The sequence below is a fragment of the Gopherus flavomarginatus genome, chromosome 22 (assembly GCF_025201925.1).
Source record: "Gopherus flavomarginatus isolate rGopFla2 chromosome 22, rGopFla2.mat.asm, whole genome shotgun sequence".
NCBI classification, from domain to species: domain Eukaryota; kingdom Metazoa; phylum Chordata; order Testudines; family Testudinidae; genus Gopherus; species Gopherus flavomarginatus.
The window spans coordinates 8,888,459-9,032,637 of record NC_066638.1 but is presented as its reverse complement, the minus strand read 5'-3'; the positions used below and the strand labels follow the sequence as shown (position 1 = coordinate 9,032,637).

At 45.9% G+C, this 144,179-nt stretch overlaps 1 protein-coding gene across 1 annotated transcript; it reads left to right on the top strand.

Moving 5' to 3' along the window:
* The first annotated feature begins 22,991 nt into the window (after positions 1 to 22,991).
* On the top strand, positions 22,992 to 140,222 carry RUNX3 (RUNX family transcription factor 3). Its single transcript, XM_050932235.1, has 7 exons — positions 22,992 to 23,100; positions 23,342 to 23,482; positions 77,706 to 77,950; positions 80,414 to 80,570; positions 88,795 to 88,899; positions 117,591 to 117,755; positions 135,967 to 140,222. Exons 2-7 carry the CDS (start codon positions 23,425 to 23,427, stop codon positions 136,485 to 136,487), a joined length of 1,251 nt encoding a protein of 416 aa, XP_050788192.1. The 5' UTR covers positions 22,992 to 23,100; positions 23,342 to 23,424; the 3' UTR covers positions 136,488 to 140,222.
* Positions 140,223 to 144,179: the final 3,957 nt, after the last annotated feature.

Sequence of the window (144,179 nt, the reverse complement as noted above, 5' to 3'; positions counted from 1 at the left end):
TATATGACTGGGAATAGCATCTGCAGGTACATTAGCTAGGATATGACAAGGTTAATCAACCCACATGCTTCAGGACATACAATTATCTATTGCAAGAAGTTTCCTTCCCATAACATAGTACAGAACAACTGAACACAGTGGTCCAGATTCTCATCTCCTTTGCACCAGAGTAAATTAGAAGTAACTTGGTGTTAGTGGACTAGATTCTGAACTCAGCATGTGAGATTTATGCCTTCTTGGCCACAAATGGAGTCAAGATACCAAACTAGACTGGCCCCTAGCCTGGGTGGCATGGTAATCCCTCTGTTCCTAGTAAAACTGGACATGGAAACTGTTCTCAATTTGAGGTAATATGAAAATCTACTTACAGCATTTATTTAATGCTGTGTGGATTTCCTAGACATATAAGAAAAAAAGATCCTGTCTCTTTAAGTAATGGCTGCTCCTTGAAATACATGAGCTGCACATTCCTCCAGGAGACCTATGCTTATTAAATGTTCCACTGACACTGGTGTAGTTAGAAGGGAATGCGAGGAAAACCAAAGTCACCCTATCTAGATTGAGAGAAAACAAAAAGGGAAAGATTTTTTTTTATAGTAGGCGGTTTAAAAATATATTGAACGACGTTGCCTATAAAATACAAGCACCCGTTTCACAACAGTGCAATCTGGCTTTAAAAATCTCCTTTGTTTGCCTAATGCAAGGTGGGAGGCTCAGCATTGTACAGCAAATGACCAAACCGCTAAGCAGCCTGCAGAGCACATCTAATTCATTTACCAGGAAGTGGATTGTAGGGGCCTTCAGTCTTTAATAAGGCAGCACAGCCCACGGAGAAGTCCCAGCTTCCCCTGTGCTGTCCCACTCTGCTGTAGTCTTAAGGATCTGAAACAAGAGTTTGGAGCAAGGGACTCCTGAGTTCCAACGCTGGCCCTGAAACTGACTCACTCTGTGATGCTGTCTCCTGTGCCTCAGTTTCCCAATCTATACTACAGGGGTTAATAATATTGCTCTCACAAACAGCTAGTAGGTGAATTAATAAATAGATTCATTAATTAGTAGATTGATTAGTGCAGCTGGTTGAAAAATGTCAGTTATTTTTCATGGGGAATTTTATTTAAAATTTTTTTTTTCAGTTTTCAGTACACATTTTTTTTTTTCAAGAAATGAAAAATTTTACTGAAAACTGGAACATTTTACCGCAAAATGGGAGAGATTTTTGTTTAAAAAAAATCCAAACAAAACAAAACAAAAACCCAGAAAATTTCAGCCAAAATGAAACATTTCCATTTTGGTAAAAAAAAAAAAAAAAGCTATTTTTCATTGAAAAAAATGTTTTGATGGAACATTTTCAACCTGTTCTATTAGTCAGTAATATTTGTAAAGCAGCTTGATGGTAAAAAGTTCTATAAATATCAGGTAATAACCTTAATTTTGAATGTAAATCCTGACTGGGAGGGGCATATCCAGTGATGTTTTGAAACCTATAGAATTAATTATATTGACAGATTATATATATATTATAACTACAAAGGGAGTTCCACAAAACATTTTTCCTTTGTATTTAATGTAAGTATACCAACATGTATTTCCTATGGAATAGAAGCTTGTGAGGTGCTTCTTTGAAATCTGCCGTGCTTCTAAGAAAGCCAAGGAAATTAAAATAGCAACAGGAGGAGAAAAGGTGCATTGGCCAGGAACTCATATTTTGCTAGAGCCAAATGGGTTTAATTCAGTTCTCGTTAGACAAACCCATCGTTTAGACTTGAAACTCAGTAAAAGGACTCCTTGCAACCCAAACTCCAGTCTAATCCCTGCCCCAGTCTTGAGCTCTGATCTAGCAAAGCACTTAAGGAGCTGCTTAACTTTAAGCATGTGGAATGAGATTTTCAAAGACCCAAAGGGCAATTTGACAGCTAGTGGAGGTTGGGCACCTCATTAGAGCCCCAAATGTTAAAAAATGATGTGCTGGGTCTCCCCCTCAAAATAATACATCATCATCATAATGTAATCTTTTTACTGGCCGCCTGGTTTTTAAGCTTTTTAGGGTTCATGTTTTCAATCTTTTCTCCTCAACCATGAGGGCCAGACCCTGGGCGTCTCATATAAACACATGACTCCAGGAGCTGTGGCTTTAAGGGAAAAAACCCAACCGTTGCAAACCTCGTGCTAAATTAATGAGAGATGGCAACAAAGAAATCGTCCCCATAAGTGTTTCAGTTGCACTCAATGGGTGTACGAGCATACTTAAAGTTATGCAGGTGCTTAAGTGCTTTGCTGGATCAGGGCCTGAACCCACAAACTAGGCAATCAGATACCACAAGGATGCGTGTGGCATAAATGCTTAGATAGGTATACCTCAAAGGGATTTAGGTGCCTAACTCCCAGTGAAACCGATAGGAGTTAGGTACCTAAATACCCTGGAGAATTTAGGCTTTCCCATTTATCAGTCTCTGGGCTTGATTATTCCCTCACCCAGCAGTAACCCCACTGAAATTAATGGAGATGTGCTAGTAGAAATGGGAAGAGAACCAGGCCCTGTACTTCTGTCCCTTCCATAAAACAGCCTGTACAGGAGTGCTCTGAAAGCCATCAGACGGCCGTCTGCACTTAGAACGGCAGCAGACACTCATGAAAAGCAGCCCCTGAGCTATTTCAGTTGCAGCAAATTCACCCCTTGTGCAGAGGGCTCAGTGCCAGCTCTATGCACCACACTGAGTGATATGCTGGGTCCAATGCACAGGGGTGAATTTCACCAGGTCGAAGGAAGAGAATCTCTGATGTAGTTTATACCAGTGTTAATCAGGAGTAGACCCCATGGGGTTGTGCTGTCGCCCCTACTGCTTTACTCGACACTGACGTAATGTGGCTCAGTGAAACTGGGACGTGGGTGGAGTGTGTGTGTGTGCACGCGCAGGTGTGATTTTTCTTTTTTAATGGTGGAAAAAGTCTCCGAATCCACCTCTGCCCACAGGCTGTGGGGATAATGCTCAGTTTTCTAACCACTTCAAAGGCTCCCTGATAGCAAACGGCAGCCCACATTTGTTCTCACGTATCGCACGCTTCAAAACAAAGAGAAATAAAAGCCAAGCCCTTTTCCAAAACTGAGAAACAAAAAACAAACCAAAACACGTTATAATCCTCTTCCTGCAAACCTGCTAAGGGAACCTCTGATTCAAATGGCCCCACGAGAGGATCCCGTCACTGCGGTGAAGAACTGTGACATAGAAACACTTAAGATTTCCCTTCCCAGAAAAAAAGAAAGGGGGAAAAAATACATCTGCGCTATTTTTTTTTTCAATCAAGAAAATATTCCCCAGGTACCACTAGGGCTCGAGGATTTTAGTACAGTAGCATGTAGAGGATTCAAGGGAGAACTGGTCTCCAGACGCACCAGACTTACCCAAGGTTACTGAGAGGGTCTGTGATAGACCTAGGGACTGAGCCTAGAGTTCCCTCCTCTCTGCTGATCACTTCAGCCCAGATCCTAACAGGTATTTAAGCTCCTAACTTCCACTGAAATCATGGGATCTGGGCCGTCCCCTCTTTCTGCCTCAGTTTCTCTATCGGTAAAGTAAGGGATAATGATATGAATGCTGCTTTGTAAGGTCTGTTGAGATCTAGGGATAAAAAGCACGATAGAAGAGGTAACGATTATTAAATATCATCGAAGAGCATATTAAAGCCAGCACAGCTGCTACAGTAAACCTGATCCCCTTCTTTAGGGGATGCAGCTGGGACAAACCACGCGGTGACTTGGCATCTTACAGTGGTACATTTGCATCCCAGGTTTTAAAAGGCAAAAGAGACAGCTGCTTTATTCCTGAAGCCGAGCAAGACTCTAGCTACCTCTTGTCTTCCGCACGCTAGGTCAGCTGTCCAACTCAGACCTATTGATTTCATTTTTTGATAAACACATCTGCTTACCAAAAAGATGATGCTGTTGGATCAATAAAGCGGTGCCCTTTTCACCAGCCTTTACAGATTTACACGATACAAATCCCAAACGGAGCCACTTTACTGTTGGCCAAAGTGTCTGGATCTATATGAAACCCAAGATCTTTTGAACTTACATGTTTTAAGATGTCTGATGTCCTACTTACAACAGAGGCTGAAGTGTAGGGGAGATTCTGTACCAACATGGCTTGCCTCTGCTTTTTGGAATATGTTTTGTGGGCCTGATCTGTAGATCACAGCATCATTGACTTCAGTAGAGCCAAGCTGATTTACACCTGCTAAAGCCCTACATATATTCACACCCCAATTTGCCGCGAATTAAGAACACATTGCAGTTGTCAGCTAAGATAATGATCAAAACTGTTTCTTCTGTTGCAAAAAAATAAGTAAACATGATAGCTGCTGATAGGTGGAGTGACATTACCAAGATAAAAGACTGCCTTTAAAATTCATGATCTGTGTTACTAAAAACTCCTTAGATTAGCAAGAATTTACAAAATCAAATCCACCCTTCACTATTTTTGTCTGATCTTTGTTTAGGGTAACCAGATGTCCCAATTTTATAGGGACAGTCCCGATTTTGGGGTCTTTTTCTTATATAGGCTCCTATTACCCCCCATCCCCGTCCCGATTTTTCACACTTGCTGTCTGGTCACCTTATCTTTGTTTAGCTTTTACACTTCAGTTCAAACCGGGCTTCTGTTTTTGGTTAGTTTCACTTCTGAGGTCTCATGGGCTATTCTAATTATCTTTATTATTCGTATTACAGCCACACCCAGTGACCCTGAGGATGTGGCAGTTCCATTAGAATGAGGGCTGCACAGACAGAATAAAAACAGGCCTGGATATGTAGCAGGTGTAAATCAGTGTAGCTACATTGACTTCAATGGCTATACTAATTTCAATGGATTGTTCCAGTCTGCACCAGCTGAGGATCTGTGTGTGAGCTGTGCATGGACCGCGTCCCATTGACTTTAATGGGGAATCTGTCCTGCATGGAGCACATTGCAGGATCGAGGCCTTAGTTTAATACAAGGCAGAGCATGCTGTCAGGGTGCGACTGGGGCGTTGTTGGGGCTTTCAGCATAGCACAAACATATTCAAATTCGTAACCCTTTTGGATGGGCATTTCATCTTCAAAAGTGAAAATAAAACGTTTTGTAAAACAGTTTGATTATTTGACAAAAATACATGTTGGGGCTTATTTAAACTAGCTGTCAGCATCCCATTCATTAAGAATACCTCATCATCCGTGTGAGCACCTCAAAGAGCCCACACGACCGAATTAAGTCGCACAAGCCCCACTTGGGAGATGAGTATTGTTGCCCCTTTTTTATTGGCTGGGAAACTGAGGCACGGGGCGGAGAGGTGAATTGCTTGAGAACGCAGAGTGAAGTAGTGACAGGGCTGCGAATAGAACTCTGTCATCAGAAAAGAGCTCTAGGCTCATGCTCACAAGACGTCTCTCGGGCCTTTGGTAAAATCAAAAATGAGGCACCATGTTCCGCCAACAGAAAAAGAAACAAATATAAAGAATTTCACCTTCTCCACTACAGGATGCTGATAATGTGCAATTTCTCTCAATGCTTATTTCCTCCCTTCTTATCGCCACGATCTCAAGCTGTGTCAATGCACTCCCCAGTCGGATTTCTCACCTACAGTCAGACTTTTGGTCATGATTGCATCTCTTTGATGGTCTCCCCAGTGTGTGCGCTCTTTGGCTGTGTTTCCCCATCATCAAAGGCACTTATCAAACGACCGGCTCGACATACCTGGTGCTCTGAGGGCTGACAAGTCAGACACATGCATCTGCCTTCCAGTCCTGACCAAGTGTTCTGCCTTCGTCCAGAGCCACTGACACACAGCCTTCAACTCCTCCTGCCAGGATCCCAAACCAAACCAGGAAACATCATCCCCTACCAGCCTCGCTGCAGAACAAGGGTTCAGCTCACCTACACGCACTGGCAGAGTTGTTGCATTTCAATTAACTATTATCAATTTTAACATTTCGATACAACAGATGTAACCGAAGAGAGACAGGACAAGACAGCCAAGCCATGCAGCATCGAAAAAATCAGGCCCACTGCCTAGTAGGTAAATACTGAATGGGTGGCGAAAATTACGGACATATAAAGTATTATTTGGTTCATTATTCCAGACAATGCCTTTAGATCAGCGTATATTTACTAGGCATTTTACATAGATTAACCCTATTTACATGTTTACATAGACTAACCCTAACTCTCCCTGCTCCAAATCACTTATGTTCTAAGGCCCTGACCCTGAAAATTCATTGTGTATGTGTTGGCAACTGCACAGTGGGCTGTAGGCTTGGGATCTAAGGCAGTCAGTACACTCGGCAATGGTTCAGGCAAGGGAGGGGGTGGGGATTATTGCTCTGAGGGGAGGATGGTGATGGTTAGGAGGCTGCTCAAGGAAGAGACAGGATGGACTGGAACCAGCAGCGTGTCCCCAGCATAGAGGGCAGAGTAGGTGAAGGGGGGTGGGGAAGGCTGGGAGGGGCAAATGAACTAGGGAGGGGTCTGATTCAGTGCTGGCTCAGAGCGGTGAGCGGCACTTGTTGATTCTACCGTACCTGACTTTTCTTAGCGGCTGTAGTCACCCGTTGGCAATCACAGCACCCCATGGGGCTAGCGGGAGCTTTCCATGACCAATCCCAAGCTGTTTCCTGAAGACCCCGGGTGAGGCAGGAGAGGGAGGAGGCTGCTCCCACCACAAGACTCCTAATGAAGGCAGAGCATGTTAACTGAGGGGTTAGCAGCCAAGTGTCCCGGGACCAGCAACTGGGCACTCACTCCCTGCCGCCCCCTATCCCACAATTCATTACCAGACTGAGTGCACCGAGGCAATGGACCAGAGGGCTGGAGAGGGGTGAGATCACTGCCAAACTTCTGGAGGAAGGGCAGAGAACTGAAGCCAAACAAGTGTGTTGGTTTTGAATGAACCCCGAAAAGCCACATAAACCAGGCAGGTACCTTGCACTGGGCCTAGTGGATGGGGCGGTGCACTGGGGCTCTGGAAACCTGGGTTTTGTACTGGACCTGCTTTCCGGGTCCCTGGGCACTTCTGGGTTCCCTCCTTGGCCTGTGGGATAGGGCCTTCTCTACACACCAAAATTGCCTGGCTAACACTCTAAGGATAGTTAACGGGCACCAATCTCCTCCTCCCCAGTTTGGGTACAGTTATATTGTTCCATGTGCTTAGACTGGAAGAGCTATTCCAACACTGGATGGGAAATAAGCCACACCAGTATAAGGCACCTATATAATTATGTCCACACTAGGGGATGTACTGGTCTAACTTACCCCTAACTGACATAGTACAAAAACTGTGTTTAGACCCGTCCTGAGGGTTTATCCTGGGGCAAGCACAATAGGGCTCCAGTCTCAGCCGGGGCCTCTAATACAAACAAGAAAAAGTGTGGGAAAGATACAGGCTTCCTTTAAATTAGGCTTCTTTGACTGATTTATAATTTGGTCGCCTCCAAGGGAGATCAGTCAAACGAGAGCACACCAGTAATATTCTGGGTTTTCCTGGCTTGCTTGGAACACTGTCCTTGGATAGCACACTCCCTGAGACCACAGACCAGACACAAAAATCCCTACTGCTTGCCATAAATTATTGTTTGTTTTCGCATCGCTGTTCACAAGGGCTATAGTTAAAATGGATGGGCGATTATTATATATTCCCCTGGTTTTTTTAGGATGGGCAGATTTTTTAAAACTGAAAGTGGAAAGAGAATTTCAGACCCCTCCAGGGATGAGCTGAGGTTTGGGTTATTTTCAGGCTTTCTCTATGGGCCAGATTCACATCGGATTGCTGGGGGCGGGGGGAGTGGAGGGAAGGAGATGTGCATCTCCATTGGAGTCCGCTTCGGATTTGACCCTATCATGTCTTGTCTAGTACTGTGTAGCCAGGCTCCTTGCTGCATAACCTTCCCCCAGTCTTTATCTCCCTTCCTTGGACTCCTCTGACACCACTTGCTTCTCTCTTTATGTCTCTCCCTGTCTACATATTCACTAGGTTCTATTGTTCCCTCTATTATGGGAGTATCCAAACTCCTGCTGGGCAACAGTATCATTCTCCTGCCCAGCCTGGTGCCATCATTCATGCACTGCAGCTTTGCATTTCTTGCTGGCCAATTGCCGCCTTCCTCCTCCCTGAAACCTGCCCCACTCTCATTACCAAAGATCTTCCCACAGTCTCCTGCACCTGAATTACTGCCCTGTGCTGTTTTCTGACCTGTGCTTTGATGCCTTCTTATCTCCTTCTATGCATCTCATAACGTGTCCTTTTCCTTCGTGGTGCTAGATGAATAATACTCTAGTGAATCTGGTCATAGGTCCAAGTTAAGTCTGGATCGGGATCCAAATCTGCCCTTTCTCGGAGCTTGGAGGGACAGTTCTAGCTAATCGTGCTCTCTCTGTGTTTACACCACGCCTATTTCCGTAGCGTCTGAGGGTTTGGGGTGAGTGTGCTGCTTTGAATTCAGCCCTGGGTTAAAGGTGTGTGTAATGTGCTCTGTGGAGCATGTATGGTGACTTCTCAAATGCCAGGTGAAACCGAACTGAGGTCAGGACCAAGAGGGTGCAATGCAGCAAAACTGGACTTCTGCTAATCTAGGTCACTCTGGGGACACTGAGCTCAGTAATGTAGCCCTGGGGAAATTCTCCCTGTCATGGGAAGGAGTCCTGGGTTGCCTTTCTGGTTTTGTACTTCTTTTGGCCTCAGCCGAAATCTGTGTCAGCACCAGCAAAACCTCCCTGTGCTAAGTGAAAATGAAACTCATGTGTCACCCAGTTCAGGATCCTTAGGAGGGTTGATGTTTGCAGACTGAACCATATTTGACCTGTGTTTCAGACAGGAGGAGAAGTCTCTTGCTGAAACATGTCAGGAGTGTGTGAGGGCACAATAGGAAGGTTGGTGCTAGAAGAGGTTGGGGGCAAAGGAGAGAGAGAGATTTGTGCTGATGCAGTGTCTGTGAAAGGCTTTGGGTTAGTTTTGTGGGCAGGGGGGATGGTGAAGGGAGACATGCAAAGGATGATGGGTAAAGGAGCATGGGTAGGCAGGGACTGCCCAGGGCAGGCAGGGCTGCCTGGGGAAAGGATGGAGCTGTCCGCTGAGGAAGATCTCCAGGCTGGTGCTGGGTGGCGCGATGGATCATGGGGCATCAATTCTTGGCAGAGGAGGTCTCTGAAATCTGCCAGAGCCAGATGCACCCAAATAACTAGAGATGGCTCTGAACAGAAACCCAGGTCCCAAGGACAGACACCATCTGTCAAACCCTCAGCTCCAAGACACTCAAATGCGGGAGTTTGAAATCTGGCAGCAGTAGACTCATTGTAACCCTAAACCAAAAGGCAGTGGGTGTAGGACGACCAGACAGCAAGTGTGAAAAATCGGGACGGGGGTGGGGGGTAATAGGAGCCTATATAAGAAAAAGACCCCAAAATTGGGACTGTCCATATAAAATCGGGACGTCTGGTCATCCTAAGTGGGTGTGTGAGCTGCATTGTGGCTCCTGGTTCGCCTGGCCCCTCTCTCAGCTCTACTAGGCTGTCCATGGCTTCGTGTTGCTAGTATCTATAAAACCATACTGCACATGTGCCAGGTGCAGGATCTGAGATAAAACTGACTCATTCAGCGCGACCATGGTTGCACGAGGCAGTGGGCCAAACGTCTCTACTAAAGACTAGACCATGTTCTCAGCTTGATAAGGTGCCATGGAAAGTGGGAGCGCTTTGAAATGGGGAAACTGAGGCTTAGCCATCTTAGCAAAGCACTCTGAGATCTTCAGATGAAGAGGGCTGTATAACGGCAAAGAGGCAATGTAGCAAGTTACAAAACTTAGTTCATTCTCGCAGCACTCCTTTTGAAGGGGACGTATTACCAGTACCCACTTTATAGACTGTGCCAAAGTCACATAACTAGTGCCAAGGTTAGAACCCAGGAGTCCTAGCTCCCACTAGACCTCACCCCCCGCCCTACTACATGGCTCTGACTTAGAGTCTGATTGAAATTAAGGGTTATGGGACAAGGTCAAGAGTTACTGAGCACCATGTGATCTGAGCACGGATCTAGGACCTGAAACTAGCATCTCCCAAGGTGATTCAGCTTCTGAGTTTTAATTCTGGCTCTGACACCAACTCCCTCTGAGGCCTTGGGCAAGTCCCTTCACCTTTCCGTTTCTCAGTTTCACCATCTGTAAAATGGTGGTGATTATACTCACCTGCCACACAGGGCTGTGGGGACTGTGGCAAAGAGCTTTGGAAGTGACAAGTGGTCACTTAAAGTGTGTCTACACTGCGTTAAAAACCCCGAAGCACTGAGTCTCAGTGCCTGGGTCAGCTGACTCGGGCTGTGGGGCTATCAAATTGTAGTGTAGACATTCCTGCTTGGGTTGGAGCCAGGGCTTTGAGCTCCCCACCCCCCGGCCCTTCTTGGAGTTTCAGAAGCTGGGCTCCAGTCCAAGCCCAAATGTCTACATCGCAGTTTTATAGCCCCACAACCTGACCCCTCTGAGCCTGAGTCAGCTGACTCGGGCCAGCTGTGGCCGGGCTGCAGATCTTTTATTGCAGTGTAGACGTACCCCCAGTGTTGAGTACACCTCTACCCCGATCTAACGCTGTCCTTGGGAGCCAAAAAATCTTACTGTGTTATAGGTGAAACCGCGTTATATCAAACTTCCTTTGATCCACCGGCGTGCGCAGTCCCTCCCCACCCCCCGGAGCACTGTTTTACTGCGTTCTATCCGAATTCGTGTTATATCGAGTCATGTTATCTCGACGTAGAGGTGTATTATGCTCCAGAGAGGTAAAATGAAAGGCAATAATCTGCTCTCCAAGGATTTTATCATCATCCCTGTATTGATAAAGCTGCCTATCCATTTTTCAGTCATGCGGTATTTGCCTTTGGCTCTAGTCACTTCAGTGGATAATTCCTTGGAGCCTGGAATTAATTTCAAATTCCCTTGGCTTTAGCTCCCAGGTTGCTTTTGCAGTCACTGGATGGCAGCACAACCAGCCTCTTCAGTTCTCGAGGCACAGTAGTAATCTACTGTGATGCTTCTGGCATGTAGTGGTAGCAAGCATGCAGTGCAGGGCACCCCAGGTCCAAGTGCTCAATTTATTTGAATCAAAGGCAAAATACATGTAATGGGGAAGGTCTTGGGGAGTTGTGTCATTGCATTTTGGTGAATGACAATAGTGTGTGTGTGTGTGTGTGTGTGTGTGTGTGTGTGTGTGTACACAAATGCTACATTAAAATCACATTATTAAGGTTGCAAAGTCAAGCACTCAAAAGTTCAACAATGCCACAGTAATGATGCCTGTGCAACTTTATTCCCTTCCCTTTGTGCACAGTCTTTAATTACATGATAACATACTAGTTCTTCCCCAGGACCCCATGCCTCATTCAGTTCATATAGATATGTGGGTGGGTGGATAGGGAGACACTGTCCTTTACTCGTGGGGATCAGAAATGCTCAGCTGTGTATCAAAGACCCTATACTGTTCATCTCTAGTAGGGGCTGTCCTTTGGAGAGGTTCTAAGTGGCTGTGTTTTTGTTGCAGTACATTGTGGGAAGTTGAGATTATCCATAAAAACCTGCATTTTTTTATTTTAGCAATTTTGCCTCCCTTATTCTAAAACTAATTTATTCCAGAGTTGCCAGTTAACATGAGATTTTTCTTTCTTTCTTTCTAAAAAAAGTTTATTGCTGAGGGTAATGAGATTGTTTTTGCTAGCTGTTTGATACAGCTCCTAGACAGGAAAAGCACAGGCAGTTATTTGCATACTTTATGGTACAGGAATCAGAGAGCTAGACTACTCCATTTACAGAGTTTTTTGACTATATTTTTAGGGACAGGGAACACGTCTCAGTGGTATTTTTATATATGACTTTCCCCTGCCTCTTCATGCCCTGCCATGCCCTGGAGGCGCAGTGAAGCCAATGCTCCTGTGTGTCCTAAGCCAGTGGTACATGTACCCCTGGGAGTATGCAGAGGTCTTTCAGGAGGGGTGCAGCAACTTGTCTAGATAGTTGCTTACTAGTTTTACAACAGGCTACGTAAAAAGCTCTTGCAAAGTCAGTACAAACAAAAATGTCATACAATGACTTGTTCATAATGCTGAATATACTATACACTGAAATGCAAGTACAATATTTATATTCCAATAGATTTATTTTACGATTACATGGTAAAAATAAGAAAGTCAGCAATTTTTCAGTAATCGTGTGCTGTGACACGTTTGGATTTTATATCTGATTTTGTAAGTAAGTAGTTTTTAAGTGAGGTGAAACTTGGGGTGGGCAAGAAAAATCAGACACGTGAAAGGGTACAATAGCTGGGAAAGGTTCAGAGTCACTGGCCTAAGCAACAGTTAAAGCATTGGGTTTAACAGCCTCCTAGTCTCGTTTGTTTCATTTTCTGTAGGTGCACAATTAAAGCCTTGATCCTGCAGGAATCTCCACACGGGTGGATCCTTGTGCCTTATGGAGTGACTGATGTTCCAGCCATTGTACTCCCTGTGTGGAGCTTATTACAGGACGGGGAACTAAACAGGGGACCTTGTTATTGTTATAGGAGTGTCTGGATAGGGCACCACTGTGCTGGCATTGTACAACCACTGTTCAAGACTGTCCCTGCCCTGATGAGCTTACAGTCTAATAGACAAGATGAAAGGGGAAGTGACTTGCCCAGGGTCCTGCAGGTGCTCGGTGGCAGAGCCAGGAACAGAATCCAGGTCTCCTGATTCCTAGGCCACTGCTTTAGCTATTAGGCCACTCTAACCCCAACAAGACCTTGGGACTATTTATAGTAAGTAATATATATAAGTAGAGTAGGACTTACTATATATATAGCAGAGGACTTTTCAGTGCATTCATGGACTGATTTTCAAAGCCAGTGAGCATCTGAACTACCTCTTTGCTTCAGTGGAGTTGGGGACGTCCAGCATATCTGGAAACCAGCCATTAACACCCACTGGGGGAAATGGTGTCTTTTTGAATGAGAATATTTTGGGTCATTGAGGCGTAGAGAGAGAGAGTTTCACTTCGCTGTATGGGATAATTTTCATCCACGCCATATAAGTGATGTAGCCTGGAGGAAACCTGTGTGTGATGCCAAAAAAAAACCCATCGAAAAGTCTTTTTTGTTCTTCCTTTTGAAACCCTGAAATGCTGAAGGAGTTTGTGGTGCCCAAGCCCAGACTGTGGTGCAGCCAGTTAAAAACCATCGGTGACATTTCAATAATGAAAGGCCACTCTGGTGAATTACAACCTTGTGTAATGTTAATTTCATGAGAAAAGAGAAGGGGCATCGAAAGCTGCAACACATGAAACCCGGGGCTCAAATTGTTGTAGATGATAAATAACATGAGTGGGTGACTTTTCCGCCGGCCACGAGAAATTGGTACCATAACACACAGGACATGACTTGGCCAAGTCCCTGGTGCTGCAATGAGATGCATGTAGGTGGACCCTTTCCCCTACACAGAGCCCCATTTAGCTCTTCACTGGTGCAGGGTCTGCCTGAGTGCATCTCATTGCAGGATCAGGGCCCTATACAGGGAGCTGGCCCTGCTCCTGTTGGAGCGAATGGAGGTTTTGCTGTTGTTTTCAGTAGGAACAGGCCTACAGCGTACAACATTAAGTAAAAGGATGTTTACTTCCACTACCGGGAGCAGTTCTATTGCTTCTGGAGCAAACTCAGCTCTTAGATCTGTCTGCCTACCTCCCATGGAGTTGCCTGTGTGGAGGTGAATGCAGAATTTGGTTCTTTCTATTTCCAGTGGAGCCTATAATTCTCCCTGAGCCAAGAAATCCCCAGAACGGAAAGAGCAATTTCATCTTCACTGAATATCCTCCTAACATCTTCGAGCACAGTGCTCATCTTCATATTTTCTCCAACCTCCACATAAATGTCTGTGGGCTGCATTATGATCTGTGGGGGTTAGTTCTGGCTCTGCACCGCCTGCCTTATATGGCTTGGGCTTGTCAGATGGGGAATACATCCTTGGCTTCTTTGTTTAACTCTTTCGGCAGTCGGGGTGCACGGCCATTGTCGTTCTTCAAAATCACGGACAGCCCCTAAAATGACACAGTACCTCGTAAATGTGTCGGGAGACCTGGGCAAAGGGCCGGCACGCCGAGACAGGCATGGCAAACAGATACGGGAGGAATAGTCCAGGAAAGGGAGGGCATCGGGAATTAATAGCAAGAGAAGGAGGTAGGGAGGATTATTTTAAAAGGGAGGGGTGGATTTGAAGGAGGAGAGGCTGCAGGGCTTGGTAAGGAAGAAAGGGAAACTGTCCCGATGTAGTGGGCCACATGAGAGCTAGAAAGGAGCCTCAGGCGGAGAACCCATAGGGAGAGGGGACAGAGGAGGGAAGGAAGGCTGAAAGTGAAACTGATATAGAGGTGTTCTCTCGCCCCAGTTCTTTCAGACGGTCCCTTGCTAACCCTGCCCTCCTTGCAGGCCTATCCTTTTATAGGATTTTTTTCCCATCATGCTTTTCTCAGTCTGGGCCTTTAAATAGGGCAGAGCAAAAACTTGCACAGAACCTGGCTGCTGCTTGCCACATCTTCTCCCTTTCCAGTGGGTGAGCGCTCTCGGTCCCAGTCCTGGCTTCCTTCTCCGGGGGCTGAGGAAATGGCATGGCCTCCTAGGGTGATTCTGGGGAGCCTCCAATGGGATGCTGGGGTGATAGAATTGGATGTGGCAGGAGACGTCATAAGGAGTTTATCAGCAGGAAGAGATAGACAGAGCTCACCCAATAGACCAGCCTGCAGGGTTGTTTTGTGGAGTTTTAGCTTGCAAGGCGAAAGGGGACCCCTGTTTTCAGCTGAGTGCGCACAACACAGGCCACACACCCTGGGCAGAGGCTGACTGGTCATGCACATTGTTGTTACTTGGCCCTGCCCCTCAGCGTGGGAGCAGAGCGTGTGGAGGGCTGATTTGGGGTTGGGGGGGCAGACAAAGACTGAGGGGGAGTCTGAAGGAGGAGGACCAGCGAGCGTGTGGGGATAGGGCACGGGCAGAGTGAGCCTGTCCACTGCTGGTCGCTGGTGATGCGTCATCTGAATTACCCACGTAGGGGAGAAAGTCGCCGGCGCACAGAAGGCCAGCGCCCTCTGCCTGTGCAGTCACCAAGCCAGGACTTGGCCAATGGCTCATTTCCGCTCTCAAATACACCTCGCGGCCTTGTGCTGCTTCCCTCCCTTCAGGGCTGAGGGGGAATTCCTCCATACACCAAAAAGGGAAAACCTGTCTTTTGACTAAACAAATGTCCCCCTTTAATGTATTTGTCCCTTCGTTTTGCCGTGTCTCCATTACAGGCCACATTCCAGTTGTGCACTAAAACAGCCCATAGACCCACCCAAAGCCGCCTCTCCAAAACGGGGGTGAAGGAATTAACACTAACAGCAGATGCCATCGAACCTTGACACAGGTAACCCCCCTCACCCCCTAGTATTGAAAAATAGCCCCACCCTCTCAGGGAGAAGGGCTTCAACAGAGAACAACTCCCGGTGCAAGCTTTCCATGAGGCTTCATGTGATAATTGCAATTTAAAGGGCGTGACAGATGCTTCTCCTGTCTGTTTCCTCAGTGATGATAATAATCTGTTTTGGTAGCACACAGATGCTGCAGCTGAGAAGGCTGGGTGGGTTATGAACACAGAGAGACAGTCCCTGTGCCCAAGGGTGTATAGTCTCAATCAGGAGTGCCCACCCTATGGCCAACAGGCTGTTCACAGCTCACCGGGGCAGCTTGCTTCATCACAATATACTGACGGCCAATTCATTAGCGTATTGTCATCACGTTTACATCATTTTAGCTTCCCCAAGTTGTATAAGTCGACAATATTGTACATAGAAACAACCAAGCTAAATATATACGAAACACACTGAATTTAAAATGTAAATCAGTACAGGTGACTTTAAATCTTATTCAGATATGTAGACTCTTAAGTTTATGTGACCCTCCTGTGTAAGAAGATTGGGCACCAAGGGGGTAAATGGCCTAGATAGACACAAGGTGGTAGGAAAACAGAGGAAGTGACTTGCCTGAGGTCACATGGGACTAGAATGCAGGTCTTGTGATTCTCAAGCCAGTGCCGGCTCGGCTAGCCCATACTAATCGCTCCTGTTGGCGCTCCCAATCTGCTACAAGTCCAGCTGCCACATGCTCACTCTGAACAGCAGTAGTGATGCATTCTGATTCCTCGTGGGTACATTGTTCCCTCCCCATCACCACTGCCTTTGCCTGCTCCACAATATTTGATGCCGCCAGCGTCTTCCCAATCTGCTTTGCCCCTGTCTGCGTTCAGCTGGATGTCTTCAGGGGAGCAGCCTGCCCTAATTGTGATGGGTCCATCGCCAAGTCACAAATGCAGCGTGGTGGTATTAGTAAGCCACGTCCAACTCCCTGAGCTCTTCATTGGCATAAGCCAGGGAATGTATAAAGGGGACAGAGTCCCAGAATGCGGCTCTTTGGTTCCACCCACTCCACTCCCTGCAAAAACGCAGACCCGGAGGAAGGAGTCTCCAGCGCTCTTGTGGATGGAGAGGAGCCAACATGCTGCAGAGCTGGTCCTAACACACAGACACGCCACCGTGCTCTGCTCGCTCTGCCTCCTCGCCACTCATGGAAGCAGAGGGGGAGCCGCGTGGCCTAGTGTTTGCTCATGTTTAGAGTTAGTGGTTTCCTGTGATGCACTGGGTTTGATGGCAGCCTCGTCAAACTGCCTGCATCTGAGCTGCCCTGCAGCAGCCTGTGACTTGACTTGCCTGGTTTTCTGACAGGACGACATTGTTTTGTTTTTCACTTGGCAGAGGAGAATGCATAAAAAGTTGCCTCTTCCAAACAGCCCGCTCCTGAAGGGCAATGCCAGCTCTTTAGAAGGTTGTGCGTAGCCTGTGGGTAACTGCAGACCTCCAAGCAGCTGCGGTGTTCTCTTCAACCCTCCCCTCCCCCCGGGAGGGTGATTTTTTTCATTGTTTGAATGGAGATAGAGCTGGTAAATGCCGCTCAGTGATGCACAAAGTAAAAGCGAGGGCAGAGAACAGGGGCCTTTGCCTCTTTTCCTGCTGCCAGCCATTGATAGGCTTGTGCAATCGGTTTTCCACAGCCGGCTGGTTGTTATTTTTATTTGTATAATCGTAGCACCTGGGAGCCCCAGTCATGGACCCGTTGTGCTAGGGGCTGTACAAATACAGAACGAAAGACTGTCCCAATCCCACAGGCTACCATCTCCAAATGCATTCATTGATTTTGAGGGCAGGGGGGGTCTCAGTTTCTGAGGCTCCAACTTTTGTAACATCAGAAAGGGGCCTGATCTGAAGCCTGCTGGAGAACTTGGAAACATTTGACTTCACCGGGCTTAGGAGCCAAGTCTCGTCAAAGATAGGGAACACCCATGATCCCACCTGAAGTAAGTGGGAACTGCGAGTGCCCAGCATTTCTGAAAATCAACTTCAGTTTGGATCAAATATCCATGGCCTCGGTGACTCCAGCTATTTAAAGGGTTCAACTAAAGCAAAAACAAATGAAGATACCTTCTCATCCAAGACTCCCGGACGTGTTTAAAATCTTAAACTGTGTGTCCACAAATGAAGATATATGTAGCAATCTTCTGAGGAGATCTAGGGGCTGTTTATTTTGCAACAGCATCCAGAGAGCCTAATCAGAAGTGAGACCCCATTGTCTTGTTCACTGAACCAACACCTTTGAGACATGGTCTCTGGCCTGAATAAATGTGCTCATGTAGGTGTGTATAATATTTATATATCTAGATGTATCTCTCTCTGTTGGGTGTCTTGTTTGATCTATCATTATTAGCATGGACATCTATAGCTGTTTTTTTAAAATGCACCCATTCCACCAGACTTTGGGCCCATGTACAAGCCCTTAATGACGACTGAGTCTCAAACCAAAAATCCAAATTAAAAACAAAGGAATAATTTTAGATTCTTTTGTACTTTTTATGAGCTCACCATTTTACCCAGTTTTGGCTCCATTTCACTTCACAGCTCCTAAGTTAACCTCCTCCCGCACCCAACCTTTTGTAAATGGATCTAATACTTTTTGGTGTGCTAAAGTTTGTCAAAAGTTCTTAGAATGCCGGATAGCTGCTTTGTACTTCCACGTGTAAATGGTCATAAATAAATAAAATATATCAACACATACATTACACACTCATAGATGCATATGAATGCACAGAATGAAATGCAATGCCTGAACTAGTTGTTAATTTCCTTGAAACACAGTGTAAGCTTCTGGTACAGTATATAGATAACATATGGAATACCCATCAATTTCTAGACCACATAATAAGCCCTTGCATTTGCCTGCATGAGCAAAATTGGAGTATTTAGATTTAGAGACACACCCATGGAAAAAATGCAGCAATTTAAAGAGGGGGGAATTTTATCATAAAGAAAACAGCTGGGGATAATTTCAGAGATGAGTATAACAAGGAAAGCACCCAGAGGCAGGCGCCTTGGCTACACCGTGCTGGAGCAAAGCATGTGTAAAGCCAACTTACCTGTGCCGGGGAGGATTAACGCACTGCAGAGTAGAGTAAACCCGGGGTAGCAGCTTCTACTCCACCTTGGTTGGTGAGTTAGGGGGTGTGGCCCAGGAAAAGGAGGCATGACCACTTTTCTCTGCACTTTAGTGATCCCCAGCTTTCCTATGACCATAGTGGACATCTGTAGTTGGTGTAAATCAGAACAAGTGTGTCAGGGGTCCAACCTGGCATGCTAGGAAGGCAGCTTAAGTCATCTCTGCTCCTTGTCTCCACTTTCTAAATTGTGCTTCATGGGTGGGGTTTTCCAGAGTGCTCCTTGTTGGCCTAACTCTGCTCTCTTTGAAGTCAATGGTTTTGAAAGTCCCAGTCCTTTTCCTCAATGAAGGATTGGGGCCAAGGAATCAAAAACTAGCATAAAATCTGAATGAGACAATGGCACACGTTCATGCTACATACATTTAGTCTTGCAGGGTCAAACACGAAAAATGTTGCACTGTAGGGAAAATATGTCAATTATCCACCTTTTGCACATGCTTCAATGAGTTCAGTGGGATCAAGGCATGTGTGGAGACAGGAGACAAAATCCCTACTTTATAGAGCGGGGCAAGGTTTGAGGAATCTTCTGTCCCATCCAGTTCACCACAGACCCTGACTTAAGCCCTGTCAAAGGACTCGTGAAAATGGCCAGCGGCCCTGGAGCTTTGCACGCTTATAGTACTGCATGGCCAGCCTGCAACACGTAATGTGGAGAAGTAGGGGAAGTCTGGGGAAAAGGGAGCGGGTTGACATTGTGGTCTGAGAAGATTCAAGGCATATGGAGACAAGGTGACATTGTCCTACTCCACAGGCCCTGTGGGTGATGGCTTGCGTTGAACCTTTTAAAAGCTCATTTGATATTTCCCCTTCCTTTTGTGCTGTAAAATGATCAGCATACCTTCCTCTCCCCCCAACTTTGTGTTGTCACCCTGGAGACAGGGGTTCTTTTAGTTAGTCAGAAACGCATCAGGCACTGGCTGCTGTCAGAAGACAAGATATTGGACTAGATGGACCATTGGTCTGACCCTGTATGGCCACTGTTATGAAGGACAAACAGAGTCCCAGGATTTTGAGCCACAGTAAATAAGGTCAGCTCTTACACATCTCAGTGTTAATATTCTGGGCATCAATCATGTCTAATACTTCCAATTCCCCTGCACTCTTATGTGAAAGCCAAGAGTAGGGCCCACAGGTACGTCCAGCAAAATCTGGCGAACGCGGGATTGTATAAATACTGTTAGATCACACTTGTATGCACTGGAAATACCACAAACCTTGGTATTTTTTGCCTGCAGATTTCATTCAGACTTAATTTACTGCGAGTTTCACTTCCTCAAACATCTTTTTTTGGAAGAAAAATCTCTCCGCGTTTTAGTTAGTCACTTCTCCACCTATAGGGCCCCGATGAAACTATTTCTTAACCTGACATGACAGTGAGTATGTCTCTGCAAAAAACACACAGAGAAAGGATAATATTTGAATGGTGATTATCACTAGGAAGTGAGCCACACATGCCCACCACATAACACTGCAGACGATAGGCATAAGACCAGCCTTGTGTCAACTTGGTTCTCAAAACTAATGATGACTCATAAAAATAAAGGGCCAAATTCTGTTCTCATGTATGGTCCAAACTAAAACCTCTTTAAAACCAACAGCAAGAAACCCACTGACTTCACTGGACCTTGGACCAGACCGCTGGACTGGGATAAATATGCAGGAAATCCATCGGTTTCAACAGAGTTACTGTGAATTTAGTATACCAGTGTCGTGGAGAACAGAATTTGACCCAATGGGATTTTTGCCTGATTAAAGAGAGCAGAGTCTGATGTAAATGGAGTTACTCTGGATTTACACTGGTGCCAGTGAGACCAGAATCTGGTTAACGTTGACTAACTGGCCACTAACATGGAGGGACCTAATAACCTATTAGGAATACCTGAAGGATGTAAATGATAAGAAGAAAGAGGAAATTTGAAGGTTGGTACAAACGGCCTTTGTCTGGGTGTGTACAGGGAGACAGTACTGGTAACCGGTAATAATACAGGGGATTAACTGAGGGCAGAGAAGAGAGCGTGAGAGGGAAATTTAGGTTCAATATCAGGAAAAGTTTTCTGACCCTGAGAACTATTAAAGTGGGATGATCTTCCAAGGGAAGTGAGTAGAACCATAGACATCTAGGGCTGGAAGAGACCTTGAGAGGTCACGTCATACATCCCACCATGCTGAGGCATGGCCAAGTTCACCTAGACCATTCCTGACAGGTGTTTGTCTAACCAGTTCTTGAGGGGAATTCCACACCCCCTGGGGGAAGCCTGTTCCAGAGCTTAACTACCCTCAGAATTAGAAAGCTTTTCCTAATATCTAACTTAAATCTCCCTTGCTGCTGAGTATGCCCAGTACCTCTTGTCCTGCCTTCGCTGGACACTGAGCGCAATCGATCACCGTTTTCTTTGTAACGGCCCTTAACATTGTTATCAGGTCCCCCCGCAGTTCAAGCACTTGAGGTAGTTAAAAATTGTGCTGCTCAAAGGACTGGGAAATGGACAGTAGGCACCAGGCGGACACTGGCAAGGAGGTGAACTAGATGACCTAAGAGGCCGTTCTCATCTCTGATTTCTAGGATTCTCTGGGCGGAATTCCGAAGGGCTGTGTCATTACTTCCATTTGTGGGGGTGTTTGTGTGTTTTTCACCTTTGGCTTGGGCTTGTGTCTTGGGCCAAGTCCTCAATAACTACTCACATGAGTAAATACTACTCACTGTGAGTAAGGGAAAAGGTAAGCCCAAAATGTACAAGGGTAAGTGGAAAATTAGTTATTTGTAAGGTAGTAGCTCCTAAGAGTCCCAGTCAGGAACCAGGCGCCCATTGCACTAGGGGTTATTCAAACACAGAACAAAAAGTCCCTGTCCCAAAGAGCTTGCAATGTAAATCTAAGACAAGAGACACCAGAGAGATACAGACAGACCGACACTGGAACACAGGGAAACAGTGAGACAATATTGGTCAGTGTGACCGGCAGTGGTCTCCGTGCACCAGCTGTCAAGTTTTCTGTAGGCATCAAGGCAAAGGAGAGTTTTAAGGAGGAATTTGAAGGCCTTGCAGATGTTGATGCTACCAGTTCAGAGGGATCTTTAAGTTACGTTTTTACTAATGACCCTGCACCATCTAGTGCCACAGGATTTCATGCAGAACTTCTCTGGGAAATCACTGGGGAAGTTTGCTTAAAATGTGATGGCCCAGCGTACATCGCCCAGGAATGTTTATTTCCTGAACAGGTGAAATTCACCCCTTGGAGAAGACCAATGTAGAGTAGTGTGACCAGATAGGAAGTGTGAAAAATCAGGACGGGGTAGGGGGTAATAGGCGCCTATACAAGAAAAAGCCCCAAATATCGGGACTGTCCCTATAAAATTGGGACGTCTGGTCACCCTAATGTAGAGTCTATGTCCCAGTTAAGCCTTATTTTGAGGGTCATGGGGACAGATTCTCACAGGGATGTAGGCACCTAAAGATGAAGATAAGGTACCTAGTGTGATTTTCAAAAAGCACCTAAGTAGGTTGGGTGCCAAACCTGCTTTGATGCCTAAATACCTTTGAAAATCTGGCCTTTGCACTTACCCACCTGCAGCTATCAAAGCATCGTCGTTAATAATCAGCTGGTGACTATTACTCTTGAAAAACAAGGAGCCAGTCCCTGCAGTTTTACCCAGGCAACATTCACATTGACCCCAATGAATAAGCACTACCCAGCATGAACACGGGCTTCAGACTCAGGAGCCTGCGGGCTTGAGCACCTTCCTTTCCCTGGAATGCCATTCTACACCTTTAAAGAATGATGAATGGCTGCAGTGCCTCCTCTTCAGCTAGCAATGTTTATTCTGCCGCATGTGCTTTGTGTCTTGCTTAATACTAATTCACATAAAATCCGCACGAAGAGCCACCCATCCACACATATGGAAATAGTCTCGACACGCAGTAACAATAATCAGCCAAGAGAGCTGGGAGTTAGAAAGCCATGTACAGCTAAAAATTATGATACAGACAAGTGGTAAATGTGGGAAAAAAGGCAGTTAAAAGGAGAAAACCACTGAATGTAAATGGGTTATTACTTCAATCAACCAATTTGAAATCTGAAGTCTCTCTTCTGTCTCTTTTGGGGCAACAATATAATTAATTAAAAGGAAATGTCTCGATGCTTCTGAGTTTTGCTTCTGTATGTCATTCACCATAGGGTCCAGGAGAGTCAACCAGGCCTCCCATGAACTAATAAATATAAACCATAAAAAAAAAAAGAAGAAGAAGAAGCCACAAAGATATTTCATGCCCCGTTGACATCACGGGTCAGCTGACTCTCCTCTTCCACTCAGCGAATGACTAGCTGGAGTCTTTTCTGTCTCAGAACCGGGGTTGAGTTAACACTCTTTCAGGCCTCATAGGAGACCACAGAACCACAAGCAAACTGCAATCTCCAATTTAGAAGAGTACCTGTACCTCAGCGAGGAGGTTCTCCCCCCCTCTTGGTTGTTAACACCAGCTGTATTTTTGTCTGTCTAGGGTAAGTTCCATTCATTCATTCATTTTGCTCTCCATATCTTACACCGCCCTCTGTCTATCTCTTTGTAAACCCTGTTTTCTTCCCCCCTGTTCGTACTAATGATCCAGTATGCATATGCTTCTGTTGAAAAACTTGTGGCTAAGCATTCCTGTGGCACGGCAAAGCCAGATTCTTGGTTACAAACAGGCACTTAGCTTCCTTGTGGATTTCTCTCTCTCTCTCTCTCTCTTTTGTATTTCAGTTCAAACTTATTTTTTCAAGACTAGCGGGGGGAATATAAACAAACCACAAGGACTGGCCGAAGAATCATTTTGGGCTGGGGTCATGGCTTCCAACAGCATATTTGACTCGTTTGCAACCTATTCGTCAACCTTCCTCCGTGGTGAGTAGAGCCCTTGTTTTCATCTTCTTCAAGGCAGGAAACGTTGTTGTTTGTCACTGAACAGCAGCGTATTTTAATAACTTTGCTGGCACATCTTCAGTTGCATGCTAGCTGCTCACACAGTGGGCTGTCGTGGGATGAGTTTTCTGTTGTGCGTGTGACCCATTCTTAGAGCACTCCATTGCTATGTGAAATGATGAGCTTCTGGATCTTCTCGGCGCTTCTGTCCAGGCCCTACTTTGATGTGCCTTTTCCTTCGTGATGACTTTTTCACACTGTTGTTGACTCACCAGGCTTGGCATAAAATTGGTTGTAGGACCGTGAACATTAACTGAGTGATAATTTGTCGAGGGAGAATTGCTTGGTGCTAGATATATGCTATATTTCTTTCAGTCCTACTCTGCCTGCATAGCCAAAGTAGCTAGTATCCAAGCACTGTGGGGATGGATGCCTTAGAATACGCATAACCAGCAGGTGAAAGGAAAGAACTTAAGTCATCAGGTAAGAGCTGCAAAAGTTAATAGCACTCAACATTTTCCGTTTCTAAGGGGAAAGCTAGCTGTCCAGGGCACAAGAGGGTTTGAGGATAGTTGCTTTAAAGTTAGACTTGAAAGACTTTGCTATAGTGTGTGTGAGCATCTAGTGTTTCACTTTTGAAAGGCACTTCAGAAATGTAATTGCTTTGGACAACGTTTATTCCACCTACTCTTTCTGCTCCAACCCACAGCAAATGCACAAAGATTAGGCTTTATATCTTTCTGTTATCACAGAGGGACCTTACATTTCCAACGTTCAGCATGTGATTAGGAGGTTTAGCTCCATCCTAGAGCATTGCTGAATTGGGTCTTGTTTACAGAGCGCAAACGTCAGATCATTTTCCGCTCTCATTTTCTTCTGTATCAATATAAACTAGGGACCACAACTGGGCTGAAAGCTTTACTAGGCCACACAATGAACCTTTTATTTGTAAATTTCAGCATGAATATCCAAAAGAGTCCGAGTGTGAAAACTGTTGCTTGAATCTGAGTGCCCTTACTTAGTTTTCACTCAGCACTTTTGCTTGCATAAAAACAAAACAAGGTGCCTAAGATCTGACCCAAAGAATTTAAACTAGACTGCATTTATTTTTTGTTGTATGGTGAAGGCACCTTTTTCTGCTGTGTGTCAGTGTGGAGGCAGGCTCCAGCATATCATTCTGTCACTCTGTTACTTGGGAGAATACTGCAAACTGGGACAGTGTCATTTTTTTCAGCCTATTGGTGTAGAGGGACTATCTCGTGCTCTGTGACATATTGCTAAAATCGGGGGTGTTTCTCAGCGTTACCTGCTTTTGTAAATCCAGTAAATTGCACAAAATCAATTTGTGCGATTGCAAGTCCTGCTATCTGGGATGCTGGTTACAGAATACTTAAAAAATGTAACTCATCAGGACATAAAGAATGTGCAGGTGGTCTTCTCACTGACTTACTTTGAACTGGGGAGCTTGGCATGTTCTCAGTTCTAAAACCTGTGAATGAAAACCAGGATGGACCCAATCTTTCATTCCTTGTGCAATCCAAATAATCCCTTATTAATTCCCTGAGTTGAAGATGTCTCCGGAATGCAGGATTAGACCTTAACATTAGAGTACTACAGGTATGCCAGAACACTGTAAATTGTGGGGGTTTGTTGGATTTTTTTGTACTTGTTTTGTAGCTGAATTTCTAAAACAAGATAAGACGTTCAAGCTGATTCCAAAGATAAAAGCATTAAAAAAAAAGAATTCTCAAATAGCAACTTAACACAATATACTGAAACTAAACGGATGAAAGAAAACGGTGTCAAAATCAATCAACTTGATACCCGTCTACTAAAATGATTGGGGATAAATCTTAAGTTGAATGTTAGCTAGAATTAGCAAAATACTACAGAAGTCACTAGACCATATTAGGGTTTTACCAGTGTGAGAGACGAGAATTTGGCGTAGTGTTCAAAAATCCAAAAGGTGACATGATATTACTGTATTTGAATTTTCTTCTGAGCGGAGTGTGTTGGAAAGTGAGAATAATGAGCCAAATTCTATTTTTAGTTACATTGGTGTAAATCCAGAGTAGTTTCCTTGACCTCAGCAGAGTTAATCCAGGATTTACAATGGTCCAAGGTTGGTACTTATCAAAGTACTGGAGTACAGTGTGAATATTCAGCAATAAATATAGTAGATCTTTATATCCTCCGCTGTGAGATGGTGTCATTACGTATCCTTTGTACTCCACAGAGCTAATTAAAGGCAGTCCTATGGCAAGAAAATAAGAGAAGTTTATAAAAAACATTTGCACAGTCCTTTTAATCTGTGCTTTTCCCACCACAAGCCAGATGAAGAAGTGCCGAGGATCGGTCATTAAAAAAAAAAGAGAGAGAGAGACAGAAATATCACATCTTGAATTCAATTTCCATACAAATAGGAACTCATAAAAGTAATACACATTTTTGTTTCAGACATAATTTTATTAAATGGGGGGGGAGAGAAAAACGATTACACTAAAGATGGAGAATAGCCAAATTGGGAAACATTTGTTTACGATTAAGACAAGAAATCCTTGTTCCTTTAAGAGGTTAGATGTGTCCTTTCCAGTGCAATTGGGTGCATAGCTGGATCTGGGTGAATAGTTAAAACATTCACGAATGTTTTATATGAATTTCAAATGGCTTTCTGATTCAACTACATTCATATTGTGATTGATTTTCTGTCCCTGTCCATGCAAATAGCTATTTGTTTGCACAAATATTTAAGGAATGAAACAAACAAACAATTCCAAAAGCTATTCACTCTTCAGACTGGAAATGCTGCCCCCCTTCTCCTTTTCTGCAGTATTTTTCACTTACCCAATCATGAAGGAGAGGCAATGCCATGTGATTTAGGATAACCAATAACAATCCAAGTAACTGGCCGAGGCTGAAATGTAATTGCATAAAGTGAACAATTTTGGATATAAAATCTAATTTAGAAAAATGGGCTGTTTGAGGGGAATTTGAGATCAGAGAAACTTCCTTAGAGGTTTTTAAGGCCCGCCTTGACAAAGCCCTGCCTGGGATGATTTAGTTGGGGATTGGTCCTGCTTTGAGCAGGGGTTGGACTAGATGACCTCCTGAGGTCCCTTCCAACCCTGATATTCTATGATTCTATGACTGACTAACTAACTGTATAGGAGAAACTCTTTTCCTACAAATAATTTGCCCAGCTCTTCACATAAATCCAGAGTGAAATGTAATGAAGGTGCAGAACACTCCTGCAAAGTCGGAGACTGCCTCACTCTTGCTTAGAAAGGAGAAATATGCATATAGGAGAGATACAGCCAAATTTTCATAAGTGTTCTGGTGCCGAGATCCTCAAATGCCCCCTGATTTCAATAGGTGTTAGGCTTTTAAATACCTCTGAGCATCTGAGCTTCAGCTCCCACACAGTCACCAAAATAAGTGGCATGTTGGGTTATCTTGAAAATCTGACCAATACTACACGGCCAAATTCTGCTCCTAAATTTGCTGGTTTAAATTGGGAGTGACCCCATTGACGTCTGGTGCCTAATAGTTCATTCCTGTGTGCCATGAATAATCAAAGCTCCCAATGAAATAAGGGGAGGTGAGGCATATGGGGAAGATTGGATTTCTTTGCCCCCGCAAATACTTTCTGTTCCGTAGGTGTTACATGAACACAGAGTGTTTTCCATGTCTCTCATGAAGAAGAGGAGTTATTAAACTGTGCTGGAGGGAATCTTTCTCCAATCTATGTTACTCATCAAGGCCGTTGACACTGAGGACTGTGGCTGGTTACAAGAAACATCGCCCACTGTAATTTGATCTTGAAACTGCTTTAAGTAAGTCCATTATCCCATTGGCATCTCAGTCCACCTCTATGAGCGTAGCTCATCCAGCCACAAATGTCACATTCATTAATCAATACTTGTGTTATGCTGGCAAAGGCTTGAGAAATGATAACCTGGGCCTAATTTCTTCCCAAGCACCCTCAACTCCACAGGGGCTTCAGTGGAATTAGTGCCCACCAGGCAGTTTAAATATAGACAGCGAAATGGGTCATGAGCCATCGTCCAAAGGGCCAGCAAAACTCCGTTGCTTCACAGAGGTGGGTCTTAAAGGTAGTTGATTTCGCTTTGTCCTTTCACTGGAGGTTCTTGAGTTACTTCATGTACACCAGTGGTTCTCAAACTTTTGTACTAGTGACCCCTTTCACATAGCAAGCCTCTGAGTGCGACCCCCCCCCTTATAAATAAAAAACACTTTTTAATATATTTAACACCATAATAAATGCTGCAGGCAAAGCGGGGTTTGGGATGGAAGCTGACAGCTCGCAACCCCCCATGTAATAACCTCGCGACCCCCTCTGGGGTCCCGACCCCCAGTTTGAGAAGCTCTGACGTACACTAGCTAAGCCTTACAAGACTCATCTGAACAAAGGCTCCTCCTCTTCCGGCCGCTCTTTGGGGGTAGGGACTTTTTGTTCCGTGTTTGTCCAAAACTCTCTCAGTGGGGTCCTGGACTGCGGCTCCTGGGTGCTACAGCAACGCAAAGAACTGTGAACAGCAACACTATCCAATGGTTCAGCACAGGAAGTGCGGGAGAGATCTGATGCAATTTGCAAGGGAATTTAGAGAGATGGAATGAAATTACCAGGGCTGAAATTGGGCCAGGGCAGGGGGTTTAGCACCTGCTGTTTCAAAAAAATACCATGGGATCTTTAAGGGCCACAAAGACACTAGCATACACATCCTCATCCCCAGTGCTTTGATTTGGTGAGGATGGCTTTGCCAGACTCCAACTTTTAACCTGAAAAAGGATAAACTTCCTCCCCTAATTCAAGTATTACCCCTAGCACCCTGCTGGTCAGGCACTGGCTCAGTGAGATTATCTCTTGCTGACCTATGTGGTCTAGTAGCTGGGACTCCTCACAGAGACTTGGGTTGTATTCTTGGCTCTGCCCCATGCTGTGAGGTTGGTCAATTCATCTCCTATGTCTTGCCTGTTTGGTTGTAGGAGGCAGGGACTATCTCTTTCTGTGTGTTTGTACAACACCTAGTGGCTCTGATCGCCACTGGGGTCTCTCAGTATTTCCATTCTACAAATTATTGATGGTAACTGACACCTCATCCTGGAGATGTTGCTTAAACATCTCCCATCAGAGTACTAAATGAGCCTAACTTGTGACACAGGATTTAGGGAAGCTGGCATGACTGCAGCACACACGAAACTGTAGTATACGAGAAGTCCTTATGGATACTTTAAAACGGGTGCTTGAGGCCAGAGTTTGCCTGCGGTTGCTGGTGAGTGCTGACTTCAAGGATGTCAGGAATGTGCTTATTCACTCCGTTTCTTAGCTCGCAAAATTGTCAGTAGCTCTACATACTATTGAACCAATGGCTTCCCGCCATCCTTGGCTTCCAAGCCGCCCAGCTCTGAGCATGGTATCCCTGCAGCGTGCTCTGCTGCAAATCATCTAGGATGATCCTGAGTTCACGAACAGGCTTAGTTTTCAGATCACTGGCGTTTTATATTTTTCCAGTAAACGTCACTTGGCCCCGTAAATCTAGTAATGCAAAGGAGTGGCTGGTCAAACGCTGCCATCTGTACGTTTCCCAGTGAAAAGAAAATTATGATTTTTCTTTCCATCATCTTCCCAGCTGCAACATGCCCCCCCTGTGAGTCTCCTAAATCTCAACAACATATCGTGGCTTACCTTGGGTCCTTTTACACTGCAGGCCCAGTCCTGCTGCTTTTTCCCCAGGAAACTCTCTATGAGTTCAGTTTCAATTGAGGTCTGCCTGTGTGAGGACGGCAGGATTGGTTCCTCTGCTGGGAGTTTAAGGCTGAGTTTTATCTGTGCAACCAAACCTATATAAAATATCAACATTCACTGAGACAACGTGGTCTAGTGGGTAGGGCCTTAGAAGAGTTGAGTCCTACTCCCTGCTCAGCCGTTGATCTTGCATAAGACATTTCTTGGTTCTGCACCTCAGTTTCTCTTCCCACCTGTGTCTATTTAGATCGTCAGATCTTCAGGGCAGGGACATGTCTTACTTTATGTATGTACAGCACCTACCACAATGGGCCCAAGATCTTGGGAGAGGCCTCTAGCTGCTACTGTCATACGAATTAGAGTCATCAGCTGTGCCGTATCACAAAACTGTTAAAAATACAGCAGCCAACAAGAGGGAGACAAGGATCAGGGTGCAATTCTCAAACTTCCTGTTTGACTTGAGCAGGTTCCTTAATAATCTCTCTGGGCTTCACTTCCCCATCTGCAAAATGGGTCTAATACTGACTGAGCTTGTAGGGATGTTCTGATGCTAAACAGATACCTAGGCAGACACAGAACTTAAAACAGAGAAGAAATGCAGGAATACAGGGGACACAATGTGGTATAATACCGGTACAAAGGACTTCCCACTCTGTACGAGTATTGGATCTGCAACAGCGTCCCGTTTAACCATCTCCTGATCAAATCGGAAGGGCCACTCTGATTAACGCCCAAGGCTAGGACTCCCCTTTACAATCAGGCGCCCCCCCCAACCCCGAGGATAACGCATGCCTCCTTTCACCCCGTCTCCATCTCCAGCGATATTTCTCATGCTGCCTTCCTAGTTTATGGGGCTCTGGTTTTCCAGAGACCTACAAGTCCTTTCCACCCTCTACAGTATTATCCATTAAAATGTCCTGTCTAACCTGGGAGAAGTAGAAAATCCTCCGTGAGCCAGTGCTTGCTGCAGAGAGTGATAATCCAAAAACAGACTGCATGCTCTGTGTGATGGGTTGGGTGTACTCCAACCGCCAGGCTTCAGCGGTTAATGTGTGCTCACCCCTGTCATATGATAGAGATCAGAGCCTTCTTAGCAACTGTGTCCCATGTCATGTGACTGGAGCCAGGAAACCAAGATCTCAGTCTTTTACCGGCAATCCCGTGTGTCACACTTTTATTACACACAGATTGGCAGAGAAGGGGCTAATCCTGTCCCTCTGGCTAGAGGAAGACTCAGTGTTGCCTGCCTTGGCTGCAGGATGGCAGGGCTGGGGAACTAATCCCCAGTGCACCATTAAGGGTGCGCTGTGGGAAACTGCAGACTGTTGCAGGCATTAAGGAAGGCTGGCTCCTGGGAAGAAGGATGAAGCTGAGAGAGGAGAACCAGGAGAAAGGGTCTTTGGTTCTTCTTCCTACCTGGAACTTTGAACCATGCTTCAGATCTTCATTTTCCCCTGAGCTGAAACAAACTGGGCCTTTCCCTGCTTCTGTTGCAGACTTGGACTGAGGGAAGCCCTGTGGACTCTGTGTCAGGGAGACTCCTTCCAGTCACGTCTGTTTGACAATAAAACCCACTGCAAAGCGGTCTAAGCTTGCAGGCCCCTCTACCACTCCTACCAACCCATTCACCAGCTGTTAGTGTTGATCACCTAGGGGTTAAAACCCTTTTCTCTGTTGAAAGAAATGGAAAGAACCAAAGCAGAGTGAGCCCCCGGGACAAAGAGGCAACTGACTTCCTCACCAGGCATGTCTTACCAAGGTGTCCCGAGAGTTTCAGGTCTGCTGCTATTCTGAAAGGAGACCACTTGAAAGCCAGTAAATTGGTTCCAGACTCCAGCAATATGCTGGCCCTAACAGTGTATTGAGAAGCTACCCCCCCACACACACCCTCCCCCAGTCAAAAACCTCAGCAATTTAAAGCCCTGGCCCTGAATCTAATAACTCCTTGTTGATTTTATTTCTAAACTGCTCCTAAATTGTCCGAGCTGAAAGACCACCCTATTTGACCAAAGCCACTACCCTGGGCACGGGGGGAGAAGGTGCAGAACTGGAATATTCCTTTTGATCGCTCTGTTCACCACAATCCTGGCTCAGTCTCTTGCATTAGCATGAACACTTCCGCCCTCTCGACACATCTGTAAACAACTAGGGCTCTATGTCAAATGCCTCAGGAGAGAACAAGAGCAACCTCCCTTAACTGCCTTATCCTTATGAAACTCAAAGGTTCTGCCTCAGAGAGGCCACAGAGCAACAGGCACAAAAAAATCACAACCCACCAGAAGGATCTGACAGGAACAGATCAAATGGGCCGCCAGTTTTGATCTGCTTCCAAGCAACTGCTCTCACCGGGGCCAGGAAACATTTGTGATTTTTTTTTGGAGTGAGAGTGGTGCCCAAAAATATCTTGGTTTTGCTGTCTTGATCTGTTTCATCATCGCCCGAGGAAGTCTATGCCCTGCACAAAGCATTCTTGACATTTTCAGGAGCATTTTCTGGGACATCTCTGAGAAAATTGTCTTCCCCATAATGGAGGCTAGAAGACGAGAACGTTCTTGAGCAGCTATCCAATTCAGTGATTCAGACAAAAGAACTGAGTTTGCTGGACCCCCTGAACATCTCGCCACCAGATCTTCCCCACTGATGACTCTGATCAGGAAAAAAAACCTTCCTTAGAGCAAAATCTACTCAACTGTGGAATAGCCTCCCAAAGGAAGTCAGGGAAATCCCATTGTACAATAGGGGACGATGCTGCACTTGCTTGGAAGAAGGACCTATCAGATGACCTGATAGGTCTTTTCTATCTCTAATTTCTGTGGTTTTATTAAAATACAAGGAGACAGGACTACTGAGGCAGCAAAAACAACAAGCCCCCAGGAGCGTAAGTCGGCTGTATTGCTAGCCACCAGAGATGAGTTTGAAATGGAACAATGGGTCTGCAGCTGATGAAACTTTGCAGCAGTTTTAGCTGCAGATCCGGATCTGGATCCACTTTGTAGTACAAGCCTAGCTCTGTAATTACCTAAATTGGAGCATCCAAAGCAAACCCCCTACATTTGGGGTGAATTTCAGATTCAAATCCGGAGCTGATTTCCACACCTCGGGTCTCTCTTGTGTTAGCTATATATTAGCATGGTCGTTCATTCCCTTGCCTTGGGAACGAGTACAACCCAAAGCACCAAATGAGCCATTATTTCTTCGTCTTTTCTCTGCAAGGTCAGAAATGTCACTGAACTTGAAATTACACCAAGGAACAGACCAGAGCAGATTAGTCAGAGGTTTCACAATGACTGTTTTCTAGAGATTGTGGTCTCGGTCATTCAATAAACACTTGTAGGCCAACGTGCCACTTGGTTTGGGTCACATCCTGCTCTCAGTTACATGGGACGTAAATCCAGAGTAACTTTGCTGACTCCAGCAGTGCTACTGTGGATTTCAACTGTGGTAGCGACGAGCAGAATTGAGCCCTTAGTCATCGTGTGCTACTCCGTCCACGCTCTCCTTGGAGACGTCAGAGCGGTATCTGTGTGGGTGGCGCAAAAGGGTAGAATTGTGAAGCCTAGGAAATAAGTGGGAAGGCCACGCACAGGTAGAGAGGACAGCGATGCTTTGTAATGTTCCGGTGGATGGAAATTTTAGCCAGTTCATTTTTGGCGGCAAACCAAAGGCAGAGCCAGGAACCAATAATTCCTATAAAACAGAGGTTTTCAAACTGTGTGTCATGACCCTGTCTTAATGGGGTTGCCAGGGGTGGCGTTAGACTTGCTGGGGGCCTAAGCCGAAGCCCGAGGGTGGTGGGTCTCAGGTTACAGGCCCCCATCTGGGGCTAAAGCCCTTGGGCTTTGGCTTCTTTGCATCACTCCCTCCCCGGCCCAGGGCAGTGGGGCTTGGGCTTTGGCCCTCTGGCCCAGGGTGGGGGGGTTTGGGTGGGCTCAGGCTTTGCCTCCCCCAACTCAGAGTCATGTAGTAATTTTTGTTGTCAGAAGGGGGCCCCAGCGCAGTGACGTTTGAGACCCCCTGCACTGCTATAAAATGAGGAGGAATGTCCAGGGCAGCCATTCAGTATAAAATATCCCATGTCCTCCCTTTGTTTTCTGTCCTTCACTCCTCTTTCCTTCCCTCCCCTTCGTTGCTTTCGGTCACTGGCTCCCCGTCATGCGCTGGAGAGGGTCTCTCCAAGCTGGGGTTCATGTCTGAGGATCTCCCGCAGCTCTCTGTCAGCTCGAAAGCGGGCGTCTCTCCCCAACAGAAGCTGGTCCAGTAAAAGATAGTCCCTTGCCCACATTGTCTCTCGGATAGACACAATGTCGTTCTCTGGGTGCGTCCAGGCAGCGCAGCCTATCACAAGCACCACAGTACCCCTGAAAGGACACTCTGAAAAACACGCCATTGAGGGGCTAGGAAGCAGCAGTCCATACGCCAAACCATGCTCCAGATCCAAACCAGGAAACGATGGCGGGAGATAGCCATCAGAGTTCATTATTGGCCCTAGCATGGGGGATGATGAGCATCCTCAACTCTCTGGGAAGTCCCATAACAACCATGCATTAGTATGGTCATAAGGCCAAGATGGGCCCCCCAATGCTAGTTGATGTCCACGCACCTAGTGACAGATGGTCTCTACAATCTGAGCAAACAAGGCTGATGAAGGAGGTATTGTCAGCCTCATTTTAGAGATGGCAAACTGAGGCTCAGAGAGGGAAAGTATCTTGCCCCCAGATATGGAAGGGGTCTGTGGCAAATGCAAATTTGACTCACACTCCAGTGGCTTACCGAGGCCATTCTTCTTCTCCAGATGGGCCAACAAGTTCCCGTGCTCCCAAGGTCATTGCAGAACCTGTCTCCTTCCCATGCCAGCGCCCTGCCCTATTCCCTAAGCCAGTGGTCCCCAACGTGGTGCTCGCGGGCACCATGGTGCCTGCCAGGGCATTTATGTGCGCCCGCCTAGTGCCCAGCAGGGGAGAGAAGCCGCGGCCCCATGCCTGCCGGGGACAGAGTACTCTGGGGCTGCGGGTGCCAGTGTTCTCTGTCCTTGCGGCTTCTTTTCAGCTTCTCTCTTCTCTCTGGATTCATATATTATGTAATATTAAATATGATGTTTTTTGTATTATTTAATGTACAAATACAAAATAAGCCTTGAAAAATTGTTGGTGCCTGCCACACTCTTCTGAAAACATGAATGTGCCACTGGCCACAAAAAGGTTGGGGACCACTGCCCTAAGCCAAGTCTAGCTGAGTGATTGCTTGCTTTGAACGGAACTCTTTCCGGTTTCATGGGATAGCGCTGTGATAAAATGCCCCACTTGTTTCATTTGTTGTAGGCTGGAGCCAATGTCCACTTCAACACAAGCAGAGGTTTTTGATTTTATAATCTTCCCGTAATTCACCACCTCAGGATTCCTGCTCTACAAACTTTTCCTTTTAATGGATTTCTGTGTTGCTTTTTAACCACGGAAAACTGTAACCCTGACAATATTGCTCTCTCTCTCTCTCCTGCCGCGTTATGTGAAACGCCACATCTCAAAGCGGAGGAAGATGGGAGTGTAGGAATGACTCATCTATAATGCAATGTACGATAGGGGTAGATTCCAGACGAAAATGTCTGTGGTTTCATCAAGACTTTCTGGAGTATTTCTCTGAACTAAAAGAAAGGAGAATATTTTTCCACATTCTAAATAGCACCTGCATGAATCTCCTCACGTGGCCGAGCTAAACTGGTCCCTTTCTCTTCGTGTTTAATTTATGTCATAAAATCCTGGAAAGCATTGTGTATTATTTTACTATAGTCTCTCTCAGAAGTCCCAACTAAGAGCAGAAGGAGACATGCATTCCCGGATCTGAGGCACTTACAAGCGAAGGCCCTGATCCTGAAATCTGATCTCCATGGCCAATATTTATTAGTCTTACAATAGCACCTAGCAGCTGCAGCTGAGATCAGGCTCTCTGGTGCTAGGTGCTGTACAGACCCATAACGAGACAGTCCCTACCCTGAAAAGTTTATAATCTAAATAGACAAGGCAAAGGGAGTGTTATCCCCATTTTACAGCTCCTGAGGCACTGAGAGATTAAGTGATTTGCCCATGGTCACAAAAGAAGTGAGGAACCCTTTAAATGACAGAACCCAAATACGTGTTTTGAGACCATGCTACCAAAGGCTAATTCAGTGGGCCTCATCTTGAAGTCTTTGCTGTTTATTTAACAAAGGGTATGTCTCTACTGCAAACGCTGTATACAGGTAGGCTCGTGAGCTGGCTCGAATCCAGGGAACCATAGCAGTGAAGATGGCATATGGGGTGTAAAAGTTACTGTGTTTCAAGGCAGAGGTGGCTGCAATTCAGTGGTGGGGAAAATGACTCCCGTGTGTAGGTTGTTAAGCTCTTTGGGATGAATGACTCTAAGACCCTGATTCAGCAAAGTACTTCGACAGGTGCTGAATTCTTAGACCATCAGCAGACATATTGAAGTCAGTATGCGGCTGATGGGAATCTAATCACACATCCTGGGGTCACGCCACACACAGGAACTGCCTCAGGCATTTAACAATCTGGGAGGCAGGTCAGAGAGAAGATTGTTGCCTGGAAACTGAGCTAGATTTGGAGAAAGGAGGAGTTAAACTGGGGTGTTCTCTAAGGCGCCATAGAGGTCCCATTCCTACTTCCATTGATGGCAACAGTGGAGGATCAGACCTTAGTGCTAAGGGGTGGGAGGGTCCCAGAGCTTGGGCTGGAAGTCTCCACAGCAATGATACAGTCCTGCAGCCCGAGCCTCATGAGCCCAAACTGGCTGGCACAGGCCAGCTGTGAGTATAGCCACTGGAACTAGGGGGGCTGGAGGGGCTGCCGCACCCCCTGGCTTGAAGTGGTTTCTATTATATCCAGGGTTTACAGTTTGGTTCAATGGCTCTCAGCACTTCCACTATAAAAACTGTTCCAGCCCCCGGCTGCATGTGTCTAATTGAGTTTTCCACTTGTGATTAATGAGAGCAGAGTGGCAGTTTAACCCTTCACCGATTGCCATGCATGCAAAACAGCTACTTGCTGTGAAAGTTTTCATGAAACAAACATTCATCTGACATGAGCAATCCCTTAAATGACAATGCAGCTGCCATTGTTGTGTGCAGTAGCAGTGTTGGTCCCAGGATATTAGAGAGACAAGGTAGGGGAGGGAATATCTTTTACTGGATCGACTTCTGCTGGTGAGAGAGAGGAGCTTTTGAGCTGACACAGAGCTCTTCTTCAGGTCCTGAAGCTCTGTGAGCTCTGTGTTAGCTCAAAAGTTCATCTCTCTCAGCAACAAGTTGGTCCAGTAAAAGATATTAATTACCTCACCCTTAGCTCTATAATGCCATTCCCAAAAAGGCTACTGCTCTTGTAAACCTTGCATGGGCTGGTCACTAATGAGGCAAAGGGCAGAGAAGGAGAGTGGTCATGCAATTGCACGTCTGTGGTTCTTTTCATCTGAGGCTCGAAAAGTGCTCAACAAACACTGGTGTGTCCTCCATTTTACAGATGGTTACACAGAGGCACAGAGTGTTTGAGAGACTGACGTCAGAGGGCAAGTGTGGGCAGGGAATCCTGACATCAAAGCCCAGGAAGATCCACCAGTCATGCAGGGCAAATGGCACATGGAGAACACCACTCTACTGGTGTCCAGGTGTGTTCCCAGGACTAACGAGAGTGAAAGTATTCAAATAGCAATTTGCACAATCAGCCTTCAATTTGGGGGACACGCCCCTTTGAATCATTGCAGGCAGATTGAAACATCTGGGCACCTTCTCTGTTCTAAATTCCCCACCCCCACCCCCGACTCCCAAGTAGAGCTGAGCAAATCATTGACTTTTCAGAATGGTGGCCAAACTGTAAAACAACAACAACAACAAAACCCAATTTCATTTCAAACAGAAATTGAATTTTTTCAATTCTCTCGCCGAAATGAAAATCCAAAAATATTTAATTTGGTTTGAAACAAAATGTTTGGAACTTTGAATCGAGTCCACATTTTCAAAAGGGCTTATGGTGATATTTTTTAAATGAACTATTTTGACATTTCTGGGAAGGGGAATCCTTTTGTTTTGTTTTGGCCGAAATTATTAGTCAAATTCGACTCAAATTTACAAATAGTTTCGGTGCCCCCCGACATGTCTTTTGGCTAGGACACTAGGCTAATATCTATTTGTTTTTTAACAAGAGACCCATGTGATCTTTAATTATTATGGCCAGCTTCCTGGTTTTAAGTCCCAGCCACAGATGGGTCTTAAGAAACCAGATACAATCAACATCACAATGGATAAAGTGTAGAGTATTTTGCTACTGGGAGCCGCTGTTAGAGAAGAAAGTGCTCTAGTTATTATTTGCAGACGATCCTAAAGGCCTGAGTCAGTGATTGGGACCCCACTGTGCCGGGTGCTGTACAAAGATGTAGTAAAAAGACAGGCCCTGCCTCATTGGACATACAAGCTTGGTTAATGACAAGATGCAACAGGTGGATATGGTAAATCACTAATGGGAAGAAGGCAGAACATGGCTGCAGTAGTACAGACATGTTGCTACATTTCTCTTTGCATGTACAATGTAGCTCACATCTGCCTGCATTAGGCTGCATGTCAGAGGGGATTACTAAAGAGGGATTTGAGGGACATTTTTAATTTCACATCTCATAATATTCTGTCATGATATCGTTAGGCCAGGGAAGCAGTGTTGTCTCATTAGAGGCATAGTCCTTTCCCTGGGCAAAATCTGCCGAGGAGGCATTTAGATTTCATTTAGGTTTTTACAGTGATTTCATGGATGATAAATAGTACTTATTCTTTAACACCAACTTCACTAAAATGCAGCTATTTTGTCTGATGCTTACCGCAGTCTGAGACACGTCAGCTATGTGTTTCACGTCATGCAGACATATAGGATCTGCTTGTTATTTGCATGTTACAAAAAGGGATATAGACAGGCAGAACCTTAGCCAGGAAGCTAATGAAAATGGTCTGAGAGACAAAATCCCTTCAGCAAATGACTCAGCCGAAGATAAAAGCTCAGAATGTGGTCAGTGAATCAATTCTCTTTAACCTTGCCTGCTTCTTCATGTCTGATGGATGCTACCATGTTACCTGGACGCCATGTTATCGTAAAGGTCTAGAAAACATGACCTATGAGGGAAGATTGAAAAAACTGGGTTTGTTTAGTCTGGAGAAGAGAAGACTGAGAGGGGACATGAGAACAGTTTTCAAGTTTATAAAAGGTTGTTACAAGGAGAAGGCAGAAAAATTGTTCTTCTTAACCTCTGGGGACAGGACAAGAAGCAATGGGCTTAAATTGCAGCAAGGGAGGTTTAGGTTGGACATTAGGAAAAACTTCCTAACTGCCAGGATGGTTAAGCACTGGAATAAATTGCCTAGGGAGGCTGTGGAATCTGCATCAGGAGACCTGAAGTAAACACCCCTAGCCTGGATTCAGAGCACATCTTTAGAGCATGATTTGAGAGCATTGTTATTAGAAACAGGCATGAATTGGAGCCTCCAGCATCTAAACCCCCTGGAAAGTCAGATCTGGCTCTGGATCCAGACATCTCACTTCAAACCCTAACTAGCTGGATCAAAGGAGACTCTCCATTAACTGCTTCCTGTGTTGGGGCTCTGATGCATAGCTGAGCAGACCTGACTCCATCATGGACAGCACAATGGGTAACACATACACTCTAGCCAGTTCATTAGAGGCACAAATCATTTTCACCCTATGTAACATATTCCCATTGTGTACATTATACAAAATAGCCTATAAATTATACTGCCAGCATATTGTTGCCCATTGCAAATATCATCAAACGTATGTGTTACTAAAATTGCAGGATATATGCTTACTGCTACCTATAGGATCAATATATATTAGAATGGACCGGAATGCACTCAGCACTGGTCTAACTCTGCTGCCACCGAACTCATTGGCCATTTTACAATTAACTGCGATGGGGACAGAGTTAGGGCAACACGCAGGACCTTTTAAACATCTCTCTGCTCTGCTGTAGATCAGTGGCTCTCAACCTTCCCAGATGACTGTACCCCATTCAGGTGTCTGATTTGTCTTGCGTACCCCAAGTTTCACCTCACTTAAAAAACTACTTAATTACAAAATCAGACATAAAAATACAGAAGCATCACAGCCACACCATTACTGAAAAATTGCTGACTTTCTCATTGTTACTGTATAATTATCAAATCAGTTGGAATATAAATATTGTATTTACATTTCAGGGTATAGCTCAGTATAAACAAGTCATTGACTGTATGAAATTTTAGTTTGTACTGACTTCGTTTGTGCTTTTTATGTAGCCTGTTGTAAAACTAGGCAACTATCTAGATGAGTTGATGTACCTCTTGGAAGACCTCTGCATAACACCAGGGATAATATGTGAACCCCTGGCTTGAGAACCACTGCTGTAGACATCCAATGTGTCCTTGGGCAAGTCATTTAGTCTCTCTGTGCCTCAGTTTCTCATCTGTGAAACGGGGATATTGTGTTGGTCTCTACCTCACAGGGGTATTGTGTTGACAAATACATTAATAACGGTAAGGCCCTAGCAGACGACACAATGACGGGTGCCATATATGTACCATGGACAGATTGAGCTTGGGCAGAGCTGAATAATAATAAATAAATAGAAATGAGTAGTTATTTTGGCTTTCATCTCCCTCTCATCTGACCTACTGCTCCAGGGTTTTCTGCCATGCCTAGCCCTGTGGCATTGGCCCACTGTCTCACACCCAAACTGTGTTATGAACAGGAGATATTGGAGGCGTAACTTCTTACCAAAACACTCCATGTACACAGGCTGTGATTTTCAAAAGGGCCGACTGCTTTGGAGTGCTGAGCTAACCACACCCTGGAGAGCCCTTTCTGAAAGTCAGGGTCCTTGAAGGCCTGTCTAGCTGGGCTCTAAATGGAGGCCCCCAAAATCACTCGTCGCTTTTGAAAATCTTGGTCCAAGGGCCCAGATCAGTGTTGCCCTGCTCCGTCTGCCGCGGTTAACATCAGTGCAAAGTGATGTGAGGGTGTTTCACACTCCCTTTGCATTGGCGTAAATGACTCCCCAAGGGGCATGGCCACAATTGACTGGGCCTGAAATTCCCAAAAGATTCCCAGGATAGAGGTCCTTCAATCCACAGCACTGCCTGTCCAGAGCTCAGTCTGTCTGCCTACGGTGCATAGATGACCCTGTCACTGTGTCGTATCCTGGGGCCTTATGCTCATTAATGTCTGTCATCACAGTACCCCTGTGAGGTAGGACAGTGCTGTTATCCATGTTTTACAGATGAGGCATTGAGGCCTAGAGAGACTAAATGACTTGCCCAAGGTTACATTGGAAGTCTGTAGCAGAGGAGGGAATTGAACCTAGATCTGCGGCTAGGGCGTTAACTCCTGGACCATCCTTCCTCTCTTTGATGCAGAGACTGCCTCTTCACCGCTGTTTGCAAAGCACCAAGCACTTCTTGAGAGCTACTGCTCTGTAAATACAAATATTCTTTTAAGCAGTCTCTTCACACAGTTCTTATCCTCGCCCCCACCCCTCCCACACAGCTATGACCACAGGGACAGCCTGGGAATACAGATGTGCCTTGCAGCATGTCCTAAAGATGGCCAAAGCCAGGCTTTTTGCCATGGGGTGAATGCAACAGAGGAGAATGAGTGAGGTCCTGTTATGGATCAGGAACAATTAAACCTGTGGGCCAGAGCCTGCAGTCCATGCACAGGCAAGACACCAGATGAAGTCAATGGAAGAGGAAGTCCATGGGAGGAAGAAGGGTCCAGTGGTTAGGGCCCTAGCCAGAATTTTGTGTTCATGTCCCTGCTCTGCCACAGACTTCCAGTGTGACCTTGGACAAGTCCTTTAGCCTCGTTGTGCCTCAGTTTACCAAAATTGGGATAGTAGCAATTTCCTACCTTACAGGGTTGTGTGACACTAAAGAATGGGGGACTGTGTAATGGGGCTGTGTAAGCACCTACGATAGATAGTAAGTTGTGCCAGAGTAAAGACTGGGTAAAAACTCAAAGGCCTTTAGAGTCCAGATCTATACAATGTAGAGTCCTCTTCTGATCTCTGATACATACATGACTTTCACACCCCTTCCCTGCAGAGAGTGGGCTGTCAAACTGTTACCAGTCGCTAGTCTGGAAATGTTTCTCTCTTGTCTCACCTGTTTGGTCAATTCGTCTCCTCTCTTTTTCCCTCCCTCCCCGTCCCGGTACGTTCACAAGTCAGACAAGCCAATGAAGAAAGAACACGGTATTGTGTGCGAGAGTCACTTTCCAAATGAGGTAGCTGCTCTCGCAGACAGAGGAAGTGGTTTCCCAGTCAATGGGAACTATGTGAAAGTTCTCAGAATAGGTCCCATGTACACACGGGTCAGGCTTCCTTCTGATTGAGCAGTTCACACATCAGTCTCTGACAGGAGAAGCAGACAGTGTGAGAACAGCACATGGGAAGAAGGGGCTGTCTGAAAACCCAGATTTTTTTTTTTTTTTTTTTTATTTCTGGTGCACATAACTCCCACACAGAGTATTGAAAAACTCCACCTATACTGGGTTCTGAGAAAAACAACTGGGTAGCTAACTCCTGGCATTGCTCATTGCTCAAGTCTGGAATCCCCCCTAAGTTCAGCAAGGGTGTCGTTGTCCAGGCCGAAAGCTGAACCGGGAATTTTTCCCCCCACCTGAAAACCAGTCCAAACTTCCCTAATTTAAGGTGATTTATGGCCTCATGGAGAAACCTCTGACTAGCCCATTCCAGAGTAGCCTTGTATTTGGAATGCTCTCTATAAAGGCCCCAAACCCACTGCCCGGATGAATGCATGTGGCTCATTGACTCCAGTAATGCTAGGAATTCATAGGGAGGGCCTGAGTCTGATCTCATTCTGGAGTAAACCCATTGAAACCAGAAGAGTTACATCAGAGTAGATCAGCAAGAGACTAGAGTTTGGCCCGTCTCTCTTAAGGCCAGGAGGGACCATTATGACTGTCTAGTCTGAACTCCACGGGCCAGAGACTCTACCCAGACTTCTGCGTCTAGCCCAGTAACTTGTGGTTGAACGAGAACGTGTCTTTTAGAAGCGTTCTGCTGCAGTAACTTCAGCTTCCGCAGTGGGTGGCTTTTGTCTTCTTTTTTTTTTTTACAATTGCTGTAGAACCGCTTGCAGGTACTTTGGTTTGTGCCTGGAAGAGAACGAAGCCACAAATATAAGGTTTGCTCTGAATGGTTGGTTCTTGACACTCACCACACAGCTCACGGTTGTGAGCCAACTCGGTTATACTGAGCTCCAGTGGTAAGCGCTGCAGGCGTCATGGCTCACAGGCTTTGGCGATATTAGAGCCACACGTTGAATTGCCGTTTATTAAATCTGCATTGCTTCTTGCTCTGAAGACACAAGCAGCGCAGCAGTGTAGCGAGCAAGAAAGGACTCGCTCTGTGCATGTCTGTAGTGTATCGCCTCCAGGCCGGTGACATATCTGCTCCACTCCAGATAATGTTATTTAATGGGCACTCCCACTGCCTCTCTTCCCCTTCGCTCTGCTCATTTTGGCCTATTGCCATTCCTTGGTGAATGGTCAGTTTGATGTAGGGTTTGATATTGCTACCACTAAAGTCAGCCATAAACTCCCACTGATTCCAGTGGTAACAGCAGTCCTGCTGCAAGGTGTCAGTCCTGCACACACTCATACGCTTAACGTTAAGCATATGTGGAAGGGTTGGCTGGATCCAGGTCTTATACTGTAAACTCATATGGATGGGGACTGAGTCTTCTTCTATGTTTGTGTAACGTGTGATGCCCAGACTAATCACACACAGACTAATATTTGACTGACAACCTTGATTTGCCATTCTGGATGGCCTGTGAGAACCCAGGGAGCTAAGTGTACATCTGCTATAAGAAGAAAACTCCTTTTCCCCGACTGGATGATGTAGGAAGCTAACAACACTGCACTGTCTAGTCAACTGGACTACTGGCAGTTTGCACTGATTTGGTCAGTTATACAAATCACTCACACAAGTGTAGTAGATAACAGGAATTTGCAAAGCCTTTTGAATTTCCTCTCAGCCACGTCCCTTCAGTTTCTGCCCTCTGGAGAAGATCCATTGCCCTCTTCCTGCTATGTTCTAGTTAATGCCATTTGCACGGTTGCAATGCAGCTAAAAGTCTCGAGATCGTGGAGGTCTGAGAAATCTGTTAAAGCCTCAGAGTGCCAGGACAAAGGCCTGGGGTTAGGCAGGTAGGGGAGGGGAGCTACAGGCTACACCTGGCTGTGCTCAGCTAATGAGCCCAGGCCCAGATTCTCAAAGATATTTAGGCATCTCGGTCCCATTGATTTCAATGGGAATTAGGCACCTAAATACTCTAAGGATCTGGGTCATCGCACCATGGGCTAAGCCGGTAACCAAGCAGCAAGGTAGCTCTCCTCACAAGGGGCAAGGGAAAACGGGGTTGCTGGATGTTGAATAGTAGTCAGCATTGAGTGACAGACCAAGATGTGATTGCCCTGAGTGTGATATCGTCGTATTATTGCCTGTGCCTGGCTGTAGGTCAGGGTTTGCAAGCCTGTTTGGGGGTGGGGAACGTGTCTCCGTTGTGCTACTTCTGAGCAATAAGTCCCCTGACTGTTCCCTTGGACCTGTTCCTCCCCCCAGGGCTCTAAATATTCTGCCACCCCAAGCACGGCAGGCAGGCTGCCTTTGGCGGCTTGCCTGCGGCAGGTCCCCAGTCCCGCGGATTCGGCGGCATGCCTGCGGGAGGTCCACCGAAGCCGCGGGACCAGCAGACCCTCCGCAGGCAAGCCACCAAAGACAGCCTGCCTGCCGCCATCACGGCAACCGGCAGAGCGGCCCCTGTGGCTTGCCGCCCCAGGCACGCGCTTGGCATGCTGGTGCCTGGAGCTGCCCCGCCTCCCCACTTCCTCCCATCAGTTCCTTTCCCACGGAGGCTGCAAATACTCACCCACCCTTAATCAGTGGACTTGAAAACTTGGCCGTGGTCTTTTAAAGCCTTATCAGGGTAGATTTCTCACTTGTGCTACTTCTTGGCTATAAATTCCCCAGCTCAGCTGCTGTCCCTGCTCCTGCTCCATTAACTCCTTGGGGTCTACTCTAACCTGGGTTTAAAAGGCTAAGGCCAAGGTTTCAGAAGGATCCGTTAATTTTGGGTGCCTCGTCTTGAGATGCTCTAATTTCTAGAGTTGCTGAAGATCCCCTGCTCCATACTTGCTCAACACCTCTTGAAATCAAAGCAAGGTAGGTCGAATTGGGCTCCTAAAAACGAAGGCCTTCTGTACCCCCAAATGAACGGCCAGTTTTGAAACTGTTGGGCTTAAAATGTGGACAACTGCTCTTCGCTGGGTGACAATCACCCAGGTAAGCTCGCACTGACGCTGGGATGAGAGCTCTTGCAATTTTAAAGTTTAGCATAAACATTGGGGAAAAACAAGAGAGACAATAGTGTGTGAATTAGTAATAACGGGGGAGGGATTATACTGAAAGAAACAAGGCAGGGACTTATGATATCATTATTGTTCTTATTTATTTGCACTATGTAGTAGGGTGACCAGATGTCCTGATTTTATAGGGACAATCCTGATTTTTGGGGTCTTTTTCTTATATAGGCTCCTTTTACCCCCAACCCCCATCCCGATTTTTCACACTTGCTGTCTGGTCACCCTACTATGAGCTTGCCATCTACAGAGAAAAACAAACTGACCACAAGTGACTGGCCCGAAGTCACAGGGAGTCTGGCAGAATCAGGTTAGAGCCTAGATATTCTGAATACAGCTATGCACAGAACTGATTTTTTTTTTGGTTCCCTGGCCAGTCTGAAATACTGAAGAAAAAAAAATGAATGAAATGTTTTGCTCAACCCAAAATGAAATGTTTGGTTTCCTTTATGAGTTTTTTTATTTGGTTGAAAAATAAAATAGAAGCAAATTTTGGAAATGGTAAGTTGTTTTGAATAGGAACATTAAAACATTACTACGTGTTTGGAATGATTGTTGGTTGGTTTCTTTTTCAACCAAAACAAGTCAGCCAATTCAATATGACATTGCAAAATGTTTTGATCGACCCAAATCTGCATTTTTCAGTGGACAAAAAGTTCCGGCCAAAACTTTCAGCCTGCTGTAGTCCTGAGTCCTGTCCAGTGCTTTCACTGCTAGGCCCTCCTTCCTCTCCATTCCTTCCTTGCCTTTTTTAAAAACATTATTTCTGAAGGGAATGGGACAGTCAAAGCATCTACAATTTCCCATAATATAAACACATTTAGAAATGATTGCATTCCCCCTGGGAAGAAGTGAGCACAGTGGGAGCATGAGGAATGTATTACTTGAGTTGTCATTAAATAAAAGAAAATATAAAAACAACCAACATGGAGCGGGGGAAGCAAAAAATGTTTTGTTGAAATTGATCGTGAAGGAAGATACTGAAAAATTAGCCTCATTCAACATCACCCTCTGCCACAAGGCAGGAGGGCCCTTTAAGGGAATTGGGTTTCATCTCAACCCCTTTTGCAATTGACTAGCTGCCTCCCAAGTGATGAGTTTGTACCCAGGGAGGGTAGGTTTTTTCTGTAATAAAAGATCAGTGGCCTCTGGCTCAGGACAGTGGATCTCAGAGTCCAGGCTCCAGCCTGAGCCTGACTGTCTACACTGCTATGTTTAGCCCTGCAACCCAAGACCCATGAGCCCGAGTCAGCTGACCTGGTGCCCTGGATTTCTTATTGCAGTGTAGACATAACCTGAGAGGCTGCTGGTCAGCTGGACCTTAGATAAGAGTGATACCTGCAGGAAGCAGGAAGGCTCCAGCAGGAGGCAGGGCCTGATTTACCTGTTTGGTTTGTGTAGCGCTGAGCTGTTTTGATTTTAGGGAAATAAAACGCCACCCTGAAGAGAAAGGCCTGAATTATTGCTAGTGGTGGGAGTGATTTTTGATGCGCTTTCCAGTCAGGTGGCCTATAGTCTCCATACCCCTCAACTTCCCAGTACCCAAGTGAGGGATACAATCGCTGGGCCAGATCCTCAGCTGATGTAAACTGGGGTAGCTCCTTGTACGTCAATGGAGCTCTGCCGATTCACACCAGCTGACCTAGTGTGTGACAGCCCCTCAAAATGAGGGAGATAAAAATTATTCATGTGGGGAGACTTTTTAGATGCTGTGGGGATTTGTTCATTTGTTTGCAACCTCTCTGTAACGTCAGTTTCACGACTCCTGATGTAAATTTCTTCTCCACAATATAAGTCAAGAGGAGGCTGCTTTAGGGTGGAGTGCAGGCAGTTCTGGCATGAAAAGAAATGACATCCCCAGGAGCAGACATGCTTGAGAGGTTATGCTGCCCCATCATCCTTGGGCTTCGTGGGTTATTTGGTAAGTGGCCTGTGGTGTTAGCTGTGTGGGGATGTGATTTCACGACAAAACATGGCTATTGTTAACAAAATAACTTACCAAAATCAAAACCGACTGGGGGGAGTGAGGAGAACTATGGTAATAGACCAGACTTGACTCTGACTTATACATCCTCAGTCTGCTTAGTCCACATCCGCAGGGCCTGAGCCTCCTTTTTGCTGCATACTGTTTTCCAGGCTCTTTGCCTGTTTAGGGCCCAGATCTCATCATACTTACGCTGGTGTAAATCCAAAATAACTCCATCAAAGTCAAGAGAATTATACCTGTGGAAAACCACCAGGGCCCGGGAGATCAGAATCAGGCCCCTTATCGATGTTTAGCTGTAAAGTGCCGTGTGTGCTCTGGCTATTGCACAGCACAATACTAATAGCAACTGCTGCAGTTCATGGCTATTGCAGAGCTGCAAGACACTGCAGTCCTTCCCTTGGGTCTGTTCCCAGCCTTGCTGCTGCGTCACTCTGTTCTTTGGGACTGATCACTGACCGTTCCTCGTGCGTAAAATGGGAGTGAGGGTACTGACCTGTGTTGCAGGAGTGCCATATCTGTAAAGCAGTTTGAGATCCAGAAAAAGTGCCCTCTGTGGGCACAGCACTAATAAGCAGAACAACTGAGAACTGAGCACGCCACTCTGTTCCAGGATGTGTAACACAGTACCTGGGGCTCTTACAGATTTACAACCTTCCCCAATTAGTCCTCACAATGCTCCTGTGGGGGAGGTAAGAATGCACCAAAGTAACTGATAGTTTATATGGATTAATTTGCTGGAATAGCCTTTAATTTCTGTTTTCAGCTGTTTATTGGCGAACCCTCCCTGCCAAATCCTCTCTATCTGAGAATAAGCCTTCAGGGAGTGCTTAGGGTACTCTCCAACCCTCTTGAAATATTACAATAATCACTACAGTTATGGGAACAAAATAAACACAAGGGACTTAATAATACTGTTGTGTGCTGGATGGTGCCAAGAAGAGCAGACATATATGGGAGGCATGATCCTGCTTCCACTGAAGTCAGTGAATGTTTTACCTTTGATGGGAGCAAAGTTGGGCTTGTACAGCCTGAGCTTGCAAACCCAGCCATGACGTTAATAAAATTATTCATAGCAGGCTCAGTCTCTTGTGCCTGTGTATGGAGCACCACAGGGCCTGGAACCAGAGTTCAGTGAGGGTCTGCGCAGGTGCAGGGGACCACCTGTGTGGTTCACAATGCGGGACTGAGGTTGTAAGTTGCTTGGAGGCGAGATTGTGACTTTCATTTGTCTGCAAAATGCTAGGCTGCCGTTGGTTACTATGTAAATACTGTTATGACGGGACTTACCAGATGAAGCTGGTAAACATAGGTAAACATAGTCTTGCAAGTTCTTAGTGTTGGTGCACTGATCGGGTTTTGAAGAAATGCTTGCGTTGTTGTAAGTTTTGTGATTTTGTTTCTTTTTGGGGAGCTGTGGCAAGCAGCAGGGAAGTTTGATCTCTGCTTTAATCTCTTTAGAGTCAGTTCTTGCTCCCTGGAAACTGGGCATCAGTGTTATAGCTGAGAGTCTTGAAAGAGGGCATTGCCTGCATGCTGTTTGTGACCATCCCTGTTCAAGGACTGCTGTATGCAGTCTAAAACAAGTTGCTCTAAGAATACACCCAGATTGTATGTCACTGATTTCTCCTCCAATGAAGAGACAACCTAAAGTGCTCCAAAATCTGCTGCTGCTCGGCAGAGGGGTGACAAGATAATTAATAAGCTCAAGGACTTGCCATTTTATTGTACACCTATGGTGCACGAGGTTGAAATGATTAATGCTCTAGGAAGAAAAATTAAGCCTTGTTAATGGGATGAATCTGACTGGGGAAGAGGCTTTCCGTGATCACCAGGAAAAAAAGGAACAAAAATTGGGGGAAAATCCATTTAATACAAATATTAAAATACTCATATAAATGAATAAAACCAGAAATACATTGCAATCCTCTTTTAGGAATAATAACACCCTTGCACTCCCCCAGCACTTTGCATCCTTGAGTAATTAACTTCTTCACAAGCCTCCATGTCAGTCAAGGAGGGTTCTCCCCCATTTTGCTGCTGGGGAAACTGAGGCACGGGTTGTACCAAGTCGAGGCTGACCTCTGCCATGTGACGTGGGGGCAATGTTTCATACCCCTGCCTCATGACATATGACTGGAACTAAACATTGATCTTTTGTAGCCCTCCTGTGCTTCCTTACATGGAGGTTACGTGGTGCCAGAGGCAGTACAGGGAATCAAGATCAGAAGGAAGGAACATGTAGGTCCCGGGTCTCTGCTCAGACCCCTTCTCCACATGTCTCAGTAGGAGCTCAGTGCTGAAAATGCACATGAGTCAATGGGACTAAATAAAATTACGCATGTGCCTGTTTGTAGAATCAGGAACTATAACCAGAACTGTACATTGCAATTCAGAGGCCCATATCCTCAAAGGCATTTTGGTGCCTAACTCCTTGGAAAGACAGAGGGAGTTCGTTCTGGTTATTATCTACAGAATTCGGATGTGTCTGAGTTCAGTCGGTCTGGACCTATGAAGTGTGGAGCACCCTCCACTCCCAACATCAGACTTGTGCGTAAAATCCAACTTCTCATAGCAGAGATTTCAAACCCCTTTTCACCAACAAAAACAGCCCTGGCCTCACTCTCCAAATGCCTGGTATGGCCAAATGCCGACTGGCAGACGTTAAACTGCCTGCACAGACTGTGCAGTTTTCTTTAAACGCAAAGCATATGCCTGGAGATAATTTAAGGACAGATCACGGTGCTGTGATTTCACTGACTGTAAGTCAGGAATAAACTACTTAGCAGGGATTCCAGAAATACCGCTGCCATTTTCCCTCATTGGAAGGAGGTAGGGACAGCACTCGCCAAAAAGCGTAAAGAATAAATCAGATGTGCCGTTCCAAAATTAAGCCCTTACACTGCCGCTCCTTTGTACAACGCTGCGTTTTACTGGCCGCTTTTGTGTCTGTTCACATTGAGCCCTGTAATTAAACACCTTTTTTTATTAGGGCTGGGTAGGTTTGGAAAATCTCGCCCAGGGAACAAGCCCTCTGTTTCTCCATAAAACTCAGCAAAGCTGCCAACCTGCAGAGAACCGGCAATGGCCCCAACTCCGGCTTCCATTGAAGTCAATGGCAGAACACCCACCAATTTCAATGGGAACCAGGCCCAGAGGCTTTAAATAGGTCTGGTCTCATTGCTAGGGACTTTGCCATAAAGATTCATCTGGCATATGGCCCACAAAGCAGTTATTCTCTGCCCACCTTTCTCAACATCAGACGGGTGTCTGTATGTTATAGCTACATACCCACATCAGAGTGTGTTAGACCCTTATTAAAAATCTCATGCACATATTTTAAAACTTCCTTACCTGTGTATTAATAGGTACCTTTTAAACTGCAGGAATTGTCAGAATCTAATTTACTTGCAGGGCTGGTGCAACCCATTAGGCGACCTAGGCAGTCGCCTAGGGCGCTAGCATTTGGGGGGCAGAATTTCGGGTCCTTCGGCAGCGACCATGGTGGCCAGATCTTTGGCCACCCCGGTTGTTGTTGGCATTTAGGTGGAGGGGCCTGAGGGTGCGGGAGGGTCGCCTGCAGCAAGTAAGGGGGAGGCACGGCACATAGGGGAACCGCTCCCCGCCCCAGCTCACCTCTGCTCTGCCTCCTCCCCTGAGCACGCCGCCCTGCTCTGCTTCTCTCTCTCCCAGGCTTGCGGCGCCAAACAGCTGATTGGTGCCACAAGCCTGGGAGGCAGGAGAAGTGGAGCGGCAACGGCGTGCTCAGGGAGAAGGCGGAGCAGAGGTGAGCTGGGGCGGAGAGCTGCCGCACGGCTCCCCAGGCCGAGGGGAGCTGCCGCAGGAGGGATGCCTCAGGGCGGGGGGTGGTGGAGAGCTGCCACAGGGCTCGGGGGCAAGGTGGAAGTTTTGCCTAGAGTGCGAAACATCCTTGCACTCGCCCTGTTTACTTGTCATTTTTACTGTACTTTATTTTCTTTTTGCATCTAGTTTGGACAATGAAGCTGGATCAATAAGTTTCACTTTTCTGCTTTTTGCCGTTGCACCTTTCTCTTTCTTGTCACTTTCACCTTCCTGGTTCTCCTGTAGTACAGCTCGATGCTGCCGTGTTTAGGTTGCAAACATCAGAAGGTGCTGTTTAATCAGTTTCTTTTAAACTGTTTTAATTGAAACTGTGTTTTGAAAAAATTTCTGGTAGACATTTGGAAGGACGGACTCAGTCATGCCTCTCAGCCTGCTAAAATCTAAATGAAAGGTACAGTCTCTGCACCTGATTGTTAGCTGGTGCAAATCAGCAAAACTCTTGTTAAGTCAATGAAGCTGAACCAGTTGAGCCCAGATGAGACTCTAACCCAGTGGTTCTCAAACTTTTGTATGGGTGACCCCTTTCACAGAGCAAGCCTCTGAGTACAACACCTCCCCTATAAATTAAAAACACTTTTGTATATATTTAACACTATTATAAATGCTGGAGGCAAAGCAGGGTTTGGAGTGGAGACTGGCAGCTCGCGACCCCACATGTAATAACCTCATGACCCCCCAAGGGGTCCTGACCCCCAGTTTGAGAACCCCTGCTCTAACCTCATATGCGACAAAGCCCCAGAATGAGGACACTAAAAAATTATTCATACAAGAAACTTCAGATGCTGTGGGTAGGCCTTCATTTCACATAAATGGCTTTTTCTGAAATCTCAGTTTCATGTGTCTTTATTTCTGATGCAAATTATTTTCAGTGACAAAAGCAAAGGGATTGCACAACCGTGTGGAACTGTGGGACGAAAATTAGTGATTTCTCTTGAAAGGAGGAACGCTGAAAAGGAGTGGGCCCAGTCCTGCAACCCTTACAGGAATGTTCCTTTCTTGCACGGCTGAAGTTAATGGAACAACTCATTTGAGTGAAAGTTTTTCAGGGTCAGTCCTAAATATGGTAACTGTTTTAAATCAAAACCTATATGTTGTGTTTAAACTCCCCTACCTTAATCTCTCTAATATCAGTTCTGGAGATGCTCAAGGATCGTCTCTGTTCATTCTGAAAGAACATTATAGAACGTCAGTATAATGCATAAATGCTGTTTGAATTTATTAGAAGGGGCTTAGGATTTTATGGCTAGACCACAACCTTTCTCATGTGTATGTTCTGAAGCAACCTAGCAGTCAGCTGAAAAATGCAAAAGCTGCCACCCCAGCTTTCAAAAAATCTCTTATTCTCCACTTCAAACAGAGCAAGAATTTGCTTTCCCTACAGCTGCTCATGGGTGGGTGTTGATCTGATACAAGGGCCTAAAAGTTGGTGTAGCTGGACCAGTGCAAACCTCTCACTTAGACCAGGAATGCTGGGATCTTCAGTGATGGCGCTCACCCCAGTTTTGAGCAGGGATGCAAATCATGGTTTACCTTATCTTCATTGTGCATGGGGCCAGCTGCATCAGTGTCTGGAACTGGGGCTAATCCCTAGTGCAGACAAGACCTAGATTTTCCCTGCTTGTCTGCTTTGGCCTCAGCCTGGTGAGAATCAGAGATGGGCTTAAGCCTTAAAAATCTAGAGCCACATTTCCATCACTCCAATGCTTGAGGGTGTTTAGATCTGGGGGATGGGGGTGGTGGTTTGGACCCCTTTCAAGTTAGGGGGCCCGCTGCAGAATTTGAATGTAGATCTGGGTTCAGATTTTGAACATCCACAAATACTGGAGGTGTTTGGATCTGGTGTTTTGGTTCAGACCAGTGTCTAGGTGGCACAGAGAAGTGAATTCAATGAACCTAATGCAGGGATTGATTAGACAAAATGCAAGGCTGCCCCCATACATGGTGCACTCGGCAACAGCTCATGTGCTGCCTGGAGCATTGCAACTGGCTTTATTGGAGGAGGAGTATTGGTCAGGACCTTAGGGTGATCCCCTATTCATTTTGAAAAGCATTCTGAGATTTCTGTTTTCTATCTGGACAGCCAGCGGATATTACAGAATCATAGCAAGGTCAGACTGGAAGAGACTTCAAGAGGTCCCCGAGTCCATCCCTCGGCACTGAGGCAGGATTAAATATTCCTGACCTAGACCATCCCTGACAGGTGTTTGTCAGAAGACGGCTTGCTTTACTCTGAAGGATGGCACCTCCAACAATACCGCACCATGGGCTTGACACTGAATATATCATTTTTCACAAGGGTGAGGATGTTAACTCAGGTGTCCTGGCCAAATTCTATACATTGGGAATTACATTCTGTCTTTCCTAACTCCCCCCAGTGGCTTCAGTAGAATCTGACCCGTAGCTGCTGTGGTTCTATTTATAGATACAGGGCCCGATCCTGTGCGAATCTAGGAAACTCAAATTCCCACTGAGCGAAGTGGAAGTGAAGTTCGGTGTCTGGCAGAGATGGCTCTGAAATGTTTTAGTTTCATCATCCCGGGAAGTGAAATGTCAAGAATGTGAGCATGGCCTATCTTGAACACTGTAAAGTTCTATGAACCTGCCCAGAGGCCCCCACTGAGATCAGGGCTCCATTGTACACCCCGTAGTGTAGGAAGGAACTCGAGGACAGAACACTCAAATGAATTCTGTAGGGTGGACACACCCTAAACTGTCCTTGCTTTGAAGAGCTTGCAGCATTCAATAGACAAGAGAAATATTGTCCTCGCGGCTTTACAGAGGGGGGAATTGAGGCACAGAGTCCTTGGGAAGCCTGTGGAAGAGCTGAGTCCCTAGGTGTGTCGAGACTGCAGGCAGGAAGCGTGATGGCAGTACATGGAGACCTATCCAAGCTAGCTTTGATCCAGTGTGCATAACAATAGCAATGATATTGGAACAGCACAGGGGGCTGCACAGGCTGGCCCCTCCACCTGCCGGCCAGGACCTGGAGTATGTACTTGAGTGGCTGCTTCACTGCTCTGGTTACGAGAACTAGCTAGTTGCACTAGGTCAGGTGTGTCTACATGTGCTGCAGTCCCGTCTCCCGACTGCAGTGTGGACATAACCTCTGCCAGTTTCTTCACCTTCCTCACAAGGAGCCCCCCCCCCCCTTCCATTTTAGTAGAAAATCTCAAAATATTCTCAAAAACCACATTATCTCTTCCAGTTTTTGAGGTTCAGACAAGAAAATCAGACAGATACAAAACTGTGCTTGAGAACCCAGGAACCAGCTGAGGCTGCATGTTACAGATAAGACGCAGACTCTCACCGCAGCATCACAGTGCTCACGCTAGACCAAAAAAGCCACTACCATTTTGTCTGGACAAGTTCTCCATTTCTATCCGTTCCAGCCCTAACCTGTTTCTGAATTATATTATTTGCTCTCGCCCTGTCTAGGTTGAGGCTGGGAGTCTGAGTGTAGCAGTCGTCCCAGACAGCTGACCAAGGCAGACAGACGTCTCCTGGTTTGCACACAAACTTTATGAGAAACTTCTGCAAAATGAGATGATCACATGGCTTGGGAACTTTGAATGAAACAGGGAGACCTGAAACCCTCTTTACACTATTAGTTAGGGCTGGGTGAACAGCAACAAAATAGATTAATGATTGTTCCCTAAATAGCTGTGCGTTTGATTTGTCTGTGTTCAAAGCCACCGCGAGCCAGCAAAACACTTATTTGCATGCATAACTTCAAGCATGTGAGTAGCTCCTAGAGTCTGAAGTCAATGGAAACATTTATGTGCTTCAATTGATGCGTACGTGCTGTGTTAGATAGTAACCTGAGTCCCTTATGCAATTGCTTGCCACAAATATTTTAGAGCAACCAGTCTTGCTGGCAGGGGTGTTTGCTGAACCAGCTCTATTTAGGGAGCATTTAGAGCATAACAACTTTTGAATGGTAAATGTGAGCATTTGTACCGGTAACCTGATACTGAGAAACACACTCATCCAGTCAGAGATCAGAAGCAACGCCGTGTGACCTCTGCCTAGTCAAAATGCAAAATGCCGCTTGAACTTTGAATACCGGTAAAAAATCTGCAAGCCAAGAATTATTCATAGAAATGAAGCTGGTCAATAATTCCAAATAACAAATCAATCGAAAAATCCGAAGCAGTGGGAAGACAATTTACAACTAGAAAAAGAGGCTACTTTTGTCAAATAAATTCCCTGTAAGCTCCTTCACTGAGCTCTTTTAGGAGTTGAAGATCATTCCATGTGTCACTGGAAAGGTAATTTGTTAATATTTCTGGGTATTAGGCTAGTGTCTGGAGAACCCAGATAAGATTGGGGACCCAGGGTGCTAGGTGCTGTACGTATGCATAGCAAGAGATGGTCTTTGCCCGAAGATCTTACAATTTAAATAAGCAAGACAGACAAAAGATAGCAGGGGAAACAGTGACACGAAGTAACTTGTACAAGCTCATCCAGCAGGTCAGTGGCACAGCCAGGAATAAAACCCAGGTCTCCTGAATCCCAGACAAGTGTTCTATCCACTAGATCACACTGCCTTTTTCTTGGGGCTATGCCCAGTTGTTGAATTTTTATCTGGAAAAAAGTGTTTCCAGTGCAGAGATGATTCATGCACAAGCAAACATGCTAGGCAGAGCAAAACAGGCAGCACTCACAGAGTAAGGCTGTATTCAGGTTGGGCAAGGATGTCAGAATCTGGCCCTTTGAGGTCCCCAGAGAAGAACAAAGTGTCAGCAATAGAAATCCCGTCTGAAAAAGGTTTTTCCCTGTGTGGTTTAAAAGGGGAGGATGGGATGGACTGAGTCAGACGTCTGGGGAGAGCTCCGTCAACTAGCAGCTGCCACAGCAACTTTGGTGCGCTCAGGACAAACTTACTTCTGGCAGCTTGCGCTAGGTTTTCGTCTGAAACTGAAACCGCCCGACCTCTGCGTGAGGTTCTTACAAAAGGGATCTCTGCTACTCCTGTCAATGCAAACTGCTGGACAGCAGTGGCCTATAAATAACTAGTCATTTCAAAAGTGCACATGGAACATGCTGCCTAAGTGCGTCATATTCCCCTCTGCTGGCTAGTGTACACAGAGACTAAGAGCCTGCTACTGCTACCAGGCAGCTAATGGAGTTGCTCCTCTAGCTTGAGTGGGAGGGGGCTGCTTGTTGTGCTGAAGATTCCAGGGCTATCCTTGCTGGCAACCAAGGGGTTCTTGTTATGTAACTATTTACCGGGCGTGCACTGTCCCTCAGCAGTACAATGACTGAGAGTCACAGGGGCTTAGCACCACAAAGGAAGAGGCCCCAGATGACCAGTTTTCCAATGTGCCTTGCTCCTGACCTGGAGAAGCCATCTTCTGGGATGAGACGGTCTACCTGACCCAGTCGTTTTGGGGCCATTCTGTGCAGGTTGCCAACATTTGGTTCCAGTTGCGCTGATGTCTGTAGTGTGGGCACTGTGAACTGGCCTGACCCCCACCAAACACACTTCACAAAGGCCTTGTGACAGTAACAATTCGGGGTCACTATTGACGAGGGCTGGATTTGAGCAGGCCACCTAACCAGGAGACTCCCTGTCCCCTGAGCCATTCACATCACCCAACCTCCTACGTTATTTTTTCCTGGAGTTTAAGGCCGGAAGAGACTGTTAGATCCCCTCATCTGACCTCCTCTCCAGCACAGGCCATTACACTTCACCCAGATACCCCTGTATGGATCCTAATGGCTTTACTTAAAATATTTCAGTCTTTAGGAGATTACAGGCAGAAAACAATAGACACCACGGTGCCACCAGGGCCTGAGGGTGGCCGCTGCAATGGCAGGGAATTGATTAGGTGAGCTATGCACACACCTACTGCACACACATGCAGGTTTTGGCCTGTACACATGGATAAGGATTCAAATTATGCCCATTGGAACCTTGGTCTGTTCTGTTACAAAGCAAAGCCGTACCTTGTTTTTGCACAAATCTTTGTTTTATTTATGCCAACGTCAGTGAAACGTGTTTGGTAACAAACTGCCTGTTAGCCATCTGTGCTCTAGTCATTGTTAAGGTCCCGACTAACCACGGCCTTGAGTTGGTACTTGGCAATCTGTTCGTCAAAATCAGCTATTTGGACAGGAACTCTGCTAATTTCAAAGGGAAATTAAACAGGACTCCTGAGCAGAACAGGCTTTTTGAAAAAATGGAGAGTTTATTTTTAAGTGTGAAAAAAGAACAATCAGTTACATTAAGTGACACGCCGGCAGTGGAATCTACTGTGGTTAGAAGGCCGGGTCATTGGAAAATGGTTTTCCAGCCAGTCCTAAGTAATGACTTTATTTAGCTCTTTCTGCCTTGCGCTTTTAGGCCGAGTTAATGAGCTGTGTTTGCTGGCGATTTCATGGTTTAATTTGTAACTTGTGTGATCACTGGGGAACAGTGGTTGAGTGCCTGGAAGAAAACAGTGAGTCTCGGTGCACATACAGTCTGCTCGTGCGCTGGGACATGGAACCAGATTCAGGTTTCTGATCGCTTACCTCACATGTGTAGTTACTGATCTGAGACATGGTGTCGGGGGGAAGAATCTTCCATCTTGACTCACACTAAGTAGTAGCTCTCGGCAGCTGGTCCCACTGATTTCAATGAGGAGTAAGCTACTTACTAATCAGTGTACGATAAGGGCATCTGAACTGGCCCCTTGCTGCTAGTGATGTGGAAGACCTGTTCAGCCCACTGATCACTGATCCCACGAGCCAGCTACCCTGCCTGTGAACCCTCAGTAATGCAGCTAGCCAATTGCACAGTGCTATCCATGGGGCCACAAATGCCTTCCTGGCGCCTGTGGCAATACATTTACACCCAAAGTAGGCAGTACAGTTACCCTGCCAGAAGGCTCAGATTTTCCACAGAGAGGGCGATTTACCATTGGAACAACTTCCAAAGGCTGGGGGTGGATTCTCCGGCATTGTCCGTTTTAAAATCGAGATTGGATGGGGTTTGTCTTCTTTGAAGACCTGCTCCAGTTCAATCAGGAATTCATTCAGGGATTGACCTGGACTGGGTTATATGGGTTCACAACGGTTCCATCTGGCTTTAGAATCTTAAATGCAGGAACCCCGTCCAGGACCAGGGCAAGTGGGAAATGTTGGCTAAGGGTTATTTAGAGGAGCCCTTTGTTCCTTGGAGAATTTTATGGCCACATGTTGCCCTTCTATAAAAATGCAGCTGACTTCAATGGCCTCAAATGAGAATGATGCTGTCTGTGAGCCAGGCAGCGTGTCCAGCCCTGACTGGAGCTAGGTTCGATTTACCTTGCATTCTGAGCGTACAGTAAATGCAGGCTGTCCTGTTGAAACCAGGGAAGACTTTTGTATCAAAAGCCTAGCCCTTCTCCCTTCCTGTCTGCCCCAAAGGCCTGATCCAAAGCTGGTTAAAGTTAACTGGAGGCTTTCCATTGATCTCAGCATGCTTTGCGGCCAGCTGCCGAGTATCTCTTTCCATTTTGCCATACGCAGTAAAATTCTGGACACCCAGTGCTACTCCCTCCTCTTTGGGTGCTACCTTCCCTTCCATCGTGGGTGTTGGTCCCATGGCTTAGTGACTGAGAATAAAATCCCACCTTTATTCCTACACCTGGAGCATGTGTGTGAGCATCAGATACTGACGACAAATGGGCCTGGTGGGTTAAAAAACCGAGGAAGGCCAGTTAGAATCGTCCCCAATCCAAGCTGCAACACTCTCTTCCCTCAAGTCTCTGTCCATTCAGGACCACCCCATTCTCCCGTGCTGTGTTGAGTTCTCTCTCCCTCTCTTTTCTTTTCCATTATTTTCCCATTCTCTCATTCATTTCTCTTTTGGATCAACCTGTGTGGTCTTTTCGGCTTCTCGGTTTCTCGTTCTTTCTCTGCCTTATTTCCCTCCTCTCATCCCACCCACAGCACGGCCAGCCCCCATAGCTGAATGTGGACTCATTGAACTTCCTCTTGGTTAATTATGGCTCTTGGCTACTCCCTGCCTCTTTGCAATCTGCACTTGAATGGGCTACACAGTCTGGGGCACTTTGAGTGGCTGCCCCCAGGAGATGAAGGAGCGGGGTTCCATTAACAGCTGGGAACAGTGCAGAGAATTGCGAGGAAGGCACATGTCCTTTCACAGTGACTATGTTTGTCAAAGTGGGGCAATGCCCTAGATTCCCTTGGAATACAAACTCCACTGATGTACACATCTCAGCCCCGGCTTTGTCTTCGTCTCTTCTCCTTGGTTCTCTACCTTTTCACCTCCCTTATTCCAGTCCCCTTCTCCGCATCCCCACTCTGTTTAGATCAATTTCCGCACCCCATCCTAGTCACCGGCTCTCACATTAAATATCACAGGGATCAATGACATGTACAGAACAGCTGCTCTCATGGTATTTTTTCAGTAGAAAGTGCCCCCCCTACACACACACACACACACACACACACACACAGGCGTGCGTGCTCCTGGCCCAGTGGCCCATTTCTTTCTCCAGCAGAATGGCCCAGAGATCTGTGCAGCAAACTGAACCGAGTACTTTTGAAACGCTCTCTATTAAAGCCATCCCAAGCATCCAGTCTTGGGTTTCCTAATTTCCCCAGGGTTGCTTTTGGAGTCAGTCAGTCGTTTTACATTCTATCTTTTTGTTCTGTGCTTGTATTGCCCCTAGTCCGGGTCTCTGAGAGGAGGGACTATGCACTATTGCAGTGCAAAGGAGAAGATCTAGCCCCGAATGGCTCATTTTGGTCCTGCGGCTTGGCTTGTTCTCGTGCCATTTTCTCGCCATTCTTTCTCTTCCTCCTTTCTAAGATGAACCAGAGCACAGATTTTTGCCTGTAAATGTCATTTTGCAAGTTCTCCACCTGTTCTTCCTCTGCAGAAGAAATACCAGCCGACCTGAAATCCCTGTTGCATTGCAAACTTTATCTGAATTTAAAGGAAATGCTGAAAAACCTCCCAAAGATCACTGCTCATAAGCTGGGCGATGTGACAAACCACATATACCAATAATAAACTCATTGTTATTTATACAGCACCCCTTCCACTCCCCTCCCTTCCCACCCCCATCCTTGCTGAGGTGCTCAGAGTTCTGCACAACGGTACAAAGGCGCTAAAACAACATAACCATGTTAACGGAAACCACCCTCTGTAAACAACAGAGGAGATTAATTCAGTGGAGTCAAATGCAGGAGGGAAGAGGATGGGAGTGGAAGAGGATGAATATGGGGGCCTGTAGCCCCAAAATCATGAGGGTAGAAGGGATGGTTTTAATGTGGGGAGAGTTGGGCTGATACAGATGTCAAGAGGGAGTGGTTGACTCGCCCCTGAGCCAGCAAGAGCTTGATTGGCTGCTCTCTTTGGGTCTTGAGGGGTACAACACTAGTTGGTTTCACCACCTCAACTCCAAGGATCATGGCCCAGACCCTCAAAGATACTTAAGAATCAATGGGAGTTAGGTGCCTAAATACCATAGAGAAACTGGGTCCACGTCCTGAAGACACATCGATGGGATTCTTAACGGGCAAGCAGTGTCTGAGCAAAAATACACATCAGGAATGTCAATGGCACAACTCCCATTAACTTCAGTGGGGACAGCGTTTCACCCAAGGTCCTTAGCCTCTCAATAAGCAGGTGTGGCAGCTCTTCTCTTGGCCTTCGCACCCAGGACTGATTGAACCAAAGCCCTCCAAGCAGGAGCTTCTCATGCTTGGGCTGCAGAGCCAGCCTCTATAGTCAGGGTTTGGAATAGACCCACATCCTCTGGATTGGGCACAGAGGGAAGCACATCACACACACTGGCCTGAAGCGGGGCATAGTTACTTGACAGAAGTGACAATATCCTTATAATAGCTGCTTCTGTTACTCTAGGGCCAGATCATTCTGGCACATCCAGGGGTCAATATCATCCAGCAATATCCACAGGGTAGAGACTGATCTTGCAGAATCCACAGGGCAGGAGATGCCTAGTTATCTATAGGTTTCTTATGCTGTGCTCATCATCATCAGTGCATTGAGAAAACTCCACTGCTTGCATAGAAATGATCTCTCACTTCTGGCTCTGCACTTGCCCCTATTCGGCGCAGGGCCCATGAGCTCAGCCTATGCCTCCCATTCACACATTACAGCAACTGGCAGTGAGTCTCTGTGTCGTTCATGTTAAGAGCTGCTGTACAGAGTTGCAAGAGATAGCAGCTTAAGTGCACAATAAGTTTTATTGATCCTGCTAAGCTAGGATGACTGGATAGCAAGTGTGAAAATTCAGGACCAGGGTGGGGGGTAATAGGTATCTATATAAGAAAAATCCCTGAATAGCAGGATGGTCCCTATGAAATTGTGCCATCCGGCCAACCTATGCTAAGCCCAGAAACTGTGCTACGCAGACTTGAAAACCAGCTACTGAGACCTTATCTATTAACAAACTATTTACAGCTATACGGGAACAGAGCACTCCTCTAATGATTAGTGCCAGTTAATGAGCTTCCTCTCTCTCTCTGTGTATCCATCTAGCGGCTTTAGCTTCAGTCACTTTCTGCATAATGGTTAGAGGTGAGCAAAACTTTTGTAATGAAACCTGAAACTTTGCTTGGTCCAAGGTTTTGTTACGGACCCAGTGGTGGGCTGCACTCGGCTGAGAAGCTTGTGAATGTTTGTGATAGCTGATGGGGGGCTTTGTAGCTAGGCCTCCATTTAGGAAAGCACTTAAGCATATGCTTACGTCCAGAAAAGCTTCAGAAAAGCACTGACGCACTTTGCTAAAATGGGCAATATAAATTCAAAATAGTCTTAGTATTCAACTGTGGTTTTACCTGAACGCCAAACTTAAAGCAAAACTTAAGAGATGTGAAACCCTATGGAGTAATAAATAATATTTACAATTGGCACATTCCATCGGTAGATCTCAAAGTGCCTACGAAAGAGTGAAAAATATTCCTGTCCTCATTTTATGGATGGGGGAAACTGAGGCACCGTGAGGTTAACTGATGTGCCCAAAGTCACACAGCAGGTTGGTAGTGGAGCCGGGAATAAAACCTTCTTCTGATTCCTTACCTATGCTATGCTAACGGACCCTGATGGTTTCCTTCTTAGGAGTCCAAAATGGCTGCGTTTCACATAGCTTCACTTTTAGCACCCACATGCCTTAGAAGATGATGATTGTTTCTGACTATAGAAGTGTTTTGACGATTGGCAGGAAGGTTGGACATATTGACATTCACTCGTCTGCTACCCACAGATGCTGCAGTCGTTCTTTCCCCTGAAATCCCATCTCTCTTCTCCCCACCAAGACTTCTGATTTGTAGCATCAGATCCATTTTACTGTCGGATCCTAAAATGCCTTTTGCAGAAGCATCCTTGACCAGATCTGGGATTATAGCATCCCCTTTTGATAGCTGATATACCCAGGTGGAGGTTCTAAGTAATCTGAGAATATCTGTAATTTAGGACGCTTCTTTCCTGTCTCCTCTCTACTCAGAATTTCAAACATCTAGATTAGAATGCTGGGGACTGAAATTTTGTTCACTTGCATATCAAAGACTTTTATATGCTATTGCAAGAGCAAGGTATGGATTTTGTTTCCTCATTTTTGGCTCTGATGGGGTGTTGGCGGCTGCATGATTTTGGCTGAACCCATCAGAGGTTGGTTTGGAAGTTTGCTGAAACATTTCTTGGGTGGTTCTGACTTTTAAGTGTCCTGTCATCCACAGACTAGTTATATGAGTATGGTGTATTCACACATGGTTACATAGCTGGTTTTGTTGGTTCTGTGCTGTACAGCTACCACAATGAAGAGGCCACAACATATGTTTGAGATGCCGTATTAAACTATAACATCATGAGTTATTTGAGCTTCCTGTTCGATACTAATAACTACAGCAGGTTACCACAAACCCTAGCCAAGATTTTTAAAAGTAGCTAGTGATTTCAGAAGCCTCCGTTGTGGGGTGACCCACTTGAAACACCTCAAAGGAGCCTGATTTTTCAGAAGATAGGTGCTTCACATTTACTGAAATTCAGGCTTCTTTTCAGGTATGTCAAGTTAGGAACCCCAAAGCTAAGCCACACAAGAACAGTAGTTGCATCTCAAAATCTTGGTCATACTGAGGGTTGCATAGAAGCCTAGGTGATTGCACTGGTATTTACTTTCTCGCCATGCACGAATGACTCTCTCAGAGTTCATCCTCTGGTCAGGATGAATGTGAAATCAATGCATCTACAGGGAGCAGACGGTGTTCTGTGATGCAATGCCAGACTTGTCTCGTGACTTGATGAGAATGAGTCATTGGTAGATATTGAAGCATTGTGTCTCGCTAGTCCTGGTTTCCTTAGTCCTTCCACATTCTCGTCCCTTGTCCTGTCAGCTTGGTGAGGTTAGTATGAATGAAGAACAATGTATTCTATTACTATACGTGCTGATAATCTTCATCCCAAAGGGCTTTACAAGCTTCAGGCTGCCCTCCCTATGCCACCATAGTGCAACCATCTCTGGGATGAAATATGGCAACTAGTTAGCAGGCAGCAAGACCACCCAACAGCATAGGTGCTGGAACTAGGGATTCTTGGGGTGCTGCTGCACCCCCTGGTTTAAAGTGGTTTCCATCACATACAGGCTTTGCAGTTGGTTCAATGTCTCTCGGCACCCCCACTCTACAAATTGTTCCTGCGCAACAGTTTCGAGCCAGCTGTAAAGAATGCCATGTCCCAGGGAAACTGTGTGGTGGATTTAGGGCAGCAGAATGGGATTATTCAATTGGAATCTGGCTGGAACACTGGGATTATCTCCCATTGCTCTTGGGAAAAGTGCCACCGAGTGTGCAATGACCTCACACAGGCAGGAGCCCGTTTTTTTTGCCTCCCATTACGGACTTAACTTGGCAGGATTGTCTGGTGATTAGAGCTGGGGATTGGGAATCAGGGGAATGGAGACTGCCATTAATTTGTTGTACAATCCTGGGTAAATCCCTGCAGTTTTCTAAGCTTCTTTTTCCCTAATCTGGCAGATGAGGATAATAACACTGGAGTAGCTTTGTGTGGCTGTGGGAGATCTTCTGATGCAAGGTGGTCTGTAAGTGCAAATTACTGTTACAGCTGAAAGATGGCATCTGCCACAGCCCCTTGTGCATCCTGGGGCACTGGCTCAGTGCAGAATCCCAGGGGAGGGCACCACCTACTGAATGACCAACAATCGGCATAGTAGCACCTTGGTGTTCCTTGAGGGTCACCTGACTAAGTAATGACCCAGCCCGATCCTGCCTGACTTGGGCCATCTGAAGAGATCACAGTCTATTGGAGATGGCTGCAGACTGTGCTGGTAGTGGATGATCTGCTGGTGGATAGCAGCCAGGACAGTTTCCTGAAAGCCGTAGCAACCGTCTTGTACAAGAATTGGCTTTAGGTGTCCTTTCTGTGTCCAAGATTATTACCATTATTTATTTGTATTAGCATAGCCCCCAGGAGTCCTAGGTATAGGCCAGGACCTCATTGTGTTAGGACAACAGATTTCCACACCAGCCTCAAATGGTGTCCCAAGATCTTGCCCCTCTGCTGCACTGGATGCCAGGGGGCACAGATTTGTTGATCTATGTTTCTATGACATCCACCACAATGGGATCCTGATGCATGATGGGAGCTACCAGATTATAAATAATAAACTATAACTCTGTTTGTTTTGACTCTGCTGTACTTTTTCGTTCCCATGTGACTTTCACTTCTCTTTCTCTCATCCAGACATTTCCTCTTTTTCTTTCCTTTGGACGTTTTCTTTCTTGCCCTTTTTGGAGGGCTCAGCATATTGCCTCTGCAGCATCACAGGTCCTCGTCTACAGTGCGGATTTTAGGGACATCTCCCAGTGTTGCTCTACCACCAGTGCTAGCAACACTGGAAGTGCTAATATAGCCTGGCTGCCGGTGATTTGACTATTGGGCCCACCACACCTACTGTGAACAGAGCGAGACATCAGCGGGTTCCAAATGCCGGTGGCTGGTTGACACTAGCATCCTACAAAGCAACTGTAATGGCGGGGGATTGGCTACAATCTCGACTGCATCCAGAGTCAGTGATACTCAGATGTATCTGAGAGTCAGAGATATCACAGCGTGGATTTCAAGGACTCTGGACTTACGCCAGTGTATCTGAGGGAAAAATCTGGCACAGCATGTGCATATGCATTTCAGGTTAGAATGCGGTGTTATTTATGATACACCTTTGAGGCAAATGGAGTCTCCATTAGGGTGACCAGATGTCCCAATTTTATAGGGACAGTCCCGATTTTTGGCTTGTTTTCTTATATAGGCTCCTATTACCCTCCACCCCCTGTCCCGATTTTTCACACTTGCTGTCTGGTCACCCTAGTCTCCACCCAATCGTGAAATTCACCACTTTTACATAAGGGCCAGCTCAAGACGTTATGCACCAGTTAAATTCCACTTAAATCCATAAGGAAAGACTCCCATTGACTTCAGTGGGCTTTGGATCAGCCCGTAAAGTCCCATTTCCATTAGCAGCCCTTGATCGCTTTCGAAGGGGCTGTTCTGTCTTTAGGTGCTTTATTACCCTTCAGCACAAATAGTTCATTTTCTCTTCATAAGCACATTCCTAAAAGAAAGTTGGGATTTCATTCTTTCATTATTTGAATGGCCTTACCCCTGTGCTCACTTGTTTAAATCAAGCATAAAGCTTGAACTGTTCTTTGAATATTTATGACTAGTTTTTATCTCATGCCATGCATACAAAACATACTTGATTCCTTTCCTAAAAGTTTTTTCAAGTGCAAAATTTTAAAAACATGTGGCTTTTATTGCAGGCAGGAATGGATAACAGCATTCCACACGTAACCACATTAAATGGAACAGTAATATTCATGTGCGTAAGGGCAAAAGCTGCCTTGTTTCCTATTTGCAATTGAACTCTGAAATTAATTAAGAACTAAAAAGGGACTGACAATCATTAGGGTCTTTTTAAAAAGAGTGGGAAAAGCAGATGGGACCCACACTCAAAAAACCCCTCGACCTCACTGTCAGTTGCACACAGGACGTGTACACTGAGCAAGTGTAACCTTAATTGTTATGTAGTGAAGGGAGAGGAGAGTTCTGATGAGGGGGGCCTAACTGACTTCAAAGCACAAGTTTCAAGAAGTGGAACTGGAGCTTCTAAGTCACTTAGATGCTTTTGAAAATCCCACCAAAATGATCATCCATTTTGACTGGGTTCCAGATCATCTTACACATTCATCCTAGGGCAAAGGGCAGACTGCTCATGCCTGTGACGGCTGTGAAGAAAATAGCACCTTTTGGGTGCAATTCTCTAACTCAGTGGTTTGCGCATTGGCCTGCTCAACCCAGGGTTGTAAGTTCAGTCCTTGAGGGAGCCATCTTAGGGATCTGGGGCAAAATCAGTACTTGATCCTGCTAGTGAAGGCAGGGGGCTGGACTCAATGATCCTGCCCTGAAGGGAGAGGGCTGTGGCAGGGAAAGCAGCTACTAGGCTGATTGGGGAAGCAGCTGGGCCACGCCCCAATCAGGCCTCAGCTGGCCCTATATAAGAGGCTGGGAGTCAGGTGCTTGAGTCTTTCTCTGGCTGTAGAGAGAGATGGGCCTGGCTGCAGGGTGCTAGAGACAGGGTACCTGAGTGAAGCAGGGCTGGGGAAAGGCAGAGGAGCCAGGGAGCTCCAGCCTGGAAAGCCCTAGGCTGTGGCCTAGCATGGGGCTAATAGGTACTGGGGGTTGCAGAGGGCAGCCCAGGAGTAGGCAAAAGCAGCAGGTCCAAGCCCAACTTTGGCAGGGATGAGTAGACTGATACTGCAGTTTGCCCCAAGGCGTGGGGGCTAGATGATAACTGGCAGTAGCTGTATACTGAGGTGAGGTAGGAATAGTGGGTGGAGGTTCCTGGGGAGGGGAGACCCTAAGACTGAGGGGTTACTGCCAGGGGGCAGTGCCTCAGATAACAGGGCACCAGGCCCAGGAGGGATATGGGGCGCCTAGCAGGACACTGGCCTGCAGAGGGTGCTCCAATGGCTGGAGAGCTAATTCCCTAAGACCACCAATAGGAGGAACCACAGGGGTGACCCACAGTCTGCATCATTAGTGACCCCTTTCACATAGCAAGCCTCTGAGTGTGACCCCCCCTTATGCTTTAAAAGCACTTTTTATATATTTAACACCATTATAAACGCTGGAAGCAAAGGGGAGTTTGAAGTGGAGGCTGATAGTGTGTGACTCCCTGAGGGGTCTGAACCCCCACGGTAAAGAATAGAAGGTGATTCTTCTGGCTCCCAGACACATTTTAACCACTAGAGCAAAGAAGACCTATTGGCCTTGCAAACCCCTACAGTGAAATTCTGGCTCCAGTGAAGTCAATGGGAATTTTGCCATTTACTTTTGGGACCAGGATTTCACCCCTAGGATCTTAAACTCCAGCTGGAGGGAGTCCCCCTGCTTCTCTCACTGCTGCTAATTATAAAAATCCTTCAGCTGGAGCCTGGCTGACAATTCTGTTGACGACGCACCCAGCAAAATGGAACTGAGTCCACACTCTGAGGCCTGCTGGCTTCTGAAGGGCTAATGGGAGCAAAGACTTGGTTTTGATTGTCAGAAAAGTAGCTCTGAGAAGGGAAGCAGGCCCATTGCGTGAAAAAAGGACCATTCCCACATCAGCACATTTTGTGGTGTAATCAATCGCACAAACACTCATGCTCAAGTAGATTAAGACTCTTTGGGACAAATGCATCACTGCAGTTTCTGAGCACCATGCAAGTTCACTGAGTCAGTGGAGTTGTACATGGAGCTAATCCCAGCCCAGGAGCTGATTTCTTACTGTTTGCCTTGCCTAGACAAACTCCCATTGACTTTTGCTGGGTGCAAGGACTGTCTTTTAATTCTGTGTTTGGTAGCCCCTGGCACAGTGAGATTCTGATCCATCCCTGGAGCTCTTGGGCACTGCTATAATTCAAATATTAACACTATCTGATCTGTCAAAGATGGAGGCACTCTGGGGTTATAAAATGTCACAGCCTGTTCCCCCTTGGGCCCAGCCTCTGTTGTTTGATTTATGAATGAATGGCATGTCCCTTTCCGCACATGCTGCTCTCAGATCCCGTCCCTTAACTGCAAAACAGATCCAGACACCCGAATGGCCCTGCTGAGAGATGTTTGCTCCTGAGAGCTTTGGGACACAGCTTGCAATGAATTTTTAATAGAAAGCTTCCTATAGACCATGCATTTACTTCCTTGATGTTAAAGCGAATGGATCTGCTGCTAAATACCAGCTCAATTGAATTAAAAACTACAGAGGATATAGTAAGTGAAGTAATCCCAGCAAGCAGTGATTTAAGGGCTTGCTGACCTCCCTGACACAGGAACAGTAGCTTTAAAGTATTAAGTATTTTAGAAGAGGCACATGCAAATCCTAGGACTTATTCACTGTTAACCTTTTCTAAAATGCACTCGCTACCAAGGGGGAAAAGCTTAACTAGTAAGAGCTCTAAAACCTATTTCCCACATGTCGATACTTACAAATTTGTGAAGGAATAAAGAATATGCTGAGAGGAGAGCGAAGGTCAGAGATTAAACGAGGTCTGTCTGTAGCACCATTCTTGCCATTTCCACCGCAGCCTCAAGAAAGAGAGCTTGAAAAATTCAGCTTTCCCTTGCAAAAGGAAGGACTAGGCTGAGTTTGTGAAGGATGCATACATTTCTCCTTACTGTAAAGCACAGATGGGGTCTGATTTTCCTCCCACTTCCACTGGTATAAATTGGGAGTGACTCCACTGAAAAGAATGAGGACGTGCTCTGGAGGGGGGAGGAAAGGGAATCAGGCCTGTAAGCTGCTTTTGGTGCTGAGGGTCTGTTGGGCCAGGGGTATTCTCTGGGTTGGGTGTTTGCTTTGTATTCCCTTTGCAAAAGGAGCCACCAGGCTACCATGAACTGGGCACTGCATGTCTCAGGATGGGCACCTGGCTCCACTGGCCACCTTGCTGACCACTGGGCCTGATCCCACATGGCTTTGCACTTTATGCTGTCATTCAGACCAGGGCAACCTTTGTGTAAAAGGTTCCCAGATCGGAGCCGGAGCATTTGGCACCCTTGTGCACTCTCTTGGCATGGGTGCAAATCAAGAAATAAGGTGCAGGGCAATGGTGACTCAGGCTTCTGGGGCTCAAATCTGCCCTCAGTTACACGGGTGCAAATCAAATGTCACCAGTGCATCTGAGTGCAGAACTGAGTCCATAGGGTCTCAGGGGAAAGGATCAAAAGCCACTGATTTGAAATAGCTTGAATTTGCTGCCTTTCTAGGAAGGCTACAGAGCTCATCTTTTTCCCCCCAGGCAGCTGAAAACAAGGGGGAGAAGGGACAGCAAACCAGAGCGGGGAATTGTTGGAGTGGGAGGAGGATTTGAGCGTTTTGAGTTGCATGTCTTGCTAGCACTGGTTTATGTTAAATTGTTCTGTCGCCCTTAAGGTATATTTGGGAAGTATTTACAAGTCGTGTTAGGAACGCCTAGAGCATATAGTTAGATGCCCTTTTTAGCACAGGCATAAAGCTAAATCAATAAAATACCAACATATTTCCAATGAAAACTCTTGGCAGCACCTATGACGCTCAGTCATGGACCATTGGGCTAGGTGTTGAACAAATACAGAACAGAGAATTTACAATCTAAACATCTACTGCATCTCATTTGTAAATATGGACAGAAGGTAACCAATTGCCCTACAGTCTGTAGGCATAATTCCCATTGCTTTCTGTGGTAGATTGGTCTGTGGGATCACCTGGTCCAAAGTTAGGAATCTGGAGGCTATTTTCAAGGTGCTTCTTTTCTTTCATTTTGCAGGTTTCCCTTTAATCCCCTCACAGAAGCCACCTTGCCTTTCCACTTGCTCTCCTACTTCCTTAATTCTGCATGTGCCCATGAAACCTGATAAACAGCTCTGTTCATCACGCTTATTACATGTGTGTTCTCAACAGTATGGTCATTGTCATGCAAAATGAATGGTCATGTCACTTGTAGCTTCTGTAAACAGGAAAACAGAACTTGTCACTTTTCTGTTATAGTTTGTCTTCTGGGGTGGACTGGTTTGTATATGTTGTTTGTTTGTTTTGGCTTTTTATGTCTGTCTGTCACATTTTAGGAATAATCCCTTAAAATTATTAGCAGAAACTTGCCTTTAAAGAAAAGAGAAGGGAATTTAAAACAATCAAATAAACCTCAAATATCAGGATTTTACTTTTGAATCAGATAAAACAGACACCTTTTAAAATTCTAACCTAATTTTTCTTTGGGAAATGCTGAAAAGGCTTTAGTGGTCGGGTTTCTAAGCACCCACAATAGAAGACAGGTTATCAAATGTGCTCAGCACTCCGCTTCCCTACAAGGTGGTCTGGTCTTTTGAAAATCTAACCACTTGTTTAGAGGCCTAAATGTGAGCTAAGCTCCTTTATAGACAGACTCTAAATGCCGTATTTTTTTTCCTTTAGCTTTACCATTCACCCAACACAATCCAATTATCTCTCTGCTGATGTCCTTAAAGTTTGAAAAGAGACCTTTGTTCTTAAAGGTAAATATTACTTTAAAACTAGACAATACAGTATTTGACAGTGCACACTCAACCTTCGTTCTCACATAGTGACCACCATTGAAATCACTGATAAAAGGCAGCTAATATTTTTTAAATAACTATTTAACTTGGCTGGCTAAATGGGATTTGTATCTGCGTGATTTTACCTTAGCACAACTGCTCTTATCCTGTTCTCCAACAAGTCATGGTCCTTTTGCTATTAACTTCACTGGGACTGGTATCTTCTGATTAAACTTTGAGCGTCTTTCAAAACTTCACAGTGGACTCATGCAGCCTGACGAAGCGATGCAAACCTGACTCCAGTGTGGAAGCAATTATTTAAGACATTTAAGTAAAACACAAACTGCCATGTACAAGATCAGAGAGAAAAGATGGGGGTGGTAATATCTTTTATTGGACTACCTTCTGTTGGTGAAAGAGACAAGCTATCCAGAGCTCTTCTTCAGGTCAATATCAAACAGTCCAGAGACAGCCCCTTCTTGGCTATTTTGGGGTTTGATCTATGAGGTTCAGTGTTAAAATAAGGGTTTGTACATTACACACAATAAAACAAGTCTGTTTCTCTAATAGGATCATGCACAGAGGTTTCCTAAAGCTTGGGGAATTGCACCTTTCAGATGATTGTCTGTCTATCCTGAATTTAATCAGCTCTCTCTGAGTTACTCTCCCTGAGATATGACAGGCTGGAGGCTTTCAAAAAACAGCCAGTGAAAAGGCCCAGAGACACAGACAGCTTCCATCGCCTGTCAGCCAGCCCTCCACCCCGGACCCTAAAGCAGGACACACCCTCTTCGTAGAGTGTGTTACCCAATGTCTCTTCACAAGGGGGGAGAGTGGGATTTGTGCACTGGGCAGAAAATGCCTGAAAAATCTTTCAGCTCCTCAGTGTAACTTAACCAACCACGTTTGCACGCTGGAAAAGAATCTTTCAAACAGATCAGAACCTACAGCCCTTGATGGGTTTAGCTAAAATCAATGATTTCATCTAAATACCTTTCCAGCTATAAAACCCAGCTCCCAACCATCCACTTTCAAGCAATTTACCCATAGAGATCTTTTTTTAAAAAAAACTGTTTAGACTATAAAGGAGCATCGAAATATGTTAACGCAAAGATCCTTCAGTCGCTCTTTACCTGAAAATAAAATCCATCTACTACATTCCTCGGTAGCCAAAGCAACAGGACCGATTCTGCCAAAGGAAACTCCCGATGGGTCTAATTCCGAACTGCACCAAATAGGGTATAAACAGGTAATTCGGTTTAATCGAGCTCCGTGTGTGTATAATGCCTGCACGAAACAGGTGGAGCTGGCCTGGAAGAGGCTAATGAGGCGCATGATTTAAATGCCCGAATATATTCAAGAATTTCCCTTACCATGCGTATTAAAATGATGGTAAATCTGTTGATTTCTGTTGCAGAACAAATCAACCTCTGTTTTAAAAAATACCAGTGCATTCGGTATGCAGCAACTTGTTACTGAAGAGAAAATTGTTTTCATGCTAAATGTATTCTTTGGGGAGGGGGCCTGATTTGTATTACATTATTTCTCCATAAATACATGCTGGTTAAGGAAGACATTGCCTGTAGGAGTTGGGGGTGTAATAGGCGATCGAACCATAAGGGAATAACCCTCCTCCCCCATGTTTCAGGTATCAGAGGAGTAATCCTATTAGTCTGGATCTGTAAAAAGCGACAGGGTCCTGTGGCACCTGATGGACTATTGGAGCATAAGCTTTCCTGGGTGAATACCCACTTCCTCAGAGCTTATGCTCCAATACTCTTTGCCCCCCCTCCCACGTTTCAGATCGTAGGGATGCCAACAAGATCCCCACACCAAGCACTGCAGGTCGGAGAAAGCAAACGCGGAGCTACAGGGTTAGAAATGAGAACAGACGGGGTGAGTGAAACGTGTCTCCATTGCAGGGCTCAGCGTTGACTTTTGCAAGGGACGTGCTACTGGCATAAGGGAATGAAGATGATTTCATTCCATCGAGCAGTTTAATGAACGAGGGGGGAAATTGTAAACCCTCTACAAGGAGCTGGCTCGTGGGAAAGCACCGTTGGGTTTATTTCGTGCTCGTACAGGAGAATGTCGATGGAGTCCAGGCTGCTTGGGGAATATGTAGGCGTTATTTCGTTCTCCCCCCTCCCCGCCACTTTCCGTTTGGGCTGTCTTGTCAAAATACCCCCGGGCACGTACTGGATTTAGCACCCTGCAAACTTGTGTCCCTGCAAAGCTGAAAAGAGAGCCATCGTCTGCCCCCAAGGCGGTTGGAGTGGTAGATTTCAAAGAATATTTGCTCGCCAAGCAGAAAATCAGAAAAGCAGATCGGGATTGCAATGGAGGCAGGGAATATTTTGGTAAAAGCCTCCGTTACTCGGGAGAAACCTGTAGAGCAACTGGGAAATGAGGCAAGCAGCGGAATCACTGGAAAATGTGCTCCCTGCAACTGACTTTCTGCATTGTTTGCCATGTTGTATGTAAGAGCAGTCTGTAGAACTAACTCTCTGTGTGTACACACACACCCCCCCCCCCCATATTGTGTATGTATTGCAGAGAGAGAAAACCAGCATTTATCTCTGGCTTCTCCAGTAAACCCACTCAGGTGCATTAAACCCCTGGTGAAATTCTCGTGAGCTGCAACGTATAGAAAATATTAGACACGAGAGTCTAGGATATCTTATCTTTTTTTTTTAATTTTATTGTTATTTTTGGCATGGAGTAAAAGTGCAGCTAAGTGTTTGAGGGGGTTCATTGGGGAATGCCCTGGGGCTGGCGCTGAGAAAGTTTAGCTGTGATATTCGGCAAAGTCAATCACCTGGCAAATTGTATTTGCTCAGATTAGCAGATCAGAGCCGTTCACAATCAGTGACAATATCAGCGATCGTTTGTGATTCACACCACTTAGATCTGGATCGTTCGAATCCGTTTCCACTGGCAGGACGTTCCCAGCTGGTACCGACCATTTTAAACCGCTTCCTTTTGACGCGGGGAGTTTTAGTGTCAGATTTCGATCACTGGAAAGAGACTGAAAAGTTAGACATTTATTTTCTGCTTTAGTCTCTAAAAACCAGGTGCTCCAAAGAGCTCGGCTTCTATTCAGGCAGCTAAATAAACCAGCCAGGTTCTCCCCTGGCAGCGGTTGAGTGAGATTTTGACAATCTGGCAACTTCTGTGAGGCCAAATCGTGGATAAAACCTGCCCTGAACAAAAAGTTCCTGTTGGAAAAGCAGCTGAGCTCGCTGTAAAGAGACCTCCCCCATCTCTTTCTCATGATATTAACCGGGAATAAATCGGGGGGGGGGGAATAAATGTATCTAGTTTAACATAAAAAGAAACAAACAAACCCCCCAAATCGAGTTTAAATGTCAGAATAAATTCTGAACCCCAGAGGAATGTTCCTGTATTCCTCTCCCGTGTGGTTGATCCCAAAGATTGCGGCAAATACAGCCTGTAACACAAAGTTCCCCTTTTGGGGGAAGTCTGTGGCAGCTTTCAAGGGGCAGATGCTGCTCTCCAGGTGAAAGAGCCAGTGTCTGTGTCTCTCCCGTGGGGAGAAAAGGGTCGGTAAAAGACTTTCTCGGGTCGCTCCGCCGCATCTTCGGGGAGCACATTGCTTTTAAGCCCGGGGTCGGACTGAACAAAGCTGGCTGGACACAGTGGGAACCTCCTGGCTGCATCCTGCTGTTAGCATGGGACTCATCGAGGGAGCCAGGTTCGGGGGCGGGGAAGAGGGATTGGTGGGGAGACGTGGGGGGCCAACGCGGTGAGGGGCTTTGATTCTGCACAAGCTAGAAAACGGAGCCGCCCCGAGCTGGCAAAGCTGCTCCCGGTTGCCCGGGTCCCTTTTCTCTTAGGGCCGTTCAGACGTGGCTAAAGCGCCAACTAGCGGCTGAGTCGGAGAACTTCACTTCCTCCGCCGTTCAGCTTGGGTGTGGCTGACCCGCCCCTCCAGGTTTTCCAGCGCGCAAACATGGGTGAGGGGGTGACAACCCATCCCAACATCTGTGAGCCCCTTCCTCCCCCCTCCCCCCAAAACACGCCCTTTAAGTGGAGCCATGGAGGAACTTGGCTTCGTTTGCAGATACCCCTTCTACAAAAAAATCTTTGGAAGAGACAGATCATTTGGGTCACATCTACCCACCCCCTGCTGCCAGGGCTGTATTCAAATCTCTCCCCCGTTACTGGGTTTGTAAGTATAACCAGACATTGGTGCTTTCTGTGGAACATGGCTCTGTCGATCTCTTTTGTTGTGGAAAAGAACAGGGGTGATTCTACGGACCTCAGACTTTCACCTAAAAAGGGAAAGAACTGTAGCATTGTTAAGAGTTGATTAGACACGCACGTCGATTACAATCACAGCTGTGAGACAAATAGAAATCTGTTCTTCTGGATTTCTCCCTTTGTGATTTCATCCAGCCGTCCGCCCCGTCCCTCCTCCCCTCCGCACCCCCATTCAATTTTCCACGATTGTGTTTCAAGATGGTCTAAGTTTGAGGTTTCTTTTCATTTAATGTTCATTATGGAGAAGTCTAAACACACACACACACGCACAGAAAAACAACTTTCAACATGGGCATGTTTAGATCCTTTTTACTACATAACCAAACCATTCACAGAGATCTGGTTATTGAAAAATTATAAATTGGCTTGGAAAAAAAATGTTCCGCTTAGTGAAATTGACACGAGTTTCTTCTGTTTAACAAACACTGCAATGTTGGCTCCTGAGGGCAGGGGACTGGACTCGATGACCCCTTGAGGTCCCTTCCAGTCCTAGAGTCTATGAATCTACGAGTCAATTTTCTAGATTAGAATTCTGTAGGATAGGATCAAAGTAAACAATCGTATAAAATGATATGGAGAAAAGGTTCCAGGGAATGGATAGAAATTGGAGGGATTTGGAAGACAAAAGCCCCTAATCGAGTTCAATGTGTCGGTGCTGCCGCAGGCTCAACCTTCTTTCAGTATCTACGACCTCAAAAGAAAAGTGTCTCATAACCAGTGGTTGTTTTTTTTTACATAGTCCAATGAACAGTTTACCCAGCCCAGAATCTAAACAGTTTCTGATCCGGTGTAGACTGAATGGCTTGCTACAGAGAACATGCCATGTGCCATAAAGGAATTTGTAAAACCCACCAGCGAAGCTGTTGAAGTGAGGCAATCGATTTACCTCCCTGGACATGATGGTGCAGAAATTTAACGTCCTTTTAGAAATGTCAGCAGTTAAACTGTGTGTGACGGTGCTTTAATTTCCATTGGACATATTAGTATTATTTGTGTTCAAATGTGACAAAAACACTGTTTGGTTTTATAGATTATTCTGCGGTGCATTTCGTTGTAGCGGTTTTATAGTTTATTAGACAGACGATTTATCTGTTTAAAAAAAAACCTGTATGCAAACATGAAACAAAAACTACAACCGATCAATTAATTTTATTCTTACAGAATCAGTATCATTTTTGCCCCCTACAGATTTTCTTGTTCAAATTCCATTTTGAAAACATGTATTTCCCTGGTTTTAAATCCAAACAAATGCATTGGGAAGGATCATTATTACTGTTTTAAGAGTGGCTAAACTAGACATTATTTTGTTTTTGTTTGTTTTTTAAAAGGATAATAGTAAATAGGACTTTGTCCTGAAACGATCGGCTTGTCTATCTGTGCCTGTGTCAGTTTCACTCTGGGCCAGTAAGATAGCGGAGGAAGCGTGTTAAGAAAAGAAAAGCCCCCAGACTCCTTTGCACAATGTATTCTTAGGTCCCTATGTCAATTTCCGTCTGAAAATGCAGTTCACACTGGCTAAACTGCAGACTGATAATGAGGGCTGTCGGTTGTGTCCTTTTGGTGTTACACACACAGCAGTGAGTTGGTCATTAGTAAATAATCCCTGGATCTTTTTTCCTTTTGGGTTGGACCATTTTAACAAATCCTAGCAAATCGGTTAGCCTCGCTGCTATCTCGCTAGCGCTCTGCGAAAGGGTGGCATCGCTCTGCGGTTTCTTGGAGAGGTCGAGCCTCGCTCGTTTCTTATTTTGACCCTTGGACGCTTTTTTTTGAGGTGGCAGGGCTGCGTGTCGGCTCCAGACACGTTTCGCTGGCGGTGGCAGCCGTTTAGCTGCCTAGCAGCCCAGTTCGCAGGGTGGGATTCAGACGGGCATCTAGACGGACTCTCGGCTTAAGAGCCACGTGTCCCTGCAGCGTGTGAAAGTTTGGGGAGACTCGGAGACGCAAGTCCTTGCACCGTGCTCCGTCCCGCAATAGGTGAGGCTATAAAGCAACGTTTTAATTGGCCCCGGCCACTTAATGAAGCCCCGCTGAATGGAGCGCTCTGTCTATGCGTGTTTTTAATATGCCACCGGTCCGCTAGGTGCGTCCTCCTTCCAGGCTGGGGCTTGGGGGCGGGGCTTCCCACAGAGACCCGCCCCCTTGCCTCCTCGCTCCGCCCACTCCTCCCTTGCTTCTATCGCTTTCCCAGGCAACGTGTGCAAATGAGGGTTCCCGGCCCTTCCTCTCCATTGGCGCTCCTCCCCGTCAGTCAGCAAGCAGCTCCGCCCCCGGCTGCTTTGAGTAGATAGGGTAGCTCGGAGTCTGTCGGCGGACTCTTTGGGCTGGTTTGAGAGCTCGGCAGGGCTCTGTGGTGAAGGGGGGCAGTGTCTGCCATTCAAAAACCCACCACCACCTGCGAGCCACAGAAGTGGGGGTGGGGGAGCCCAGCTGTTCAGAATTGGTGCCCCACACCCAGCGAGGACTGTGTTGGGAACGGGCCGGAGAGGACGGTGGAGCTGTTTCTGGGACTCGCTTGGGGGTTGGCGGGGGCGCGTGTCCTCCCAGACTCGCTGCCTGGAGGCTGGGCCCTCGGGTGCCAACTCAACTCCCGCAGCGCTGCACCTTCGGGGGCAGAAGTTTGGCTGGAGGAAAGCCCCCAGCGACCGCGCACCGATTTGCAAAGCGGCTTCAGCACCAGAGAGGAAGGAAACATCCCGGGACCGAGCGAGGGCTCCGGCCAGCTCCCCAGCAGAGCGCACGGAGACCTGCCCAGTGCCAAGGGACCCGTGCGCGCCCGGGCAGACTCGCCCAGATCCGGCAAAGAGGGGGACTCGCTGCCTGACTCCAGGGCCGGCTGCTGCGGGCAGGGAGGGAGGAGAGAGCCCAGGAGCTCGCCACCCGAGCCCTGTCGCCACGCGACGCCAGCCCGGCGCCGGAGCCCACGGGTGACCCTCAGGAGCCGGGGTCCCCCGTCGCCCCAGCTGTGACTCGACCTTTCCCCCGGCTCCTTTGGCCTGAGGAGGAGGCGAAGGGCGCTGCGGGTCCCAGCCCCTGACAGGGCGGAGGCGCGTTTCCTGAGCGCAGGTCACACCCCGACTCCCTCGGCCGCTTCTTCTTTTCCTGCTCTCTGTAAAGCGCTGCCCCGAGAAGCTGCATCGGACCCGGCCGGCCCCTGGCTTGGAGAGGGCAGCGGCGCGCTCCGGGCGCCTCTCCCCAGCTCCCCCGGCCCGCCAGCCCCCCGCGCCCCTCGCTCGCCGGCTCTCTAACGCCCGCTGTTGTGATGCGTATTCCCGTAGACCCCAGCACCAGCCGGCGCTTCACACCTCCCTCCACGGCCTTCCCCTGCGGTAAGATGGGAGAGAACAGCGGGGCGCTGAGCGCGCCGGCGCCGGGCTCCCGAAGTCGGCCCGAGGTGCGCTCGGTGGTGGACGTGCTGGCGGACCACGCGGGCGAGCTGGTGCGCACAGACAGCCCCAACTTCTTGTGCTCGGTGCTGCCTTCGCACTGGAGGTGCAACAAGACCCTGCCGGTGGCCTTCAAGGTAAGCCAAGGGGCGGGGAGGGGGAGGCAGATGTTTCCAGAGCCGCCAGATGTGGCTTCTTCCAAAGGGCTGTGTCTGAGCCCCCTGAGCAATGGCTGGGGGCGGGAGGAGAAGGGCGCGAGGCTTTTTTTAGCGGGGAGAATCTTACCTACGAAAATCAACCTTAATATTTGCACTCCAGCTCCCGCCCCCTGTTCATTTTAAATCACTTCTGCCTTCACTTTCGGGGCGCGTATTAATTTTTAATCAAGCTTTCGCGCTGCCCTGCGGTTATAACATCTCCGATAGGGTTAGGAGCTCTCAGGGAACTCTGAAGTTTAATGAGCGTCGAGGCTAATTACCTAAGGGGGGTGGGGGAAAGATCTGCTCTGAAATAATAAAGGGGAAGAAGTGAACTGCAGAGACAACTGGGCTTCATTAAAGAGCAGCTTCCATGTCGCTTCGTCGTGGCTTTTGTCCCGGTTGTAATTCACTCAGTCAGTTGGCTCCTATGGGATATTTAAACATTAAAAATCGGCCGGGTTTCTGTTTCTGGATGTATAGACTGAACTGGGGGAGGGGGGCACTATACGAGAAAGAAAGATAGCAGACAAAAGTGACAGTCACCTTACACAGACCCAGATCTTTCACCACGGATCAGAGAGACCGCAAAAGTCTGACAAAGGAAAACCAAATATTTTCCCTTATTCTGGATTCATGATCAGGCCAAACAGTACAGGCGAAAATAAATCTTTCGCGGTCAACTTGAACGCTGATCCCTTAAGGATTTATGGAGTTTCTCGTCAGTTTCTTAGGAAGAATGGGAGGGTGTTAAAATATAGACATGGAAAAAACCAAACAAACCAGGAGCTGAAGGCTGGAGTTAATAAAGAAGGACGAAAACCTTTCAGAGCGCTGTGTTGCAGCGGCTATAGGCTAGCAAGAAACGGCGACACCGAAAAGGTTCTTTATGGGGGACACATATGTAATTTTTTGGGGCTATTGCAAAAAGTAATTATAGGTGTGCGGTAGGGAGATGTGGCTAGAAAATGGATCTGACCTGAATGGATGGAAAAGGGAGTTAATATAAAAATGATATAAAGAAACTGAAAACCAAACCCAACACATTCAAACCGATGTTGTTGTGTTTTGGGGGCGGAGGGAAGTGATGAATGATCGTTTAAAACTCCAGTTTAATTTCTTTTACTCAAATGATAGACCGACAGGAAAGCAGCCTGAGCAACAGTGGTAGATAAAACCAAAGGGGCTTGACATCATTGGTGCAGATAATATTTTAGGAGCACAAACGTTTAGCAAATAAGCCTGGGAATGATCGAAGTCAGAAGATACATTTCAACTGTAGGAGTGTAAATATCACTTTTGAATGCTGTCTGCCCTCTCAAATCAAGAAAAGGCTGAAAAAGAAAATTCATCCCTGCTTAAAAACCCGCGAGAGATATTGAAAGTCTTTGGAAAAATATGAGTTCCTTTATTTCTGACTTTTCCAAAAATTTAAAGCTTAACAGAGCTACAGCCAACTGAAATCAAAGCGGAAACCTGGTTGCTTTCGATCCAGGGTATTTAGAGGGAAACTGTCGTTTTGCATAATAGCAAAAAAATGAGCCCTCTTCGCTTGATGTTTTCAGGATGTTGCAGCCCCTAAATTACATGGCTTTTAAAATATTCTTCAGCTCCAGCGGTTTATCTGAATCCTTTTGCAAATAGGTATTTATATAAACGAGCGTGGGGCAGAAAAACTCCCTTTGGCAATTCTTTTAAAACGAATCCAGGCTCGGCTGTATTTTCTAGGACTGAAGAGGATATTTTGTGTCGGCTTCCATAGGTGTTTAGAATAACATGCGCCTGGCCCTTTTAAGGACTGAAATTTTGACAATATTTGGAATATTCTGTGGGGTTTTCTGTTAAAACTGTGTTGTGGTGTGTATAATAGACAGCTTAGCTTCTGAAGTGGAAATAAAAGACGAAATCCTCGAGTATGTAACTGAGTTACATACAATGAAATTATTGACATGTAAATTCTCTTCCATGCTTGGATAGTGCTATTAGCGATCATCGCAGGGGGATTATATCGAGAGAGATTTCTTACAAGAGAAATCCGACTGTTTTCACTCAGGCAAAATTTTCACTGAAAATTATTCACATTTTAACAGTATTTTGACTGTGACTTTTTAAAAAAAACCCAGGAATTTCAAAATATATAAATCCACTTATTAAGAAAACAGGGATCATTCAGCTATCAAGACACAATTTGCCAGGTTTATTTGATGAAAGGAACTTGAATTCTTTTGAATTTTCTTAAAGAAATATATTTCAGTTTTAATTTTTTTTAAAAATCAATACTTTTCTCTACTCTGACAATTCCTCCTGTCTGGTTGCAGAATGATGAGCCTGCTTTGATCAGCTTAATAATAGTTATTATTAATAATGAATAATATAAAATAACTTTGTTGCACTGATCTCTAGGTGGTAGCCCTTGGAGATGTACCTGATGGGACTGTAGTCACAGTCATGGCTGGAAACGATGAGAATTATTCTGCAGAGCTCAGAAATGCCTCCGCAGTCATGAAAAATCAAGTGGCAAGGTTTAATGACCTCAGATTTGTTGGGCGAAGTGGCAGAGGTAGGTAACTGTCACCTACGTGACTGTACAATGCTTTGATTTTAAAGCAGCTGCAAATCAGCATGGAGATGGCTTTGTAGCTGTGGAATGGCCTTCTAAAGTGTGGGGAGGAGGGGAAATCATTTATAACAATGTGTGATTTCACGAGAGGCACCAGAATTGCCAGCTTTTGAAATGAGCGATGCAGGACTTAATAGTGCTCCCAGTGAAGTCAATGGAGGTTTTGCCACTGCTTTCAATGGAATCAGAATTTGGCCCTTTCAATTATTATTAGGGTCAGTACACGCTGGATTCCACTGCTTTGCGTTGCAGCTATTCTTTTGGGCTTTACCTACATTTATGCACAAAAGTCATACGTCAAAAAGGAAAGCAATCTATTTTTAACATACGAAGCTGTTGATTACTGTAACCTAAATCTGCTTGCTTTCGTCTTTCACCCTTCCACACTAAAATTGCACAAAAAGACACGTATCCATTTTTCCAGACTGCAGGCCTGATGCAAAGCCCATTCAAATCTGTGAAAAGATTCTCGTTGGATTAGTCCATAAATGGATAGCAGCTTAAAGATCCAAATGTCTCTTCAGTACCACTTTAAACACAGTAACTTATACTGTGTCTGTTCAGGATTTATAAGAAGGGAAGTAAATATTTGCAGTGGCTGGACATAGTCAACACAAAGCTTATAATTATTACTAGAGTTTGTAGATGGAGAGTTTGAAGTGTGACTAATCCTATTCCCCTACCCTACCCTCACTCCTCAACGAAAAGGAAGTTATTAGTAAAATATATTGTTGAATATTATAATCAATTTACGGTACTTCCAGGTTAAATGCTAAACTTATTAGAGGACGAGTTAAACAAACAAACAAAAAGATTTGAAACCCTTGTGAAAAGAAATTCCAGAGTGCAGTATATACCATGACATAGTGTCATATTCTAAAGGTGTGAGACTAACCTAATTTATTAAATTTAATAGTTATAGGACATTAAAGCAAGACAAGTTCAAATTAGAAATAAGGCACAACTTTTTAACAGGGAGGGTGTTTTACCATTGGAACAAACTACCAATGGAAGTCTTCAGAGCATGACTGCAGAGAAGATATGCTTTAGTCAAGCATGTTATTAGTCTTAATGCCGGATTAACTGGATAAAATTCTATGACCTGTGATATACAAGAAGTCAAACTAGATGATCTAATGATCCCTTCTGGTCTTAAAAAGCTATGACACTATAATTTAATCTTAAACTAATCATAATGCATAACTTTTAAAATCAACTATCAATGAAATGACATTGTGCTATATCACTAACTACAATTCTAAACTATACAGCAGGCCAGACAACTTTTGAAGGCAAGTATTATATCCCTTACCGTCATGCATATTCATTGCAGCCATATTTGACATAGAATTTTAAAATTTCATCACCAGTAAACCCTGCAGATTTAAGCAGTTCGTTCTTCTCAAAAAGTTAAACCCAATATTTTAATGGCCATATGGCAGTGTTTTCTCTAACTTTTCAAATGTATACATACAAATGTCAAAGATATTTTAGCTTCTCAGCATTAATTAAAACCAGCAAAGTTAAAAATTATTTGCATGTAATAATTGTTTACTTGTTACTCTTTATGAAACTGGAATAGTTTACATTCTTTCAGACATTTCCGTTTTCCTGTTGGCTCCTTTTCCAAGTTGCAGATTTTCTTTAAAACTCTCCACTTAACTGGTTGCAGGTTGATGGATGGAAAATGTTTTTTCTTTTATGAATTCAGCTTTCTTCTCTGTAGTCAATTATTCTCTTAGGCTCTCTCTTTTGTTCATCTTTCTTACACAAATTTCCAACCCGAATGAGTAAATTATGGATTCTCTGTAACTTGATGTTTTAAAAATCAAAATTTGAGGACTTCAGTAACTCAGCCAGAGGGTAGGGGCCTATTACAGGAGTGGGTGGGTGAGCTTGTGTGGCCTGGGATGTGCAGGAGGTCCGACTAGAGGATCTTTCTTGCCCTATGAATCTAACCCAATCTCAGCCTGACTCTTGAATTCATTAGTAATTTTCCTCCCCTAGGTTCCCATGTTCATGCCCTGAAACAGGAGTTCACTGTCTCTTGAGAGTACTTATGTGTACAGTCTGTCTCCCAAACCATGGACCTGATCAAAGCCCATGAAAATCAGTGGAAAGGCACCCATTGGCTTCAATGGGCCTTGGGTCAGGCCCCATATGCACTCATGACTTAGGCACATATGTCGAGACTAGACCCTAACATGCTGCTTTCCCTGAGCAACAAGGAAGTCAATAGGAGTTTGGGGAGGGTAGAAGCAAGAATGCACAACCTGGGCCAAATTCTTCTCTCTTCGATCTAAAATAACTCAACTGACCTTAGTGGAGTTATTTGGAATCTGCACTGGAATGTGTGTCTGTTTTCTAATTTATCTGTACCTCACTTATCTATGTGGTATGTGAAAGTACCTGTGTACATGCTTAACTTTAAGCACGTGCCTACAATTGTACACCACGCTTAAGCACTTTCCCAAATAGCGAGGCTGAAAGCAGAATTTGGCCAAATATCTTTTTAAAAAATTAGTGATAGAAATGATTTCTGTTAGGTTTCTGCTTTCTCTGTCACACTTTGCTTTCTCCTGTTTGAGCTTTTAAATCTCTAAGAGGGCCAGATTCTGCGCTTGTCTACACGAACAGAAATCTGGAGTGTTGGACGTGAGCAGAATTTGGGCCTCTGATTCATGTATGTTTCCGTATCAGCTATGAGAGAGATGCATGAATTGTATGTGTAAAACCTGATTAGACCGAATCTACTCCAAGATCTCATCATACCAGATTCTGGTATATTATTATTATTATTATTTATTAAGGTAACACTGATAGGCGCCAACTGAGATCGGTGCCGCATTATTCCACGAGCTGCACAAACACATAGCAAGAAAAAAATCCCTGCTCCCAAGAGTTTACAGTCATAGACAAGGCAAAGACTTGGGAGGTGGGAGAAAAATATACTTACTCCCATTTTACAGATGGAGAACAGAGGTACAGAGAGATTGAATGACTTGCACAAAGACCCATTGAACATTATCTTGCTCTGGGAGTAGCCCCATTGAAATCAGTGGAACTCCTTATGGAGTAAGGTACTACTCAATGTGAGTAAGGGCGTTTGGAATCTGGCCCATAATTAGCAATTTGCCCAAAGTAGGAAGCTTGGAACGTGAACTGAGGCCTTCTTATGCAGTCAGGCTGCCTAGCATGATTGATGTTGTGCATAATGGTGTGTCTGGGGAGGGAGATGGGTTGAAATTGCTCAAGTTGTACTTGTTCTAGTCTGTCACCAAAGAAGGATGGGAATGAGTAAATTGATGCTGAGTAATAATAATAATCATCATTTGCGCTATATAATGCAATTAATCTGAGGATCTCTACAGTGCTTTAGAAACACTAAGCATCACATATTGCTATCAGATGAATACAGGTTGCTCCCACTGAAGACAATGGCCCTAGTGAGGAAGGAAAGTGTTATTATGAACCCTATGTTACAGAGGATGAAACTGAAATTCAGAGAAGTCAAGTAATTTTGGTAAAATAGGCAGAGCTGGGAAGAGAATCCAGGGTTTAAATCTCCTAAATGTCCAGACTAGGCATTAGACCAGACTGATCATCTGAACGTTAGTGTTCATGTATTTGTGCTAAGCTTCGTACCAAATAATTTACTGGAAGACTTTTTTGCCTCCTGTTCTGTTTGCGAATTGCTTGCGAGTAGACAGATATTGTCTCTAATCTTATTGCCTATAGCTGAACTTGCTCCGTGAATAAACTCTGCTAATAATTCCTGATCTGTAAGTTATTTCACTGAGAGAATTTTGCTCTGGGATGTTCTCACTGTGTTGGCTAGTTCTGACTGGATGCAAAGGTCATGTCACATTATTTTTGTTTCCTACCCTGCATAAGTGGAACTTTTAAACATAGGTTGTGAGTGCAAATACTTGCATTTGATAGTGAAATGTACTGTGGGGAAAATTCACCTCTATGCATAAAGCCAGTAAGAAGGTATTTGCACCATTTAAGTCCTAATCTGAGATTTTAAGTGATACCTGTGCTCTGTGCTGGCTCTCTGCATCAGGGTGAATTTCACCCTTTACAAGAATATTCTCTAGTATCCATTTAAAATTAGCCCTTTTCCATGAACAGTCCTGCAAGGAAATATTTTCAGTAAAATAGATGTGAGACGTTAACCCACAGGGAGAGACTCCATCTTTTTAAAATTTGATTTTAGATGAATAAATCATTTAATTGCAAGGTTTGTTTTTGTCACTGGATCTGGGGTGCATGGAGGTTTTGGATAGGGCATCCCTTTAAAATTATTGTAGATCTCAAAAAAATGATATTGGAGCGAATGATTTTTTTTTTGCTGTACAGGGTTTGCTCAGCTATAATTAATGACAACCAGTGAAAAAGTGTGTGTGTGTGTGTGTGTGTGATGAATGCACAAGGACCTAAGGGCAGTAAAATGGGATTTGTCCAGACCAGATATATGGTAGCAAAAGTGCTTTGTGGCTGGTAGTCAAGGTGAAACAGCTACAAGCTCATAGCACAAACAGTCCTGAGAGCTGGCAGGGGTAGTGTCCGTTATAACAATGGTTTTGTTAAATCTTGCATTCTGGCTAGACAGTGAGTCTGGTGATAATATCAGTGAGCCTTCACCGGTGCTGAGCGCAGCCCAATCCAGAAGGGCAGCTGTGATCTAATGGTTAGGGCATAGGGCCCAGAATCAGGACTCCCGGTCAGGCTGCTTTTCTCTTCCAAGCTCTGAGAGACTATAGCCGAGCGGTCAGAGAAGGCAGTCGGGAGGCAGGATTCTTGGAGACAGATCTTCAGCTGGTGTCAACTATGGCAGTTCCCACCAGCTGAGGAACTGTCCCTTGGGTTGCATCCTTGGCTGTGGCAGAGAGTATTGGCTAGTGGTTGGAATGGTGGGGGAGGAGTTTGGAGACCTTGTTTCCATTCCTGGCTCTGCTGTCATTGAGTCACCCTGAGACCTTGGCCAAGTCATTTAGCTTCTCTGTGTCTCTGTTTCCCCATCGGTAAAACAAAGATAACGATAGCTCACCCCTTGGCAAAGTGCTTTCAAAGCTCTGGGTGAAGCAAAGTGTGTCTATATCAGTGCAAAATATTGCTACTTCATTATTAACAAAGACACAGATGTTCCCCGAGCCATTTGACAACATTATCCCGGTTTAAAAATAAATACGCTATTAACTTGGAAAATGTAATGTAACCCCTCATCCCTACGACTGGTAATTTAAATCATTTTTCTGGCAGCCTGGCTCCTGATCTCGATCCCTCACCCCAGTACACCTTAGTGCTGTATAGACAAGGAAGCAAATGAGTACGAGCCCACAATCATCAGAGCCTCAAACCCTCACTGGTCTGCTTTTGATTTTGCAAAACTGAAAGCAAGGGGGGTTGGTTTGGATCCTGTTTCCTTTTTATCTTTGTCCCCAAAGTTCGGGGCCATTCAGATGCAAGGTTCAGCTCTTATGGCCCCTGTCTCCAGATAATGAGGTGAAGAACAGCAACAGAATGAAGAACGGAAGGAGGATGGGGAAGAGCAGAAAAGAGGCAAGAGAGGTCTGCTGAGAGAAGGATGTTCATTTAATTTCAGAAAGGGGAATTGGGCAAAAATGAGGTTAGTTAAACAGAAATTAAAAGGTACAGTGACTAGAGTGAAATTCCTGCAAGCTGCATGGACACCTTTCAAAGACACGATAATAGAGGCCCAACTTCAATGTATATCCCAAATTAAAAAACACAGTAAAAACTATAAAAGAGCCACTGGGCTTAACAACCATGTAAAAGAAGCAGTGAGAGATAAAAAGGCATCTTTTTAAAAGTGGAAGTCAAATCCTAGTGAGGTAAATAGAAAGGAGCATAAACACTGCCAAATTAAGTGTGAAAATGTAATAAGAAAAGCCAAAGAGGAGTTTGAACAACAGCTAGCCAAAAACTCAGAAGGTAATAACAAAATATTTTGTAAGTACATAGGAAGCAGGAAGCCTGCTAAACAACCAGTGGGGCCCCTCGATGATCAAGATACAAAAGGAGCACTTAAAGACGATAAAGCCATTGCGGAGAAGCTAAATGAATTCTTTGCTTCAGTCTCCACGGCTGAGGTTGTTAGGGAGATTCCCAAACCTGAGCTGTCCTTTGTAGGTGACAAATCTGAGGAATTGTCACAGACTGAAGTATCACTAGAGGAGGTTTTGGAATTAATTGATAAACGTAACAGTAACAAGTCACTGGGACCAGATGGCATTCACCCAAGAGTTCTGAAGAACTCAAATGTGAAATTATGGAACTATTAACTATGGTTTGTAACCTGTCCTTTAAATTGGCTTCTGTACCCAGTGACTGGAAGATAGCTAATGTAATGCCAATATTTAAAAAGGGCTCAAGAGGTGATCCCGGCAATTACAGATCAAAGCAGACTGAAGAACTTCAAAGTGATCTCACAAAACTAAGTGATTGGGCAGGAAAATGGCAAATGAAATTTAATGTGGATAAATGTAAAGTAATGCACATTGGAAAAAATAACCCCAACTGTACATACAATATGATGGGGGCTAATTTAGCTACAACTAATCAGGAAAGAGATCTTGGAGTCATTGTGGATAGTTCTCTGAAGACGTCCATGCAGTGTGCAGCAGCAGTCAAAAAAGCAAACAGGATATTTGGAATCATTCAAAAAGGCATAGAGAATAAGATGGAGAATATCTTATTGCCCTTATATAAATCCATGGTACACCCACATTTTGAATACTGCATACAGATGTGGTCTCCTCATCTCAAAAAAGCTATACTGGCACTAGAAAAGGTTCAGAGAGGGGCAGCTAAAATGATTAGGGGATTGGAACAGGTCCCATATGAGGAGAGATTAAAGAGGCTAGGACTTTTCAGCTTGGAAAAGAGGAGACTGAGGGGGGAATATGATAGAGGTATAGAAAATCATGAGTGGTGTGGAGAAAGTGAATAAGGAAAAGTTATTTACTTGTTCCCATAATATAAGAACTAGGGCCCACCAAATGGAATTAATGGGCAGCAGGTTTAAAACAAATAAAAGGAGGTTCTTCACACAGCTCACAGTCAACCTGTGGAACTCCTTGCCTAAGGAGGTTGTGAAGGCTAGGACTATAACAGGGTTTAAAAAAGAACTAGATAAATTCATGGAGGTTAAGACCATTAATGGCTATTAGCCAGGATGGGTAAGGAATGGTGTCCCTAGACTCTGTTTATCAGAGGGTGGAGATGGATGGCAGGAGAGAGATCACTTGATCATTACCTGTTAGGTTCACTCCCTCTGGAACACCTGGCATTGGCCACTGTCAGCAGACAGGATACTGGGCTGGATGGACCTTTGGTCAGGATACTGGCCGTTCTTATGTTTTTATGTTCATGACAGTAAATTAAAAAAAATAAGGGCTTTGTCATGCAGATATTGACAACTGGGTGCAGTGCCAATGAAGTTAATAGAATTGCACATGGTAGTAAGTACTACTCTTGGTAGTAAATGTTTGCTCTATCTATCTATCTAGCCTTATCATCCAAATGTGTGTATCTATCATTTAAAAAATACTTTATTTTATGGGCCCAATTCTGGAATCCTGACTCATGCTGAGAAGTTTGCTCATGCCCTGAGCAATCTCTGGGACCGGTGACACAAACCTATGGTTGCACAGTTGGGCCCTTGGTGCCCAGGTGCTGGGGGGCAGAGAGCTCCAGGTCTGAGAGTAATGATGGGAAGTGAGTTGACAGCATTGGGTTTCGAGGTTGGATTTGCATGGGGAGGAGGAAACGTCCTGTCACATGAGAAGAAGGAAACTGTTCTAGGTAGAGAGGAAAAATAATCCTGGCTGTTATAATGTATCAAAAAGGATTCTTGCTTTGATTCAGAAATGGGCCCAGCTCTCTCAGTGGGAGGTTTGCCATTGACTCCAGTGGGACCAGGCCCAATTTCTTGGTACCTGCCAGCAACAAACAGTGCCTCACAAATTTAAATATATGAATCAGATGCTCCCTTAGTTTCATTTGTACAGCAGCATTTGTGGCTTCATGATCATTTCCGAAATCTGGCCCTAAGCTTTCCAAGCCTCCGGATGCACTCTGCTTACTGAAGAAATCAACCCATGTGCATTTCCTCTCCTTTTTCTCTCTCTCCTTTTAGGAAAAAGCTTTACATTGACAATCACAGTGTTCACAAACCCCACACAAGTCGCTACCTATCACCGAGCCATTAAAGTGACTGTGGATGGACCCCGGGAACCAAGAAGTAAGTTATGTATTTTATTTGGAAGCGGGTGAGTAGGAGAGGGTGTGTGGAGCAGGCTGATGTTACCACGTATATGTGTGTGAAAGATGCTTATGTACCAGTGCACAGCCCAGTCAGGCTCTTTATTGTGTTAAAGTGCGTGCCAGTGCTGGCATGTCATGAGAGCACTCGGAGGGGTCTGATTTGCAGCATGTGCAGGGTTTCTTTGGGACAGTGAACGTTGTAAGCACACACTGAATATGTGTGTTGAAAGCTGCCTGTGTGCTTGAAACCCTGTGTGCTTACACAAATAGCACTATGAAGATGATTGGTAGGATATGGTTTTACTGCTTATAGCCCTCGGGATGCAGACAAATGCTGTTGGCTTAAAAAATAACCACTGGCTCAAATCCTGAGCAATGCAGAGCACTTGCTAGTCTCATTGAAGCCAATGGTGCCCAGCACCACTTAGTACATGGACCCTAAGCAAGCCCATTTCTTGATGTGTTTTTCTTAGATTATTAAAACAGAAAGGGCTTTAAAAGTCCCGTTTCCTTTTCAGGGTTCATTGTCTCTATGCATTTCTCTTCATCAGAATCATGCAAAGCGCTGAAGCCAGTTGCCCTCTTTCATTTGTAGTCAGTTTTGCTTTCAGGTTCCCAGCACTGCGGCGTTCGGCAGGCATGTGCTGTTCCTTTGTTTGAAAAACTCTCCGCTCTTGTTGCTCTTGGGTTTTGTTTTGATCAAATTCTGCCCCATGTGACGTGAGCTGAGCGGGTTCGGGCCGTCCTAGATTTGCATGGCTGCTCCACTGAATTCAGGAGCGCTGGGAAAGTCCTCTGCATTAATTAGATGGAAGAATTCTTCCAGCATTATGATTTATTGGTACTGCAGTAGCACCAAGGAGCCCCAGCCATGAACCATGTGTACAGAGGTGATGCATCTGTGTGTGTGGGGGGGGTGTCATGTGGGGTCCTGTGCCGCCTCCACCCCTGATTTGTTAGTTGGCTTGTAGTGAGCATGCTCACATGGACTGAGCGTCAGCTGCTGAAGCCTCTGGCCCCCCAGGGGTCATCTCTGCCTGAATGACACTATACAGGAGCATCACACACACACACACACACCCCATTTACTTTGCATCACTTCTCGTATTTGGAGATCAAGCCCTTTCTTCCGCTTCTTAGCTCCTAGTGGCTGCCTTGCTGCTTTCTGCCTGGCATTGAACTGGAAAGCTTTGCCCAGACCTTACATTCCTTTACTGAGGATTATGCAGTGCGACCCTCCTGGACTATAAGGCGGAATTTGTTCTCTTTGGCTGGAGAGCTGTCAGTGTCAAGGTTAAAGGGGAACATTTTGATCCTTCTAAATACGCTTTCGAAAATATTTTCTGTTGATGCTGTGGCCATATGCTCCGCTGAATGCCAGACCAGGATCAGAGTGTAACAAGCGTCAGGCCTCCGTGTGAAATGGTTTGATTTGGTTTAGTTTTTGTGTGTGTGTTTGTGGGTGTGTGGGTGTTTGGTGGTGGTTTTTAAATTTTGGACAAAAGCACAGAGGTTTCGAATGTCACCCATCGGGGCTGGCTTGATGTGGTAGTTATTGTTTGAAATGGTCAGAGTCCAGGTGATGCCATTTTTTTAAGCAACAATGGGGTTTTTTTCCTGTTACAGTAGTACTCTAACTGAAGCGTCTGGTGATATACATACACATAGTAAGAAACAGCCCCAGCCTGAACAATTTAGAATATAAATAGACAAAAGGTGGGAGAGGCATTTGGATAAGGTCGCCATCGGGTTCAGAACCTAGGTCTTCTGACAATCCAGCCTAGGCCCAATCCACTAGGCCACACTGCCTTCTAACAAAAGCTTTCATAGTTAATATTTTTACAATTTGGTTTTCTTTGATTGATTTCTCCAGTAATCGGCACTTGCCAACAATCAAACAGAAACATTTCCATTCTGCCTTTGAATTTCAGTATGGGGATTAAATTAAAGATTCTTAATGGTCTGAAGGTCGCTTTGTGGTGTGTGGGCTAAGACTTCCTAACCGGCTGAGTTACTGTGGGCAGTTACTTTGTTGTAAAACTCATGGCTTGTTATCATCCTCCTCCTCTATGGGAGGTGGTGTCTAGTGGGTCGAATCCTGGATTGGGACTCCTGAGTTCTAGTCCTGGTTTCGATGCTGAGTGACCTTGGGCAAGTCACTTCACCTGTTTATGCCTCAGTTTCTGCCTCTGTAGAATGGGAATAATGATACTGATCTCCTTTGTGAAGCAGTTTGAGATGTACTGCTTGGAGCTGAGTATTCTTATTATTAATCCCCTGTCTATGGCCATTAGCTGATCACTGCAAGGGTATCAATGGTCACCCCCCCACCCCATCTCCAGCATTGTACAGTTGGCAGAAAGCTTTGCCTTTGTTCCTTCTCTTGCAGCACCAGGTGTCGGCCAGTGCTGGAAGCGGGGGTACAGGGCTGGGAAGGCCATGGGGCCAGTCAGGTATGGAACAAAAGTCATCTTCTGTACTAAAAGAATCAGCCATTTGTATCAGTAGCCTGGGAAATCCCAGGGTATCATCTTCTGAGATGGAGAGAGCACCGCATTTTGTAAGGTTTTCAATCAGAAATACGCCCCAGCCCCTGTACACAACATTATCACCTGCCTGCTGCAGTGGGTGTGGAGTACCCCTGAGGCCTCCCATATAGGCTGGGACTGAAGTTCTGATTTTTTCTTCATCCCCAGCCCCCATGTTTCAACACTGAGCTTTGTCCTGGGGTTTGCTCTTTGCACCCTTATCCTCAAGCATATCTTTCAACTAGAGATGTGGTCCGATCCCAACTCCAGATCACAACATCCCTGAATTATAAGGAGAAGAATCTGCATCCAGGGGATATCATGGGAAATTTTGAAAGTTGGTTTTTGTTTTTTGTTCCAGTTTGGAACGTAAACAAGTTTTGAAACGTCAGAATTTCCCGCAGAACTGAAATGCCGAGTTTCAGCCAGTTCTAAACCGATATCTACATTAGGTTAGAGTAAGACCCAGGAGCTGCGGGTTGGGCTGGAAGTTGAAAGCTGGCCTGTGGGGTGAATGTTGCAGTGGAGGTGTCTACATCTGCTCTTTACCTGTTTAAATCCCGTAAGAACCAAAGAGTCAGGACAATGTATTCAAGGCTCTCTTTTTCAAAGGGGCCTTTATCTGGTCCCTAATTTTGCATAAATGGCAGGCAAAAATAACAAGAGAATGTAGTAGCTGATCTAATGAGTTGCAGCCGGGAAGCTGGATTTGGCCATTTCTCTCATTTGCACCTGCAGTTTTCCCTAGCAATCCGTCCGGTGTGCAAAACTCCATGTGGGAAATGTGAGAGGTTGGGTTTTGAAAAAGAGGCCATTCAATGAACCTGATAGGAGCTTTTACAGCATGTATCCTCCCTCAACATGCCAGATCATGTACTGTTTGCACCAGGAAAGAGTTACTCTGAAATGCCGCGGTTGTTTTCTTTTTCATTTATTACTTTGATTATTGCGCTAAAATTTGTTGTGGGTTAGGGCTGGAAATAACATTTTTCAAGCTGACACCTTAAATTCTGAACAAATTGCACTTCAAGTGCCAAGTGTTGACATGCTTGTTCAAACAGGAAGTAATAAAATATTTGAACTTCCTGTGGAATTTCCTTTTTTTTTCTTTTCTTTGCAAGCTCTTTATTTAGAGAGAGCCCAAACTTCAATAAACTGCAGTTTTTGTGCAGAACTTTGAATATCCATAGCAGCTAACCGCTTAACCCACGGGAGGCAGAAAACTGAAAAATCAAGTCTGAAGCTGTTTGGTAACATCGAATTCAACACTGGAGTAAATTGGTACATCTACTATTGACAGTCCTGTTAACTGTTAACTGTAACTGCTTAAATCAGTGCTGAATTTGGCCCATAATATTGTTCTTAAAACAATCACTTTGAAATCTTTCCGGGACTGGACATTGATAGTGATGGTAATGGTATAAAACCCTGCAGAGATGTTACATTAGAAAGTGAGAGAGGCAGCAAATTGTTTAATTTACCCTGCAAAACATAATGCTGAAGTATGGAAGCTGCCGTTACCCTGAATTTTGCAAGTGAATGTCTGAAATTTGCCAGGACAGTTCCTCATTCTTCATGTGCCATTCATGGCACTGTTTAGCTGGCCCGTAAACTCTTTCAGGCTGGGGAAAATGTCACCATCTTGCAACCTGAGGTCACAACATGACATTTTTTGCATCGTGTGATCACATTGTGTCATGAAGAGTCATGACTGGGCAGAAAAAAATGTCCAGTTTAGATTTTTTTTTTCCAGTTGAAAATTTCTGTTTTTAGGGAAACTCCTTCCTCCTGGTATGAATTAGACAACTCATGTGTCATTGACTCTTTTTGTTTGTGTTTGTTTGGGAGCAGCTGAAATGTTTGACATTTTTTTACTTCGGTAAAATATCATCAGAATTGCCAACCGCCACCCAAACACTTCAAGTGGGGAGGGCGGGGTCACGTTAAGAACAGTTCACACCGCAGCAGGAGGCTGGAACAAACTCCCCCCAAAAGCCACCAGCTGATCCCACTTCTGAGCAACGAAAAGGCTCCCTCCTTACCTGGCACAGCTCCCTTCAGCATCCACTGCCAGCCCCACAGATGTTAAACATCTGTAGGTTAGCTCTTCTCCAAGAGGCAAGCAAACTTGGTTCCTTGGGGCCAGGTATGTGCAAGAGCCTTGTGAATGAATATTTGATTTTCCCTTTGGGGATATGGACAAGATTAAGCCCTACCCTCTTTCCTTATTGTCTTATAATGTGAGACACTGGCCTTCAGAGTGGATTCAGCAATGTGAGGGTACCCCCTAATCCCATTCCAGCCGAGCCATGACCTTCAGTCATCGGCCTGAAGCATAGGCCAGAGGTAGAGCTTTCCATACACCAAGTGTTCACGCTATCCCCTGTGTAACCCACTTCAATTGGCCAGGGTTACATGGCTATAACTGAAGGCAGAAAAGGGGCCCACTCTCTACTTAATCCTCACAGCCTGTCCTCTGTGGTAGATGAATACCATCACCCCCCTTTTAGGGGCTCAGAAATCGAGAACCAGCTTCCTGCTCTTTGTTACACAGGCTCAATCCCAACTGTGGGCATGCACATGCGTCACCAAGGATTTGGCCTGGTGCTATTAAGTGATTTGCTCAAGATCACCCAGCAAGTCGGTTTCGGAGCAGGATTAGAGGCTAGGTGCTTTAGTCTCCCAGTTGCCTGTCCTCTAGCCTCCACTGTTCTTGAGAACTCTGCTGCCTCAGCTGTAAGAGTTGGTGCAACCTTTGCACAGCATCGTCGGTGGTGGTGGTTATTTTTCACCAACATTGCGATAGTGCCTACAGCCCTGTCCAAAGTCAGGGCCCAATTGTACATACACAGTGTTAGCGACAGTTCCTGCCTGGAAGTGTTTGCAATTGAAATAAACATGGCAGAGAAAGGAGGGGAGAAAGTGAGTGTTGTGACCATTTTACAGGTTAGGCACTGTGGTGCAGGGAGATTAAATGACTTGCCCTGGGCCGCAAAGGAACCAAGAATTTAACAACTGGCTGAAAAATGGAAATTCCCTTCGGCAGGAAATGCCGACATTTCAAATCCGTTTTTGTTCCAAGTCGGAGCAAAAAGCTGAAATTTCTTGTGGAATGAAAGTTTAAAAAAAATCAATTTGGACCCTTTTTGAATGGCAAATCATTTAGATCATGCTGAATCATTCTAATATTAAATATAGTACATGTAAATAGCCTATCATTTTAATAGTGGGTTATAATTTAAAAGTCTAAACAAAATGAGAACTGAAATGCTTTGACTTTATATAAAAAAGTTTCAACGTTATCAAACCGGGAAAGCTTGAACAATTCATTTTGACCTTGTCCCACCAAAAATTTCATTTTCTTACAGAAAACTGTTCCCCTGAAAATTTTTCAGCTCTATTTCTATTTCTATTTTTCTATTTCTATTTCTATTTCTATTTCTATGAAATTCAATAAGGACAAATGCAAAGTACCCCACTTAGGAAGGAGCAATCAGTTGCACACATGCAAACTGGGAAAAGACTGCCTAGGAAGGAGTAGGGCAGAAAGGGATCTAGGGGTCATAGTGGATCACAAGCTAAATATGAGTCAACAATGTAACGCTGTTGCAAAAAAAGCAAACATCATTCTGGGATGTATTAGCAGGAATATTGTAAGCAAGACACGAGAAGTAATTCTTCCGCTCTACTCCGTGCTGATTAGGCCTCAACTGGAGTATTTCAGGAAAGATGTGAACAAACTGGAGAAAGTCCAGAAATGAGCAACAAAAATGATTAAAGGTCTAGAAAACATGAACTGTGAGTAAAGATTGAAAAAATTGGGTTTGTTTAGTCTGGAGAAGAGGAGACTGAGAGGGGACATGATAGCAGTTTTCAGGTGTCTAAAAGAGTGTCATCAGGAGGAGGGAGAAAACTTGTTCACCTTAGCCTCTAAGGATAGAACAAGAAGCAATGGGCTTAAACTGCAGCAAAGGCAGTTTAGGTTGAACGTTAGGAAAAACTTCCTAACTGTCAGATTTCAGAGTAGCAGCCATGTTAGTCTATATCCGCAAAAAGAACAGGAGGACTTGTGGCACCTTAGAGACTAACAAATTGATTTTAGCATAAGCTTTTGTGGGCTACAGCCCACTGGAATAAATTGCCTAAAGAGGTGGTGAAATCACCATCGTTGGGGATTTTTAAGAGCAGGTTGGACAAACACTTGTCAGGGATGGTCTAGATAATACTTTGTCCTGCCGTGAGTGCAGGGGACTGGGCTAGATGACGCCTTAAGGTCCCTTCCAGTTCTATGACTCTATATGCTTTACCATGGTTAGGTAGCTGCCTGTCACGCTGATCAACGTTGTCTCATTGTTTCCGTGTGCTTCCCCATCTGTCGTTTTGTCTCCTGCCTTGTAATTTGGTTGTAGGCTCTTTGGGGCAGAGCCTGTCTTTGTGCTCTTTGTCTGTACAGCACCTAGCACCATGCAGTCCTGTTCCATGATGGGCTCCTAAGTGATTCGATCATACGAATGAATGCTGATCGTAACCATTAATGGAGTCCATTGAACCCAGCTCTCCCAGAGACCGGCCCAGTGTCTTATCACAAGACCATCCTTCCTCCCAAAAGGGGCTGGTAAAGAAACCCCGAGGAAGAGTGACTCTTCCAGCCTGAAAGAAGAATTGAACAGGGACGAAAGGATTTGCCAAAGGTTTCTTCTGGGAAATGGAAATGCAGTGCAGCCGGTGCCTGTGAGATCCGATCATTGCTCCAGAGGAACAGGAGCAGGCAATGTTCAAAGCCTTCCCTATTTGCGTCGTGAGGCCTAAGACAGCTCCAAGCGTCAAGCCTGTTTCTAATGTTTACAGTCACAGTTGGAAAACCTGTTTAAAATAGATGTTCTCCCTCCAGCCAAAAACCCGAGTAGACAAGCAAGCAGGCTACTGTAATGAGAAATGCACAAAAATGGCCCAGCCTACGTATTTATCCCAGGGAAGATTCTGTGTGATCCATTGCTCCTTCTATGCTAATGTCGACTGAGTGGCCATAATGTTATTTTAATGCATGACGTTCATTTCTTTTCATTTAGTGGTTTGCTTTTCTGTTGCTTATTAATGCTGGCCCAAAGGTAAAGGATTAAATGATACAAGAGGAAAATTCCAGCTCAGAATTCATCTCCTGTAGAAGGATCTTTCCTCTAACACCCCTGACTTCCCACAGGTCTGTTGTAAAGTCCACAGATCACAACAGTATTTATATCTACTGCGCTGCTATTAATAATCAGACATGTTGAAAGATGAAATGATTTCTGTCTATGTTGCAGCACGTTTCCTTTGCAAATTCAATATTCATGATGACTTAATGAATTAATTAATATTGTGCCATTTTCCTTGTCCACTGGAACACTGGCAGCAATGAACTTTCCCTTATTATGAACAGATTAATACATAGTAATGGTTATTTGCGTAAAATGGGCCTGATTCAATGATGATATTGTGCAGCTCCCACTGATTTAATGTGTGCATATAATACACCGACTTAGTGCTTGTGGTCATGTTTCTGTTAATGACTTGTGATGGCCACTCTAATGGCCTGAGTCTTACATCACGTGCAGCTCCTGGCATACAAGCCTGTGTAACATATTGGTTTTTTAAGTCATGACATGATCTATGGAAAAGCTATTTTTAGAAGTTTGTGCAATTATTATTACTTTCTCACGTCTTCCACTAGTATGTTTGGATTCAGGTGGCATAAGGCACTCTCTGTGGGTCAAGCTTTAGGACACTGTGAGGAGATTACAGAGCTATTCTGCTGACTCACCCTGGCAGCCGGATTAGCTGGGTTGCTTTAGCTCTGACTCAGGGCTATAAAAGGCAGGGAGGAACTCTGAGAGAGAGAGAGAGCTACAGGGATAAGAAATCCTGCTGGGAAAAGCCCCTTGATGTTTGTGAATCAGTCCTGATTAGGACTTTGTTACTTCAATCCCTATCTGTATGGCGAGGGAAGGGATCGGAATGGGAACTTTGCTTAGTCAGGGCAGCCTAGCACTGCAGATGGAGGGATATAGCACATAGTACCATAAACTTAAATACCTTAAATATCAGCACTCACTTGGATGATCTACATAACTAGTGTGTGGCTTTGCCATCCCAAACCCATGCCGATTAAAACCCTTTATATCGCACCACCCCATCCTGCAGTATATTTATATCAAAGGCAGGCACGCCTCATTTCTTGCTGCCCACGCGCTCTGTATCTTATCTTATCTATCTCGGTTCTCATACCACACCCATTGTCATGAAATCTGAACACCTCACTGAGGTTTCTAGCGCCTTCTCCTTTGCCCATTCTTGCACATCGAAGGGCAGAATCTAGCCTGATACCAAAGGAGATTCAGGAACTGGTGTAAAGGTGTCTTTTTAAAAAGAGCTATTGAAAGGTAGCAAAGAGTCCTGTGGCACCTTATAGACTAACAGACGTTTTGGAGCATGAGCTTTCGTGGGTGAATACCCACTTCGTCAGATGCATTTCCATGCATTTCCATGCATCTGACGAAGTGGGTATTCACCCACGAAAGCTCATGCTCCAAAACGTCTGTTAGTCTATAAGGTGCCACAGGACTCTTTGCTGCTTTTACAGATCCAGACTAACACGGCTACCCCTCTGATACTATTGAAAGGTGTTGAAGTGCTTTTTCTTTAAAAATTCTGTATGGCCAAGACTCTCTGAGTGGGAAGCCCAGCCCTTAAAGGCACTGTCCCCAAAATCACATGGCCATTCCACTTTTCTAAAGAATATTCTTATCTGAGTCTTATACAGCAGTGATCCTCCCTGAGCCACAGTAGAAGGGGGAATCATCCTAGGATTTAGCATACCCCACTATCCTTTGCGGCTGCAAAGGGTTCTGGGATTTGGGTCACAGAAAGACTTGGAAGATTTTTGGGTGCCGGAAGGTGGAGTATGGGGGTCGTAGTGTACACAGCTGATTGAAACAGCCCTTGTGTACTGTACAGCTCCCACTGTGAGGTTAACTGCACGCATATGTAAGAGGAAAAGCTTCAAAGCACAAATTCACCTGACTTAATACAGCATAGAGAACGTTCCGGAGTGGGGGGAAGTTTAGAGCCAGAGGGGCCGGTTGGTCATTTGAATAGAGGTGAACCACGAAGTTTAGGGATGTTTGTATCCTGTTTTGGTTCCAGCTATGACAAGGACAGTGCTTAGGCTTGGCTTTCATTACAAATGAAGCACTGCATAAAGGGCCATTTTGGTATAAATCAGGCTAGCGCTGTTGGCCTCCTGAGATTTACACCAGCTGAGGAACTGGCCCGTAGAAGTGAGCTGAGAAGTTTGGACTTGGAGGTGCCGGGGTGGGGGTAGGGGGGAGCAGTGGTTGCAGAAGAGCTTCATCTCACTAAGTACTGGGTAGATCCTTAAAACCAATACAAGGCACTGAGCTTTGATAGTGTTGCACATAACTATCAGTTTTCTTGATCATGAGTGGCCACCCAGCACCCACTAATCTCCTGCTCCAGGATGCATAGGGTTCAGCATGAAACCTGGGAGAATTTTCCTGGGAGGCCCCGACCCCTCTATGCAGGTTCTTAAGCCATGCCCGTTGGCCTGCTGCAATTTTCACAGCTTCACTGTCTCTGTGCAGGATTAGAACCCAGGATTTTTGCAGCTCTAGGCTAGACTGGCAGGCCACCCGCCCTTCCTTGAGTCCCCACAATTTCAGGTCAGGTCCTGGGCAGGCTGTGTCCCCAGACTGTTACAGAGAGTTCTCATTTCTTTTTTAAACAAAGAAGGGTTGTATGTTTTTTCACTCTATCCTCAGAGCGTTTTTTAAAAATAATCTCTCACCTACCCCTCCCCTTTCCCAATCTATTAGCCCTTCTCACAAACGTTCCACCACATTGACAGGAAATGCTGAACGGAGACCAGGGCCATTGTTTTCTCCAGACTTTTCATCTCAATTTTGTTTTCTGAATCTAAGCTCAGCACCGATTCGTTCCTGCCTGGTGTCTTTTGCGAGAGCACTTGATCCGCAGCCACTGGATGCTCTCTCCGTCGATTTCAGTGGGCTTTGGCCCAGTTAGTTTCACACTGTGTGGTTTTACATTTGCTTTTGGTTACACTGGGAGAGCAAATGCCCTCCACTGTGTCACATGGCACCCATTCGCCAGGCTCTGGTAGTATTTCTAGCAGAGCCAGAGTTCATCTTGGGGAGGTTATTAAAAGGCTCAGGCCTTGCAAAGTCATTCTTTGACCAGCTTCATGTTTTCATGCCTTAATGGCTTAAACACCATAACACATATGAAATGACTTGTTTAATAAACTGTAGGGTTGGTTGTTTCTTTGCCAGCTTTGGGCTTGTTTTTTTTTTTTCTTTCTTTCTTTCAAGAAACGACAACAATTATCAAGTCTGGCCAAATTTCTGACTCCTCGGTAATTACTAGTAACAAAGAGCACCTTTTTAGGGCTTCCTTTATTTGCACTGTGTAAAAAAAAATGTTCCAATTACCTCTCAGAAATATGACTGCATGGGGGTCAAACGATTAAATTAAATGGTGCATGAATGCACTCATTACATTCCCCCCACCCTTCGGTAAACTGCACTTCGTTCAAGGCAAATTGCTAGCAGTTTTGAGAAACTAAGACCTGAGAGCCACACAATAGGTAGAGAAAAATTCTCAATGGAGCTGTTTATAGATCTCGCCGTGCTTTAAGGAAGCTGTTCATTATTAGAATAGTTCTGTACCGTTTTCCACCATAGTATCAAACTTCCTCACATTGAATGAATGAAGTCTTGCCATACCCCTGGGAGGTAGGTTATTTCCCCCCCCAATTTACAGGTGGGGAAACTGAGGTATGGCACCCATGGCTGAAGTGGGATTGGACCTGAGTTAGCAGCCACTGCCCTAACTGCAGGGCCACTTCTCCACGCATGGTGTCGCAGCTATGATTAAGGACAACTGTGTTTTTTCCTCTCTTGATCCCATGTTAGACTTAATGGGCTAGATCCTCGGGTGATGTAAATCAGTGTAGCCCCATTGGAGTCAATGCAGCTACACTGACTTACAGTGAGGTCTGGGTGATTACTGACTCACTGTGGCAACCTTGCAAAATAATCAGAACAAACCAGGCCAAGTACAAAATCTACCCACCCCAGATAAACTGGGATGATGACAATTTAATGATATTTCGCTTGCCCATCAGCCAAGGTGAAGCAGGCAAGTAGTATTTTGGGAAGAGTGATTGAAGGATATTTTTATCACATTCACATGAATTGCTGGCAGATTTGCATAAATCCACAGCACACTTCCTCCTCGAGGAAAACGGAGTAATTTGTATAGTGATGTCATTAGAGTTTGAAGCAACTTTAGAACAGACATGGAGCTGAATGCAGGGGACTGGACTAGATGACCTCGCAAGGTCCTTTCCCATCCTACGAGTCTATGATTCGATCTCTATAGCATCTTGGCTCAATACAGGGTAAACAGATGCGATTCATGGCCTGTGTTATACAGGATGTCCGACTAGATGATCCAATGGCTCCTTCTGGCAATAAATTCTATGATATGAAAAATCTCTGTATGTGTCTGGGATGTGGGGAAAGTAACGTGGCTTATGAATGAACAGCAGAAAGTAACTGTGTGGAGAATAAGAGGATTGTAGCCAAGAATCTTGGCCTGAGGGTCTGGGCAAAGGTTCCTGGTTTGGGAACCAGGGCCGGATTAACTCTCCTGTGGGCCCGGGGCTATTAGATTTTGTGGGGCCCCTGTATACAAGTCTTTTTCCTGGGAGAGAGTTTGGTGTGGAACGGGGCTGGGGCAGGGTATTGGGGGGCAGGAGGGAGTGCGGGGCCTGAGAGGGAGTTTGGGTGCAGGAAGGGGATTCTGATCTGGGGCAGGGGGTTGGGGTGGAGGAGGAGGTGCGAGATGCAGGCTCCAGCCAGGAGGTGCTTACCACAGGTGGCTCCCAGCTGGCAGCGCAGCAGGGCTCAGGCCTGCCTGCCTGCCACAGCCCAACCCTGCTCCCAGAAGCGGCTGGCTCCTAGCACGTCTCTGCGGCCCCTGCGGGGAGGGGGACAGTATGTCTCCGTGAGCTGCCCGCACCTGCAAGCGCCACCCCTGTAGCTCCCATTGGTCGATTTCTGGCGAATGGGAGCTGTGAGGATGGTGCTGGGAGCGGGGGCAGTGCGCAGAGTCGCCTCCCCCCACCCACCAGGGGCCACAGAGACATGCTAGCAGGCAGCCGCTCCTGGCAGCGGCGTGGGGCTATGGCAGACAGGCAGGCAGCCTGCCTGAGTACCCCGCTGTGCCACGGGACTTCTAGCAGCCCAGAGTTGGAGATCGCTGCCTGTGATTTATTTTTGCGGGGCCCTCCTTGAGCCAGGGCCCTGGGCTGCAGCCCCTAAAGCCCCTGCCTTAATCCGTCCCTGTTCGGAAGAGCAAGAACTTCCCTGAAGCTTCACTTGTGTTTAAACTGAACCTTGTTCTGAGATGCTCTGTTTGTTTTTCCCACTGCTGATTTTTGGTTCTAGGTAGTGAAATACTGTAGGATAGACTGTCCTCACTGTAATATTTTTGCATGTAGCATATTATTCAATCACTAGATTTGTCCATATACTGTATGGAGTTCCAGACAGGGTGGGGTCCCTGGTAAACAAGGGAGACAAAGCTGGAACTCAAGCCACGTGGAAGAAGCCTGATTTGTGGTTTCTGTGTATTTTCTTTAATAATAGACTCCTGTTTAGGGTAGACTGTGATCCCATGTATTGTGTTATGCATGAGCTTGCCAGCCTCATTTTTCAAGCCAGAGGGATCCTAGTTTGAAAGCTTATTCCGAACCAAGCTGGAGTCTGTGGAAAGGCCAGGAACTCACTCACAGTTTCCTGCAAATTGTCCCCCCATCACACCCCATACAGGAGTAGGGAGGGAATGGGGTCTACAAAACCTGTGGGTGTCCTGAGATCAATGGGGGAATCCAATGGTGTCCTAGGGCCTTCGCTCTACTCTATGGACCTATCACCTTCCCTGTCCACAGAAGCATGGTTCCTCCTGCAGCTTTACTACCACTCGCCCCAGCCCCAGCTACTGCTCCATCACCCCTCTCTGGGAGCAAAGGTTGTTATCAGTGCGCTGAGTGTGATTTTTGTGAAAGATGATGCTGATAAAAGGAAATATCTGCTTGTTTGAAGGTAGAGGGGGCCACAGAGAACAGTCATTGCCCAGCCCAGCCATGCATACCATTGAGCTGTGCAGCCCCAGATCCATGGACTAGGGGTGGATCTGGAGGAGAGAGACAGGATGCTTCCCTGGTTGATTTCTGCCCAGTTTAACGCCTCCTTGTTGGTGTCAGTGGCAGGGCGGAGATGGGTCTTTCTGCTGAACGTACCCAACTGTTTGTGTTATGCCCATAATTCATGTACAGCGTAGAACCCTAGAGTGATAACCAGGAGCATTTGCTGCCACTTTGACCCAAGGAAATTTTACGCCTCGTTGGTATCATACCAGAAGACGGAATAGTTAATACTGGAGGGGGGCTGTTTCCCGGAAGCCTGATTTCAGACTCGGGATACAAGCTGTATTGTGCCAATGCAATACATGTCAAGATCTTTATCTTGGCAAAAAATAGTTTCTCAGGGGGATGAATTAAACTTGAACTTGAGATGTTTATATATAATGTCGAGCAGGCTAGTTGCTGAAACGCTCCCCTGGGGTTGCAGTTTGGGGTTCTCTTTTTCTTCATACCCTGAGCCAGCTAAAAACATTTCCCAGTTTGAACAGGAATTGTGAAAAACGGGAAATCAAACAAACAAAATGAAATTGAACGAAACGACTGAACTCCTCATTTTGCAGAGGGCTGTTTGTGGATAGAAAATTGCTACAATTGGTTCTACTTCAAAGTATGTAAAGAATTTTTAAAAATGCTGATTTATCATTTGTTGGGACCCAGCCTCTTCTCAGGGGTGGATGAAAAGGAAGCCTTGAATAACAGATGCTAGCTTCCTTGTTAATTCTTAGCTCTGGGAGGTTCTCAGCTACGCTGGTAAAGGGTATTAGAAGAGAACGTTGTGATTCTCATTTCTTACCCAGGCAAAGCAACTGTTGAAGATTGCTGGGCATGAAGCAGTTTTCTCACCTTGCGAGACTTTTTGAGATTTGGAATTTTTTTCCCCATCTCAAATCAGAACAAAAAGCTGAAACCTTGAAAATTTTCACCAACTGACAAGCCAAAAAAAACCCCCCAAAACAAATTCTTTTGGGTCAATCAAAACATTCCATTTAGAATTCGATGTTTCATTTCTTAGTTCAAACTTTTTCTTTTTTTTAACCTTTTTTTGAGGCTAAATTTACCAAAATTTCTAAGCAAAAAGTCCTTTCTCACTCCAACCCTCCAAAACAAACTTTTCCTTTAGAAAGGACATTTTGACAATTATGAAACCTTTTCCCAGAAATGGTTGGAGCTGGGAGATTTGTCAGAACTGACTTTGTTTCACAAACAAGTTTTGGATTTGACGATTTGGCATTTTTCAGCAAAAAAGAAACACTTCTGCAGAAAAATTCCTGACCAGCTATACTACTGAAGTCCCACTGTTTACTGTGATCTCTTTGTCTGCCCCTGAAATGCGGTCACCTCTGGGGTATAACACAGCGATGGCTCAACGGTTCATAGTAGCACTACACCACTGTGTGGGACAGAGGAATATTTTGTCAAAATGGCAGGGAGAATTTAGAGTAGTTGAATCTAAAAATGTAGATTGAAATTTTGCTAGGGGGTTTTTCACATGGTCAGCAGCTCAGTTTGACAGGTCTCCTGAATAATGAGATCCCAGCAGCGTAGTGCCCCCTAGAGTCCTACTGGGGCACTGATCTCAGACTGACCCTAAGGTGGCCGAAGAGTGAAGGAACATACAAATGTTTAGCATATCTGACATATAAATACCTTGCAACACTGACTACAAAAGTGCCATGTGAATGCCTGTTCTCACTTTCAGGTGATGTTGTAAATAAGAAGCAGGCAACATTATCTCCCGTAAATGTAAACAAAGTTGTATGTCTTGGCAATTGGTTGAACAAGAAGTAGGACTGAGTGGACTTGTAGGCTCTAAAGTTTTACATTGTTTTGTTTTTGAGTGCAGTTATGTAACAAAAAAAATTTACATTTGTAAGTTGCACTTTCACTAAAGAAATTTCACTACAGTACTTGTATGAGGTGAATTGAAAAATACTATTTCTTTTGTTTAATCTTTTTTACAGTGCAAATATTTGTAATAAAAAATAATAATAGCAAGTGAGCACTGTACACTTTGTATTCTGTGTTGCAATTGAAATCGCAGAAAAACATCCACAAATATTTATAATAAATTCCAATTGACATTCTGGTATTGTTAACAGTGAGATTAAAACTGTGATTAATTGTGATTAATTTTTTTAATTGAGCTAATTTGTTTTGAGTTAATCTCTTGAGTTAACAGCTATTCATTGACAGCCCTAATAATAACACCCCTTTCTTATGAAAGTGCCAAAATTTCCATGAAAATTGTTCAACCAAAAATGGTGGATTTTTTGCAGTGGACATTTTTCATGGGAACTTTTCTTATCAGTTTTCCGACCAACTCTAGTCAGAAGGCATGAAGTTCAAGGACAGGGTTAGAATGCCTGAAGAAAGGGGGAAGGTCTTTCTTGCAAAGTGACTGCATCTGACAGCCAAATCGGCTGCCTCAAAATGTCTTTAGTAGGAGTTGTACTTCTTCTGGATGGAGGCTTGGAAGTTCCTTCCTCACTTCCCTGTCCTGTGTGCTCTTTTAATGAAGACAAATTACAGGCAAAGAGAATGCTTGGACTGAGCTTTGCTGCCTTCTTTTCATGGTGTTTGCATGAGATGCTATGCGGTTGATGGGCTGCAAGGAAACTTAAATAAAGAAACCCACAAAGGCCAAATCTGCTATCATGACACTCCCTAGCCACTGAGGGTATGTCTACATCTACAATTTTGCAGCGCTGGTTGTTACAGCTGTATTAGTACAGCTGTATAGGGCCAGCGCTGCAGAGTGGTCAGACATACAGCAACCAGCGCTGCAAGTGGTGTTAGATGTGGCCACACTGCAGCGCTGTTGGACGGCTTCAAGGGGGGTTAGGGGAACGCGAGAGCAAACCGCGGGGAAGCAGGTCTCCTTCCCCGCAGTTTGCTCCAGTGTTCCCCGAACACCCCCCCTCCAAGCAGGTCTCCTTCCCCGCGGTTTGTTCTTGCGTTCCCCGAACCCCCGTGCAAGCAGGTCTCCTTCCCAGCGGTGTGCTGTCGCGTTCCCCGAACCCCCGTGCAAGCAGGTCTCCTTCCCAGCGGTTTGCTCCGGTGTTCCCCGAACCCCCGTACAAGCAGATCTCCTTCCCCGCGGTGTGCTGTCGCGTTCCCCGAACCTCCCTGCAAACCGCGGGGAAGGAGATCTGCTTGCACGGGGGTTAGGGGAACGCGAGAGCAAACCGCGGGGAAGGAGACCTGCTTCCCCGCGGTTTGCTCTCGCGTTCCCCGAACCCCCCTGCAAACCGCAGGGAAGGAGACCTGCTTGATTACCAGAGAGGCTTCCTCTGGTATGCTGGGATACCTGTTTATTCCACGGAGGTCATGAAAAACGCTGGTGAGTGTTTACACCTGATGACCAGCGCTGGATCACCAGCGCTGGATCCTCTACACCCGAGTTTCAACGGGTGTACGGCCAGCGCTGCAAACAGAGAGTTGCAGCGCTGGTGACGCCCTGCAGATGTGTACACCTCTTAAGTTGCAGCGCTATAACTCCCTCACCAGCGCTGCAACTTTGTGGTGTAGACAAGGCCTAAATCTGCCCTGCTTTAGGCCCTGATCCAGCAGAGTACTTAAGCGCATGCTTAAATTTAAGCACGTGTATAGTCCTATTTACTCCATTTGTTTAAATGTTTGATTTAGACTCATAGACTTTAGGGTCAGATGGGACCAATATGATGAGTCATGCTGAAGTGTTTTGTTGAATAGGGGGTGGCTGCTGTTACCATCTTGTGCATATCAACCTAAATGGGCCCTATCTTCAACAGAGCTATGCTGATTTACATAGCTGAGGATCTTCAATTTGCATTGTTGTTGACCTCAGTTATGGAATAAAGTTAGAGGCCTGGTCTCCTCTTGAAAACCATGGTGCAAATCAGGAGTAACTGAAGTCAGAGGAGAATCTAGCTTAGGTTTTGGGAGCTTCCAGGTTAGCACAAAAGATCTTGCAAATCAGTGCTTGCTGGAAAGGACCATTCCTGTATTTGTATTCCCATTGCTCCCGTTTTTTGATCCCAGCGGGTGGGAATCAACCTTCCGTGCATGGCTGATCCGGACAGTGCATTGTGTTCCTCAGAAGTAATTTAGGTCTCTTGTTGATACATGTAACTTGAGAAGTTCTGTTAGCCAACATGAGCCTTTTATTTCTTATCTTCCTGACTCCAGGCTCCATGCACATATACTCATTTAACCCATTATGGGCCTGCCGCTGCATGGTGCTGGGTTCCCTCCACTTCTAAGGGAGGTTGAGGACAATAACCTCAAGAAATGAGCCCTAAGTAACAAAACCCAAAGAGAAGCAGAGAGTCATGGAGTTTAAGGCCAGAAGGTACCCCTTGATCATTCAGACTGACCTCCTGTATGTCACAGGCTACCAGCACTACCTAGCATCTGCACACTACACCCAGCAACCGAAATTACAGCCATAGGAGACTAAATTATTATGTTCCACAAGCAGATAATAAGGAGGTACCGACATGCACCGGTGCCCAAGGCCCCTGCAATGACAGGGAATTGATTAAGTGAGATATACTCAGATAATCCTGGCAAGTGACCCACGCTCACATGCCGCACAAGACGGTGAAACTCCCCAAGGTCACTGCCGATCTGATCTGAGGGAAAATTCCTTTCTGATCCCACACACAGCGAGCAGTTAGACCAGAGGTGGGCAAACTATGGCCTGTGGGCCACATGCAGCCTGCAGAACTGTCCTGCCTGGCCCTCGAGCTCCCGGCCGGGGAGGCTAGTCCCCAGCCCCTCCCTCGCAGCCTCAGCTCGCTGTGCCACCAGTGCTCTGGGTGGCAGGGCTGTGAGTTCCTGCCGGGCAGCGTGGCTGCGTGAGCCGCTGGGTGCAGTGAATTAAATTGCTCCCCATAGGAGTGTGCTACTTAGGGTGTATTATGGCTACCAGTCTTGGTGCTTCGTAAGTAGCACATTCCTGTGGGGAACAATTTACACTACACCCCAGGTAAGGAAGGCCCCAACCAGCCTGGCCTCTGACCCCTATCTGCCCCCTCCCACTTCCTGCACCCTGAGTGCCCCTCTTAGAACCCCCAACCCATCCAAGCTCCTTGTCCCCTGACTGCCCCCTCCTGGAACCCCCCACCCCTAAACACCCCTGGGACCTCACCCCCTATCCAACCCCCCCTGCTCCCTGTCCCCTAACTGCCCCGACCCCTATCCACATCCCTGCCCCCGACAGGCCCCCTAGGACTCCCACACCTATTCACCCCCACCCCATTCCCCATCCCCTGACTGCCCCCCAGAACTCCCTGCCCCTTATCCAACCCCCCTGCTCCCTGCTCCCTTACCACGCCACTCAGAGCACCAGGACTGGCAGCCGTAATACACCATAAGTAGCACATTCCTATGGGGAGCAATTTAATACACTACCCCCAGCCCTCTATACAGTTTCTGAACCCTGATGTGGCCCTCAGGCCAAAAAGTTTGCCCACCCCTGAGTTAGACCCTGAGCATGTAAGCAAGAACCAGGCAACTAAGCACATGAGAGAGAGAAAGCTGGGTGTGACCTCAGAGCACGGGGCTCACTGGGTCCCGTATCCCAGCTTTAGCTGTGGCCAAGATAAGCATGGGGAGAAAATATCCCTTCCTGACCCTTGCAGATGACCAGCTGTAGCCCTGAAGCATGAGATTTTAGGAACATCAGACATAAACCAGAAGAGGCTGTCTGAGCTGCTCGTCACCATAAGCAATGCTGTCATACAACCTCACTCATAAATTTGCCCAGCTCTCTCTTGAAACTAATTATGTTATTTGCCACCCTGCCCCTCCCTCAAGCTTCTATTGGGAGGCTGTTCTAGCACCTCATTCCTCTGATGGTTAGAAACTTTCTTCCAATTTCCAGCCTAAACGGGTTCATGCCCAGTTTATACCCATTTGTTTATGTGCCAATATTATCTTTTAACATAAATAACATTTCATCCAGCCTGGGCTTTACTCCCTGACGTATTTATAAAAAGCACTTAGATTCCCGTCTCAGCCTTTGTTTTGGCTAAACGAGCCAAGCTCTTTCCATAAGACAGGCCCTCCAGTCCCCAGTCATCCTAGGGGCCTGTCTCTGGACCTGTTCCACTTGAAATTCCTCTTTCATGGATGACCAGAATGGTACACAGTATTCCAAATGAGGTCTTACCAGTGCCTTGTACAATGGCATTAATATGTCCCTCTCTTCCCTGGAAATACCTTTGCTCATACATCTGAGGATCCCATTTGCCCTTTTTGGAGGTGCATTGCATTGAGAGAAGTGCAGTCTAGTGTTTAGAGCCCTGGATTAAGTGTTACAACCCTTTGGTTCTGTTTCCAGCTCTACCACTGACTAGTTATGTGACCATGGGCCTCAGCTTCTCCACCTGCTAAATGGGTATAATAATATTTGCCTACCTCAATTAAGTTAGCTTTTTTGTAGTGTGCTTTGAGATCTTTGTGTGACAGGAGCTATACAAGTACAAAGGTTTATTATTTCTATGCTCAGCGCTACTGGGCCTCTTCTGGAGGTGTATTGTACTGGTGTGCTATAATTCCAGGGTGTAATCTCAGTTTTAACAGAAATATTGAAAGACCATGAGACAGGCTCCAGTGATTTCACCCCTCTAGCTATTTCATTTGCTGCATGCAGTCCACATAGCAAATCCCAGCTTTCCTTTTATAATCACCAGCATATGACTAAAATGATTTCACTTAAAATTACCATCCTAAGCAACACAACACACTAGAACGAGAGAGAAGAACTGATGTCGCTTGTGCAGTATGAAACCATCTTTCTATAGAATCCATCTGATTGCCACACTTCCTGCATGAAAGCCTTTTGGAAACCCACAGCCAAGTTCCCAACTGGCATACTCCAGCAGAGAACCTGCCCTAATAGTCTATTAAGGAGGGATTTAAAGGACCACAAGGTGATGACTTTACAAATTTGGCCTAAGTCTGCACTAGTGCTTTTGTTGGTAAAACTTTTGTCGGTCAGGGGGTGTGGAAAAACCCCACCCCTGGCCGACAAAAGTTTCACCCACAAAAGCACCAGTGTGGACAGTGCTGTGTCAGAAGACGCTCTCCTGCTGACATAGCTACCGCCGCTCATTAGAGATGGTTGAATTATGCAGGCAGGAGAGCTCTGTGCTGCTGTAAGGTCCATAGGGTAGACATAGCCTTTGATGAGAAAATTTTCCCATGCCCAGGGGAAAGCGCAGAGGTACTTGAGGGAAAAGCCTACAAGCAAGACTGGTGTCACTGATGAGTGAAGAGCGGGGTCAACAGTTCAATAAGACCAGGTCTGAATTTGACCCAACGTCTCCGTGCCTCAGTTTACCCATCAGGGTCAAATATTATTTACTTACTTACCTCACAAAGGATGTTGTGAGAATGTAATGAATGTGTTTAAAGCACTGGGAGGCCCCCAAAATGAAGGCTGGTGTAGAATTGAAGGGAATTATTCAGGCCTATTTGGGAACGTATCTCCTAAGGTACTAATAAGGTTATCCCGGCTTATGTTTGGCAGGATTAGCAAATCTAAGAGGATAATGCGAGAGCTGTGGAAAAAAAACAGTCGATGCTAAAAGCAAGGTTTCATTTCGGGGAATACGACAGCTTAAGCGCCTGAGCTATCAAACGAAACCACAAGAGCGCCACAGATCTCGGGGCTGGCTCTTCGAAGAGCGTAGCGGTTTGGCCAATAACTTCAAATGATGTGGCAGAGAAAGGAAGAGAATTTGACTCAGAGTGCGATTAAGTTGTTCCCAGGGCCCTGCTTTTCCACGGCAGGGTTCCAGAGGCCCCCTTTGAAATCAACTGCAGATAAATTGTATTCAGTGGAGGAAGGTGCTGAAAAATGATTTTGCGTTATTTTGTCTTCCTCTTTCCCATGAATCAATATCACACAGAGAGGGGTGCAGCTCAGGGGCCAAATCACTGGGGCTCCCCACCTGCCTCTCATCTTTGTCCCATAAAGACCAAAATCAATGAATCACGGGGGTTAGGAAGCAAAGATGCTGCAGACGCCGCCTGCAGGTTCCTATGGCACAGCAGGGGTATGGCCAGAGGGTCTGTGGACTGCACTGATCCACTGGAGCCCAGCCTCCTACATGGGAGTGCATCTCTAAGGCAGCCTCTGGGCTGCTGGAGCAACTGAGCAGGTGTTCTGTGCTCTGCCCAGACAGAAGATGGAGGTGTCCATTTATCACACCACCGACACCATTCCCCATGCAAAGCGCTTTTATTCTGACTTGCATCATCAGTCGATGGGACTGAGACGCTTAAGTGCCTGAATCCCTTCTGAACATGGAATGTAGGCTCCCAAGTCACTTTGGCCCTTTTGAAAATAGCCTCCTAGATGGACACATAGACACCTGCAGTGGCAACCTGTTTTCTCAGGGTATTAAATAGGTTTTTTGGATCTGAGGATATAGAATAAAATGCCACCAGCCAGAAGAGGCTGCTCCATAAACAGCCACATCAGTCAGCAACGGTGGGGGCGAGGAAGGCTGGAAGGAGCAGAGAAAGAGTTAAAGGGCTTCCCAACGCGAAAGGCGAGCAAGGGGGCTACGGACCAGTCGGCTGGTTTTCAGTTCAGCTAATCAGCACCAGGCCGTGTATAATGAACATCTCTCCCACTGTTCTCAGTTCAGACAGTAAAGACCTACTGTAATTGCAACATCTCTCTCTCTGCTCCCTGCCAGCTGGACCGGAGCCAACCTATTTCCTTCAAAAAGGGATATTTATTTTCATCCCTTTATAGGCAGCCATTCATCACAGACCACCACAGGCTAGAAAATCTTTTTAAATTATCATCAGCCTCTCCCTCCCATCCTCCAATATTATTTTCCTTTGGTTGTTAAAGTCAGTGTAAATCTGCCGACAAAACAGGCGGGCTGAAGGCTACGGTGACACTTTGCTCTCTCTTTCAAGGCTGGAGAAAGACAGTAGCGGCACTGTCTTGAGAAGCCAGGAGGAAGCCAAAGCAAAGACTTGGCGTGACTGATTCTCTTTCCAAATGGCGTAAGCAAGCCAACTTCAAACATGTGGATAATGAGTTATCTGTGGTGGACGTTGTTAGGCCGGAGAAAAGACGGGGCCGTCTCTTCTCCCTCCCTTGAACTTCTGGGCTTCACTTTATGAGGCCAGCCAAAACAGCACTGACGCTTGCCATTGTCATCCTGTGCAGATAGACTGATATGCAGATGTGTGGATGGGGTATGTGTGCTCCTTCCAGCAGCAGAAGCTATGGTCAAGGCCAAGTTCCAATTTCCATTCTTTACCTCCCGCGTCTCTTTCAGTTGCCCATAACTTTCTCAACCCAAGTCCTCGTAGCGTGGCATCTCCCATGCTTCGTCTCAGCCCACAGGTGGATTTTTCTGAGTAAAAATCAGCAGCGCTATTTTTAATTTATGGGAGCGTGCAGCTGAACCCCCTTTCCCCATCTGTTCTGATTGAGAATGTGGAGATCAATTAACTCAGGCTCTACGGAGGCTAGTTATTTCAAATACAGCTTGTGTCCATACAGTACACCTGATTGTCCAACCAGTGCTCAGATCGAAGTGAAGTTCACACCATGCAGAGGGCCAGCGCAACATCTGGGTCCCACTGATGTGCTTACATCGAGGTGTTTAGTAGGACATAAGCCGGGCCTTAGTCCTTGCACTGGCTCTGCACAGGAATGAATTTCATCCACTGGTGACCACTTACCACGTGTAATAACGCCATTGAAATCAACAAAATGTCTCATAGAGCAAGGAACTAACCGGCGGGGGGGAAGGGAGGCAGAATCTAGTCATCACTTTGCCATTTTCATGTCTAAACCATTAGAATTTGCCGTTGGTATCTTAACAACACCTTTGTTTAATGGCATCTCAGAGTCTTTAAACCACAATTTGAGGACTTCAGTGACTCAGATATAGGCTAGGGGTTTGTTACGGGAGTGGGTGGGTGAGATTCTGCAGCCTGCGTTGTGCAGGAGGTCAGACTAGATGACCATAATGGTTCCTTCTGACCTTAAAGTTGATGACTCTATGAGAACACCTCTGATGGGGTTCCTTCAGCAAAGTCTCCATTTAAGGCTGGATGGATGAAGATCTTATCCACTGATGATGCCTCAGTTAAAGCCACTTCAGTTGAGGACAAGCTAGTTAAGGGGGCCACGCAAGTTAGCAGGATATTTTACTTATCTCCTCATCCCTTTCTCCTTAGCGGAAACCAGGGGAACAAACTGCAAAAGCCATGCGCGCCCCTCCCTTTCCTGAAAAAGCCCAACAATTTTAAAAGTTTACACTGACCATCTTCAGCCATGACAAGTCTTGAGGTAGAAAAACCAACTCCCCTGACCATCAACACCCTGCCAGGGCCAGTGCTGATGGGGAGGTCACATGAAACGACCGTGACATCTGAATTCCAAAGGCACTGAGAGAAAGCCTGTGCCGGGCAGTTCCCTTGCCAGTCACAGTGATACGTTCGACATGAATGTGGGCCAAAACCCCTGAGCTGAGCACCCAAGCTTGGGGCTGCCTAGCCATGTTTTGCAAATGGTTCCTATCTTACTAATGAGCCAAACCAAAAACCGCAGAGCTGAACTTTGGAAGCATTCAAAACCCGGATGGAGTGTCTGAACCTGGGGGGTCTATTTCTACTTTTGGTCTAACACAGAATCAAGTGCTAGCTGTGCTCTGCAGTAGCACAGACACCTTCAAAACGATGGTGATTTGGCTCCTTAGCGATCTAGGAAAATGAGATGCTTGTGTAGAATCCTGGGGGGAGACACCCCCCACGAGCACATGAAAAGTTCCAATCAGGGAGTTTCTGAAGTCTTGTCAGTTTCCAAAGTTCTAACAGGAAGAGAAGGGCCTATTTTGCCTTTGAAATGTTTTAATGCGGAAGGCATGTCTTTAAAGCACAGCTTTAAGGGCTACAGTTTCATGGCTTGCGTACAGTATTTCACTGTCGCCATTCCAAGGAAACACCCAGTACTTCCAACGTGCTTTTTATTATTGATCAGAGTGTCAGATTCACATCAATTCTTTCATATGGAAAATATTCAATGGAGTTCGGTTTGTTTGATGTAGTGATGCTGATCTTGTTACATCAGTGATATAAAGTGACCTGTCATGGTTAATATCATGCTGGATAGCAAAGTTACCTGACTGGAAAACTGCATCTGTCTTTAAAAATGTCTTCCTTGTTGAGGAAGGCAGGCCAAATCAGTAGCTGTCTGTGTTTTGTTACATCAGGACTTAACATTTCCATAAAGACATGAGTCACCATTTACTTGTATTTGTTTGAGAATGTGACTGCTAGGCCGGAGGAGAGGCAGCTGGGTGACATCTGAGAGCAAAATGATATAACCTTGCGGGCTATCTGGTGGCAAAAATACACCCCAGCCGTGCAGCGATGGGTTCCATATGCAAAAGACTCAACATCTCTTGGGATTGGGTTCTTGGGACTTGAGCCAAGGCTCTTTGAAGTCAATGGAAGGACTCTCACTGATTTCTATGGGCTTCAGGCGAAGGTTGGGGTTTGCAGAGCTTGGAAACTACCTTCCTTTTCTTTAGGGTGCAGCACTCATGTTAATTTGTCCGTGTGGGTTTCCTCTGTGTGTTGAGTGTGGTTTGATGGCGAAGGGCTTTAATGAAATGAGCCTCTGCAGAAATTAAAAGCCGAGGACGTTCTCATGAAAGAAGCACATTAATAGTGACTCCGCTCTTGCATGACACAGTCTGACGTTCCCAGCTCTAGCGAAAAGCGACAGGAAGTCTCAGCAGCACAGGGTGTGCAAAAATCTGCTTGTTATTTGTGGAGGCTGGGGTTGGTTTTTTTTTAACTCTTGTGCTGCTTTCTTCAAATTGTTTTGCACAGTTGGGCCCTGCCTATAGGAATGGCGCTAAGCCACCTTTCAAACCCTAGCTAGAGGGTCAAAAGGCCAAACAACAGTATAACAGAGTTGGCTTCCAACCGTGCTACGTCCCCATGCTTTAACATTGCCAGTTTCATCGGGTAGATGGGCCCTTGGCTTACATTTTTCAAAAGTGACTACTGATTTTAGGTGCCTATGTTTAGGGGTGGGTGGGCTCAGCTCAAGGCACCCTAAAGATGCCAGATTTTCAGAGTGCAGGTGCTCAGCACTTACTGGAAACCAGTTATTTTAAAGATGTTTAAGTGACACATCCAGAATCATTAGCCACTTCTAAAATACCCTCCCAAACCAGGGCACTTCACTGCATGCGCCTCTCTCCCCTGTCAGAAGGATGAGAGACCAAACGTGACAGATGTCAGTCATGTTGCTTAATGCACAACTGGAAGGTGACGCCCACAGTATTTCGGTGATGAGCACAGTATAAGGACCTGTAAAGACTAGAATAGACCTTTTTTCACTTCCACATAGCTTAGAATCCATTTTTAATCATTTTTGCTTTCTGGTTCCTATTACTAGCCTGGTGTGGGGTCTGCAACACATCAGGAGAATTAGGGGGTAGAGAAAGAGGAGTGGGAAAGAAACATTGATTTTAAAAATGGCAATATTTTTATTCCTCTTGTTGTTATTTTGCTCCTTTCCCTGATATTGTTAAACACCCAGATGCCCCTTTTATGACAAATCTAAGGAGGGAATCCTGCCTTTTGGTAGATTGGTGCGATTCCCACTGATTTCAGAGGAAGTTGTGGCAATTTATTCATTGGCTGAATTTGGAGCTTTAAACTAGTCGCCAGTGTGTCCCTTGAAACACGAGGTTTGAGTTTAATACCTCTGATGAGCAATAAGAGATGTAGGACTATAAATTTACAAGGAGCTTTTCAAAGTGAGGCTCAGATCCCACACTCAGATCCCAACAGGATCCTTCTCTCACCTACATGCTTGTGGAGTTCCATGCACAGAGCAACTGCAGAATGCAGACCTGAGTGAGATGAGACGAACCAATGCAAGATAGTGAGATAGTGGGCAAAAGATCTGTAAAGGGAAAGTGTGGGGACTACTTTCGTTCGACTTGGCTGTAAATTGTAACTTGAGATACTATAACCATGGGCGGGGGCAGGGCGGAGCAAATATGGAGCAGTTAATTTGGTGTTTTTAAGAGCTGAGAGTGTCCCTTTTTAAAAGCCAAGTGAAGTTGCATTTCAGTCCCTGTATGTTATGTTATTTGGTTGCATCAGATAACGTGCAGCTGTGGTCTGCTATGAGTCAGAAATTCTGGGTTCTGTTCCCAGCTCCGCTACTAACTCCTCATGTTGCCTTCCCCTTTGAAACGGAGATAACTTGTTACCCATCGTTGCAAAGTGCTTTGAGATCCGTGGATGACAGGGGCTGCAGATGTGCAAAGTGTTGGTCCGTCAGGCGGATTTGTAGACTTCAGCCCGAGAGTGTGCTGAGTAGGGGCCAGAGCCTGAGCTCAGTTATGCCGATGTCAATCTGAAACAATGCTGCTGGTTTCCCTGGAGTCACTCCAGGTGTGCGCGGGTGTAACTGAGATTGGAATCTGGCCCAGAAAGAGAGAAGACCTTTCATGTTGATTAACACAGTCAAATGTGAAAGTGGTGTGGCAAGTGCATTCCATGCTCCCTTTGCTTTGGCATCAATTAAATGACTATCCCCCGGCTCTAGCAGCTTCTGCCTGAGGATCTCAGAGTACTGTGCAAGCATTCCTTGCTCGGTGCAGTACCTTGCTGAAGCAGGTGAACATTCTCCCCATTTTACAGATGAGAAAACTGAGGCCAAGAGCAGCAAAGTGGATTCCCAAGGTCGCGCACACAGTGACTGTCAAAGCCAGTTCTCCTGACTTCCACTGCCATGCCTTAGCCATGCCATCTTTCCTTCCTAGTTCTCTGTGCACAGTTTGACTCCTGGAGACTGCAGTGAAAAGCCTCTGTCGTTTGTGCAATGAGCAAACACAATGAAGATAGTTTTAATTCAGCTTGTCCTTTACTTATTCCCCAGGCGTGCCAAGAAATGGTGTTTAAAATCATTTGCATCTGTTTCCATTTCTTTTCCCAAATGAATTAAGAGCCGTGGCTAGGTCTGGCGACTAGGGCAACACGGAGGGTATCAGGACTCAGGAGACCTGGCTTCCTGTCCTCGCCCTGGCAGTGGGGGTACTGGCTTTTGCAACCAGGAAGGCTGGGGTGGGAGCTGGTTAAGGGAAAATGGGGAGCAGGATCCTGGCAGGTTAGGAGCAGAGAGAGTGAAGGTAGTGCTTTGGGACACAGAGGGGCAGGAGCACTAGGGCAAGGAGCAGATGGGGGCCAGAGAGTGCCACTTACCTGCTTGCTGCCTTGCTGCACAAGGGGGCCCCTTTTCTCACGCTCGTCCAGCGATAGGCCTCCTGGGGCTGGGCCAGGCTGTGTGCTCCTGCTGGGCTGGGCTTTCCAGCAGCATGGTCCATGCCGAGGCTTCTGCACGCACCGTCTGCATTGTGCTGACACGTATTAGCCATTCGTTAACGTGCTTTGATCTGGTCCCATTTCAAAAACTGCCTAACTTGCCTATGCCTAGAGTGGCCATTGTGTATAATATGCTGGAAAAGGCACCACACAAAGGGGGCAGTCACCCCCACCCCAGTCCCCTATTAGCTCCACCACTGACTGCTGGGTGACCTTGGGCAAGTCACTTCCTCCCCACTCTGTGCCTCAGTTTCCCCTTTCACTCTTGCCTTTTAGATTGGGACAGGGACTGTCTCTTACTATGTGTCTGTACAGCGCCTAGCACAACATGACCTGATCTCAGTTGGGGGCCTCTACATGCTACCGCAATACAAGTAATATGACCAAACTGTAAATTGTTATACCATTCTCACTTTTTATTGACAAGGGCTCTCTAGCCAAAGGGTGACTGATTAAATCTCGGATTTTCTCACAATGTTGCAGGGCACAGACAAAAGCTAGAAGACCAAGCCAAGCCCTACACAGACCGCTATAGCGAACTGGAACGTCTGCGCCAGTCTATGAGAGTTACCCCAACAACTCCCAATCCCCGAGGATCCCTGACCGCCCCAGGCCACTTTGGGTCACAGACTCAGACTCCAATACAAGGTAACCGGATTGGGTTCATTAGCACTCACCTGCCTTGACACTTGAGTCCCTGAGGCTGACTTGGACAATGTGTCCCAGATCTGCTGGGAATCTTCCTTGCGCAGTTCATGAGAGGTGGAATTCTCTCTCTCTTCCCAACCTTGAGTACGCTGCCAGATAATGTATTACCCCTGCCCCCCATGTGGGAGGAGTTAAACTGCTTTTGGGGAGATGGCAGGATTGAGAGTTCAGAAAGGAGCCAGCAGGGGTCAAAGGAGGTTGAAACAGGAGGGGATATCTCTCACGGCACCAGCCAAGTCAGAGGGGGAGCGTTCAGATGGGGCGGGGGTCTGCACTCCCTCTAGCTCCCCTTTAAATCCCGGAGCCCCATGCCCTCTCATGACAGGAGGTCACATTAAATGAGAGAGGGCTCCTGTGCTGGCAGCTGTATCCTAGCACTCCCTAGGTTTAATTCAGTGTGTTCATTAACAATCACAGGAAGAATGCATTTGCCTACTTAGGCAGCAGATCTGGGGGGAGCTCTAGGCATGTACACCTCTACCCCGATATAACGCTGTACTCGGGAGCCAAAAAATCTTACCGCGTTATATCAAACTTGCTTTGATCCGCTGGAGTGTGCAGCCCGCCCCCGAGCGCTGCTTTACTGCGTTATATCCAAATTCGTGTTATATCGGGTCACGTTATATCGGGGTAGAAGTGTACTTTAAACTGAGTAACTTTTTTAACATGAATGCACCTGTGTGTTTAGGCTGTTAAGGGTGTATTGTACGCTACATGATAATCAGAATGGTGTCTTGTCTGCTTGCATTGTGCTTATGCCAAGTCTGCAGACAGACTAACCCAACAAAAACAACTCCCCACCCAATACACACACAGAGTTTTCTGCAACCCTCATTAATGAGCACACAGACAGACCTCAAGGTGTTGCACATGAATCTGCATCCAAGGTGTTTGCAAGTGAAAATGCACAAATCACTACTTATGCCTGTAGATAATTAACCTGGAGATGTCAGTGTGTTTATCCTAGCATGCACAGATTTTGGATTTCATCACTAGGTTGGGCTAAGCATTTGAGAATAGACTGTCCTGCATTGCAGCTACCCATCCCCGAAGACTTGCTTGCTTAATATGCTACTGTGAGAGGTTCTTTTATCAGACCTCTTTTATGATTTATAATCACATCATTTTCTCCCCGTGGAAATTAAATATAAAGTAATAAAAGGCTTGAATGAAAAACAAAATTACATTTTTAGCTAACATTTTGTTACTTTTTTTTTCAAAATTCAAATTTTTGATGGAAAATTTGAAATTTCAAATTTTCTTTTGGCTGGGGTAAATTTTTAAAAAGTGCCCAAGTCCCATTTCCAAAGGCGACTTAAGTGCTTAGGCCTGGACTGTAAAAATTATTTAGGTGCCAAGCTCCCTTAGAAACCGATGGGGAGGTAGGAGCCTACATATCTTTCAGGATCAGGGCTTTAGGAGCCTACGTCATTGACAGTCAATGAGACTTAGGCAGCTAAATCACTTAAGCACTTTTGAAAATTATACCCCAGCTCCAAAGCAGTTACATAAATAAAACTAAAATTCAGTGAAATTTTTATTTAGATTCTTTTCATTGAAATTCTAATTTTTTTTGAGAGGCTCTCCTTGGAAATTTAATTAAGATTAGTATCTCCTATTAAAGGGACTCTGCCAACATGTTTTAGAACCACTGTTTAAGTTTTGTTTAAAGGGGGCAACGTTTTAGAGACCTCAAAGACATCATGCTCTTTCATGATTACAAAAGATTCACTATATGCATATATATATGTATTTAAAAAACTGACATCTTCCCCCGCTGAAAACTACATAACGGTTTCGGACAAGTGCCTGAGAATCAGGTAGTGAGACTGACTCAAAATCAAAGTGAAACTGGCCAGGATAATTTCACTGAAATGCAAAAGGTCAAGCAACAGCAGAAATGATGAAAAGCAAATTAGGTGTATAACATTCTTTCCTTTTTGATAATCTAAGGTAGCAGGAACTTTAACAAAACACACGGGGGCAGATTCTGTGCGCAGTTCCACGGGTGTCAATTTGGAGTGACTGCGTTAAAGTTAACAGTTACTCTGGATTTGCCCCAGGATAAGCAGGAGCTAAATCTGTTTCATAACGTTTTAGCTTGAGAGTGTCCTTTCAGCTTAACACGAACTACAACCAATAATAATAATAAAAACCGCTCACAGACACCCGTGTAATTCACAATGATCATTATTTTGCCCAGACCATTAGAACTCAGGCCTGCCAAGAATAATACAAGAGTTAATAGGCCTGTAATTTTTCTCATCTCTTGGCACATTCTTAGGTAACACATATAAGAAGACGATTCGCTCTGAGAGATGATGCAGGATGGGAAAGGCAAGAGGGAGATGCCAGAATCTGTCTATGGTATTTAGACGGCTCCCATTATCGTAGCAGCTCACAATCTTCAAAGTAACCGCACAACACTGCTGTGTGGTAGGACAGGGCCATTATTCCCATTGGCTAGATGGGAAACAGAGGCACAGAGAGACTAAATGAGTTGCCCAAGGTTATACAGAGAATCAGTGGCAGAGCCAGCACTTGAAGCCAGGTCTTCCCAGTCCTAGGCAAGCACCCTGACCACTGGGAAATCCTTCTTCTCTGGGATATGGTTTGGCTACCCAGGTGTGTTGCTGCAGATTGTCACTAGGGATTGAGTGAATCTTCTTTTTGGACCATAAATAGTTCATGGGCACCTATGTGCTATTCTGGGAAACGTGGGGCAAGTTATGTGACTGTCACCAACAAAAGAAAATGGGCTAGAAGCAGCATTCGACTGTAACCTAAGTGGGCCTACACACAATCCCTGGGGGTGGGCTATGCTTGCTTGGCATTGCACGGGGGGCTTTTGAGCCATTACTACCACTTGCTCTAGTCACGGGAGGAGCAGTGTTCTGGGCCTGCCTGTGTCAGCGCCACCCCTTTTCCTCATTCACCCAGCCTTGCTCAAACCGAGACAGAGCCAGCTCTGTCTTCAGCCATGTTGAAACACCCTCCCACCCAACTCCCACATCTCCACGCTGCCTGCTGCTGCCGAGGCATTTGCTCCTGTCTGTAAATTGCATAGAAAATGAACATACTGGTCCAGACCCCACTCTCCAGCTGAGGTGGATGGAGTGACTCTGGAGTTAACGCTGGGGTAACAGAGCAGAATCTGACCCTCTGCACAAACCTTACACTGAGGTAGCCCCTGGCATGTATAAATAGCACCCCCAGTAAAACGATCATCCTGAGGTTAAATGGTCTAATCTCAAAATGAAAAACCTCCCAAGAAGAGAAAAACCTGATCGTTTTTGGTGGGCTGGGGCGGAAGCACATAAGGAAAGTTTGACCACACCCAAGTTCAGAGCACCTGATTTTCTTCTCCCTTATGCCGGTTTCACACCATTAAATGCCATTCATTTCAGTGGGGTCAGTCCTGGTGTACACCAGCATTAGTGAGAAGATAATCAGACCCTTCATATATCTGCATGCAACTGCAGTTTACTCCTGTTACCATCTCTCGTCAGGCCACGGTCTGCTTTCACTTGGCGCCAGTGTAAATGCTACTGGAGACAAAGGGGTTGCTCTGGATTTACACCAGAGTAACTAAGAGCAGAATCTGGCTCTGCAGTGTGTTAAATCAGCAGCTCTGGTACATAAATCAGCATAGCGCCATTGACTTCAGCAGAGCTGAGTTCATTCTACTCAGCTCAGTAGAAGATCTGGCCCGGTATTTCTCAAGTGAACCCTGTGAAATCTGAGGTTTTAAAATCCTGGCTTTCCCATGCGCTGTGAAATGCCAAGCTATCATTAGAATGGTTTGAAAATTTTCCCTTATTATGGGGCATGCACAGACATGGCTCCGTGCTGCTAAATTTCCCATCTTTGTTTCTTTTCTATTTGTTTTAGGTCCTTACCTTGCGGGCTTTGTCTCTTAGCTAGGATAGTTGATCAGCCTTCAGAAATGAAACGCTATGATAAAGGAACATATGTCAGACTCCCTGAGGCTGTTCTGAGGTCACGTTGTTCAGTGAAGGCAGTCTGAATGGTAGCAAATATCTGTGGTACTAGGAAAAAATGTAATTGTCCTAATAGCTGGCTAGCTTTCCTCGGGATTCTTTCTTTCTCTCTGTCCAAAAGAAGGGCCTGGTTCTGCTCTACTGAAGTCAGTGGGAACATTATCAATGAGTCAACAGGAGCGGGGCAGGGGCTGAGATACTATACAACCCAGCATTCTAGAGTACTAAGGGCTTGTCTACATGGAGATTTATTCTGGAGCAGCTATACCTGATTAACTGTGTGTGTGTGTGTACGCTCTTAGTCCAGAATGTGAGTGCCTTAATCCCTGGGTTAAGATCATTCAGAAGAAGGCACTCTTATTCCTGAACAAGAACATCTACACATGGAATTAATCAGGAATAGTTAATCTGCTTTAAATTCATGCTTTACTTTATTCCGGATTAATTTTCATGTGTGGACAAGCCTGAAGTAACACAAAACAGACTCAAAGCCAGTGGATCCAGATGTGAGGATTACGCTGAGGAGAAAGGACATCTCAGCACCTGTGCAATCCCTGGCTGCAGGAACAGGTCTTGGGGGCCATCGGCACCTTGGGGAACCAGATCAGCACAGAATCAGCCATGGGACTGGGGCAGAAACCTCCCCGCACCTCCACCTAGCCACGCCTTGGGGGCAGCTGAGAACAGGGCATCTTGTTTTTATAGCAGACAACCCCAAAATGACAGCTTTTAAAAATAATGATGCATGCGTGAGCGACGGATTTCACAAATCCAAACTGGTGCCTCTTCCAGCCATGGCGTAACACAAGTGGATGGGGTGGCGTGCCTTTCGCCTGGCAGAATTTGGTTTTCCCATGTGGAATTTTCCTACCTTTTTAGAATTGAGACGAGACGCATCCTTACTGCAAACTGCCAGTCTGACCCAAACCCAGACCAAACCTCAAGCGTCCTTCCCCTCATGCCAAAGACAGTGACAAAGCAAAGTGTGACATGATTTATACACGCACTAGCAACACGTTTCCTCTGGCTGCACTCCAGGCCCCTGGGCTGTAGGGGCTTCATGAATGACTCACTGCCGCATAACTGACATGGTTCTCGCTAGTATCAGTTGTTGCGGGGGGGCGGGGGAGACAGGGAAGTTCCTTTGAAAACAAGAAACGTTGTCACCTTCCTGTTGGGTGTTTCAAAATTGTTTCCCTGGGTTGGCTGGCCAGTTGCTGCAGTGAACCCAAATGCAGAAGAATCTGATCCGGCTCTCATCCCATGTTTGCTAATGGGAAACTTTCCATTGACTTCAGTGGGCGTGGGCTCCAGCCATATGCCAGTGGTGTTCCACAAAATGCTGGGGCATGATTTTTACAGGCACCGAGCAGCCCCCAGCTCCAGCTGATGTCAGTCGAAGCCGCTCGGCACCTGTGAGAATCCGGTTCGTGGCACCTAGCACCTGATGTTTAAGAAGGCCTCTAAACCCATCAATCCTTATAAGCAGCCCTGTGAGCTCATTACTATTAATGGCTTGTGCTGGGTGGGAATTCAGGGGAGATAATTAGAGTGGTCCCTTCCAAGCTTGGAATCTATTAATAGCCTTATTTTATAGCTGGGGAAACTGAGGCACAGAGCAATGCAGATTTGACCAAGGTCACCCAGTAGGTCGGTGATAGAGCCAGGACTAGAAGTCAGGTCTCCTGAGTCCCAGGACTGCATTTAATCCATAAGGCAGTTCTTCCCCAAGACCAGGCTACTGCAGGTAACACAGTGAGATTTGCTTGGTGATGGTTTATAAGCCAAGAAGTTAGCCTGGTTAGAAATGAATTCTGGGGAAAAGCCCTGTATCCAAATGCAGCTCACAAGACCTAGCAGGGACCCCTGGATTAAGCATCACAACCCCCTGCAAGCCCCTTTATCGGGGTGTGCCCGCCCCACCTATCCAGTACAATCACAGCAGGGTCCCCTGTTATTTTTCTATGTTGATATTCAATTCAATGTATTTAATGTGCCCCCCCACACCTCACCCCACCCCATCCACCCCCTCAACATTTTCAGGCTGCTGCAGAGTTTGGCATTGACAAGGTACGACTGCCTCGAAGAAGCTGCTGGGAGGAAGGAGGATGGTTTGCAGGGAGGGCTTAGGGTTTTCGATCCCGTGAGGAGTCCATTTTGGTATCCTGGGGACCATGAGACAAGGGAGGCTTTTGGGACATAGGGGATGGGGATGCATCTTCCCTGGTTTGGGTGGGGAATGGAGGCGACTTTAAAGATGGTGCAGGGGAGTTTGAATTCCTCACGACCCATCCCAAAACCTCTCTGGAGATGCGCTACATCCCACCCCACCCCAATGCAGGCCAGTGCATCCAACACTAGTTCAGTAGCTGGCCAGTTCTCCTAAAATGGCCAGCAGTGGAATAATTAACAAGGGTGACTTTTAAACAAGCCAAATTAGGGTTCAGCGTCAAGACCCCCGAGAGGTTCCTGGGGGTAGTTCACACCTCTCCGAGTTATTGTTTCAAACTGCCCGCAGACTCAGGCAAACAGCGGTAGCGGCCAAAGGCTCCAGTCGAGATCGGGGACCCAGTTGTGCGAGGTGCTGTTCAAACACATAAAAGGAGACAGCCCCTGCCCTGAAGAGTTCACAGTATAGTGTAAAGACAAGGTGCCGTCAGGGAGGGCGAATATCACGCCTGCAGCAGGGCGTGTGATGATACCAGTAGAGAGACATGTGGTGATATAGACTAGCTGTGTGCACAAATAGGATGTGTTTTAAGGATCCCAAATAAAAATGAAATATAAGTCACCTCTCTTGCAAATCCCCTGGAAAGGACCAGGTAGATGTGAGTCTTTGCTGCATTAGAACAATTGCACTGGTTTAACGAAATTGATCTAGTTAGAACCAGGGCAGCACCTTGTATAAACGCACTTCAACTAGTTGAACCCCCAGCTTAAATTGGTCTGGCTTATTTGGGCAATTTACAAACCTAACTTTGCTGCCATTGAAGCCTAGTGTCCATTGACTTCAGTGGAAAGTGGGTGAGGCCGATGCTGAGCGCTTTTGAGAATCCCGCTCTCAGTGCAGCTACGTTAGGGGTTCACGCCAGGTTGATTTTTAAATCGATTTAGTTAAACCCGGGACAATTTTTCAAGTACAGATTAGGCCACAGAATCATAGAATATCAGAGTTGGAAGGGACCTCGGGAGGTATCTAGTCCAACCCCTGCTCAAACAGGACCAATCCCCAGCTAAATCATCCCAGCCAGGGCTTTGTCAAGCCTGACCTTAAAAACCTCAAAGGATGGAGATTCCACCATCTCCCTAGGTAACCCATTCCAGTGCTTCACCACCCTCCTAATGAAGACTAGAAGACTGCTTTACCATACGCACTTAAAGAAAATCTTCCTTCCCCCTTTTTTTATGTTTGTAAAGTACTGTATTACTTTTAATAGGTCTCTTGGCATAGCTTGTTAGCACCCCAGTGTTTCAGGCATGGTCTGCACTTCAAAATTAGGTTGACCTAGCTACATTGCTCAGGGCTATGAAAAACGTTGCATCCTGAATGGTGTGATGAGGCCAGTGTAACCCTCTCCCCACCCCCAGTATAGAGGGGCGAGGTCAACTGACGAATTCTTCCATTGACCTAGCTACCGCCTCTCAGAAACATGGATTAAGCACATCAACAGAAAAACCTCCTTCTGGCGATGTAGCAAATGTCTACATTATGGCCCTGCAGCATCACAACTGCTAGGCCATTGTAATGACTGCAGTGTAGACCCGACCTCAGAAATGCAACGTGGCTGTTTTGAGGTTAAATTCTAAATTATAGACCTAGCCAGTACATTTCATTTCTCTCCCTCGTCCTCCAAGAGCCCATCCAGATTGACTTATAGTCTCTTTAAAATAGCTGTTTCTTAATGATTAAAAACATTCTACCCTAGGCAGCTACTAAATTGTGTCCCAAGGAAGTTAGGCAAGCATTAGTGGGAAGAAAATACAGTGTGGGCTATAACTTTTGCCTCAAAGGAAGGAACACACCAAGATGGGTTTCCTGGCGTCTTTCTATCTCTAAGTATTCCTATGTCTTTAAACTGCTCTTCTGAGCCAGTGAATTAGATTTGCACATTGGACAATAGTCTGTGAAATGAATCGAGTTTAAAATGTTTAAAGATGGAATATAACCTTGTAAAGAAATGCAGCATCATGACGAGCCACAAAAATAGCACTTAAGCACTTTATTTCATAAAGAGCGTGCGGAGCAATCACTCACCTACCACTGATGTGCAGCCACTGCTGGATTAGAGCACGGCAGCTGTTTACCAGCAACAGTTTATGAAGGGAAATAAAACACCCTCTTCCTTTGCAGCTGCATAAGATCGAATGTAAGTAGCCAACCTGGAATTTGGTTTCGACACTAGGGTTAACAGCTCTCCTCTTGCGGGTGGGCCGTGGACTCTTGAGTAGTCAGGATCTTGGTTTTCCTTCAGTCCAGACCGACTTAGCTCTTGATGCTTCGCTAACATTGTCTAGCACAGACCCCCTGGATGAATAGAATTGCATTGATGTTGGTAGGATTCTGCCTTGCTGCATAGGCCTGGGCTACTGTGTTCTGAGGCGGGTTTGGGGGCCGTAGAGTAAAATAAGTGCTGCCTACTGAATCAGCTTGGTGTTCCTTAAGGGGTCTCCCCCTCCAAGTATTGACCTGACACACAGCTCATGAGGTAGTCGGGCTGCAGGCTATCGATCTCTCCAAATACCAGCCTATCAGAGCTTTTGCTACTCTTTGCAATACAGGCGCATAGTGAACTGTGAGCTAGAATGCTGCTAGCTTAGGCCCAAATTCACAGAAACCTGGGCACCTCACTCCCATGGGAGATCCATGGGAGCGAGAAACCTAAATACCTTTGGGAATGTGAGCTCCACCCAGCAGAGCTGAGGTGTGTCAATGGAATGAGATTTAAGGCCCTGGGAACAAAGAAGCTGGCTTGGATAGATTTTGGTGAGTAGATCGGAGGGCTGTGTGTGCGTGTTCATATCGCTCTAAATTTCAAGACATTTATAAAAACAGACGGTTTCAAGCCATAAATGTTCTTTACCCGCTAGAGCAAGTGCCCCTGAGATGCTCAGATAAGCTGTATGGTATTTCAGACACAGCAGAGGAAGTAATCACATGTAGTTCATGAGTTAGTTATATCAGATACAGAACAACCGCTTTGCTGGTTGTTGCAACGGACACTGTTCACACCTTGGCTTTTCAGTGCCCTGAAATAAACTCTGTTCTGTTTTCTTTCCAGAAACATTCACCCTTTTTTTTCCTCGCCTTCCTCTTTGTCGACTCTGAGTTGAAAGTAAATGAACTCGTTCACAGATGTGAGAGGTGACAAGTAGCCATGAGAACTGGCATTTAAGGGAGGGTTTGGAATCCTCTCTAGAAAGTAGGAGGATTTGCTATTCTAGAGAACACACTGTACCTCTCTGTGGACCACCTACTGCCTGTGCTCCCAGATGGACCAGGCATTAGAAGTACAAAAAAAACAGGGAGAGACGCAAGCAAGGAGAAAAGAGAAGCATGTTGGAAGACAATTTAGGTACAAGGAGAACAAAGGCTAGAAGGGAAGGGTGGGGGAAAAATCAGAGGCACAGAGAGATGTAGAGAAACAGTTTTCTCCCCCACTACTCACTGTCTTTCACAGACACAATTGTATACAGAAGTGTAAAATATCATTCGTGTTTACATTGTCATCAATCATCATGCCACATGGCAGGGAAGTAGATCCCCCTGTCTCCCCCAGGCTGGATTTTTCATGTCAATTTTGCAAGATATGTACATACACACATCACATGGCTAGAGTCAAGCTGAACAAAATGTGTGGGCCTATAAACACACACACATACACACACAGCGCTTTGCTGCTGACTTATTTGGGGAAGACATGTTACCTGTCTGTGCCTCAGTTTCTCCATCTATAAAATGAGGCTCATGACACTTTATGGTGGGCAACATTTTCCAAAGCACCAAAGGGTGGGATTCACAAAAGGATTTAGGCACTTAACATCCACTGGTTCAGTAAGAGTTAGGCACTTAAAGACCCTTGTGAATGCCACTCTACGTGCCTAATTCACTCTTGAAAATGAGACGTAGGCTTACCAGTCATTTTATGGCAAAGCTGAGAGTTTTACCCAATAACTGTGTGAAGCACTTTTGGTAACGGGCCATGCAAAGCATTGCTGCTTTTCCATTGACTATTAGCCTTCACGGTAAGCCGTGTTTCCTAGTGGTCAGCCTACATTTTCTTCTGCGCCTCCCCCTTTCAACCTCTGTACTCCTAGAGTATTTATACCCCAGGGACTTCCCATGGCCCCAAAATAATTCCTTCCTCCTTGTAACCTAAGCCAGTGACATGCTCATCTGTGGATTCCCTGTCCTACCATGTGCCCTGAGCTATAGCTACGCTTCAGCCAGAGGTGTGACTGGAGCATGTGCAGACGTCCCCGAGCTAGCTAGCACCGAGAACAATGGGAGGGAAGCCGCTGCAGTGGCGTGGGTATGTACTTGAGGCTGCTATGGCCTGAGCTGCTGTGGCTTCACTGCACTGCTACTCAGTCACTGTTGGTTTCGGCGCTTGCCAGATCCAGGCTAGCACAGGTGTGTCGACACGTGCCCCAGTGGAGGCCGGCCCCTGTGCCCCAGAATGTTCCTGCCGGCAGGGGATCAGGTCCGGTGAGAATGGTGCAGGCCAGGAAAGGCAGTGAGTTTGGGTTGCCCAGCTGTCCTGGGACAGATAGCGGCTCTTCGGTGAGGAGGCAGACCTTTCCGCCCCGCATCAGAGACGCTCCTCCCTCCTGCTGCATGACACAAAGCATCCCCATGTTTGCTCCTCCGCTGCTGACTCGCTAGGGCTTTGCTGCCATTAATAAGCAGGCATTTGATACCGTGCTTGTCCTTTCTCTCCTCCGCTCCAGAAAAGGCCAATATTGGTGCCCAAGCTGCTGGGACACTCTGTCACTTGGGCTCAGTTGCTCTAGCTGGAAAAGCGCGACACGGCTTTGAAAGCTGGTTTGTCTGCAGCTTGGCAAAAGCAGGGGGGTGAGGGGGCTTTAAGACGTGCATATTGCACTGGCACAATTAACTAATAGAGTGTGTGCTGGCCTGCTCCTCCACGCCATCCCGATGCCAGAACGAGCCCAACTACGAGACAGTGCCGTTAGCAATCAGGGCTTTGACCTCTCCATGGCTTTTAGTTAATACACATTCCACGCTTCCCCAATCTCCCATCCAAAACACTGACATTTCCGCTGGGCGATTGGGTCAGATTTTGGAGTAGCTGGGCACTCGGTTCAATCTTACAATGGTTAAATTCTTACATCTAAATGGGCTTATTCAGTTAGTGCAGCAGCTGGTGTGATTTCGAGAAGAAAATAAACATTTCCTTCAAATATTTTGATTGGCAACTGGACAACTGAAATACTCAAGCTCAAATTGCCAGGGTCTAAAATGCAAAGGGGGCTGGACGGCTAGAAACCAAGGCAAGCCATCATAAATTTGCAGATCCAAAGCGTTGCAGATGCGTGTTTTAGATGCAGTGGAGTGTGTGTGTGTGTGTGTATGTGTGTTGCAGTGGATTGTGTGTGGGTGTGGGTGAGAGAGAGTTTAAAAAGCAGCTCTGATTTCAAACGGAGTGAAGGGCTGATGAGGAGACTGTAGGTACATGGTACTAACTCTGACTTTCCTGGCATGCGCCTAGCTGGTTGTGCAAATTGTATGCCCCTTGATCGCTTGTTTAATGTGACAGAAGTTTCCTTAACTGTTGCAATAGGTGGTTATGGAAGACATTAATACAGCTGTTTTATTTGGAACTTGCCGAGGCTGTTATGATTCAGAACGTCAGGGGTGACCCTTCTGATTGCAGCAGGAGGAGACTAGGAACTCAGGCAAGATGAACAGCCTTCCAAATTTCATTAGAGGACGATGCCCAGCAAATATGTAGGGAAAAATTTTAACTTGGTGACGAATTACAGTTAATTGTTTGCTAACTAATTGTGCTTATTAATTGTGTAAAACTTCAGGCTGCAGTTGTTTGATTTGTTCTTTTGGGATAGAGTTGGATGAATGCTGCAGGAACACAGGTTCAGCATTATACATATGACACCAGTGCCTGGAGACTGCAACTGAGAGTGGGTCCCCATTGCGCTAGGCGCTGTCCATACACATACTCCTAGAGCGTTCCCGCCGCACAGAGCTCTCAGTCTAAACAGACGAGACTGACCCTGCATGGAGGAAATAAAATATTATCTCCATTTTACTGGGGAAACTGAAGTGGGGGGGACTAAGTAACGTGTTCACAGTAACACAAAGAGGCGGTAGCAGAGTTGGGAACTGAATCCGGATCTCTTGGACGGTGGCTTTGCCACAAGACCATCTTTTGTCGCCATTTGCAACCTGTATGTCAGTGTGTGTAAAGTGACTGGAATGGGGTCTGTGTGCACCACTGCCCTCTAGTGGACAGAATGTCAGGTCTCGTCCAGGTGTTGATCACTTTGCAGTGATATTGCCACCTGATGGGTGCAGCTTGGAAAAGGGGCCTGATATAAAAGCGACTATTGCTTCACAAAGAGATGTTCACCCAGCATGGGAGAGCTGCAGTTTTGTAGCGAGGGTCCTTTGGTCAAGTCTGAGTGAGGCCAGATTCTAGCTTTCCATACACCTCAACATCGCAGTAACTGGCATCTGGGCTGTCTAGCCACATGACGCATGCCAGGCTTATGGGCTGGCTCTGACCTAGGCTAACACACCAGAGGTTGAACAGGAGCCTGCCAGGACGAAAGGCAGGAGCTGCTACATCTGGGGCTTCAGAGGCAAGGTTCCCTAGGCAGGGGCTGGAACGTACCAGCTCATATTATCCATGGGTGGGGAACCCTGTAGCATGTGGTCACCAGCTTCACTAAACCACCCCCACTTCTGTCGCTCGTTCAGCAGCTGCAGTTTTGATGCCCTGGGGCAGGGTTTGGCTATCACTGTGGGGCAGTGAGTTGTAGGCATTAGAGACACATTGCCTTATTCAGTTATCCTTAGTGTGTCTCTCGGTGAGGGACAAAAAGCTTCAATGGTTAAGGCCTGGCGGGTAAAACCTGAGCTTAAAGCCCTTCAGTGCCCCACCTTCCACTCAGCGTTTGTATTGACTCCTCGTTGGAATGAGTGCTGTCGCAGCCGGAAAGGCCCACCAATACACATGGCTATGCAAAGCGGGGCCTTGCCCATTCCGGGAGTGCAGGCTGCGGGCTCCCAAGCAGTCAGGGCTATTCCGTGGGTGTGCTAATCCTCAGCATACCCGTTCTGATCCCTGGGAGGTTGTTATACAACCCAACTGTGGCTATAAATAGAACAAACACTTATTCAGCACACCAGGAATCTTTTTCCCATCCCTCCAGCCTGTCAACCTTCCCCATCTGCCCTGTTTGGACAGGATCTGTCAGAAGGATACTTCCCATTTCCCCGTTGGCTTCAAGTGTCTACAGCTCCAGGATGGAGCTGTTTCTCCACCTTTATATCGGAAAGGTAGGGGGGATAGGAGGAGTGGGGAATCAGAACACAAAGGCTGCCATTATCCGGGGAGGCTGTGTGTTGGTCCGTGGCCACTGTTTGGATTTTCCTGGTGGGACAAAGTCCCCAGAGATGAAGGATGAGAATTGAAAAACAAACAATCAGGGCTAGTTTTACTGCTGCTCTGTAAAAGCTGAAACCTTCTTCCGGATAAGATGTTAAATCCAGGTCCTGACCACTGTTTGCAAGGGTGATGTTAGCACAGGTCTCCTGGCTAACTTCCAGCCCCTCCTGTTCCTTCCATAGTTTCAGCTGGCCAAGATAGTCGTCTTCACTTCCTGCCTTAAACCACTCTGCACTGTGGCACGCCAGCACTGAGGTGGCTGTATTTCGGTGGGCAGAGGCATAGAGATATAGACTATTAGGGGCGTGGGTGTGTAGCAGCGAGCCTGCAAAGCGTACACTGTAGTTTAAGTTGATTCAGGATGAGACTCATACCACTACTTAACATGCGAAGACTCATGCTAATGAGCATCCATTCTGTATCGAGGGCAGCATACTGATCCAGATTCAGCCCTGGTTTAATTCCATTGCATCTGGCTCATTATCACTGGCTTGTGCTGAGGGGTAAGCGCTGACACCTGGAAAGCTAGCTGTATTTGCATGCAGTAGAAGGAGTGTCCATAGACCTAGCCATGCACAGAGCTCCCTGCACAGGGCCTGTAATTAACATTTTGATACTGTTGCGTCTAAATAGTAGCAAGGGTGGATTGCCAAGTGTTGCAAGTACAGACCAATAAAAAGTTGACTTCAAAATAACCCCCTTTTGAGTGTCTTATAGAGGCAAAGGGAAATGTGCCTTGAGAACTTACGTTTTATTTCAATTTGCTTTTTATGGAATGTTATTTATGGGCATATGAAACATAATGAAGGAAAGTAATTGCCTCTTGGCTCAGCTGTTGGGATGTAGCTTGGTGCGGTCTGCTCACCATTTAATGTGAGGTAGTCTTCATCTGTATTGGCCGATCGTGTGAAGCTGAATTCCCAGGGATGGCCTAACCCTGGGAGAAATGTAGCAAATTTGGACCCTGCTTCCCTGAGAACGTGACAAAAGAGTCCAAAGATTACAAATGAAATTGCAGGTGCAGGAAGCAATCGGGGGCACGGGCTCTGATTCAATAGGTGGTGCTGTTCACCTTATCACGGAACGGCGCTGTTCGTTTTATGCAGCCATACCGTCTTCGTGTGTTGGGAACTTATCAGGTGTCAAAATTAAGCAGGTCTAGGCAGCCCAAAGCTTGCATGAGAGATCTCCAAGCAATGCCTAGGCACATCAGGAAGGGCTGTTGGTGCTTCACTTCTCTTTTGTGGATTCATGGTTTCCTGGGAGGATATTGTGCCGCTGGAGATTCTGCCTTTAGGATGAGATGTAAAGTGAAGGTCCTTTGGTCATTTGCAGTGGTTAACAATCGGAGAGTGCCTCTCCCAGCAGTAGAAGGGTGTTAGCCAGGAGAGACTGGACAAATTCCAACATGAGTCATTCCATTCTCCCACTCTTAGATCCCCCTGCATTCATGGTAGGACAGGGCCCTCTTCTTCTCTTCCTGTCCCAAACTGCCGAGTAACATTGCTGGGCTGTATTTTGGTGGTGGATGGACGGATTTTGTTCTGCTTTGCAATATAGACATATAATTTGTAAAGCATTTTGGGTTGAAAAAGCACCATCTAGGTTGGGCTTTATTTATTATCCCCACATCTAAGAAAAAGGCAGTGAAACTACACTGCACCTCACATCCTTCCCTGGGTAGCCTAATCTATTTGCTCCCCTGGTGAGTCTTGCCCACATGCTCAGGGTTTAGCTGATCGCCATATCTGGAGTTGGGAAGGAATTTTCCTCCAGGGCAGATTAACAGAAGCCCTGGGGGGTTTTCACCTTCCTCTGCAGCATGGGGCACAGGTGACTTGCTGGAAGATTTTCTGGACCTTGAAGTCTTTAAACCATGATTTGAGGACTTCAATGGCTCAGACACAGGTTTGATACAGGAGTGGGTGGGTGAGATTCTGTGGCTTGCATTGCGCAGGAGCTCAGACTAGATGATCATAATGGTCCCTTCTGACCTTAAAGTCTATGATTCTAAATAAGTCTCCACTCCTACCCACTTGCAAGGATCTCACTGTTATAATTCCTCTTCTGATACAAAGCTACAGGCCAGCTCTGATTGTGGTCTGCAGCTTAGACCAGCTACTTAGACCAGTACAAATCAGGACTCAAGCCTTGAAAGTCAGTAGGGTCACACCAGTGAGAGGACGATCAGAAACACAGCTTCAAACTGTATTATTTCCCTCCTCCTAATCCATTGACGTGTCATTCTTTGGCATTCGGGAAGCTCATGTCTTAGGGATACAGTGCAACCTACAAAGCGCCCTCTCTGTATAGACGTGTATGGAGAAGGATCCCATCACTTGTATTTTGTCATTACAGAAAAAAGCTGCAGTAAAAAACTACATTATTCTGGGCTAGAGACTGACACACAGCAGCCAGGGTTGACCCTATGGGCCAGATTCAGAGCCGGCGTAAGGGGGAGCCATGCCACTGAAATCAAGGGTGCTAGCCAGCCTGGGGCTTGGGCTGGGACTCTAAGGTCATGTTGCGTGGCGACCACGGACCTGAGGAGAGCTGCTCTGCACCATAATCTCACGCAAAGGTGGTGTTTTGAATGGGGCTGAGCGAAGCCCCTTTCTTGTACCTCCTTTGGCCAGCTCCATTCTCCTGCTGCTGCTTGGTTAGAACAGGAATAGGCCAAGGGCCCAGAAACGGAGATGCTGGGAAGACGTCTTGCCCACTCTCTGTACAGCGGGACCCGCCGGCAGGGGCTGTGAGGTTGTAACTGGCCCAGCAGCAGCTTTCACAGTTGGATCAAGAACCATGAGGCTAAATCTTACCCTCCCCCGCAATGAACTGCAGGAGGGTCAACCTAGGGTGGACAACACTAGGCCCTTGAGCGCATGGGCTTTGCAGTGACTCGTACCACCTAGGGGTGTAGGCTCATCTTTGCTTTGTAGCAGGCCCCCCATGCCCAGAGATGTGCTGGAATCTAAGGGGAGATGCCACAGATCTTAAGGCAGCCAGCAAAGTCTGGTACATTCATGAGAAGGCCCAGTGCTCCCCTGGGAACCATGCCATCTTGGACTCCCTTTCCTAGCTTGGTCTGCCTGGGAAATCCTTTGGGTTTCCAGCAGTGAAGGGCGGCTCCATATCTCCTTGACCTCCCCCCAAACAGACGTGGGCTGCCCCAATGTCTGAGGGAATTAGAGAGGACGCCACTTTATATTGGCCTCCCTGCCCCTCCATCTGACTTTTGGCCAGAAGAACCAAGTTTTCCACTCTTTATCCCCACAGAGGCAAAAAGCAGCAGGGACATGGTGGCTCAGCTTGGGAGCTTTCAGCTGTGTGTTTATCAGCTCCATCCCCTGATGCTATCAGCATGAACAGGCCACCCACACGAAGGCTTAACGACCTGGCCTAGACTCCGGCTTTCTCTCCCTGGCTCTGTTTGTGCGTGTGTGTACACCAAGGGGGCCTGACTGACTGGCTCAGGGACTGGCTGTCTGGGGCCCTGTGCCGGTTTATTTGCTACACAGCCCACGCAATGGCTAAACAATTTTTTTGTGTTTATAGCTTTTTTTTCTGCTGGAGACGGATAAACCGCTAGAGAAATAAGCTGATCCCCATTCTTTCGCGGATAAGAAACAACAGCTTTTAGGGCAGGAAACCGGACTGGCCTAAACAATTGACTTTAGGACTTTTTTTTAGCTTCCACAACTCTCCTTAACTGCAGATGTAGAATGTGCCTCTTACTGCAAATTTTTTTTCTTGTGCTGGAGACACAAGGATTAACGCACCAACCCAGGCTGTGTGCCATGCTGTAGAGTACAAAGAAACCTCACCCTCCTCATCAGTAGAACTCAAACCGCTTTTACCAAGCACATTATGCCCATTTTATAGTTAGGGAAACTGAGGCACAGGGAGCTGAAGTAACTTGCACACAGTCACTCAGCAGACCAGTGGCAGAGGCAGGCGTAGAACCCAGGTTTCCAAAGCTCCCTGTCCAATGCTCTAGCCACTAGGTAACATTACTTTGTTACACAACTGCCGATTGGTGGTAGATCCCTACTTTCTGTTTTGTTGTTCACACTCCTAAATGGTTTATTTATTGTTTAGAATTTCTTCAGTTTCACGGACTGATTTAAGTAAAGGCTGCAATCCTTTTGCCATCTAGAAAGGATAGCGACAGACATAATGCTGGCTGCGAAGGCTGGTCTGTCTTCATATCACTTTTGTACCTGGTTTAGAAACCAAAACAGTTAAGTCAGTTTAGTCCCTTAGTGTGGATGCAATCCCTTTATGGATGCAGTTCTACCTGTATAAAGGTGTTTAGATCAGTGTGGCTTTTTTCCTGTTGCAGAGGACTTGTTGCTCAGAGGACCCTGTTTGGACAAATCACTCACTCTGCGCGTTAAACGTCAGCCCCAAGTACACCCTAATGCTGCGCCCATCAGCTGTGGTCTTTGTTTTCCACCAGGAAAAGCCTAACCAGGCAATGTTCTTTTTTCTTGCAAACAGGCACGTCGGATCTGAGCCCCTTCTCCGACCCACGTCAGTTTGATCGCTCCTTTCCCACGCTGCCGGCCCTCACCGAAACCAGGTTTTCTGACCCCCGGATGCATTACCCCGGCGCGATGTCAGCGGCCTTCCCTTACACCGCCACGCCCTCAGCCACGGGAATCAGTGGCCTCAGCATGACCAGCATGCCCACCACAACCCGCTTCCACCATACCTACCTTCCGCCACCCTACCCTGGCTCCACCCAGAACCAAAGTGGACCCTTCCAAACCAACCCCTCCCCTTACCATTTGTACTACGGTACGTCATCCGGATCATACCAGTTCTCCATGGTGGCGGGGGGGGAGCGCTCGCCCACGAGGATGCTGTCCTGCACGAGCGCCTCGGCAGGCAACAACTTAATGAATCCCAACCTTGCCAATCAGAATGATGGAGTGGATGCGGATGGTAGTCACAGTAACTCGCCTACAGCCATGACGACCACCGGGAGGATGGATGAGTCTGTCTGGAGACCCTACTAGAAAGGACTCAAGTAGGCACGTGTAACTTGAACTGAATAAAATGCCCACCAATGTGTTACTCTTGTCAATCGCGAATAGAGCAAAATGAGGCCTAGCACGGGACGCCTCCCAATCTGAAGGCAAGTCAGGATCCTTCCTTCATCAATATAGGTAATTGGCAAGCAAAGACGGACCAGAGCTGTATACAGTTCAAGACACGCGTCCACAAGGCTTGACTTGGTCACTCAGTAAGGTCCCTTTGGTCTCTCTGAAATGGGTGGATTGTATATAGGAGTGTGTGGAATCAGATGTTTGTTAATCGCGCAGCTATGGCTATGTTCGAAATGCCGATCAATCATCTCGCTCTTAACCAAAAAAACCCTGCCCTCCTGCAGAATCATAGGTATTAGAGAAAATTTTACAAAGCCCTCAGAAATCAGCCAGTCCATCTCTCTGCAAATACAGGAAGAATGAACTAAGACGCCTTAGCCACTCGCCCCTTCCAGAAAAGGGCCTTTAACCACCAAATGAACTCAGTAAGGATACCAGAGCTGCCCGCATCAGCTGAGACGCGAGTCTTGTTTACAGCAAAACAGATGTGACTGGCTCTCGCTGACGCAGTTAAGGCTCTGAAGAACATTGCTAGCGAGTGAGCAGGTATCAGCCATGTGAACAAGTGCTGTGATATGACTTGGAACGTGGCTGTATTGTGATTTTTGTATTGTTTTGTTTTTAACGGTAACATGGCTGATCTCACGCTTGACGACCTCCCCAATCCCCTTCCCATATGTTTACATGAGATGTAATTTTTTTACACAATGTGTTTTCCTTTTGTCCTGACATGGACGTTAAGTTCTTGCTACTTCTAGTTAGTCTCGATGGTTGCGTCCGAGACGAAGAATGCGTTTGGGACAATCTAGTGTGTGAGGTGCACTTACAAACATGTTTGCTGCAAAGAGGGCTCGGAAGCCTTTGGAATCGTACGAAATCCAGGATAGCGGCTTCTCCTCTCTCATTTCCAAGCGGCACACAGGCAGCTGTGGCAACACTTAGTATTTATTTTATGGTTCTCTTCCATTTTTGCACCCAGAGTGGCTCAACACACCATGCATCTGTGCTTAAAGAAAGGAGATTGTCAGCTGATTCTTAAAGTACTGACTGAGATTTGAATGACCCCTCCATTTTAAATAAAATGTAACTCCCTGGTTTTTTGGGGTTTTTTTAGACAAATGAAATCATAATCTATAGCACCTCTCATCTCAAAGTGCTTAGCATAATTATTCTTCATATCACAGGCCCTGCAGTGATTTAGGGCACTATTATTATCCCCATTTTACAGACAGGTAAACTGAGGTAGCAGGCTTTGTCTAAGGCCATGTTCAGTGGCACTATTGACCCACGCATACCACCAGTACCGGAGCAGCAGCTAGAGGCCTCAGCTGAGATTATGGCCCATCGTGCTGGGTGCTGCACAGACACATAGTGACCATCCTCCACAGTGACCTTACAACTGAAATAGACAAAGCGCAAGGAAGTAAATGAGACATCACACAGTAGCTCTGTGGCAGAGTCTGGGCTAGAACCCAGCATTCCTGGGATCTCCCTGGACCATACTGCCCCTCCACATTGCTAGCTGACAAAAGTTAGCTCCCTGGGCTTCAAACAGGAATTAGGACCTGATCCTAACATAACCTTACTCACACTAGTTGTTCCATTGAAGACAATGAGACGACTCCTGTGAATAAAGTACGTTTGCTTGTATAACAGTTTGCCCCATCAGCCTGAAAGTGGGTTGGAAGAGCTGCCACACTAGCCACACACTAACTGAACGTAGCGAACCAGTGGCAGGGTAGGTGGGACCAGAACCCAGGACTCGTGTGTTGCAATAGCTATTTTAAGGAGAGGGGGGTCCTGCTCCCGTGTTGCAGTGAAACGTGTACGCCCATGCAAAATGGATACAAAATACTACTGAATCAGACTGGAAGCATTTTCCCTCCACTTTGCACATGGCGACGGGTGATTGAGAGTCAGGGCCTAGAATTCGATTCCCAGTCTTGTTAAATAGGATGGTCCCATGGGAGCTGGGTGCATCAGTCAGTATCTTTTAGGATCTGAACTAGAGGTCTCCTGTAGTTGTGTAGCCACTTCAGATGAGACGCATTAATAATAATGCTGAAGCTTAGTTCTAAGTTCATCATAACTCTGTGAGTATTTAACAAAGCATGTGGCTGGAAGCAAGCATCTGTCTAGCAGGGTGATGTAGGCCCAGAGCTGCCCCTTTTTTCCCCTTAACCAATTATGAAACTGCTACTACTCAGTGGTGGGGGGTTAAAGTTATCATGAGAATTATTTGGCATCTGGTTGCTTATGTTTGAGTGAGTTAAGGTTGAATTTCAATGAGCCCTTGAGCTAGGGTGACCGGACAGCAAGTGTGAAAAATCGGGACGGGGTGGGGGGTAATAAGAGTCTATATAAGAAAAAGACCCAAAAATCAAGACAGTCCCTATAAAATCTGGACATCTTGAGCACCTTTGAAAATTCCACCCTACGCACCACAGCTAAAGCAAAGATGGATGGCTTATCAAATCTCAGTGGGTATCTTTCCAGCAATCAAATGACATATAATGCCTAGAAATTGCACTACCGTTTAAATATGGGGTTGAGACATCAAATCATACATACCGGGATTTAGTTGTAAAGCTGCAATGACCACTCATGGATTTAAAAACCGCAAACTCCACTTGCCTTAGCAAACAGCAAGCCCATGCCTCTTGATTGCTATCTGTCTGTCAAACTGGACTATGGCAGCCTGTCTTGTGATGCATTCAAAGCCATCAGTACAATATTTCCACTGATAGCACAAAGAAAACAAGGAATTCTTCATACCAATTTAATGGTGTTCATGGAGTATTTAAAACCAAAAAAAATAATAATAAAAATCTGCAACTATGTTCCTTTATGACATATTGTGTCATATGAAGGGGTAAATACAGGCATCTCTATTTTATGCAAATGGTCACAAGACTGGCCAAAAGAATTTGCTTTGCACTATCATTTGCTTTTTTTAAAAAAAATAAATAAATGCACAATTGCTTGTACAGTAAAACCTTTGTCTGGCTTATGAAATATTTAACTGTAAAATCTAATTTTTTGGTCTTATGTGTTATAATAATATAATTCTTAAATATGTTGAAGGATCCAGTTCTTAATAATGCTTCCTCGACTTGTGCGTGCAGGGTCAAAAACCAGAAACAACCAAAAAGTGAGAACGGAAGAAAGATCTTGCTGTAGCTAAAGAGGGCAGAGCTTGTCTATGTGTTTTGTTTAAATGGAATTTTGGGACGGCCATTGCAAAAATGCTAGCAATACCAAATAATGTGGATTTTTGTGTAATATACCAGCCCTACTTGAAGGTAACTCCCTATATTTAATATGTAGCCCATCTTTTTACCTGTAGCACTTGTCACTGGGGAGGAAGGGGGTCTGCGCCCATTGAAGTCATTAGCGAAGCTCTCACTGCGGATGATTCTGCTGCTTTTAGCTTCAGTGAGCACAGAATCAGGCCCCCTCTTCTTGGCCTATCTTGTGAATAGGTGGACTCGAGTTTGTAAGAAGCCATAGCGAAGTGGCCAGTTCTGCTTTTCTATTATAAACGTTGATGTTCTTATCAAATGTACGTGATTATCTTGTCAGGCATCTGTGTAATCATTTTAAGGCCTTTCCACATGGAATAATAAATGTATGGTTACAAGTCTCTGTGGTGCCTCCCGCCTGTTCGATTGCCTCATGCTGCTCACCAGTGTTTGTGCAAATACACAACTCAATCCCAACGCTTTCCCTGTACCCAGTGCCTCATACCTGAGGCGCTACAAGCATCTCAGAGACATGAGGTCAAGTTCTCAGCTCGTCAGCAGCGCACCACTGACTTCAGCGGGGCTCTGCTGATTTATATGAGCTAGAGGTTTGGCCCATTACGGCATTTAACTCACAGCACCTCTGAGAGGTGCGTAAGGATAATTGGCTCCATTTTACAGATGGGGAAACTGAGGCACAGATCATCTACTCACACTGAATTTGCATTGGAAAGCAGAGGGTGCTCAGCACCCAGTGTGATCAAGCCCTGATCTCCAGATTTTACACACACACACACAAACACACACACACTTTATTTTAAAGTGTATGTAATATGTAACACTAACTCCAACGGCATCAGCCCCGATTCACACCAGTGAGAAAAGAGCATCATGCCCAAAGAAAGATGCCTGGTGTGGCATAGTGCTGAACCTTCCACCCCACTTTTTTCTCTATCACCATCCTCCCAAGAGAACACATGGGCTGGGGGATATCCCCTCCTTGCCAAACAGCAGACCCTACTCATTGCCAGAGAGACCAAATGAACCATTTCTACTGAAACCTGGTTTTTAAGTGAGTCTAGCCCATAGCGTAGCTCCATGCAAATTTGTGCACACCACATAAGAGCTGAAATGCATCCAGGCCATGTAAAGATGGAGTTGCTGAAACAGCTCCATAGCTCAGGTGGAAACTGGCTTCTCGTTAGAGGCCTGATTTTTGACCATTCCCTTTGCAGAATTCGGAGGTACCGGATGTTTAGATCTTTGTGTTTTCATAATCCACCGGCTCTGGAAATTTTACTGCGCTTCAACAGCAGACAACAATTGGGCCAAGCTCCCAATCTAAAATAAGGTGGTGTAAATCCAGAGCTATTGCACTGAAATCAATGGCATGACTCCAGATTGACACCGGCAACTCCGCGAATAGAACTCAGCTCGTTTGTTAATAATCCCTCACACAGCTGCTGTGAAGTCAATCCGCATGCTGGCTGCATCACCGCTGGGTAGTAAACTGAGGCATGGCGCGATTGCGGGCCCAATCTAAAGCCTAAAGAAATGAATGGAAAGACTCCTACAGACTTCAGCAAAACGTGTAGCAAACCCTAAATGAATTGGCCAAGGCTACGCATGGTAGCATGTCAGTTGCAGAAAAATGAACAGATGCCAGGGATGCTGATGCCCAGCAGCCTACCGTAACCACTACTCTCACTCCTAGTATACAAGAACTAAGTCCCTTAGCAGCCACAAACACTGTATCACAATTACAGCTGAAAAGCAACACCACAGATGGCAGTGAAAACCCTTGCCAAGCTTCCTAGGGGCTTTGGCTGCTGAGAACCAGAGCCAGCTCCTGCAACTCTTTTATTTATTATTTTGCATCACTGCCATGCCTAGATGCCAGCTGTGTTCTGTACAAACACATCTCAAAAAGCCAGGCCCTGCCTGGAGCACTAAGGCGCTTGCACGGAATCAGGAGTGCGGCATGTGAGAGAGTTCTGATGCTGAGCAATGCTTCAGATACGCCTTTGCACACGGTTGCATGACTTTAGCCCATGGTTGCATTTAAGGAGAAAAAACCCCAAAGAAACCACAAAAAAAGCTGATATGGATGAGAACTCAGCTTCACAGCCTCGGCCAACGGAAATGCGTTTCAAGTGAAGCCATAGGCGGAACTGCCTTTTTTTTCCACAGCTACTGGAAGAGGAAGCACCCAGCAATGAAACTATTCTTTACAGGAACTTTCCGTTCCAAACTGATCCGAGCTACACGCAGCCCCGTTGAAAGCCGTACTGACAAAAATAGCGAGGGGCGCTTTGTCGTGCTGGCATAGGGTAACCAGACAGCAAGTGTGAAAAATCGAGACAGGGTGGGGGGGTGACAGGAGCCTATCTAAGAAAAAGCCCCCAAAATCGGCACTGTCCCTATAAAATCAGGACATCAGGTCACCCTATGCTAGCGCAAAAGCACTATCCAATGGTCGTACGAGAGAGACAGCTCCCAAGCAATACTGAAAGCTGCAAAAGTTTTTTGCAAAGCTGCTGTTGTCTCAAACCTGCACCCACCCCCTTGAATGGGCTTCATGCAGTTGCCACAGGTGACCTTTGCAGTCGTGCAGGGTTTGTCAGGGTCCTAATGTGAAGCAGCAATTCTAAGGCACGCTAGTTAAACCTGTATCAGATGATCATTTTTGGAAGCCTCTGGGCCAAGGCATCCCATTCAGGGTGGGAAAATGAGGAAGATCACTAATTAACAAGATAACAGAGTAGATTGGAATGCTAATGATCTTAGATGTATACAGCACATGTCAAACAAACACAGTAATAGATTCTAAGGCCAGAAAGGACCAGTGTCATCATCTGCTCTGACCTCCTGCATCACACAGGCCACGGAACTTCCTTGAAATAATTCTGGTTTGATCTTATTAGATCCTGTCACTGCTTATTATTATTTATGTAGGCCCTCATCCGAGATCAGGACCCTCTTGTGATAGGCAGTATCCAGACACGGAGCTAGGTTGGGTCTACACAGGTTTTGTACCAATTTAGCTAAACCAGTGGGATGGGGGAGGGAGATGTACTTTGGTCAATGCAATCCCCTAGCGTGGGTGTTGATATATCTCTCGGTGATAGTGTAAAAAGGGGTTGTACTGATTTGACTACATTGTTTTTTCTATCGATGTAGTTAAATCACTGGGACAGATGAGCAGACAAGCCCTAAGAGACAGACCTTGCCTGGAAGAATTTGCACTCTGAATAGACAAGGCGTGGGAGAAAAGGAAGTATAATTATTCCCATTCGATAGTCTGCAGAAGATGAAGGAACTGAATGCAGGTTTCCTGAGTTCCCAGCGTTCCCCCCTCTCCATCTCAAAGTGCTTTTGTACAAACTCTGTATGCTAACGGTATAAATCTACCCTATAGAATCACTTTCCCCATCCCAGAGAGTAAAAGCATCAACTCTTCAGCAGCACACAACAGCGGAGGTTTGGAATGGAGGAAGAACAATCTACCCAACTGAAACTAGAACAGCCTAAGTCCTGGGGTGGCAGGTGCATCCTACCAGAACAACAGAAGGCCCTCTCAGCTGAGGGAGGGACCCCAGAATTTCAGAGATTACTGGGAATGATAAATGGGGCTGGGGGTTGCAAATAAGGGATCCAGTGGGGAGAAAGCAGAGAACCCTGGAAAATGCCACTGATCCAAGAAGGAGTCCCAGTGCACTCTGCCTCCAGGAACTCTGCCCAGGTGCAAACATGAGCGAGAGATGGGGAAAAGGCCGTACAAGGCAGACTATAACTCACCTGAAATTAAATTTTCCCAGGAGCTACTAGATTATTGTGAAAAGTGCCATCAAATAGTTAAAGTCCCAGGCCGTCAGTTTTACATGTCAGCCAATAGACCATATAGTTAGCTATGCAGCGCTCCCTAGCATCATGGTGCTGTAATGGGTCATTGTTGTCTCAGCCAGAAGACTGCCCCCACTGGATCTCAGCCATGCACATCTCACAAGGGCAGCGTTTCATAGATCCCAAGGCCAGAAGGGACCATTGTGACCATCTAGGCCGAGTTTCTGTAGAACACAGGCCATAGAATGTCCCCCAAATAATTCCTAGAGCCCTCGTCTTCTAGGAAAACAGATAATCTTGATTTAGAAATGGTCAGTGATGGAGAATCCCCCATAACCCTGGGCACACTGGTCCAATGGTACATGACCCTCATTGTTAAAAGTTTACATCTTATTTCCAGACTGCCTTTGTCTAGCTGTATCCTCCAGCCTTTGGCTCCTGTTAGACCTTCCTCTGCTAGCCTGAACAGCCTATTATTAAATATTTGATCTCTGATATAGACTGTAATCTAGTCACT

What these genes read in the sequence shown, in the direction of transcription:
- RUNX3 (XM_050932235.1), top strand. Translation starts at nt 23,425, where the DNA reads ATGGCTTCCAACAGCATATTTGACTCGTTTGCAACCTATTCGTCAACC. An exon ending in TGTTGGGCGAAGTGGCAGAG is followed by an intron (nt 80,571 to 88,794) that starts GTAGGTAACTGT and finishes CTCTCCTTTTAG; the next exon opens with GAAAAAGCTTTACATTGACA. An exon ending in GACTCAGACTCCAATACAAG is followed by an intron (nt 117,756 to 135,966) that starts GTAACCGGATTG and finishes TCTTGCAAACAG; the next exon opens with GCACGTCGGATCTGAGCCCC.